This window comes from Micrasema longulum, unplaced genomic scaffold (genome assembly GCF_059751315.1).
Source record: "Micrasema longulum isolate JH-2025_06_02 unplaced genomic scaffold, ASM5975131v1 h1tg001255l, whole genome shotgun sequence".
Classification (NCBI taxonomy): domain Eukaryota; kingdom Metazoa; phylum Arthropoda; class Insecta; order Trichoptera; family Brachycentridae; genus Micrasema; species Micrasema longulum.
The window spans coordinates 88539-232717 of NW_028278442.1; the positions used below are offsets into that span (position 1 = coordinate 88539).

Consider the following 144179-nt stretch of genomic DNA (forward strand, 5'->3'; position numbering starts at 1 on the left):
TAAAAACTGAAGAATAGGAACCTATTAAAATAATTGTATGGCAAACTTTTTTAGCTGTTAACCACATTAGCTGATTTCCTATTTGTTCCTACAACCCCCTTTATGTTCATTTGTATGTTCAAGTTATTATACTACCGATTAGGTAGTACATTAGTGTAACAATTTATTTTTTCACTTGCAATATTTAGTGATCTGGTGCCTGTCACTATAAAAGATAATGTTAAACATTATGCAATGTGTATTCATAACAAACACAGAATAAAAAGCCGGTGTTGAACCAGGAGGAGCCGCAGAAAACTGTTGAGATGTAGAACTTCTTACAGGCATGTACAGATATCAGAAACTGAATACGTTAATTTGGAATAGTCATTGCACTTGGTATATAAAAATATTATTATGATATTATGCAATTCAAAGTTTATGTTTCCTTGTGAACACAATGTTTAAGAAAATTCGTCTATGGAGCAATGAACACCAAGCTATAAAGAAGCGATACCGGTTGTCAATTTCAATATAGAGGTAGAAATTATAGCTAATACCGAAAGTTAAGTTGCCACAAGACAGTTATACATTTATGATATTATATAATCATCAGATTTGCTTTCTATAAATTGCATGTGTAAATCTAAATAAAAATGACTATTTTATTTTTAACAGATAAAATAATCATACATAAAACTCAATAATTGCATTAAAACAAACAGTATCAGAAACCCTGCATCCAATGTTACAAATTTAATAACATATTCTTAAAATTCATAAGACATTTTAGTAAAAGACTCCCAGAAAGTTAACATTAAATGCAATGAAAATGAAAATTTATCAATAAATTAAGCCTATCGCTAAAAGTTACTGCAGTACAAAAGTAATCTAGTTTTTCACTATCAGTGTTTATTTAGTTCTCAATAATTAGTTCTTAATAATCAGATGTTATGTTTTAATTAACAATCTAAAAAAAAAAATATCATTTGCCTAAATGCATAATACGCTACACCAATAATACAGATAAATAGTTATTCTATAATTTATTACAAATTAAAATATTCTGAGGATAATGTTATAGCAGACAATTGTATATGTTCTTGTTTAAAATACAATGTTTCATAAACATTGACAATGAATGTAAAAGTTTACATTTTACTGAACTCGTTACAGCTTCATGATTTTTGTTAACATATTTTTAAAAATGGAAGTTAATGTTTTGTTTGACTAAAATATTATTTTCTACAAATAACATGGAATGATATTGACTATACTATTTACTACTTTTGACTATAAATTAATGTAGTTACACTACGCAATTTTGCGACTAATATGAACATTCTACATCAATCAAGAATCAAGATTCACTAAGATTTCTTATCGACCGAGTAAACAAATGTATAGTATTACTACTTTTTGAAGATACAACATACTATTTTTATGTATTTACTACTAAATCTGTATATATTTATTTGAGTTTGAATACAATGTTTTATTTTATTGAGAAGCCATGTAAAATAAAGTAAAATAACAAAGCCCATAGGTAAGTAAAAACTTGTAAAATGTGTATGTATTGAAATACTGTTTGAAAACAGGCATGTAAATTTATTTGTAAAATCTCATTTGAAATCAAATGTAGTTATTTGAAATATATATCAAAAATTAAATTAATGCAGAGATAAAAATTTCATCAAATGACTATATAGAATATGGTATAGCATAATATTATAATCATGGGACAGTGCAATATTTTAGTATCTCTAATGTCATTTTGAATTTATGAGAAGTACATAATGTACAAATCACAGAATTAAGAATAGTCCAGAAACCGCATACGCACATCAAACAGAAGGCGACTCAACTACTCATAAATGAGTAGGTTTACGTTTTGACCAATTAGTTTCATTGTAGACGTCGCTCAGTATGCAAATCCTGATTTGAATTCAACTATGCCGTGTTGTGTCCTTTTAAAGTTTAGAAATACTGCTAGGATCTTAAAGAAACAGGATGCGATTGCATCCATTGCGGTGATTACATTTCATCTTTAATTTGCAAATGAATGTGTATATAACAAATGCATTACTTAAAAATTGAATTATTTTTCCATCTGTCAGATTGTCAAAAAAACAAAATGGAAATTTCGTTAGTGTTGCCAGGATAAAATTTTTTTTACCCTACTTTGCTCATCTAATAAAAGAACTAATGAAAATTAGACCTCGGATTAAACAACGCCGTGGGGGACATTTGAACGAAATTATTTTTAAAACATCAAATATTATTTAACATGATATAAAAATATCCGTTTTATGTCAAATAAAATTTGTTTTATATTTTAAGTTCAAAGTTCATTAATTCAATTACTCTTATTAAATGACCCTTTACTTATCTACTCTGTTGTGTCAATCAATGTTTCCGCGTGCACATTAAAATTTTAGAGAAATAAACAGATTACTTTTTTTTTACCTTACATTTGTACTATGATTTTTATTTTTCATCAAGCAACATTACCCGGTGACTTCACGAATACCCGCGGCGAAAGTAAGTCGGAGTCGGGGAATTATTGGACACAGTCCGATGTATTCAAATATGATTCTACGCTCCTTCTGGATTATTCTTAATTCTATGGTACAAATAAATAAATAATAAAAATATGATAAAATTTAACATGTTTTACCGTAGTTAAATAATGTTGATGTATTGTCACATAATAAATAAAAATCCTGTGGAAATCATCGTACTTACTCCAATGTACATGGTTTAGCATTGCAAATGTTTAAGGGAAGATTATAGACCCACTGATTACTGTAATGAAATCAATAATCTGCTGTCTATTGTTCTTTTTTTCTTCAAAAATGTAATATCTTCGGTGATACCGCAATACCGCATAACCTATTTTATTATATTTCTTTACTGCAATAAGTTTGTTGCAGGGTCTGAGAACCGTTAGTTTTAAATTATTGGTATTTTATCTCAAAATCATTATTCATTGTCAGAATCAGAAAGACTATCATTATAGTCTTTTTGATACTCTAGCGGAATTTTCGGTTGATCAAAATCATAAGAAATATGTAGTAACAGGACGCTCTTTAGGTTCCCTCAATTGAAACTGAAAAAAACTCAGTTGATAGTTACATGGTTTGTAGTATTACTAACGATATATTTATATCGAAGTTTAGTATAATGCGTAAAATAAACATGACCAATTACTACGATCTTTACAATATTACTCTGCTTAAATTGAAATTTGATTATGTATGATAATATTTTAAAGTATGCACAGCGATATAATATATATCTCGCACCCAATGTACTGTTAAAATGCTATTTAGAGATATTTGTGGTGAAAATTTTGAAAAGTTCTTAAAATTACAACTTTAAGTAACATCTTAAATGTATAAAAAAGTTCTTTCCATGTTGTTTATTACAACTATAAAAATAGCATAGTCTTAAATGATTGCCCTATCTTCTGGCACTTGCCTAGTATCAGAATGAAAGTAGATGTTGTTATAGTGAAGGTATACTCGAATGATTAAAAAACTCAAGGCAACGCTTTCTGAATTACTATTCAAAATAATTTATTTAATTTAGATTTGTGATATTCATTTCATTCATTCATAATTCCCTTTTTAAACTTAATGATGTGGGAGTGGTACACCAACCGTAACGTATCATTTTTGTAAGATGAAGGTAACTTGATCAGTCTTACGCTTCAGGTGCCAGTAATAGGACTACAAAATATTTCAGTGTAAAACACCTTTATAATATTTGGTATCAACCATTTGCGGGATTGAACCCGAGACCTCTTGCATGGTAGGAAGACGCGTTGACCATTTGACTAAGATGAAAATATTAATTTACCAGGTAAACAAATTATTTTTCAAACCCTTTCATAATTTAAGTTGTAATAGTCTTACATTGGGGGTGCGATATATTATATTATAAGCATGTGGTAAAATTGTTGAATTATTCATATATACATATATAAATTATTTGGTTTTTTGGATTACAATGACAATTAGAAGTAATAGTCACATGTTGTGTCTAAATTAAATAATAAAAAGTATATAATGCACCTGAGAAGATATCACAATAAATAATATAAAATTAAATTGATAACTAATTTTTCTTAGTACATAAATCACAACCATTATACTGTTATTTCAAACCATATTAGGAATGATAAAAATATTAAAATAAGTTAACAAAATTAAGTACAGGCTTCCGAAAAATATAAATATTACATTACAATCTAAGTTGTTTGAAAAATCTACAAGTATTTTTATAATTCATCTAAAAATTAATATTATTTTCAAATCTACTATTACAAAGCTAAAAATTATACTAATACGTATGAGTTAAATAATTTACAGACAACTACGTCTTATGAAATACACTGGTTACTTTAATGGGAGTCTTTAAAATTAAAAAATGTGTACGAAAATTTCAATAATCTCAATACTTATTAACAAATTTTATTTGTTTCACTTCACAAACTTAAAATGATTCAATGTTTTTTTTCTTCACTTCGTTCCCATTATATGTTTGTTTCAGCGATGCCGATTGGTCTTCGAGGCTTTTCTTCAGACCTTCTATGGTTTGAAGCAGCATCTGGAAATCAATTTCAATCGATTAATTAAAACAGAAGTACCATTTGGCAAAATAACATTCAGTGGCACCTCTATATTCGTTGTTAATCATCACCATTCCCTTTCCACACCTAATAGTCCATAAGGCACGCTTTGGTTCACCAAGACTGGAAAATAGGATGATCAGTCAATATTCTGGTCTAAAAACACTTTTTTGAATGAATGTTTCATGTCAACCAAGTCGGGAATCGAACCTGAAACCTTTTGCTTGGTTTTTGCACTAAACAAACGGTCACTAATGACACCTATTTAACTCTCAATTTGTGACAGTTAAGCTTGTTTTAACCATCCCAAATTGCATAATGAAACATTATTCTAGATAAATAGGGGTTTTTTATGGTTGTTTACTTTGCTCGTATTACAACGTTTTTCTTCCGTTTGAAGCAAGGTCTGGTAAGTATGGCCCCGGTCCTAATTTGGAACTAAAACTGCATTCCTTTACTGTCACACAGAGAAACTAAAACATGGTCAATGTACTAACCATGTGTATTTGATTGATTATAAATTGACAACACTGCAGTGAGAGGTGCAATTCAAGCTTTTAATATTTCAATAATTTATTTTTGCAGTTTGGTTGAAAAGGAATATTAAATTTTTACTAAATTAATTTTAAAAATTGACAGTGAATATGGGAAATAACTAGTCTTTATGAACAGTTTCGGGAAAGGGGTGGGTGTCTTCATTGTTTTTCATTATTTTGTTAATTTGAATAGGGAACATTTATGTTGTTTATTCAAATGACATTATCTTAGATTCATAGGGGAAATTATTAAAAACTGTAAAAAGTAATTTACCTGTCTTCTGAAAAGGGTAAGTTGTTTCTGAAATTGTCCCTGTTGCTGCTGCAGTAAGTCACTTCTATGACGGGAACGTTCCTCGGCATCCAGCCTCTCCGCCCTCAAGCGAGCCACCTTCTCACGAAGACCAGCTCGACATTCATCAGTTCCTTGCAACAACAATAAGAGCTCTACTTCAATTGTCATGCAGTGCAAAAATGTGATTACTTACATCACATATCACTAAGATATAATGGAATCCACAAATCAATCAAATACTGAATAGTAGTTAGTTAGTTAAAAGCGTAAAAAAAACCAATTGTTATCTCCTTTTTTTGTCTTATATTATAGTAAACATGTATTTTTCTAGTCTTGTAATAGAAATGTGCGACAAAATTATCCGTTTTATGGCTGTTGAAATGCAAAATCTGTATAAATTTATATTAATCTATGGTAATTTAAAGCCCTTTTAAAGTGAAGCAAAGCTTTAAGTGTAAATACTGATGTGATTGTTTAAAATCTACAGATTGTAAATTATGATGATATTTTTACTTTACAAACTTAAAATATGATAACACAACTTACAGAAAGAGAAACTAAATGAAATAAAATAAAACATTTTCAATTTAAAGGGGTTATATTACCTTGATCATCAACTGTAGATGTTTCTCCATCGGATTTTTGTCTTACAAGATGATGAGAATCTAAAGATTTTTGCAGTCGGTCAAATGTAGCACTCCCAGAGTACACTTTTCTCTTGACAGGTTCACTTTGTGGACAATAAGATGAATCTGGAACTCTATGTCCAATATCTATTGAACGAAACGTTAACAGTGGAGGTCTTTTGTCGTTGGAATCTTTTTTGGCTGGATCTACATCACCATCTGACGAACTAGAAGTAGCAATGACATTATCGTGTCCGTTATGTGCATGAGCCTTGTGTGGAGAGTTCCTGTTAAAAAAAGCTTGTTTTTTAGGACTTTTGTTAAATGTGGAACTGTTAATATTTTTATGTACAATGGATTGTTCTTTTTCAGTCGACTCATCACTATCATCGTCAATGTGGAGAACTTGTGAAACTGGTTGAGGAGTTCGAGGACGGCACAAAGGAGAATTAGAATGAATGTTCCGCCCATTGATTTGTAGAATTGGTGAGCCAGGCTTAATACTCGACATCAAGTTTCTCGCTGGACCAGGGAGATTTAAGTTCCTTCTATGCATTCTTGGGGAATTAGGACACTTGACATTATTCGGTCGACTAGATTCAACGTTTTTAGTCATTATACTTTTTTGAACTATTGGCGAATGAACTAAAAGCTTTTTTGGACTAGAAAATATGTTTTCATTTACACTTGGATTTGGTTCTCGACGACTGAGTTCTGGAGAATTAATTTGCATAAAATTGGTGATATGGTTTTTCTTAGGACTAAATCTAGGGGATCCACAAAGTTTAGGACTTCCAGGAACAGAGTCTCCCCCACGTTTAGGATTCAAGTCACACTCTCCATTCCTTAACAACTCCACTCTTTTATTAGGGGGTGGATTATTTAGAATACGTCTTGGAGAGCCCAAAATAGGAGTGCTTGCCTTCATTGTTACCAGAATATGTTCTGCCTCTAATATGAGTTCTTTATATTTTTTATCGGCTTCCTTATCAGCTTCTATTAGAGCTATCTCTGAATCGAAATTTGATAGGTAATTACCATTTGAGACAGTTTGTTTGAGGGCACAGCTACGTGAAACATAGCTTACGGAGTTTGATCTACGTTTCAAGGCATCTAGTCTTGTATCTTGAATAACAAGAGTTCGTTGGACAGACATTCGTACAGGAGACTGATGACTGCGGATCTCTGATATATCGTCTAAAGGCTTTCTTCTGTGGCTAACTGGAGTTCCACCGAGACTACGTGTCGCTGGGTCCCGAGGGCGGCGCCTCCTCGGAGCCCGAGGTTTCGTATTTTTCTTAGATCCACTAGTGGATCGTCGTGCACTATTATCTCTATGCCTAGATAGTTTTCTTGACAACTCATTTGGGAAATGATAGTAATTCGAATGACCCAAACGTCGAGGTCCTCTTTCAGAGTCACTTAGATTTAGATCTTGGAAGGAATCCTTATCAATAAAGTCTAAATCGTCAGGATCTTGTTCATCTCCTCCATCTTGGCCAGTATCAGCATCAGTATCTCCGCAGTCCTCACAGTCGGTGGGGTCACTATCAGAAAGGATATCTGTTTCTCGCTCATATACATAGCTCTCATCATATTTTCCCATCATTTCGTGGAGTGTGAGATCATCATCGCTAGATCGCTGACTGCCTGAAGAGCTAGATGATACTGCTACTCCCAGCCTTCGTGGAGACCAGGTAACAGAAGGAACCCTTAAAAGAATGAAAATGTTTGTTGAATTCATTTGTGGTAATAAATAGACTCATAACTTTTGTTCATATGAATTGTATGTGTGTTTAAAAAAGGTGTGCCTGGTGTTCTTTGAAAAATGTAATGGATATTACTTTTGGGGATAATTTTGGTTTAGTAAAATTGAGCTCTCTGATTGCCATGTGCAAATGTCAGCTTGAGAAGGAAGATACTAACCACATTATTTTGGATGCCTGATAAACAATTGTTATTCTGAATTTCTTTCAGACCTCTCCAATATTAACATTCCACTCCCTACCAATATCATAACTCTCCCGCCCTCACCTAATAAACCTGTTTATGATTTTATGTAAATGTCCTGTAATTAATGGGAATTAAGTTGTAAATATGTTTTAGACAGTGTAATATTAGATACTTTATTACAACTTTTTTACACATTTATTTAAACACATTTATAAAACTTACTAACATAAAAATGTGTATATATGTATAAAAAAAAACATGACACTGGCAAGAACACCTCAGCCGCGAGGTGAATAAAGCCACAAAAAAAGAGAAGAAGAGCTATCTGATATTTAGTAGTATGATTGGATGTTGTAAAATACATTTTTCTAACAAATACTCACGGGCTGCGAACAACCGGACTCGCTTCTCTTCGTAGCCCAAGGATGCCTTTTTTTGGTTGCAGTTTCCCATCAGGTCCACTGATCCGAGTGGAAGAACTAGTGCTTCCATTGCAGGAGTCTTCAGCTCCACTCTTGGGGGCGGGGGATGTCCCCAGCCAGGGGTTGGTCCTGATGCGGCTCCTCTGACGGGGGGACGGGCTGGCCAGGGCTGCGGGGGGAGGGACAGTTGGCGGCGGGGGCTGGGGCAGGGTGGGGGGACCGATGCGAGGACGCCCAACATCGCAGGACTCTGATCGGCGGTGGCCAGGAGGTATGCAGCGCTAAAATTCAAACAAAATAACAGTGACTGATTTACGCAATTTAATCTCAGTAGTATCACAAAGGCTAAACATGTCAATATCAGTCAGCAAAACAAAACATCTTACAGTATCTAGACAACCTATAAAGTGTAGGCTGACTATCAATAACAAGCCAGTGGTCATGAAATTCAGATATCTAGGAGTAGAAATCTCAAGTCATAACAATTTGTATATTGAAATCCGAGAACAGGTCAACAAATATCAAACTATGTCGGGGTGTCTAAGGAATGTAATATGGAAAAATAAACATATGCGTGCTGATAGTAAGGTCAGAATATACAAGGCATGTATAAGACCCATCATGACGGAAGTGCGGGCTTACACTGTTTGTATCAAAGGGCTTCTCAGAACGGCTGCAATAAAGGTCTTAAGGTCGATTACTGGAAAAACACTCCGAGACCGAATTCGTAATACTGTAATTAGAGATACGTGTGAAGTAGAGGATATCGCACGATGGAGCAGATCCAGAAGAAGATACTGGAGGGACCATGTGGACATAATGAGCAGTGACAGACTTTTGTACACTGCAGCTACTGAAATCCCATCTGGACAACGTCCGCCTGCAAGACCACCCCAGAGATGAAGGAACTTCTCATCTCAGGAGAACAACCAGTTTTCTGTAACACAGACCTTAGGCTCTCTTAAAAGATGATGAAGAAGAAATCACAGTGAAAGGGGCAATAAAAGCAGTATAATTAAATTCAATTGAAATTGCGATTAATGGAATTGAAATTTTAAAAAGTAGTTCGTTTGATGACAAAAAGAAATGTTTATTTTAGTATGAACTAAAATCGATAGGAAGACCCTGTCAAAACGGGGAATGAAAATGTGGAAAGCGCTTTAATTGAGTAGCAATTTCCAACTAATTTATGAATTGAAAAAAAAAATTGCTAAAAGTATTTTGAATAAACAAAGTCGAGAATTTACAAGATGAAGTGAAATATTTTTTCGTACATTTTTTTTCTGTTTCTTGTACAAAAGTGTGACTGTAGATTAATAACAAGTAAAGAAATCATACGATTTCGCCATTTTAAAACGATGTTTTTTTCGAAATTGCGCCATTAAAAAAAATAAGACCAAAACAATGATTTTAACAATTTTTTTTTTACGACTATTGAAGGAATATTTTTACCTTAAATTTTAGAAAAATACTACAAAATTTGTATGATTTAAAATGCTTGCATTTCTTTTGAAATACCAAACTATTAAACAAATATATTATCCCATATTAATTTATCATATTAAAAAAAAAACTTCAATGCGTCGTCTTTACATGAGTACCAATAAACCTGAATTTAGTCTAAATTTCAAGAGACGTAATGTCGAAAAGTAAGTATGAATATTATATTTTAAGCATATTTTTTTATCAGAACTGCCTCAGAAAATGATTATTTTTGTTTAATATTTACTTATTTAATTTTGATTTTAAGTACACAATTTTTATGAGACTACCGCTTTAATAGTCTACATTTGCATATTATTATACGAGTTTATTGCATTTAGGGATTTAAATGAATAAAAAAAGATTAAATCAGAGATAAATGATGAAAAATGAAAACAGAAAGCAATACCTTCCGGCCACCCGAAGCGGTTTGCATCCAAACGTACCTCTTAGTACACATTAAAATTAGCACCGATTAGCACTAAGAACAAATATTTCACAAATCCTAACATAGAATGCAAATAATCAGTACTACCTTTTTGTTTTAGCAGTTCTATTAGCTAAGTGAATGACGAATGGAAAAATGTATTAATATAAGTAGGACGCGTGTTTTAGTCATTAGCACCATAAAATATCATAATAAATTTATGAATATGTTTTGTGTCTTAGAAATGCTTGACCGATGATTTCACAGGTCAACCAATGAATATAATATTTGTGCACTTAACTAGTATTTTTAAAATAAGTATTATATTTAGTATGTGTTTTTATGGAAGTTTCATTATTATTTACCTTGCTTAAAATGCACAGGGTTTATATTTACTTACTCATAAAAGAGATGGATATTTCTCCAAAATCAGCGTCCCATTACCCAATAATATTTAAACTCTCTTGTCCCCACCCAATAAATATGTAGTTATATATGGAATTAAGTTGTAAATAAGTTATATATTATGTAAAGTGTATGCAATATTAAATACTAACACACTAACTTGTATGTATAGTACTAACACATGTGTAAATATTTAAATAAGATATCTTAAACTTGACACTGGCTAGAACACCGCAGTTAGGGGTGAAAAAAGCCAAAAAAACTAAGAAGAAGATGGATATTTCTTTTTTTAAATGCTAGCCGGTTGTTCCGACCAAAAAAATATGTTAAAAAAAGTTATATAAATGCTGCGTTTTTGTCCCTTAGGGTAAGTTGCACCAAAAAACAGTATTTTGATAATTTCCAAATGTTTGTAGACAAGGATGGATTTCCCTCGCTTAGAAGGTGTCAAGATTGAAATTTGTTGCAACAGAGAAGGAAAACACGTTTGAGAAGGAAATATGGAAGTCTTGGCTTAGGGCTTATGGTCATAAGTGGTTTAAGGGGCCACTTTACACACTGTGTAATATTCATGATTATGTATATGTTTAAACACCCACATTTACTCAACTCTTTCGTCGAATGAATTTTGTGAAGTAAAAGAGCTAAAACCTTTATTTATGTGGGTGAGATTCATCTGGTTTAATTATTTCACCAAGTAGACAACCCTCCCTGTTGCAGTAAATTTGTAAATTACTAACTCCCTATGCAGTTAAATCCAGCTTGTCTACAAACTTTGGACATACTCAAAACATTGCTGATGTAAATATACAGTGAGAAAGTTCCGTATTTTTTATTTTTTGTTTATTAGCGCAGTGATTTTTCAAAGTTTGGTAATTTTTAAATTACGAAACGCGTGTGACGTCACACGTTTTCTTCGATGAATTCTGACGATTGGTGAATTGGCTTCCCGTAAATTGGAGATTCATTACAACTCTCTATAATTGGCTGATTCGGGAGAACTAGTGACGACCTTCAAAGTGGTTCGTTTTTATTGAAATCATTTTTCATTTTGGGTATAATTTAATGCTCTAATGTTTAACGTGTGGAAACAATATCACTTTGGAACATTTTCATTGCCTTATACCTAAAATTCCGAATTCGTCTAACAACTCAACACTGGGATATCTGAGAGCCTTTTTTAAAAAAAAATCGACGATCGACTTTTGAGCGTCATTAGATTAGTCTATTCATTACCTTTGGTAATTCCTTGGTGGTGGGCGGCGCAGTCTCCGCTGCCTGGGGCCGCGGGGCGGGGGCTGGGGTGGGGGCGGCGGCGAGGGCGGCAGCCTGCTGGAAGTAGTGGGTGCCGGTCCTGATGTTGATGTAGTACTCGGGGGGGCACGCGGCGCCGGGCGAAGTCCCGTCCGTGGAGTAGCCCGTGGAGTAGGCGCTCTCGGGGGACGACAGGGAGGCTCCGCCCGCCGGGGGCAACATGGCCTCCAAACTACCGCCGCCGCCGCTGCCGCTGCTGCAGCTCTGGAAACATGTGCATTTTTTGTTTGTTTATTTATTAAAATATTTATTTGGAGCAAAGCGCATTTTGCCTATAATAGGGAAATATCACTTTATTTAAAAACATTTTTAAAGTAATGAAATACTGTCCAGTAAAAAAACATTTTTTGATATTTATTTGTAATTTTGAATTTCCACAAAAACTGTGATTCTATTGGCCACGCCCCTAATACGTCACTATTCATGTTTATTTGGTCCTTGCCATATAAATTTTGTGTAGAACAATATCACAAAACTTGACGTCATAACATCCAAGGCCAAACACGTCGCGTTTTTCTACGAACGTGTTTTTATTGACCTTCTTTTTTACATTTATGTATGAAAACATTTTTTCACAACATCCATATTGATTTTAAAAATACAATTAATTACTCTAAATCCATTTCATATATTTTTATCTGTATTCGTAGTATGTGATATTTTCCTATTCTGGCATGGTTTCGGGGTGGAAAAAAAGCCTACATGCCAAAACCTCATTGAATCAATGTCAAAAAGAGTAATGATATTGATATGTGGTATTTACTCGGTACCTACTAATTTTATTTTTAAAATTTAAAACATGATATTTTAACAGACTAAATTATTCTGTTCGGTACTTTACACTGATGATACGTATCCTTCGAACTCTGAATAAAATATGAAATAAATTATTAAACTGTTTATAAAAACAATGTTTTCAATGCTCTCTTAGATACGACGCGACAACCAACAGATCCGTTCTGTAGCAAACCGTTTGTGATTCTAACCGGACTACAATACGATACCGAATACCGAGAATGTTAATTTACTTACTAAACACCCGGTAATGGAACCTTGCGGATAATTTATTCATGAACATAATCGAAACCCGGATAACTCTGTCCAAATCCGATACAACTCTAGACGTAATACATTAATTATTGATAAACAGTATCCGTGGCGAAGGGATACTTAGTTAAATTAAACATAATAAAAAATAGAGCCGGTTCTTCATTCGACAAATAATAGTTTAAAGCACTCCCTGAAATAAACAGACTACAAAGACAGCAAAATAAAATATTAAAGTTAGTATATGACCTTCCCTATCTAACAGCAACTAAAGAACTATTTAAACAAACTAAACAATTAAATGTAACTGAATTCTTTAAACTAGAATCCTTAAAATTTATTCATAAATTAGCCACTGATGTAATTGTAGACGAAGAATTAAAACTTGAAAAAAACTGTAGTGAACATGAACACAATACGAGAATATCAGAAAAATATCATATACAACCTTTTAAAACGAGAAAAGGACAATCGGGACTAATAAACCATGGACTGAAATTATACAATAAACTACCAGACAAAACTAAACAAAAGACTCAGACAACCTTTACAAAAGATGTTAAAAATATTATTATTAACAGTAGAATGCGAATTTTAAAAGTAAAACTATTTTGTTAAATGTATGTAACCCGTAAGGGTTTATCAATGAAATTTAAATAAAAAAATATTGAAACGAAAGCGAAATATTGAACAGGTACTGAATTCTAATGTTTAATACTTTTTTAAAAATATAATAAATAAACCGAATGTACCTCAAGTAGATTAAACCTATTCATGACGTGGAACTCAAAAAAGGATTGGCATTCTATCCGCCATACTGATTTGTATTGTGACAGTAATTAATCAAAAGTATATTGTTATATATTAAGTATAAGTGTCCTCGGCACGGGTAACCCCAGTAAGGTCACAATATTTTTATTATAGTAAGTAAGATAAACAATATGAATAAATAAATAAATTATTATTTTTAGTCTCAATGCATGTACGAGTATGTATACGTTTAAATTAGTTACTATGATTTCATCCGCGTGTGATGACGTGGGCAAAGCTGCAATTTCAGAGTTGAAAAAAATGTGATTTTTTAATGAAGTGTAAAAATGGAGGAGGTTAGTAAACCATGAAACCTATAGTAATTTATTCGTTTTTTTATGTTAAAAAACATTTTTAAAAATGCATTACTTTAGTTTAAAAAATCATGTATGGAACTAGGGTATTTTTTTTTTACTTTTGAAAAAAAAATGTATTTTTGTTACTTCATTAACAACCAGAATTCTTCGTCATGATTGGGTTTTTTAGTATATTTTTTTGTAAAATACTAAATCAATACACAATGCAGATCGTAAATGCAAGTGCAAATTTAAAATCTGCAATTTTTACAATGCAATATTTCATAGCACCTGAAGCGTAATACTGATCAAATTAGGTTTACGTACCTAACAGATGATCGAGATTTCCTGCATTCGGGGTTGCAATTCAGTGCCTTATGCCTCATCAGGTGCGAATAATGATATGATGATGATTACTTAGATATTAAAACGGACTTTTTATAAAAAAGTTATAAAAAAATTAAAATATTTTTAAAAAATTAAAACATTTTTTTTATAAAACACCCATTTTTTAATAAACCAAATAATAATTTGAAGGGAAGAAAAAAGTACTGTTTCACAAATAGGTTTTTTAAAAAACGATTTCATTTTACCTCACTTTGATGGGCAAATAGCAGAATATCAGAATGTGACAGTTTAATCTTGTAATGGAAAAGCAGCATAAAAGCAGCATAAAAGCGCCCATACTAAGCGAGTACTATAACGTGACAAAAGCTCGTACAGACGACAGAATCACCATAAATCACTCAGTAACGAAATTACCCAAAAAACCGACCGAATCCTATTAAGATAACGAATAGCGTGTGGTCACACCTTGATGTTTGTGAAAAATTGAAAATAAAAGTTTGAATGTATTAAGTTGTGTCTGTTTTATGAGCACCAAAAGTAAAACAAAATGGCAAAGGTTATACGCCATTCGAAAGAAAGTTTTCTCTCTACAAGATATTATGTTGCTTTTATTTATTTATTTATTTTTTTGTACTACAACAGGTCACGAGGCCCAATTACAGTGGTGAATTATTTTATTTTATTTTTATTTTATTTCGGATTTTTACAGCTATTACATAAACAAAATAAGTAGAAAAATCCTAACAATGCTAAAGCCAATTAAAAAAATCCACTGTAAATATAATGACACATAATATATAAAAAAAGAAGTTTAGTAATTGTATTTGTGTGACGTTGTATTCATGTGTATGTGAATGTGTGTATGCGTGAATGAGGGAGAGGATACATGTGCGTGTGGGAATGAATGAGGGAGAGGGTGCGTGTGTATGGGTGTGTAAGTATAAAAAAATAATTGTTTAAAACTTGTAATTGTATTAAAAATGGTACAATAAAGAGCTTAGTAAAAAGTTAGAAACCTTTTTATTAAAATTCAAATCAAGAATTGATATAATTGTATTTTTTTTTGAAATTTAACTGATACACATCGAATGAATAATGTGCGACGAGTCCTACATTACATCACAAAACACCCAGGCTTGAGAAGAATCACATTGAATTTTTGTGTTCTCACCGGGAGTCGAACCCGGAACCTTCCGTGAGTGAGTCAAGCGTCTTGACCACTAGACCACGGAGACCGCCGTATTTTATTTTATGTTACGCATATTATTTTATTCGATTCGGAATGAAGCTGCCAAAGCTGCTCGCGATATTTACGTAGCGTACAGTGAAGATGCTAGAATTAATGACTGATTTGTTGTAAAATAATTAAAAAGAATACATTAATTTATTTATTCATTTATTTAAACGCCTTGTAGGCTTTTACATGTTTTACGTGTATTTATATATAAAGAACAGACATATTTTACACAAAAGTAGCAAAAAATTTAAAATGAAGTAATAAGAAAAAGAAAATAAAAATATATAAAACTAATCTTACATATAGTACATGCATACATTTATTCCAGTAGAAAGAACAGAAGTTCATTTTTTCCTATCGGTTATATTAAAAGAATCTTAAAATTAGAAGAATGTAGAAAAATAATAATTAAGAATACAGATATAAGTTAACAAAAGGTATACAATACAAAACAACATAGTATTTTTTAAGAATTTAAATTTGGATTTTGCGTATTCGTTGGCAAACACATGAATTCTCCTCATAGGCGAGTGTGCACTGTAGTTAGTTGTAGATACATTTATATAGAAGAGTTTATTAAATCGAGTAATCCGGCCTGGCACTCGCAAGTTAATTAGTTTTAACAGTTCGGAACAGTCAAATATTGAATTTAATATTTTAAACAAAAATAACAAATCATATAATTTTCTTCTAGTTTCTAATGTGTGTAAATTTAAATATTTATTTAAGTATGTATAATTAATATGTTCAACTGAAATACCCAATTTAAAATTTACGAAACGTAAAAATTTATGTTGAATTCTTTCGATATTATTAATATGCACATATTATTTTCTTTCGATATTATTATATTATTTCTTTGATATTATTAATATTCTTTCGATATTATTGTTATTATTATATTATTATCGATTAATTTATTGTATTTTTTTATTGAGTCTTCTTGTTTTCTTCATTTTAAAAAAACGGACCCAACTTAGGATAACACATAATTTAGAATTGTAGAAAAAAGCGGATATTTTTTTTTAACAAAATTTAAAAAAAAGACATTTTAAAAATGTATTGAAATTATTTTTGTATACACAGTACATGTTGCACCTCAAGAATAACAGTGGCATAATTCAAAAAACTCATTTTTACAGGACAGCAGTTACACACACACCCGCGTTATTAATAAACATTCATTCGCAAGTTCATTCACTTCTGCCATCTTGTTTTTAATGGAGAATATATTATTATTCGAGAACATTTCTGCCTACTTTAATTTAGGATTTGTGCCATTTTTATCGCTCAGGTGCGATGTGTTTATTCTACGATATCAAATTTACAAGTTCGATAAAACACTTCAATGATTTCATTTAAAAGTCGAACTTTTTTCATTTTCAAGATTTACTTAAATATTTCAATTTTTGGGGCATTTTCAAGGAGTCGTAGTAAACTAACTTAGAAAATGAGAATCCAGTTGTGACAGAGTGGGGTTCGAACCATGGACCTCTGGTCCGTGAGTCCGAGACAATAGCCACGAGATCACAACCCGGTTATTGTAGATTCCTGATGTTGGTTGTTGATCGCAGAATAATAATATTTATTGTTAGTTGTCAGTAGTCGCAATGTCGCAAGAAAGCTTGTTTTGTCAAGTGTGAAACTGCCCGTTATCTATCACGGCGTCGAATACATTCTGCGAATGCTTACGCGTAATTTTTAATCCCAAAAACTGCCCCGTGTAAAACAGTAAATAAAATGGCCAAGGATTCGTCAAAAAAAATATTGTACAAGAAACTGCTCAAGAGCTCTTGTGCATTTTTCCGACCCATGTAATTTATTTCAAATTAATTTACAGTTTACATATTCAAGAACTTACAATGGCTTTATGCCCCCATGTTAATCCATAATTTTATTTTTAACAAAGAAAAAATACAGTAAATTGAAATAAATTATTACGTTTTATATAATAACATATATATAGGACAAAGCGGGAGAGATAGATTATAATAACCATATATTAAACTACGCATAACATTTAAATGAACTAAAACATAGGACCTTACGTATAAACCTGGTTTAAAGTTACGCCTAGGCATAGTGGTAAAATTAGGATGGGAATACCATTTTTATTCAACCACTATAATAAGGATGGTATTCCCATCCGTATATTACCACTTTGCCAAGGCGTAACTTTATACCAAGTTTATGAGTAAGGCTTATTTTGACGAATCAAAAGACATTAAAATTTTACACGTAGAATATAAAGGGCTAAAGTTAAATAGATTAGACATTTTGGAAATAAACGAATATAATAAAAAATAATAGCGATATAATTTTAATAAATCAGCAGACAGATTTAACTCATGTGTGGCTATGCGGTAACGGATGTCTACCTCGGGTAAAAAACATTTAATAACTCTCTTATTTTTTTAAATAACCAACTCATATTTTTTGTAATCTTTATATGGACTTTTTTACACCAAAATAAGGAAACATTTTTATAAAAAATGCACGGGCTTTTTCTATTAAAAAACATTTTCTTCATTTTGTAAAATAAATTAAAACAAACGAAAGAGATGCCAGTATTATAAGTGGTTTATTAAATTTTATAAGAAAGAGCACGAGAATATAGCATATCAGAAGACCGACAAGGACACTATTAGTTAGGGGCGGAGCTTGAGTGACCGAGAAAACAATACCGAAAGAGTACGATACAGAATTATACCACTTGTGGGACAGAGAACACATTAGTCGCGTGAAGTTTTTTGTAGTATATTGAGCTGACGCTGTATTTAACACACCGTGTTCCCGAAATGTTTCTACAATTTATTCACAATTTATCTGATTTAAATTACTTTTTGACAATTCTTGATGGAATTTCATTGTAATGATGTAATATTTACATACATTTACATATAAGTTATTAATCAAAAATAATTGGTACACTTTCACTCATTTCCACACTTAAGATAATATTTTGATTTCTGTAAATCATCCTTACATTGTATAATATTCGCCAGTCTGAAGATGTCCATTAGAGGATGAAAGCGCTAATTGGTCAAACAAATAAGTGGAAGTGTGCCCAAGGATTTTTGATTAAAACCTTATATGTAAATATAAGTTATTACAACATTACATAATTTATCATGTCGCTCATCCGGTGCAATAACGACATAACTGCAGTGAATATGATTTTATTTTATTAAAGATTGTTATAGTCATAAATTACTTTTTAAAATATATTTTCACAATTTTTTTGAATATTACGTTAGTTTGGACTGTTAATTTGTTAACGGATTGCAAAAAGTTTTCAAAAATTACTTCAAATGATCTTAAAATATACCAATAAAAATATCAATACTTATATTTACGTCGTTGTTGTACTGGGATAATATATTTTTAGACAATTATGGCAAGTTATTACCTGTGGGTGAAAATAAGATCAACTGATAATATATATTTATTATTTAAATTTACTTATCGAAAGACTATTATCTCATTATTAAAAAAAAAAAATCTCAATACTATTTGACATTATTGGTTGATTATTTTAGTTAGGGTTCCTTTAATCATTATTTGGCTCATCGCGTATGATTGATACATCAGTACTCGAGCTAATCGATGATGAGCTTCAGTTTGATGATGACGATGATGAGCTTGATGTTGATATAAGGCTTCTTTTTTCCTTTTCTGCAGGCTTAAATTCATCACCACTATCAGTTAGCGAGAAATCTTCGTCATAATTACAGACATTACTCATCCAATCTCCGTTAATATTTTGTGGTGCTGATGGTCCTCCATCAGTTTTGTGGTCCTGAAAAATCACAGTAGGGTCGTTGTTACACAAAAAAAATTACAAATAGTTTGTCACAATCACCTTTATGTCTACACAGGCACAGACACAAGCGCTTTCGGCAGGTCCCCGCGCGCAACTTACAAATCAGGCGTTGTTGTCACTAGTACTTACAAAATTGTTCAAATTTTTCATTGGCACAAATGCTCCCTGGTAGTTTGTAGTCAAACTATCATTCTGCCGTTTTTGCACCGGATAAAACACGTATTTATAAGACTTGTGACATACTTATCACGGTTTTAAAAAAAAAGTTAGTTGTGTCGTTTTTGCCCCGGATGAGCGATGTCTCGAAATTTTAATAACAAAGAAATTGAGAACATTTAATATGCAAGTGATGAAAGTAACATGGAGATGGAAAATAGAGAAGATGTATTAGACGTGGAAGACAATATTGAGTGTGAAAATACAGAAAGTGAAAATGAGCCTTCCAAAGGAGTTTGAGGGGGGACCAAATTTTAGAATCAGATAATGATAATGAATAAAGAGAAACCGTTTTAGAGGGGAGCGAAAAATCCAGAAATTATACTTCACTACAACCCTACAAAAGTAGTTGTGGATATTGGAGACAAATTAACAAGATAATATTCTTGTATGAGAAAAACTTGAAGGTGCCTGCTTAGAGTTTTGATGGAGCTGATGGATATTGCTTGTTTAAACTCCTTTATTTTTATTTATTTGACACTTTATATATATATATATATATGTATATATATATATGTATAAATATATATATATATACATGTAAGGGCGGGCATATTACCTTAAGGCAATTTCTTTCTACCTACTTAAACCGTTCAGTTTGAGAAAATTATAAATACATGGACATATTGAATCTTACAATTTTATACAAAAATTAAAAAGAAAGATTAACAAAATAAACATTTAGTTAAAAAATATATACTTTACCATGAAGAGCGGAGAGGGGGTGGGAAGGAAAGAAGAAGGATAAAGGAACAATTTAAATATTTAGATAGTGACATTTTAATCTTGACTTAAATATAAATAAAGTAACTGTATTATGGATAAAAAAAACACTGATTAGAGAATCAACGATAGAAGTTTAAGAATATTCTTTCCGCGGTCGTTAGCTTTACAATTTGTAGTTTCTAACGTAAATACACGTAAACATAGTGTGTGAAATTCCACCGAAAGCAAACGAACGCTACCGAAATGTTTTTAGAAACGCACTATTCATGTTCTTTCTCTTCTTGCACCAAACCATCAATTTCCATGATGTTGAATTGCCAACACACGAAAGTTCAGAAGATGTAACAAGAAAAACAGGATGGTGTAAAAATGCCCAAATAAACATAGTGCACGTGTTTTTTCTGAAACTCGTCGAAACTAAATCTGCAATATTTATCGACGTTAAAGGAAAACAATTGTGTGTTTTGAGGTGCCCAAAAAATGAATTAAGTAATTATAATGCTTCAGAGTTTTGACTCAATTCTTGGACAGGCTTTTATAATTTATATAAGCGTTTATTGAAGAAGCGATTTGTAATGACATTAAAAAGATTTTTCAACTCTACGTATATTTTTTGAAGTTATAACAAACTGTTGTAAAGTATGTTCAAAGCTTTTTTTAACCGTTAAATCTATTTAACGTTAAATCTAAATAACTTTGGTTCTAACCAAAGTTATTTAATTTAAAGTGTTCAAAAAATTTGTTCGTAACTAGTTTTAAAACACGTGTTTACGTTGTCATTTTTGTGTATGTGTAATTATGATTTAATTATATTACGTATTACGTACTATTATTATATTTCTTACAAGTTTTTTTTTGCTATTTTTTTAGGTATTATTTCAATATTATTCTAAGAATATGTTTTAACAGCGTTTTTATTTATTCTAATAAAATCTAGTATTTATTTGCAATAAAAATTTGATATTCTTTTTTGCATTAAATAAGAGTTGTATTAGCAAAGCATACTTTCTAGTCTCCCGGTTGATCTATTTCCGCTAAATTCAGTCGTAAATGTAATTCGGAATTCAGTCGACAACCAGACGCGAGCGGTAGCACTTGCTGGCGGGATTTTAAAAGGAATGAACACAATTTCTAACTTTATTTTGCATAAATATGCTTTAATTTTATATTTTTTATGTAACATCTTTGAATAAATATCATTTTTAACACATACCATTGTAAATAATTTGGTATTTTAGCTTACATTTCAAAATATCTCGACTTATGCTTGTGGTCACATTGTGTTACCACACCGGCTGCAAAGGGATTATTCAGCACAGTCTTTTAAGAGTTAAAAAACTCGCCCTCATTATCGTCCTTAGTTTGACCCTGGACATTGCCATAAAACAATAAATATTTCCATAGAATTTTCAATAGCTTTGTCCCACTCTGTTTCATTGAAATATAATGTATCTTTCGACTTATTTTTTAAATCTACCTACACTTAAGATTATTTATTTATTTATATAAATGAACATTACACTGTATAATATTTACAAGTCTGAAGTTGCCCATTAGAGGATGAAAGCGCTAATTGGTCAAATAAATGTACCAAAAGTTTTTACAAACAATTTTTTTCATATAAGTTAGTCATAACAATATTAAGAAGAATAATAAAAAAAAACAATAAATGCTTTAAAAAATAAAATTGTTCTATCATAACAATATTAAGAAGAATAATAAAAAAAAACAATAAATGCTTTAAAAAATAAAAGAAGACATATTGTATATAGTAACAAACATAATATAGAGAATAATATTGCAAATTAAAATAATTAGAAAAAAAGTGTAATACGAGCTTTATGGACAGAAACTGACAAATAGATGTGAACACGGAGGTAACTAACCATTTGACTGCCGTGGCAGCCATTCTTAAAGGATAACAGGCATAATGGAAGGTGCATCCGAGGTATGATTTATTACCCGTCATTGACGAGAAGTATTGCGAATATTACCTTGTCTCTCTTGTATCTACAATCTCTATGCATATATGATTTTGGAAAATATGAAGATTAATTTTAAGTTATCAAAAACCGGTCAGTTGGCTCCTAACTCATTATGCGCCGTATTTTTCGCACTTTTTTACGCTGAAAATTCAACCGAAAATTAGGGCGCGTCTTATGGTCCGATGCGTATTATGCCAAAAAAATTTTTTTTCTGAAGATTGATAGTTACGTTTTGGGATGCGTTTTATATTCCGATGCGTCTTGTCGTCCGCAAAATACGGTATTATTTATTTTTGCACAACAACAGGCCAGGAGGCCCAATTACAGCAGCGAACACCTAGGCTTAAAAAAATCTCTTTGAATTTTTGTGTTCTCACCGTGAATCGAACCCGGAACCTTTCGTGCGTGAGTCGAGCGTCTTAACCACTACACAACGGACGCCGCTTATGTTCCTAAGTGCGAATTCATCATAAGCATACCCATCTGAACCAAATGGTACATAAGGCACTGTATTGGTACACCAAATGTAACATAAGTAATCATATCATAAAATCATAATACTTAATTTATATTCAGTTATTTCATTATTTATACTGTATTTTTTCATATTGTGGGTACTTTAAAACTCGTATATGCCCGTTAAAAATAAATATTTAAGTTAAATTTCTTATAGTACATACCTAAATACAGATTTTAATCTAAATTAAATGCCTCATGTAGGACATTTCATGTAACTCCTAATATCAAAATTATACATTTTTCTTTTACATTTCGTGTTTTTAAAAACTAATTAAAGATATATTTTTGATAATGTGAAATCTTACCACTTCGAAAAAGGCGGAATTCTTTTACACTAAACGGCGACAAGACGCAACTGTTGCATATGCACCGTTCCACTAAGCGTCGTAAAACCAAACTAAAAACTCGAGAACTTGACACAAGGGACGCAATACAATACCAATCCATACTTATGTAAACATTAATGAACGTACTATTGATGGAATTATTAGCATTAGCATGGTGAATTAACACTAAATTTACAATAGCAATTAATAGCTACTACTTAAGTATTATACGTGCTATTCACGGTACTTAGTGTTTTGAATTGAAATTATTAAAACTTAATACAACTTACCACTTACCTTACTTGACCCCTACCGCTGAACTGTACGAAAAAATGCCAGTTTCAAATAAAATACTTGGCGAAAATTGAGACGGTAAAAATAGTATACAAATTAGCATTGGAAAACATGCGAGACGATGACTTAAGATTAATCAAAAATGCAGACATACTCAAATATAATACCAGACAATTACAACAACTGCCATATTGAGAAAACAACGACAAATACAAGACGGTCTAAAATACTATACAATGGACGTAAACACTACATTGACTTACCCGACTACTTGAAAAATTATACTGGACACAGATTAAAAATTAAGATTAACTCTAGAAAGACTGTGGTAAATAATTGATTTGCGCGCGATGATGTAATATTGTATTAACAAAGCAAAAAACGGAATATTCTTAAGTTCAAATATTTAAAATAAAAATAATATGGATACAAACTATTAAATAATTCCATATCCGTATTTTTTTTAAAACAAACATATAATTTAAGCACTGTTAAAGCAAAATAAATTAAAAATCATCAATACGCCCGTCATCTTACATACGTGTATCCCCCATCACTCTCAATGACCAACTGAATCTCTTTCACACAAACACCGGCCACGGGACTGCGTCTCTATCTTCCTTGTTATGAGTTCTATCTTCGCGTTCTCTCTTATACAGATTGATTGTATTGGCGTTACATACTTTCTTCGCGTACGAAAGATAAACACTTTTTGTATTAAAACCCAGCACAGTTATACAAATTTTACTTTCCAAATCTGGTGTGAAAATGTCCATTTGAAGATAACAAAAAACGACTTCATCATTAAAAAAAATAAGAGAGATATATCAAGTCTTGTATTGTATGTAGATTAGTGTGACATCACAGCCACACAAGAGTTAAAAAGCATATGATTTATTAACCAGACGAGAAATAACATGACTTGAACTTATAGTTAATAAGAATTCAAGGTAGCAAATTGAAAATGGAAGATAATATTATTATTAAACAATATCCATTCCGAGAAGATAAAATTGTAGCATTATTGTTACAACTGAAATACAAATTATTATGGGTGGGAAAAATAATTACACAAATTATTATAAGCAATACGTTGAAAAGGTACAATATGAACTTAACGGGTTTTTAAAATTGTAAATAAATAAATTTACGAAGTTAAAACAGAACGAATAAGTTAAATTTTGAAAGCTTTTTTCAATCGTATTTTTTTTGGTAGAAAAATATTCGATATAATTTAAAAAGCACTTATTTAAATAAAGGTAAACATCATTTTCCAATCAAATTCATTTATTATTAATTTTATCCAAATTGATAAATATTGTGATAATTTACAATTAATTTAGATGAAAACTATGAATACTAATGATGCAAGAAATAAAATAAACGTTTTCGTAATTTATTTTACCGCAAATTGCCGCGAACGCTAAAATAACAATTGAGTTAATAATTAATATTCCTGTGTGGAAAAATAGCATTTAAATGCTGCGACATGTATCAGTAGTGTAAAAAAACAATGTTTAACAATTGCAATAGCATGTCACACGCCAATATGCTTCGCATGCTAATGAATTTAGATAAAAATAGCAAAAATTGTCGTCAGTAGTACTTACATGCTTACAACCTCCGCTAGTTATTGGCGGGGCGGAAGGTGGTGGGGTGGCGGGGTGGGCAGAGGGGGGAATTTTCTCTTTTTCCATCACCGCAGTCCCCGCGCCAGCACTCGCAGCCGTCTCTTTCCCTCGCTGATTTTTCTTCTTTGGCCTGACAATGTGGGCCTCCATCCAAATGCGAAACTTACTTCCGAACATTTTCAAATTATTGGTAGTCTTTTGTTTATCGCTTTTTCTTTGTTTCTGTTTTCGTCCAATCTCATGATCATGGCGCTGGCCTTAGAGTTTATCTTGTATTGGAAGTGACGAAGTCTGAAGCGAGTCAGTTGCCATCTGAAGATGGCTATGTCCATATGCCAATGTCATATCCGAATGATCCTGCGAAGTAAAAAAATACTGTTAATAATCGATTATTGATAAATCTTATCTAAGATTACCAAACATAAGGTCTTGGGGTTCAGCACCCTAAGGAACATAGTCAAGAGCTATCCACTTATGACTATATCACTAGTCGGACTAATCATACATTATGGCTGTTTTCACACCACTGAAAAAATCCAACAGGCACGATAAAATAACGGAGCGAGATATTTTTTCGGGATGAAAAACGATGAATTATGACTAGTCAGCTCTCCGGCTATCCCTATGCAAAATCACACCGATCGGTCGCTTTATTGCGACGTGAAAGAAACGCAAAGAAACAGACAAACACACTCGAGCCTTTATTTATTTTATAAATTTTCACGCCCATAAAGCTTTTACATATATAGACGTTTTATAAAACATGAGTATATGAACAACATAAAATTAAAAAAATACAATATAAAGAAAAAAAATATAGGAACAGTGTCGAATCGAATCGGGTTGTGGTCCCGTGGTAGTATTGTGGACTCGCGGGCCAAAGATTCGAGGTTCAAATCCCCTCTACCACAACTCGATTTCCATTTTTCCATCACAAGTTATTTACGACTTTCAGGAAATGGTATGAAAATTTAAATATTTCAGTAAATAATAAGAACTCGTAAATAAGAAGTATTTCGCTTTCTTTAAAAAAAAAAGTGTTAAGAAGTATAGTTGGTATAAAAATAAAAATAAAAAGATGAGCGTATAAACGACATAAATTTAAAAAAATATAATATAAGGAAATAAAATATAGAACTGTGTTTAGAAGTTTAGTTGGTTAAAATAAGCTAATGAAATGCAGTTTAAGGTTTAAAGCATCTAGGTACATAATGTTATAAAATACAATATAATAATTATATTAATATAGCCAGTATGGAAGTATGGATTACTGTTTACAAATGTTTGTTAGGAAATTTAAATCAGTACACGAGAATTATAATATGCCTACCTACTAAAATAGTATTTAAAATAAAGTTACGAGTGATTTACGAGTTAGGTGTGTTCAGCATAAAAATAATGTTTTATTGGTAACATTATTTATACAACATAAGATAAAATTCGTATCCTTTGAATGTTTTTGAGTATTTGGTTTCCCCCAACTACAGATAAAACAAAAATCTAAGGCCCTTAAAATACAGCTCAAAAACTTTTCCGAAGATGGCAGATAGTCGCAGTGAAGTGCGTAAAAAAACCTCGGAAAGCTCCCACAGTGTAATTTTTCATCCGATTTCCCCACAAAACATCCAAAGTGTGAATAAAGACTTACATAGGAAACTATTCATCACGGGGAGTGCGGTAAACACGGAACACGGGGGTAGGGGAATCCGCGGGTAATATGGAATAGGGGACTCAAATATTGATACAAAAATGTGAGGGAAAGCAATGCATATGAAAAAAGCTCGCACTCTCTGACGGAAGACGTAAAAATCACATTTCATCCCCGTTTTATTACACGCTTCCAAATGGCAAAACATAAACAAGATTTTTTGTTACCAAATCAAAATAAATAACCAATGGTATTTTATACCTTCAAAAGCACACCTCATTAAGGAACTTAGTACGTTATGGATGTTTTAAAAATCATTCATACATATCGCACCCCTGGAAGCGGTAAGTCTCGATTGGCCGTTTTGCGAGAGGTAAAAAAAAACTTTTTTATTAATTATAATGCCGAGTATTTTTTATGGTATTTACTCATTTGACCGTTAAAACGTGAGAAAATACTGTACCATCATAATTATGTATGTGTTCTTCTCAAAATTTTACTCAATTGATTTCAAAGAATACTGAAGTTTGTGGTTTATCTCGTTAAAAAAATCAAAGAGATACGCGAGTGTTCTCCGAAAAGAAAAATTGTGGTTAAGTTGCATTAACCCAAAATAGACCGTTTTGATTTACGACAGTGTACTTCTGGGGGTGCGATATATTATTTGAAAAACATGTAAAATGTAGCACGTTTGATAGTTATTCATGAATAAGAAAGTTACTTATCATTTATTTATTTATTTTATATAAATCCTGTGCGGCGATGGCCATTATTTAAACAACTAAGAAAAACATCGACAATTTCTAACTAATCACAAGTTTTAAAAGATTTTCCTTCCAATATGAATTTGGATTTTGGATTTTGGAATTGCATGGGCGCAATTGTAAATTTTGATATGACGGAAGAACAATCAAAGCACTCAAAAACTTTAGTATCAAAACGATCTGTTTTTGACAGAACTGTTTCTAGTAAACACAATACCCACGTCTTTACATTCAAAATTTATACATGAATTCTGAATGAACGAGATAAATTTTTGTCAGATTAATATCATGTTAAATATATTTTTTTAGATTAATATCATGTTTTCATTAAACTTTTGTGCATTCCATTTTTCGACATGTATTTATTATTTATATTTTTCTATTATTATTTTGTATATTGTTTTGATTATTTTGTATATTGTTTTGATTAATTTGAATATTGTTTTAAAATGTTAATATCGGTTATCATACGAATTATTATGTAACTTTTCTGCATTCCATTTTTCGACATGTATAAATTTTTATTATTTATATTTTTCTATTGTAATTTTTATTATTTATATTTTTCTATTATAATTTTTAATATTTATATTATTATTTTGTATATTGTTTTAATATGTTAATAAATATTTGTGATTTATATATCGAAGAGTCCTGACTTAACACGGGACATAAAAAACATATAATTGTAAATATGATAAAATTGTGTATTTTGTGCATTAAATAAATAAATGTAAGAGATTACTTTAATAAGTAATCTAATCTAAAATAAATTTATCTAGTACATTCGGAATTCAATATTCATTTATAAAACAAGTTTATTACAGGTTAAAAGAAAACACGGTTTACGTATTATATTAATTATATTTAACCTTTTCCACTTAAATAAATTCGTTTTGCTGGCGGTTTTCATTTTGGGATGAGTTAGGTACGTTCGTGGTGCTAGAATTTATAATATAATTCCACGAACCGTAATGCGGCTTGCGTACGAAGTAACCATTAAAATTAATAGTGGACCATAATACTGAAAATCTAATCTGTAATACTAACCCAAATATTACAACCATAAAAAAGTCTTAATCTTGCTCTAAAATGTTATTGTTTGATGAAAAATACTTAGTTGATAAAATGGCGTTGATGTTTTTGATATACGAGTAAACAAATATGTAATTGTTGTATTTATGTAGTGTGCATGTAGTAGATAAAGTAATTGTTATTTTGTTAATAAACTATTGATTATTATTATTATTATTATTAATTAAAAATAATTTTGATTCGGTAAGGCGGGAATGATTTTTTATTTATTGCGTTAAAGGTCATAAAAATATATTGAAATTGTATATCCGTTGCGCGAAAGTTATTCGGCTATTTCGATGCAAAAAAATAGGCCGATCGGTAGCTTCGTTGCAATGAGAAAGAAACGGAAATACACTCTCGATTTGATAATATTAATTATGGGTTAAATGATATGTTTCCCAATTAAAATAAAATAAATATACAATAATATGCTGCGAGATATTGCATGGATCCATATACTTTGCGTGTTGTCCAGGTGCCCTTTGAAATATATTATGTTTATGTAATAATATTACATTTGTATTTTTGCTATTATTTAATTATGTGCGCGCTTCCCCCTTTCGTTATGTTGTATCCCAACTCAACGCAGGGCTCTTGGGCTTATATTTTTTGGAATATGTATGTATTAGTATGAATAAATAAATAAAAATGAGTAAAATAAATAATGTTCCAATTCCATGAGGTGTTTGTCCTGTGTTGAGTCGGAATATTTACTTAATAAAAATCAAATACAAGAAAAACTTTAAGACACCCAATTGACTTCTGTTGTATTAATCTTAAACAAGGGAATAATGTGATTCTCGTAATACTGTCGTAATATGATGAAGTTATAATTGCATTTGGGAAGACTCCGTACTGAATCACTTGGTGTGTTGTGTACATCCTTATAGTCCAGGGAGTTAAGCTCTAATGCGTTATGGTTTAATATGCAAATCCTGCTATGAAATAACACGGGGACTATGCGCTTGGTTTGAAGTGTTTGTGTTTTGCTTGTTCATCACAGCGAGGCTCGATCGTCTTGTTTTAACCCGATGTAGGGTATTGAGACTTTTTATTCCTGTAAATTTCAGCTTTCGTCGTTTTTTGTTAAAAAACGGGAGGCGTGTTATTAATGAATATTATTTTAGTTTTCAACGGGAACCTAGTTTTAAGAGAGGGAAATATAAAAAAAAACCTGGTCATTTACAGGGTTTATCCAGTAGTTTAATAGCGCTTGAATACGTACCTGCTCAGTGCCCTTTGCACCAAAAGGTATCTATAGTAAAGTTATCAGTCTTACGCTTTAGGTGCCAGTTTATCATGGTTAGAACAATATTAAGGCGTAAAACCACCTGGTTATGCGTGAATGTTTACTGCCATTTGTATATTTTGGCTATCGGCTTTACCTTGAGAAGTTGGAACCCGAGCAGCCTGGAAGTAACTACCGCATTGCATACTCAAAAATAAAACTGACAGCAAGATGTCTACTGTGACCACTGCATGATAAACTGAAAATAACGGCATCTTTTTACTTATCATTTAACATTTTTTATTCATATATATGTACATTACAAAATGGAATATCTTAATTCATACATATAGAAATAATTAGGTAAAATTAGGTATATATATTTTAAATAACACGTAAGTTTACATAATATTCAGAGAATAATATGTTAAAATAGGAAGAGAATCTTGTAACGAAAAACTCCCTCATAGACGTGAAAAATGTCAATGTCCAAAGTGATATTGTTCAATATAGAGATAGCCCTTCCAACAGGCATAACCATTGGCAGGTTGGTCCTGTATATTGGAATGTGAAACAGTCTATGCTGACGCTGTCTAAGGTAATTATCAGGAACATAAAAGCTCATGCTCCGAATAATTTCAGGGTTGTCAATAATACCGCGCAACAATCGAAAGAAATGCGTTGTTAAATACACATTCCTTCTAGTCTTCAAACTGCTGTAACCAAGCATACCCTGGAGGAACTCAGTGGAATAAAGCCATGGATAATATCCGCACTCCCTCATGTAGAGAAACCGAAGAAATTTCTTCTGAACCCTCTCAACCATAAGAGAGTAATTCAACTCACACGGTCCCCAAATCATCGAGCCACTCTCTCGAGTCTACTTCGCACCAACGAGTTATAAAGAATTCTCAGTACTCGTGTACTACCAAAAACCTCAGCAGTACGCAAGACGAATCCTAACATCTTCAATGAACTACTACAAACTGTTTCGATCTGATCATGAAATGTCAGGGAACTCACAAAAGTGATGCCTAGATCTTTAACCTTCGCAATCCGCATAAGATTCTGGTCATTCATTCTATAGCGGAAGAATAGCGTTTTGTGGGCTCTGGTGAAAGACATAACTGAGCATTTTGAAATATTGAACAATAATTTATTTCGTTTTCGATACGTTTATTATATCCGCTTGAAAAGAACAAAAATCATCCAAAGTTTTAACCCTAAAAAATAGCTTCAAGTCATCCGCAAATAATAAAAAAACGCGATTTGACTACAACTTCTTTAATATCATTGATAAAAATAGAGAACAGTAATGGACCCAGGTTGGATCCCTGGGGAACACCTGAGTAAGTATTCAAAATGTTTGATGCAAACAAGCCATGTGAAACGTATTGATTTCGGTTTCGGAGGTAGCTCGCCATTAATTTTTTTTTAATTTTTTTTTTATTTAAATCTTAAAATAGGGCACACATATCATACATATTGTTATGTGTGTTCTAATAATAACATTACAAATATATTTAATTTATAAATTGTTTAGCATTCCATCCGAGAAACCGATCTCACTCAGCTTGTTTAACGTAACATCATGATCGACTGTATCAAAGGCTTTGGCAAAGTCATTATATGAACAATCAACCTGATGTCCTGCATCTAATGCAGCCGTAATATAGTCTGTAAATATCATTAAATTTGTTTCAACCGAGCGACCCTTCCTGAACCCATGCTGTTCATCTATTATAAATGGCTCGACTCGAGAAGCGATGATTTTACTTATTAAAATTTCAAATACCTTAGCTGGCGCTGAAAGTACAGCTACAGGTCTATAGTTTTATACGGATGACTTAGAGCCACTCTTGTGTATAGGAGTAACTTTAGATATCTTCCAAATTTCTGGAAAGACTCCTGTGACAATTATGACCTTAATGACAAATTAAATAAAAAACAAAGCGGCCCCTTTAAAAAATCTACGCATCCTTTAAAAAAGAACGTCGGTAAAAAATCTGGGCCAAGAGAATTGGTATTATTCAATCTATATATGATCGTAGCTACGTCTTTCTCATCGATATTTGGAATAACAATAGATTGTGCACCGTTTTGCGTAGTACACCGCTTAGCAGCGTTAACGTCAAGAAGCGGAGGTTCACTACTGTATACATTTTTGAAGCGACCTGCGAACGCTTGCGCAATATCTGCGCCCCGAACAGTTCGATCACCCCATGTCATGGTGTCAATATTCCCACCGTTTGCCTTTTGAGATTTAATAAAATCCCAAAAACAATTTGTATTTTTGAGAATATTGTTTTCCATATTGGAAATAAATGACCGGTACGCTGATCGAATGTCACGTTTAACGCTAGATCTTAATCTACCAAACATTTCATAATCATTCTGACAGCCCGAAGCTTTCCATCTTTTATGGTAGGAATGCTTAACCTGAATATCCCTAATAATAGCCCCAGAAAACCACTTTGAATATCGCCTTCCTCCAGTTGTCTGAGACCTTCTAAGAAAACAAGAATCAAGTACTCCTTCAACAATACAATAAAAGTTTTGCACCGCCTCATTTACATTCAATGTGTCGTATACCTCATTCCAGTCGATACTGGCCATTAAAAAGCACAGCTGGTCAAAATTGCCCTTATTAAAGTTCCAGCCTCTCCAACTGACTGTGCCTTCCGTGGGAACTTCAGTTCGACGGGGACGATTAATCGACACACTGATACAAAATTCAAGCGCGGGATGATAATTGTCTTCTCTTGTTAGAGGTGACTATGACCGAAACACATCAACTTCTTTCCAAGCTTTAATACCCAAAGATACCAGATTTAGAAAGAAAAAACCGCATCATTCCCGTATATAATATCTGGTGGAACGAGGGGATCTCTTGAAACCGGTGAGTCAATCTCCATGCTATATTAAGTGGCAGTAAACGTTCTTAATAACGTGTGTGTTGGTTGACCTTGTCGGGCCATTTTGGATTAGTTCATGCGCTCTCTAGCTATCGAAGAAATAACTTTTGCGCCTCACACTCGCGTCATTACCACATTTTAATAATTAAACGATGAAACTCCTCAAGATGTCCCTTACCTGCTGATGCATTGCCTCCTTTTCAGCTTTCAAAGACAACAGCTGGAAGCGCGATGCAGAAGCCTGGGTGAAGATCTTTGCGTCTTCCCATCGGTGATAGGTAATAAAGAACTCACACGAGAAATAGTATCATACATGGTCAATATAGTGCAGGCAATTGGTAAAATAAACCAAAGTAGGGAACAAAATGCCGAACACACTTCTAGTGGAACGGAAGGCCTGTTGACTACTGTCAACAGGCCGGCCGAGTTTTAAGTGGTTTCCTCTCGACATGAGAAAATGCTGAGAATTTCCTGATTGGCTCACTTTAGAATAGACTTCCTGGTCCAAACAGTTTTGCTAAAATATAAACTGAAAAATCATATTTTTAAAATAAAAACCTCTTATATTATAAGCAAGGTAAAAAATAAAGCAACTCCCATATATTTTTTTTTTTAAAACACTTTTTAATAAAATATTTCATATTGATCTTGCCAGAAAATGAACCCGGGACCTCAAGCATTATAGGCCAATAGATTAACTACAACACGGCGAGGCGGACTTATTTTCACATAATTTAATTTCAAGAATATTTACCTAAAAGCAGTCATTGAGTCAAAATCACTTACTAAGGATTCTGGTTCTATTTCACACAAAATACTGTGTTTATCATCCGCCTGAACACGGACAAATATTCGTCCTCCGTTAAGCTTGCACATTAAAAACCTTTCTACCTTATTTGAGTAGCCTTGTCACACGATTAATTTGTTACATTTCTCCAATGTCTTACACGTGAAGCTTGGCGTCGCGACGCCGCCTCCGGCGTCAGTCTCACGGGACGAGCGTCGCCGGAAGTCGAGTAGTAATCTCCAGCGAACCGTTAAAGAGCACACCGGAAGTTGATACATTCTCATCTGATGTAAATAAAGTCCGCGATGATATGCTCTGTGATCGATTTCATTCATTTGTCGGAGTGGATACGTGTGGTATTTTTTAGTAAACAGATATTTAATAAAATATTAACTACGCACATGAAAAATATAATCTTCCTTGGCATTTTTCCGGTAGTTCCACCATCAGCTTCCCGCTGCTTAAAATATTTTATGCAATATACATTTTAGTTATAGTTGCTTATTAAATGTATTTAATTTTACAGATTTTTTATGTTCGAAGCATTTACTTTATGGTCAAACATTTTAAATTATGTTAGTAAATATTAGTATATAATCACTCACCGACTTTTTATGTCTACCGGTTTCGAGACGTACTTGTCTCCTCATCTCTACTCCAACATGCAAATACCAAAATATATTATTTGTATTTTGTAACATTATTTCTATACTATTTATACTATGGTGATGGTAAAGGTGATGTTATTTTTTAGTATTTTCATGTTGGTGTAGTGAGTGTCCTGACGAAGAGACAGGTACGTCTCTAAACCGGTAGACATAAAAAGTGGTTAAATACATTTATTTGGTATCATTATTTTTTTTAAATTTCAACATTAAATTTTTCTAATTTCTTAATTTTAAGTGTCATGAATATAATATTATATATTCATATTGTTCTTATTTATAAATACTTATAGTGTAAATCTGAGTCAAGTATAATTGATAAGATTAAGAAAGGGTCTCCGAGATGGTTTGGTAGAACGAATGGACGACGAAAGAATGGTAAAACAAGTATATATGGCGAAAATGAACGGTAAGGTGAGACGAGGACGACCAAGGAAGACGTGGCATGATCAGATAAACCAAAATCTTAAGTCTGGTCATGTCAAAAGCAGACAGAACTGAAGGGCATGTATGACAAGATGTATGAATGTGGAAGAAGCTAGGAATGTATGCCAGGATAGACGTGTGTGGCGGTCCATTCTCTCTGCCTACCCCTAGGGGGAAATGGCGTGATGGTAGTAGTAGTAGTAGCTCATATTTATATATACGTTGCTTTAGAATCGGTATTTTGTAAAGCTGCTAGGAATATTTTAATATCTCTGTTTATATCACGTCTGAAGAAATTTCTCCTTTCTCTTCCTTACTATATCCTCCTTTTCTCTTTCCTCTTTATTCCCCTTTCCTATTAAGTACTGTATTGATTCAATGTAATTTATTTACAAATACTATTATTTCTATTTTTGTACATCTTAAGTTTTTTATTAAATATTCTATATTTGAAACTTAGATGACATAAATAACACCTATATTTTATTGGTTGATAGGAAGAAATTGCCATTTGGCAATAAATAAAATAAAATATTTATTTTTTAGCGATATTAAATGTCAAGCATTAATTTATTCTTCTGTATTTTAAAAAGGTATGCGCTATTTTTTTATACAAATAAATGCCGTATTTCGGCACTGAAACTGAAATTTGTCTTTTAGTAATAAATTGTTTACCCTGTGTCCTGGCGAATGAAGACAACAGTCTTGTGGGTAAAAAAGAACGAGAACGATGGACGAGTGTTTTAAAATTGATGGCTACTTTAAGGTAAAAATCCTAAAAAAGGAAATGAGTGGAGATATGTATGTCCGCCTCGTAGCGTAGTATGAGAATATTATATAAAGGCGGGTATATTGCTTCAATACTGTACATTTATAAGATGTAGACAATATAATATATCGGTTTTAAAGCAAATATGATATGTTATTGAGTTTTGATAAGCTTTTATTAATAATAATTATTGTATACTATTATTGTTTTGCCCTTGTTTGTCTTTGCTAAATCGTTTTATGTTCTTTTTGTTCTGTTTTTTGCATTTATGTTTCTTCATGTAACTGTTGTAATTGGCTTAGGCCGTATATATATAATAAATAAATATTTATTTATTTATTCATTCAAAATTACAAAATTAAATATTTATGAACTTATTAAGGCTTTTTAGGCTATGCCCGTGTCAAGCCACAATAAATAACAATAAAAATACATAGTAAAATTAATTAGATCAAATTATAATGACATAGAATCACAATCTAGAAAAAAAGGTAAATGTAATAAATAATCGAATTCCAAAGAATACACTGCAAAAAAGATAATCAGAAATAATTTTTAAAATATAAATTATAAATATTAAGAATCACACATAATCAAATATACAAAATAGTGGTATCATTAAAATCAACAAAATAATAGTAAAATATAGTGGTATTGAAAAAAAAAAAAAATAAAAAAAAAAATATATATTTTTTTTAAATAAGAGCATCATAGCAGCAACAGAAAAAGAATATATATATATATAAAAGCATAATTGAAATGATAATTGAGTTATGTTTTCTAGAAATTCACTCAATTATAGTATGAAATATAAGAAATAGGAGCAATAAATCATATGCCAAATAATATTACTAAATAAATATTTGTTGTCAGTAAAATTCGTTAATCAAACACAAGTTCAAGTAAGAAAGGTCTTTAAAACAGCTTTTAATAGTATAAAACATTATGTAATTATTTGAATTATATATTTAACACTTAAAAGCTACTGACTAAACAATACAATTATTACACTTATTTGTTTATAAATTTGTATAAACCACTTTAATTATTTTTTTTAATTACACTTCGACCGGTTTCGAGGTTACTACCTCATCGCCAGGAATTAAACTACTAAAAGGTTACTACCTCATAGTCAGGAAAAAAAAAATATATAAACAAATAAGTGTAAAATGTCATACCAAAAAGTGAAAAATATTTTTGATAACAATAAAATACAATTATTATTTGCAATTTCTTTGACATAAAGAAACAGTAATAATTATGACGACCCAGAAAGGAACAGAATGGATGTTTTAAAGGAAAAATGAGTCCCATTAACATGATTTAAGGGTACTTTCATGTTCCATAAATTCTAGTTGGAAACAATTTAATGTATTGAAACTTTCCCCTGAATAAAGTGGGTAATTTAGTCGCTACGTGAGTGTCTCAGATGGAAAGTATGACTTAAATTTTTTTCTTATATTTCGTAATCAATAAATAATGTATTGCAATAAATACTATGACTAATGTGTTAACTTAGATTAGAGGAGTTGTAATCTTTGTACTGCCTGGACTTCCAAATTTTCTTATTATTAATATTGGATGCAATAGATAGCTTATATATACGGCAAAGTATCAAAATTATCAAACAATTTATTGTACCTATTTATATAGAAATAAATTAAAAGTTTGAAAGATTGTTAAATCAGGCGTGCAAGCAATAGCTGATATAAATTCGGTCAACCCAATCGTTATGGACATTCACACTGATAAACAGAAACTAAAATGCAGATCACAGAATGTGTACATATACCAGATAAATAAGAGGACACCGCAGAATCCAACGCAATAGAAACGCAGATGAAAAGGTTCGAGAAGCTCTACCCTCGAGGAAACAGCTAATGATTTTGATGACCTTTGGTCCGTGAGTCCGAGACACTAGCCACGGGACCACAACCCGATATTTCGTCGCTTTAGTTTGTTTTCGTCAAACATACCATTTTTAACGAAATTAAGTTAAGTGTACAGGCGTTCTGAGAAAGCCTTTATTTATAAAATACATATGAACAAATTTGTTTAAGGGGTTTTTCAATCGAATTTTGTCTTAAGTCCTCCAAAATTAAACAACGTTCTAAGCGTGTTTATCCAACATCCACACGTTGGACAGCGAAACACATCGATTTTTTACCGTCGGGTAATTCTACAATTCATGTTGATTTGTCCAACATCCATAGCCATTTCATAGCCAAAGTGTGAATATAATATTTTTGTTACGAGCGTGTTACTTTAACAGGACCACAAGATTGCTCTTGTTCGTCGAGTTGAACCATTCGTTCGTTTGCGTCACGAAGCTAACATCCTTCACTTGTGATTTTGCTATTTACGAGTTTATTTTAGTGTTTTTTTGGAAAATCCCTCCACACAAATAGCCTTAGGGTGTTCACTTTAGAAAAGGACAACAATTTTGCAAGCAAAAATAACAGATAACTCAAATTTCATACAGAAAACTAAATGTTACTTTGTAGATAAAATTGAAGATAAATGTTAACTTTCCATTGTAATCCCTGGAAGATATCGTAACCTTAATACGTCATAAGGATTTATCGCGTGAGATAAGATGGTAAAAACTAGTAAAGACAATGGTCAAAATAAACCAAGGGACACTAAATGCCGAACACTACCTGAGTGGTACGGAAGGTCTGTTGATGTCTGTCAAAAGTCTGGCTTCTAAATTAGTTTTCTGTGGTTTCCACATCATCAGGCAAATGCGGAGAAGTTCCGTAGTAAGACCACCGTCGAATATCCCGCCAGATCCTCACACAATAGTTAGAGCAGTTAGAAGGAACATACTAATATTATTATGGAACGCGTTAAATTAGTGAATACTTTGAGAGGAGTAGATAATAAATCTCTATCTAATTCAAATTAAATTTATTTTAACGATATTTAAATAATCGACGCGTATCCTCGACCGATTAAAATTCCATTCTATTCCATTCCACAATATTTTGTCCTAGTTACATTATAAGTTGGCCTGACAGTTCCACTTCACTGTGCAGTGTGCAATGTTGTCAGGTATAGACTGTACATTGGCACCTCAGATAAACGGTCCGCAGTCTCTCATTGTTTTCAAAAGTGTACCATGTTAGTTCCCCCATCTGCTTTGAGGAAATATACCACTGTAGTACAGGGTGAAAAATAATCATCGGTTTATTGAGCTTTATTCCGATACATGAAAATAAACTGCACATTATTGTAACTGTACGTTTTTGATAAATAACTGGTTAAAAATTAATATTATACTTATTTTGTTTTATTAGGTAGACAACAGACAAATTGTATTCACTTTTTAAAAAATATTTCATTAGTGTTGAACACCCATGCACACAAAAAAATGTTTACACCGAGGACATTATGATTCAAATTATGCTTAATAAAGCAAAAAAAATTCAATTGAAATCGCGATACATGAAATTGGACGTTTGAAAAGAGTAACTCATTTATTGGCAAAAAATATTGCTTTTTTGTATGAGTGAAACCAATAGGAAGACTGACGGTTTCGGGTATGTGGAGGAATGTACTTTCACTGTTTAAGATAAATGTAAAGCGAAAAGCCGTCGCATCAATGTCATTTAATTTAATACGGGTTGCTTTTGGTGTACCGATAGAATAAGAAAATAAAACATTTCATAACAATATTTAACAAATTTATCACTCTGTATACTAAAGTAATATATAGGTAAAATAAGAGTTGAAGTAGAACTACAAATAGAACACTAGAATAGCTACGAGTTGGAACTATTATGTGAGTTCCATGTTCCATGTGTCCAACTTAAATATCTCTTGCTCTAGTTCCATTTCCACAAGCTTATATGTTTCCGGGCTTGAAGGACCAATAAATAAGAGGATTGTACTATAAAATAGCTTCTGTAGTGCTACAGACGCTTTTGTTTTGTGGAATTCATGACATTGGAATAGATTTTTATTTGTTGGGGTCCACATGAATGTATTCATTTATTTTATTCTTTATTTATACCGCCAAAAAACCGTTTCTACACAGAAATGGTATTAATATATATTCAATACAGAATTACGCAAAACAAAGATAGAATTACATCATTATATCGTTCAAATATATACAATGAAGTTATTGCAGGTATCGGATATATTATAACGTAGCGCATCGTTCAGACAGAACTAATTTATTGAACCATTTTTAAGATAGTAAACATGAAATATTCAAATTTATTTCAACAGAGAGGGAAAAGGTTTTCGAGAAGGTTAAATACGAACAACTCCCTAGGGAGGAAATCCAGCCAGTCTGCAAGCATTTGGACATAATCAAACATTGATGAAATATTCATTTAATATGTTTAATGATTTCATTAGTCATTTATTATTAATTTCAAACTACTGTTGCATGTGTTATATAATTTGTAGATTAAATTTTTATTTCTAATTAAATTTAAAAAACTTATATTTATTTATTTATACATAAACGGTTGAAAGAACCTTTTACAAAAAAATAATAATTTACAGAAATAATCACAGCAGTGCACAATAATCACGTAGTACATGGTATGAAATAATAGAATAATTAAAACTAAACAATTAAGTAAACATATAATACAAAAAGTTAAAAAGAAACATAACATTTCTAAATAAAGATAGCAATAACCATGAGAAAATATTACGTACTAAATATAAATATAACACAGTAAAGTCGAGAATAACTAGATAATAATAATTAAAAAAATTAATACAACATTAGTACTTGAAAAATAAAAGTTTTTTGAGCAATAAAAAAGTTAAATTACTAAATAATAATACCTCTATTTAGTGAAATCATCATCAGTTGGTTGGAAGAAGTTGCCATTTGGCAATAAATCCACCAATATACAATTTAAAATTATGTCTAACATGTTAAATAGACTTATAATAGTCCACAAACCGCGTACGCGCATCAAACTGATTTGGACAAAAATAGTATTTTCATATTGGGGGATTTATAACTCTTATTGGATGTTCCCTTATCATACTATATGCCTGAGACCAATTGGAGGCGAGCTTACAAGAAAAACAGAACTGGGTCAATAATGTGTTAAATTTGATTTTAAGAACAGTTTTTCCTGTCTCCAGTAAAAAGTTGATTTAGTAGATTTGCGGTAACGCAACGACATGCTAAATAAAAATAAAATTAATAAAAAGGCAATTTTCCGACTTTAAATAAATGTCGAAAGTGGTGTTTTAAAACAAGACATAAACAGTCAAAATAGACATTCCTCTTGTCAAACAAATAATTCAAATAAGGAGGAACTTCAGCCCTACGGGAAATTGGAAACAAAAAATGTTGGATACAAAAAATGAGAAATTAGTTTTGTCTATGGAATATTTTTTTTTTTCGAAATAGAAAGTAGCTTGTATCAATTGCCGGTCCTGTAAATATGACATTCCGTTTATTGCGACGTACAATCATTGTTCTGATACCAAACTAACCATTGATAAAGCAAGTCAATTATATACATTTGAAGAATAAATTTCAATTAGATTCTTTTTGACCTTACCGCCTACGTATTTTCAAATAAAGTTACTGGTTTTTTTTTATCGTCCTTTTTTTTTTAATTCGGGAGGAAAAAACAAGTAACTCATTTTACTAATCATATCTCCGGCTATCGACAGGCGCCGTGGCGTAGTTGGTTAACGGCCAACTGTGAAACTGGCGTCGCGGGTTCGATTCCCGCCAGTTGCCAGCAAAGAATCCAAGAAAGATTTTTTCTCAATTGGTCTGGGTGTTGTGGTATATTTTTCATTACCTCCTTCCAAATCCACTCTATCCCACCTGCTGACGTGCCTCAAATATCCTCCATATGCAAAAAGTATGCCAATCGGTCGCTCCATTGAGACGTGAAGTAAACACTTACAAACAAACAAACACACATTCTCATTTATTATATTGGTATGGGTAACAGAAATGACAATAACAAGTGTACATACATCTTAAATTTTAAAATATCGTTCAGTAGCTACAAATATAAAAAAGGTTTAATAATAGATTGTTTTCTAGAAAGGACCGATCATTAATTGCTCGGCCAATATTTCCAGAAACCTCTCCTCCCTCTAGTGGATTTTCACATTGGGAATTTTTAATATAAAAAGGTCATAACATTCTTTCTTATATGTTTTATTAGAATGTCCATTTTTTAATAACGCTTGGCAATGTTCTAGTTAAAAGTGTTAAAATTTATTACAACGGTCAATGGCCACAAAGGGAGATCTTGATTACGGCACAGTTTAGGGAGAATTTTCAAATATAAACTGAAATTTATTTGTGAAAAAAAAATGATTATCAAAAATGAAAAGTGGAAAATGATAAAAACTCCGTGAAAAATCGTTACTTATGATGGTGGGAACCATATTTTAAATATACAAATATTCTAAATTCTAACACATTAAAATGTATTTTAGAGAATGGAATGTGGAAATCTAAGCATTTACAGAAATTAACTCCTGCCTTTGGCTGGATTAAGTGGCCTCTTTTACTGACTGTGTAACATTTTTCATTCTGCATAGGTTTGCACATAATTATATATATTTTTTCAATTATTCCATCTTTTGATTTTTATAAAGTTCAAAGGCCGAAACCTTTATTGGTGAGGGTGAGATTCATCGGATTGAGTACAAGACTAAGAAAAAAAAAAAGAAAAAAAAATCAATCTACAATTCCCCCTCCGTACCTAATGGTTCATCAGATACTGAATTGGTACACCAGCTGCCGTGTATCTTGATCATTTTCGTTACGTGAAGGTAAGTGACCAGTCTTACGCTTCAGATCCCAGTTCAGGGACTATAAAATAATTATGTGTTAAACACCGTTTTAAAAAAATATTTTAAGTTAACCATTTTTTTTTCTTTCCTTACAAGTTGATTAATGTTATTGGTTTTTGTTTTGTATTTTAGTTTTGTATTTTAGTTGAAAAATTTTCGGAAGTTTTAAAAAAATATATATATTATACACATAATGTCAGTTATCTCTACATTGTTAAATAAAAATGAAATATATTTTTGTTTTATATGGTAGAATTGGCTCCGCACTATTTAGCCATTGTACTGGAATAAAAATGATTATTGTTGTATCGGGAATCGAATCCGAGACCTCTAGGGTGGTAAGCAAACGCTCCGATTATAAGACCACAAGTCATTGTATTTATTTATTTATTTGCCTTATTACTTTTCGCAGCAAACGTAGACAGGCTGCATAGTTTTTATTCCAGGATACCATTAATTGCGACAGGCTAGATACTACGGCTTGTAGTGTAGAATAATGAGCTTGTAGTTTAGTACAATGAAGGTTAGACCCCGTGTTACCTACGAAAAGTAATAAGGATAAACGAGGATCATTGTTCTTAGGAAAGCTTTGTCTAGCTAGGCTTGTTATTAGCACGTAGCCTTTAACTATACAACCTGTAATCCATTACTCTATCCAGGAGGTACCTAGCCATTCCAGACCGGAAATTAAAAATACAATGAAAAGCTACATGGAAAGCTTGAAAATGTACATATATCAGGACATAACATAATAATAAAAAAAATCTTAGACTTTTATCACAGAAATGTCAACTGGGTTCCACACTTAATAGTTATGAAAAGAGACTCTAACACTTAAACTTTAAAACTTTAAAAACTAGAAGAAAGATAAATGACTTGTTATATTTATATAAAATTGTAAATAGTAGATTGGAAAGTTCAAGCTGTTTAAGTACGATAAAATTTTGTATTCCTAATGGTCATACCTCGAACCAATCAATCTTGTGAAATGGCTATTAACTTGGTTTTAGAAAATTGGAAAGAGGAAACCGATAAGAACATGTTCGTAATTGCAGTTTTTTTGGATTTTAAAAGAGCTTTCGAAACAATAGACCGAGAAATAATTATTAAAAAATTGAAAAAAATAGGAATAAAAGGAAAAACTATAAAATGGTTTGAAGAGTACCTTGGCGATAGATACCAAATAACGAACGTGAATGATGAAATTTCCGAGCCCCTCAAAATTTCATTGGGAGTACCACAAGGATCGGTTCTCGGACCGGTTTTGTTTATTATATACATAAATGATATTGTCGAAACATTAAAATATTCAAAAATAAGACTCTTTGCAGACGATGCCTTAATATATATATCGGGAGAAAATTATAAAACAGTTATGGACAGACTAAATCATGATCTTAATAGTGTATCACTGTGGCTAAAAATTAATAAATTAAAATTAAATGTTAACAAAACTAAATATATGAATATAGGAAACAAAAGAATAGAAATTACACCATCAATTGTAATAGAAAATGAAAAACTTAATGAAGTCACTGAAATTAAATATTTAGATGTAATGTTGGATTCAAAACTTACATTTCACCAAAACGCTAAGATGGTAATAAATAAGATTACAAAAAAAATATCAATTTTGGGAAGGATCAGAAGATTTATTGATAAGGACTCCTTCCTGCAAAACTATTTACAAAGCAAATATTGAACCACACGTTAACTACTGTAGTAGCATTTTATTTTTATCAAACAAAGAAAACATAGATAAACTAACTGTATTACAAAATAAAGCCTTTAGAATCATTTTGAAAAAAAACAGATATACGAGGGTAAAGTCGATGGTAAATGAAATGAAATTATTAACATATAAACAAAGAATATTTTACAATACAATAATATTTTTTCATAAAATTATAAACTCTAATAAAAAAACAGAATTTTGGAAAAAAATTGATCGGAACCAGCATGAACACGATCACAACACTAGAGAAAAGAACAAAATTAGACTTCCATTTAGGAAAAAGGCAAAGTCACAAAATTCAATTTTATTTAAAGCAATTAAAAAGTATTACGAAATGGAAAAAAATATTTATGAAGAAAAAACATATCAAAATTTAAAATAATGGTCAAGACATATGTGATAAACAATTTATAAATTAAATATATTTGCAATGTTATAACATTTCGCCCAAAACTTATTCGATCGCGGGCATTGTCCCGGAGAGATAACAATATGAAACTAGGAAGATAAGAATAAGATTTCGCTTTTCAAACATAACTTTTTTAAAGTTACACCGAGCTGCTAATTGGCTAGGAAACCTTATAAAAAATAATATTTAATACTATAATATGATAGATATCAGCGAGAATAATGTTTCAAGCCGTCTTAAGGGCGTTTTGCCATTAGACAGGCGCGAAGTGCATTAGTACTGATTACAGCGTGTCCTGATCATTTAATGCCTTTATTATTTTGGCTGTGTCTTGCCCGGCAAATAATACATTTTTTTGAGTAAAATAGAACCAGAATCTTGGACAACTGTTTTTGACTCGAAGGCTGCTATTAGATAAAAATCCTCAGCAAGGAAATCGATTGCAGAAATGTCCGCGTCGTAGTGCAGTGGTTACCACGTTTTCCTACTATGTCTAAGATCCTGGGTTCGATTCCCGGGAGGGTCGACATGAAATATTTGTTCAACGGTGATTTTACACTGGTGTGTTTCATCGTTTCTGGACTGGCATCTGAAGCGTAAAACCTAACCTTCATGTGAGAGATGATTGAGATACGCTGAATTTAATTCAACAATGCTGTGTCTGATGTACCATCGGGTGCGGATAAGAGTTTGACGATTTTTTTATTGTTTATTACGTCAACGCTAAAATATAGCTGTTTCAATTATTTTACTACTTAACTTAATTATACATTTTTATACATAAATAAACATAGTTGTTAGAAGTTATAATTTTGAAAAAAATATCTACAAAATTTTTCTTCGTTTTTATCCCATTCACATCGACGCGACGCTAAAAGGATAAGAGACTGATTTGCTACTGAAGCCAAAATTTAGTCATATAATATGAATATATTTAAAGTAAAAGTAATAGTCTTATTTTCTTATTAAAAAACTTTTATATAGATAAAATTGAGTTTTTTATTTTATTTTCATGTGTATTTGATACAAATTTTCGTTTTTTAGTACACATTTTTGGTTAGCCAGTCTGTTATTTGGTTAGCAAGAAGATATTGTTTTTAGCAATAAGTTCGCCAAAGTACTTATTTTTTGTACTTGAAATTTTGAGTAAATAAAATAGTAGTAGCAAAATATTTAGAACTTAAATTAGTGGTTAAAAAAATAAACAGTTAAAATGAATTAAACTGTAAACAAAAGACTAAAGCATCAGGAGTCGGGATATTATTAACGATATCGATTAATAATGACACCAAAAATTAAGTACATTTGAAAAATCTCTGGCATCTGGCTACATCTCCTCCCCCAGGAGCAACTTTGTCTCACTTGTAGGGTTGGGTGGGGGGGGGGGACAATGACACGAGCAAGGCAAAAGTGTAAGCCCTTGAAAAACACTGCTTAACCGTTATTTTAGAAACCGTTATTTTAGAAGCCGTTTAATTTGTGAAATGGTAAATGTAACTGATCTCCTATGAAATAACCGAAACGGCTATTTTAAGTACATATACATTGTATAATGTACACATACCACTTTTATTTGAATTTTACTATGCAAAACGGGTTATAATTCTTATTCAAGTATAAATTGCTATGCCTAGATGAAAAAACACCGATCAATTCATGAAAAAGAACTGTTTATTAACAGTTTTTTTCCATTTTTATATTCTCTGATTATTATTTGATTACGTAATAATTAGGAATTATACCCGCAATATACTTTGCCTATTTCGCGCCCTCGGTAGAGCAAATAAATTATATATAAAAGTTCTTTGAGTAAAATTCAACTTAGTTAAAATATTTTTTCGTCGTGTTTTCTTATTAAAACTCATAAAACTGTAGAAAGGAAAATAACGACACTAAAGTGCATGTTAAATTTCTTCGTAGGGGGAAATCTTGCATACAATTTAAGCTTCCATTTTAATATTACGCTCAGTTTTCAGCGCATACTATTAATATTAATCCCACAGGTAGGCGCGAAATTGCATCCCACACCTAAGCCATTTAATTTAGTGTATTTCAGAGCGAGGGAGAAAATATAGCCAACGGTTTAGTTAATTATGCCCTGTGAATGCAAATTAGGTGTAAAATGTTCCGGTCGCTCGAACCAAAGGCTAAGTTATGAAGAGGAATTAGGTTTGCGTCGCGTCGTATGTTGTGAATTACCTGGCGCCATATAAATAATTCATCAAACAATTAAGAGACCATTAATGTTTACATGTAAGAGGTCTCGGGTTCGATTCCCGACATGGTTGATATGAAATATTAATTTAAAAGGATGTTTTCTTACTGCATTATTTTATAGTCCCTGGACTGGTACCTAAAGCGTAAGACTGATCATCTTAACTTCATGTAACAAAAATGATCAAGATAAGCTGCGATTGGTGTACCAATGCAGTTCCCTATGCACCATTAGGTGCGGAAAGGACATGATGATGATGAAAATTTACGTGTTTATTAATTTCTAGAAAAAACAGGTAGTTTGAGATAAGGATTGCTAAAAAAGCTCATGGTAAAAATTTAACACTACTATATAAGGCTCCAATAGTCAAAAATATATTTAATTTTTGTGTGTTTTTCGAACGAGATTGTAGTTTTCCAGTTAATATATTCATTAAGATGCCTAGTCGTGTACGAGCATTGTTGTTGGCAGTCATCCTATTTATTCAAATACAATAAATAAACAACAATATTGTGGACATACAAGAGAAATTGACCAAGTGACAAAATCAATAATATTCAGGGGAGCCATTTGAGTGTTTTTCTAGAGTTCAATTGCTTTTCAAAAATCAGAATTTTCAAGTGGGTGGTTGGTAATTAAACATTATATGTACGGTACTTCCAACTTTAATGTAAAGTACAAACGTACTTCAAAAACATTATCACTTTTAAATTTTAAAAAAAAAGAAAAACTTAGTCAATTATGCCTGTAAAATTTGTCATGAAATTTTGCAGATAATCATTTTTGTTTCGTTCATTGAGGGAGGTAGTATTTTATATTTATTTTATTTTATAAATTAAGTTTTTGGGATTTTAAAACATTTATAAAGTTTTTTATTATATAAATAAAACACGAGTGATACTTTAATCCACAAATTTGGAATATCCAGTGACCGGTTTCATCGCTTTCGCGACATCTTCGAGACTGGTGGATTAAAGTTTGTGGATTAAAGTATCACTCGTGTTTTATTTATATAATAAATTACAATGAACTTCCATCAAGAATTTTCACTTACAAACTTAAATGTTTCATTTATAAAGGTTAAATAAACACAGAAATTTAAAATAAATGAAAAAGATCAAATAATTAAGAAGTGTTACGTAATAATCTAAAGAATACATTTTATTAATTAACTTTTAATTTTAAAAAAACATATCTCTTAAATACAAAACGTATACTAACTTACTAACTACTAACTCTAACTTACTCTTCACTGGTGACATTTACCTACAAGTAAAATTGACTAACTGTTACTTGGTCAGTTTTACTTGTCAAAAATCTGTGAGCTTCTATCAAATAGTCACATCTTTTAAAAACTAAATTTTTTTGGAGTGTCGGATCGACTTGGTAATTTTATCAGTCAAGCATTATGCTAATACGATATCAAAAAGTCAATAATCTCAATTTCGTCAATTTTGCAAATGGTCACTTTTACTTGTATAACCACGATATGATTGTATTTTTTATATATGTGAATACTTCGTCAATTAAGTAAAAAGCCTCAGAATAAGAAGTTAGAAGTTAAATTTCCCGGTGTATGTTTAATGCATCTTGAGGTCTAGTGATTGTTTTAAAATAAATATTTTCCGCACATTGATGGATAGAAGTATTATTTATAATAAGTAACTGCCCAATCGAGCTGGAAGAAAAATGATGTTTATTATCAGTGGCGGCTGAAGGGGTTAAAAATAGGGGGTCATTATTTTAGTTACACAAATTCACAAAATACCTCAGAGAACGAGTTCACTTTATCTTGGCTCATAGTTTCTTAAAATGTCTTAATTCGCTTTAGTGTCGAAAAATATATTTCACTCTCAACTATTGCCATCGTAATTCCACAAATAAAAAATACTAGTAAAACTACATTTAACTTTAAAAACACAAACAAATTACTAAAAACGTATAGAATTTAAATTTTACGAGTCAATGTAAATTTAGTGCATACGATACAGGACCCTAACAAACACTAGGTAATTGGACACATGCAAAAAGCAATAAATTTTAATAATAAATTATTCACAAAGCTTATTTCAATCTTGTAAAAAGGGACCAGAAAGTATACATTTATGTTAATCTTTTCCATTAAGAATTCGTCCTTTTTAAGTGTAGGTATGTAAAATACATGGGAATTCATTTATCATCGTATCTCTTCCAATCTAGACCAATGCCAATAAAATATTATTATTATCAATCTTATTCTTATCTTCCTTGTTTCATATTGTTATCTCTCCGGGACAATGCCCGCGATCGAATAAGTTTTGGGCGAAATGTTCCGATGTTTATGTACGCACGGGACGTTTTATCTCTTTCTTTCTCATTAGAAAATCTAGAGATAAAACATTAGCTTTGGGACAGTTAAAGAAATGACCCGCGCATTCGACATTACACGAATATTTGACGGCGCACGTGCATAAAAACATAAAGAAAAATAGATCCTTATATATTTGAGTGATTGATTTTTAAGAAAATATTAGAAAACTTATATACTTTTTTATAATGTATTTTAATTAAATTAGTTCCATTGGTTGCAAATTTTGGGGGTTCATTGACCCAATGGACATAAGGGAAAGCCGCCACTAGTTATTTTATTTTCATGATAAGACGTAGTGTGTACACTGAAAACACACCCGTCTTTCGAAAATTCATGAAGATAACGTGGTTACAAAGACATAATTTGTAAATATGCATTAGAAAAATACCTCCATGAATGTAATCATTTATGTAGTCTTTATCTTCCCCGGAGTTTTTCTTCCCGTGGGAAGACGTGTTGCAATTCCCCGCAGCAGCCGAGTCAGTTTAGGAAGGGGGTGTTGACATGTAAATGAAGGGACTAGTCTCCCTCCCCGTGGAACCCCAGTAAAGGGAACGCAGTAATGAGATTGTGGAAGGCGAGTAAACTGACGGCTTCTAGCTCTACTACGGCCCGTCTCAGGAATATAGAGGAATGTAAGATAACTTTTAGACCGTCCTAAGAAGTAATTGCGTTTTGTGAAACCATTCATTGAATGCAAAACTGGTAGAGTCTATGACATAACTTTTTTATGAGAAAGCCGGCGTCAAAACTTAGGAAGTTTATCTTTTATCTATGTAAACGTCCTTCGAACGCATTGAAATCGTGTAATGAATATCATCGTTATTTTTATTTACATTTTTACGTATAAATTTAGACCATTTTTTTATTTTTATCAGTCAGTTTTTTGGTTATTTGAACGATATTGCTTTTAGCAATAAGCCCGCCAAAGAGCGTTTATAATATTTTTGATACTTTAAGTTTAAAATAAATCAATAAAGAAAAAGTGTACACGGCTTGGTGCCTTTCATGAAATCCAAATTCATTTAATTATTTACTTATTTGACAATTGTTTATAATGTATAATGTATATCTACTCGGATTTTTATAAGTTATGTAAATAAACAAATAATATATAATATATAAATAAAAAACAGATAATCAAAAATAAACTCATCATCATTCCCCTTCCGCACCTAATGATGCGTAGAGAACTGCATTGGTAAACCAATCGCAGCGTATCTTGATATTTTTTTGTTGCTTGAAGGTAAGATGATCAGTCTTACGCTTCAGGTACCAGTCCAGGGACTATAAAATATTTTGGTGAGAAAACACACTTTGAAACAAAGGTTTCATATCAGCTATGTCGGTAATCGAACCCGAGACCTCTCGCATGGTAGGCAAACAAATATACTGGCCGACAAAATAAATAAACTACCTATTCAATAATTTATTTTCGTTGATACAAATATTCAGTAATGTATTTTTTAATTCGGATTCTTTTAGACGCAAACCTTTTTTTATGCCAATAAATAATCAATCGCTATACCTTTTTATTTTATACTGGTAGGTTGATGTCAAATCAATAAACATATCCAAAATTTTGTAAAAAACTTATTCGAAGCCATTATGCTATCCAATCGTGATTCTGTTCAAGATTATAAATTTTGTTTGTCAAATTATTTACCCTTGTTTTAAATTTCTAAGGTTTCGGTAAAAACATTAATTTTATTTATCATAATTAATTCTATGTAATATTATTTTCATATTCCTGCTAATTCGGATTGTGGTCCCATTCAGTAGTAGTCCTACAGACTTCATTAAGTTAAGACTGTTACTAAAGACTGACTAAAAAAGCATTCAGTGTAAAATATTTAGTCAAATTAATTGAACGCAAACTTGAACAAATTTCTTCGAAAACACATGCAATACATTCCGGAACTTCGTCGATCATTTATTTTACGATTCCTCTTAGACGTAGAGTAGAAGATAAATGAAATAATTTGTTGTAGGTACCGAAATAATAAATCCAATAACTTAATTAACAATGCAGGCACGCTTTGTTAAATACATTTATCATATAAATAGGTACAATACCATATTTGTTTATTTAAAAAAAAAAGTAGAATTTTCACCGTTTTGCCGTTGCCTAGCATTACCCATATTTCCATACTATAATTATAAACATCTGTAAACAAGTATGGCCAAAGAAAACTTCATTAAATAATTACTAAAATTTTCAATAAGATTCCTAAACAGATCTCAAAGGAAAATGTTGAAGAAACTTTTAAGAAAAAAATAAATTAAATGACTTATATGTAACAAGGCTTTATATTGATTATTATTTTATGTTAACAGTCATCTATTTAATTTTTTGTATTTAAATTTTGTGAAAAAATACGAATGCTTTTAGTTCTTAATAATGTTTATATTACATTTTAAATTTAAATTATTTTTCTAACGTTTTTCTTTGTACAGGAAAAATAAGAAACCTGCTGACAAGCCGGTTTCGCGGTTTAGTGGGTTTCATTATTTTTCCATTTATATATTTTTTTCTGTTCATGTTTACCTTCTTAAATAAAAATAAAATATATAAAAAAGCGTGTTTGTTTGTTTGTGTTTCCTGCACGTCTCAACGGGGCGACTGATTGACAAATATTTTTGCCTAGATCCCTATTGCCGGATTGCATAGCCGGAGAGATGAGAAGTAAAATGGGTTACTTATTTTTCATCCCGAATTTAAAAAAAAGGACAATAAAAAATCATTTTTAATATATTAACAATGGGCAACATTTTTTACAAATAAGTAGGCGGTAAGATGGGATATCATAAATAATCAACTAGAAATTAGTTCTTAATATTTCTACAATTGACTTGCTTTTTATATGGTTAATTTGGTTTGCATTTTGGTTTAGTAGTAGGATTTAGGATTTGTGACCGGAATAACAATGCTACGTCGCCAAATCATGCCATTTATTTCTAGAAATGTCTACGCACAAAGCGCTTCATGATGAATAATGCAATGGTAAACAAATATTTCGTGATGAATTTTTGCCTTCAAAATAGAAACAAAACCTTTTCTCATTCAGGTAATAATTTTTGGCCCATCTGTCTGAATTGAAACAATTTAATCGAGTTAACGATGATGTTTTTCTGTGCATTTATAATATCTTCGCCACGTGTTCGCCCTTTCAGTGACAATAATCCTAAAAGTTCTTCAATGGGACCGTTGGTAACAGACGCGAAAAGTGAAACTTAGACTGTGTGAGCCACACTCGCGCGGCCAAAGAGCCACATGCGGCTAGCGAGCCGCGGTTTGCCGACCACTGCCATAGACTAACGAACCGTCGTATTTTTTTTCATAGCGATAGTTGAACAACCGGCCATCGATACAAGCCGAAAAAATATATCATTCCTATGGGAATTTTTTTATTGATAAACGAGAAAACTTATTAATTTACTAAATAATTTATCTCTAATACCACGTGAGCGTACTGGTATAAATCAGTCAGATTAATTTTACCCACGCAATTAAGGTCGATAGCTTCACAAAAATCATCAACTGAAATTATTGAAGAAATATGGGTCCTCAAATAGTGTGTAAACCAGCCAATGATAGGTCATAAGCCTTGACTTCCACACCCTCCTTCAAAAATGTTTTCCCTCTCTGTCTGGGCTACAATCATTTGGACATCCCCAAAATACTGTTACTTTAAAGCTAATGAATAGGCAAAATATTTATGTAGGTACCGGTGAAGTATGCGCTGTGTAGACAGGTTAGCTTTTATTAGCTGTAAATATAAATGTATACGTATTTATTCTGCTGTGCAATAAAGGACATTCCATTGTTCCGGGGAGAACAACAAAGGGTGGGTTTTTAAGAAGAAAGTTAAATGAAAATCCTACATGTACTCATTGCGAAGCTACAACGGTGGTAGATAATAATTAATAAGGCTTTCAAAACATATTAAGAGGATATGCGGTGGAAGAGCGGTTGAATGAATAGTTATTATAATATAGTTTATTTTATGTATATATATTTATATATATTATTATTATTTTATGTCCGCTCCCTAGTTGGAGCATATGGTGTCCACAAAGACCCTACAAGCATCTCTGTCGGCTTCCAGCTCCTGTGCATCCTCCCAAGTCAGGTTCGCGTCCCATAGTTCTGACACGAACTGCCGACGAACAGTCAGCAGTGAAGGTCCAGGACGTCGAGAACCTGATGCCTAGTAAAGTAGGCAAGCGTGGTTAAGGCTCTCAGGAGGCATCAGCAGCACATGGCCCAGCCAACCGTACCTATCGCCTCCGCTTGATGACCGTTGTCACCGGAGTTTGCTGCATCCGTTCTCTTATTACTTCATTCTTCACAAAGTCAAACTTACAAAAATATATACATAAATAGTTCAATCAGCCACTCAGCTGAGAAGCTAGGCTATTGATTAAAAGCCGGCATTCAACTGAATGGCTAGGCCGTTCGTTGAATGAATTAAGATAGCTCAACGTTCAATGTGCTGGCTGGTTGAAAGCTAGCCCTTTGGAAACGGCCAAACCAAAAGCCGCCGGGTAAGGTTAAAATAAGTTGGGTTGAGATGAATTAAGAATAACTAATGTTAGAGACGCCCCTTCTTTATTTACATTTAAGTCAAGATTGAAATGTCACTATCTAAATATTTAAATTGTTCCTTTATCCTTCTTCTTTCCTTCCCATCCCCTCTCCTCTCTTCATAGTATAGTGTTATTTTTTATAAATATATTTATTTTTGTTAATCTTTGCTTTTAATTTTTGTATAAAATTGTAAGATTCAATATGTCCATGTATTTATAATTTTCTCAAACTCAACGGTTTGGGTAGGTAGGAAGAAATTTCCTTAAGGCAATATGCCCGCCCTTATATGTATATTTATTGTATATGTATAAAGTGTCAAATAATTAAAAAAATAGAAAAAATAATATTTTTTTTTAACTTTTAAACTTAACCCAATCTTTCCTAATCAAACATAACAAAATAAATTAAAAAATAAATCAATTATTATTGTTGTATTGAATTAAAGAGGCCAAGCCACATTTGAGTGGCCAATTGAATTATTTGGTGGTGACATACATAAATATATTATAATTCAATATGACTAAAAAATTACATCGTATTTTTATTTAGTCATCTTTCAACAGGTATGTGGGTACACGGGTTACTAGGGAAATTCTCATCATCTCTACGGCATCATCATCTGCATGGCATGTGATGTTAATGACCTTATCTCCCTTAGTAAATTCACTACTTTTTTATTCTTAAAGGCGTTTTTTTTATATATTTATTCTGCTTGTGTAAGAAAAGGTTTTTGGCGTATATATTGTTGTGCTACATTTAGTTATAAAGGTGTTAAACTTACTTTGTTTCTTTGTTATTCTCAATATGTGTTATTTTCTAAACGTTAATATTATTGATGTCCCGAATTGAGTTGTTGTAACTCCTGGGAATGTAATTCAACGTATTACACTTGTAAAATACTTTGTGTTATATGATTTATAAATAAAAAAAAATTTAAAAAAAATTTACGATACATTATAGGCGTTGTTTGATAATAGCTATTGATTATCGTCTATTCAATTCGCACCTTCGTTACATAGGTCTAAGGTCTTGTTCGGAATTCGGGGACACGGGACACTGGACATTGCTTTATTATACGGGCCCTATATAATATTATACAAAAGTCTCAGTTGCTCGGGATGAGTAACAAAAGTGTTTACATGAAAGCCAGCGAGCAAGTGGCGGTGCGTCGCGCGTCCATTGACGAAATTGTTTGGAAAGAAAGCTCCTCCGCTCACAGTAAAAGGGTGAAGTTTGGCACAATAAAGGATGAGTTCCTCCGCAAATAGTTCCGTGAGGGGGCTGATCCTTTGAAGGCGCCAGGATAATAGCAACATTATACAATAGACGGTCATATTAGATGGCACCTACTCTACCACGTGCTAATAGATGCCGCAGCACGTGCCTAGACATACATAACACATATTATATGGTATAGTATGTAAAACCTGTTTATTTCATCAAGACGTTTTAATAAAGTTGAATGTTAAAAACAATTTAAATTTGCGGTTGTCTGCTCAGCTCATAACTTTGAAAATATCGAGTTTCTCCGCCGACATTTCTTGGTGACTGCATTTTAATAATAATAAGTCAAATACATTATTTAGTTTTGACCACTTTTTATATATATAAATTGTTCATCAGTAACAAGTGGCACCAGATATTCTCAGACTGGTGAACTAAGTGTGGACAGTGCTATAAATAATTATTTTGTACTACTTTTAAAGTAATTGCAATAAACTAATTACTATGATTGTAATTACAACTATAGAAATCCACTGGTTAACATCATAATCATCATCCAACACCGTTTTCTAAAAAAGTGGAATGGTTGCTCGGATTACAAAGTGGTAATTATTCCTGTTTTGAAATAGAGCGATCACTTAATCTGTCTTTATAGGAGAAACGTAGAACTGAGATGGATCTTATATGCATTGTTAAAATACTTAATACTATAAGTGACGTCCCATCTCTGTTGCATTCAATTTCTTTTCATGTTCCCAACCGTGTCACCGGAAGTCAAAATCTGCTATTTATGAAATCTTCTAAGAGCAACTTTTGTTTTTATGCCCCAATGTTCAGAATGTGTCGATTAGTTAATTCGTCACACGACTGCGAATTCTTTGGGATAGATATTCCGGCTTTTCGTAAACTAAAAAAGTGTGGAATGAAGTTGGATTGGTATGGTTTAGCTCGAAGTCTTATGTCTTTCGTTTTTATGAATATATTGTATACCATTATTGTATTGCCCTTGTTTATCTTTGCTACATAGTTTTATGTTCTTTTTGTTCAGTTTCTTGTATTTATTTTTCTTCATGTAACTGTTATAATTGGCTTAGACCGTATATATAATAAATGAATAATAGATACTGGAATATTTTGTACGAAAAAAATTGGCAAATTGTGTAATAAATGAATGTGGTACGGAACTGGAAAAATTGAGTAGATATGTCGAATTTTTCGTAAGCATGTAGTCATTGCAAACAAATATTATTTTTTTTGTCAATCATTTTCGGGTTATTATTTTTATGTTCAGAATAAACGTAATGAACTTATTAACAACATTTTATTTGATAAATCCGTACGATTGCAGATAAGGGTTTGATTCCATTGAATTACGCCCGCATAGTCGCTCGCGAGATCTGAACTTCGGATGACTCAATTAAACAAAAGCCTTCTAGGAAGAATAGAACCATTGATAATGGCGGGCGGAAGTAAGGAACAGACGAAGAGAAGCAGACACCCCCACTTCCGCATCCGTGAACTCAAACCACTCGACGACAAAGAAAAATTTAATGATGAACGATTTTGTTGTCTCAGTTATATAACCTACGGGAGACTAGAGAGAGGGGTGCGTTTTTATTAATGCAGTTATATTAATATGAGTTCTTTTTTACGAGGGTTCAAAGCACGTTGAAGGCTTTTATATCGCCATCAAGAAGATTACCAATGATGTAACATGAAGGAGTATGAAGGAAATATTTGGTGGAAGCTCTTTGATATCAGTATTTTTGTAACCTAACCTAGCTTATTTCGTAATATTTATGTTATTGTCACCATTGCCTTATATTTTAACGCTTCAGGTGCTATCCAGGGTCTATGAAATATTCCTCTTATTCAGCCTTTTATCATCTCTGCACTGCTGGATAAAGCCTTTTTAGAGGTATCTACGACGCTCAACTGACATACGCGGCTAAAATGTGGTGCCACCCCGCGAATACAGCTCTTCTCGATACAGACTCTGATGCTATGAAAAAAATAAAAAAAGGTGAGGAAGAAGATTGTTTTTGCTTAACCTTCCAGCTGGGCGAAAATGACCGACTGGCTCCCCTGATTGCCACTGTCGGTATAAACACGCTTGCTGAATGGCAAATCAGATGGGACTCAGGGTTTTCAGAGAGATGAATTTACTCTTTTTTCTCGAGCATTCATAGCAGAATAGAGTTTAAGACCCTTTACATAAGTCACTACGAAATCCAGCTAGTAACGGGTCATGGCGAACTTAGAGGCAAACTCTATGAATTCTCCCTTGCTGAATATCCGGACTGCGTGCTCTGGTTAAGAAATTGGGCATGCCGACAGCTGGACACATCCTTGAAGATGTCCTATTCTTGACATGGAAAGAAAGACGATGCTCGAAGGCTTGACGGAGGTAATGAGAACGACATATTCCAATTTCTTTCGCAGTCCGAACTATTTTGGTAAAACAAGAACAAAAAGGAGAAAAGATTCAGAATACCACTCCTGCGCCGGGATTACAACGGCTATCTTCATCGTTGCATATCGAGATGGTATAAAGTAAAATTGATATTTATGTACAAAAATTCGTATATTTGTAATCAAAATTAAAGTATCTTCGTCGGTAACCTATAATTGAATATGTTTGGAATAAAAATGGAATGGATATTCGATTTTTCATACAGAAAACTGAATTTTACTTTGTAGATAAATATTAACTTCCCAGTGTAATACGGACCCTGGGGGGTTGCCAAATTCATTTTATTCGCAAAGGGATCACTTATAAAAAATATTGAAAAACACCATCCCAAAGGACAGTATTATAATCATTTATTTATTTATTTATTTATATTTTACTCTTACAAACTATGAACAATAATGTAATAATGTGACCTCACTGGGGTTACCCGTACCGAGGACACTTAACAATAATATACTTTTTTGAAATGTTTTTACAATAGACAATAAACAAAGAAGACCAACTTAATAAACAGAGATAATGAACAAAATATTCAGACTGTTTTAAAAACTAAATATATATGTACATCTATATTATTGATATTACAAAACATATTACGAATTAATTTAACAAGTACAATGTAAGCTATCAAAATAATTGCGTAATATGAAAATATTTCTGATGTAGCCAGAAAATCAATAAGTTGGTTTTGGTCGAATTCGACAAACAAATTACTGGGAAAGGAGTTTTGTATTATTGAAAAAACGTTGGACGTCGCAAGTAGTATGAAAAAACGATGTCCATAAAAAACGATTGATTGAGTAGTGATAAAGAAAGAAACATGTCAGTATGGAAATAACAATACAGTTGAATAGATAATTGAAATTGTAAAATATTTTTAGAGAGGGGATTTGACAGCCTAGGCATTTACAGGACTTTATGGCTATCACTCTGATGTTATTTTGTCTCATTTAAAATTTTACACTTTAAAAACTCTTCTTCAAAAGTTTTTTTTTAATTTCGTAAAGCACGATTTAAATTTAATTTAACACCTCACTGTCCCTTTCACTATGAGTTTGTCAAATTGTCATTTTTCCTCATGACCATATTGCAAACTCGAATGATGGCAAACTGTGTGTACTTGTATCAAATTCAGTTACAAAAGTCTATGTCCATTACAGTATTTTTATAAATTGACTAACATTAAATCCTACAATGTTTGAGTATGTCCAAATGCTTGCGTCTGCTAGATTCTTGGCTGGATTTCCTCTCTAGGGAGTTATTCATATTTCAATTTATTTCAACAGAGAGGGAAAACATTATTGAGAAGTGAGAATATGGACGTCTAGGCATTTACAGGGCTTATGACCTATCACCGGCTGGTTTAAGTGACCACTTTACACATGGTGTAACATTCCCCATTATGTCTATTTTTGAACATCCATATATCTTCAATTCTTCCATCTGAGCCAGCCAATGACAGATTGTAAGCCCTTTAAACGCCTAGACATTCATATGCCCTTCTCTTTAAATGTTTTCTGTATTTCTTTTAATATCTCGATCTTAATAACATACTCCCAGGAGGTAAAATTTAGGCCTTTTTGACGTACTCAAAAATTGTTTACGTAATTGGCTTGGTCACAGTAAAGCAACAAATCAAATCATTAGAAGAAATGTTTATGCGTAAAATAATTCAGGGGATAAATAAAATAAAATGCGATCTCTTAGACGAATGTGTGGGAAATCAATGTATGACAGGGTTACGAATGATGAAATCAGGAGAGAGTGTAAATCTGAGACAAGTATAATTGATAAGATTAAAAAAGGGTCTCTGAGATGGTTTGGTCACGTAGAACGAATGGACGATGAGAGAATGGTAAAACAAGTATATATGGCAAAAATGAACGGCAACGTTAGACGAGGACGACCAAGGAAGACGTGGCATGATCAGATAAACCAAAATCTTAAGTCTGGTCATGTCAAAAGCAGACAGAACCGAAGGGCATGTATGACAAGATGTATGAATGTGGAAGAGGCTAGGAGTGTATGCCAGGATAGACGTGTGTGGCGGTCCATTCTCTCTGCCTACCCCTACGGGGAAATGGCGTGATGGTAGTAGTAGTAGTAGAAAAAGATCATAAAATTTAGAAAATATTGTCATACATACGAAACTAGGAACAAAATAAAGATAAGATTACCAATGAGGAGAAAAACAGAGTCCCAAAACTCATTGTACAAGGGATTAAAACTGCACAATAGGGTGGGTCGAATTTTTCGTTTTCCGAATTTTAAAATAAAAAGTGTCTAAAAAGTTCCCTTTTAGATTTCTCGGAATGAAAAAAAATATCAAAAAAATATTCGGTACTTTTTTTGGCGATTTAAGTTTCCGAAAAAGTCAATTTTTCGCGGTAAGCCGGTTGTCATTTCGTATTTAAGTAAGAAAATCAGTCCAATTAAATTTTATCATGTGCAAAAAACCTTATTCAATAAGACCTGACGTGAGGCGTGAGTCGAAATTCGTTTTGTAATAAATGGGTAGCATTGTTTTAATGAGCCATTGTTTTCGTCAATATTAACCAGGCGCGCAACGCGGAGTGAAAACTTTTTACATTTCAGTAGTTTTAAAACGCGTTCAAATTTGTAATGTGATTAAGTTATTTCTTTACTAACAAAAAAATAATTCTATCAATATAGATAATTAACAAAATTTTCAGACAGTGATAAACTTCAAACCTCGGTTGAGGGCCAAAAGTATTATGACATATTTTTAAAAATAATTTTTACGTTCAATGTGATCCAAAACGCAACTTTTTAGACCCACTTTGATGTCTAAAAAAAAAAACTTCATACAACATCGGCCCACACTACTGTACAATGAGATACCTGAAGAAATAAAAGATTTGGAAAGCCTTGAAATATTTCAAATTAGATTGGATAAAAATAATTTTATAAAAAAATTAAATGTTTATAAAAGTTTATGGGAGTTCTCAAAATGTTATGAACTAACTAAATGAAGCATAAATAAATTATATGTCAAATATTTTCGTCATAAAATGAAATGGAAACACAAATTTGGAATGAGCAATAGTGCCAAAGGTGGGTTGTTACGTATTTTCTAGATTTTTGTAAATACTATTTCATATTTACATGGCTTTGTGATGATTTTTTGTTAGCACAAGAAAGATACGTCTGTATTTAAATAAACTTTTATTTACGTATCATAATGCGGGCCTCCGTGGTGTAGTGGTCAAGACGCTTGACTCACAGACGGAAGGTTCCGGGTTCGATTCCCGGTGAGAACACAAAAATTAAATGTGATTTTTCTCAAGCCTGGGTGTTCTGTGATGTAATTCACCACTGTAATTGGGGCCTCCTGACCTGTTGTGGTGCAAAAATAAAATAAAAAATAAAATAAAATAAAATAAAATAATATGGAAGAATCCCGTAAAATATTCCCTGCTTACATAATAAGAAGAAACATATAAAATAACAAATAATTATTCCAACATGTTTTTAAAATTAATTATTTCATTTTAATTTCTGCAATGTTAAATTTAGAGTAACTTATTTACAGTTGGGAAATTTTCAAATCTAGAACCTACTTTGAAACATCGATACTCAAAACTCTACACATAAGTTCATATTTTTACTATTGCATAGCCAATACTGGAATTTTTTGTGTTTATGTAGATTACAAATACTTGAGATCAAATCAAATAAAACCTTTTTGAATGTTGTAAAACAATTCGTGCTAGAAAACAAAGAAACGCAATACATTCCACTTCAGAGGACCCAACAGGACTCTCATCCCACAATTTGTTGGGTAAACACAGCGGAACAAGGATTGGTTTCCTATTGAAACAAAAGGAAGATGGAGAATGAAAAACATGGCTACATAAGTTGACTGATCGAAGCACCGGGCCAATATATTTCGGGGAAAACAAAGAGTTAAAGCAATTTGCCTTGTTGACTTTCCTTGGTTGAAAACAATATAATAATAAATCAGGGGTAAATATAATAATAACAAACCCGGAAATGTATTCATGTATATCTACGCCCGGTAGGCATTTCCAAAGACGATATACATTAAATGATATAATATGATGAGTACAAGAATATAAACAAAAGCATTAATATTTTTAGATTAAAAAAGTCACTAAGATAGATTGGATCTTGTCTTGATGTAGTAAGTTTTTTTTGTCCTAGCTTTAATTTTGTTTAGTTGTATAGGATTAAGGTATTGGAGAGGGTTGGAGTTCCTACCCCAGTTAGAGATTGACAGAGAAGACACGAGGTTGCAGTTTAATGCGTATTTATTACATGGCGAATAAATAGTGAATTATGTTGCGCGAGTGTTACATCGATGATGGGTTGAAGAGACTGCATTTGAACTACATGCTGGGACTGAGTGACGTCGTCGAGTTTGACTGAAGTGAACTAAACTCGTTGGGCTGACTGACTTGGCTGCGTCTTGTGGTCTCTTTATAGACCACGTTCCTTTGTAGTTCATTTCTTCATGGTAGGGAAGATGTGAATGTACTGCAGAAAAATGCTCCCGGTATAACGTGCAATACTGTAATAGTTGCATTATCCGTATGTATTGGATTCGATAAAAAATGGTGACATTGCATCGTCGATCATGAGACTACTTCGGGTGAACTAATTTAACATGCGTGTGTCATCGATTATGGACTATGGACCCTACCGTTGTACTGTATTTGATTAGTACCTGTATTTATTATAAGAAATTGTATTCATCATCGTTGGAATGGACTGCATAAGTTTGTTAATAAATAATAATAATAATAATTTAGCATTAATAAATAGAGGGAGAAAAATTGGACTAGATGTAAATGGAAAAGGGAGATAGATGGTTATAGCTGAATTTGATTCACTGATAGCATGAAAGAATATACTTTTTTTATCAAAAAAATCAAGACTGGGATATTTGTTGGCAGACACTTGTCCATTTTCAGCGAGTCGTAAATAACTCACTACTAGAAAATTAAAATCAAGTTGGGGTGGAGTGGGGTTCGAACCTCCGACCTCTGATATGCAACATGGGACCACAACCCGACTCATATTTAAAATTATCATTAATACAAAAAACTTTTTTTTACCAGCCATAATTTGAGTATGTATTCTGTACTCCTGAATTCAACTCATAATTTTTCACTGGGTATGCGGTGGGAGAGCAATTTAACGAATAGGTATTTGTACTTAGTTTTTCTGTCAATCTCTCGCAGATGCCTCTCCGATACTGTGTAAAAAAGACAACTGCACGTCAGACTGATAATACCTAGATAACATTGACAAAATCGAGTTCTACAAAGAGTATCAGAAGGAAATATTCTGCGTTTAAAATAAAACCTTTCTGTAATTGACTTCAATTTAAACAATACGTATGCCTTAAGACTTCCGAATACTGAATATATTATTTTCATTAATCTAAAAATTATGTAAAATGCTAGGTGTTAAAGTGATACCACAAAATGACATATAATTTAGTAACTTTATACCACGTGTGTGCCTCGTATCAGGGGTAGATAAGGTTTAGTGAGGCCGATACGGGGTCGGTTTTGTATGGAAGTTAATTCCAGACTAGGGTATCAGATTGTCACATGGGGTGGGGGTGGTAAATCACGTGACCAAAATAATCAAACCGTTTGTAAATTGACAAAGCGATCGCGTTGGTTTGTATGTAAAATGAGATCCACACTACCTTTGAAATTAAATTAATGTAAACATAGTATTCATCCCTTAGTAAAATATAATGATTTCACCTTACCTACAATACCTGGCTCGCCTCCAGCACTTACTCTCAAAACTCAGATGTTTAATGTTTTGAATTTTGGTGGTGCCAGGATTCGCATTCATATAGGAGTACTGGCATTATACAAGAGCTGAATAGTCGGCAATTAGTATTGATCAAGTATACACTAGAGTTTCAGACAGCACGCATCGTGTTAAAAGTTGCTCCAGAAATTCTTAGGTATTGCGAGTTTTTTGTGCATGTTACCATCCTCAGTTATGTAAACTCGATGATCGGGGTCAGAACAGGACTTGCTACACACATTCTGGGTATTTTTGGTGTTAACATTAAATGAAGATGAACGGAATTTCCTCGCAGTCTGTCAACAATTTCCTGAAATCACTTATTGTTTTTTCGGGAAGAAACGCATCGTCAAAACATTTCAAGTCCCACAATTTTAGGGGGAGTTTACTTTTATATCTCGGTCATGTGGTATTGATTTACATTTTTTTTAAATCGTTGGTATAATGAATAAGAACGGTGCGAGAATGCAGCCTTGCCTTATTCCAGTGAAGGCCCAGAACCAATCAGTTATTAATTATTTTCACTAGTCCTGGCCGTATATACATTTATTCTCTTTTCCTTTTTTTATATTTTTATTTTAAACTTATTTATTAACCCTTACGGATTACTATATTAATTTTACAAAAATAATATATAATTTTATATGTATACTCTATTGTTGATAATAATATTTTTTACACATTTTGAAAAGTTTGTCCGAGTCTATTGTTTAGTTTTGTCTGGTTATTTATTGTATAATTTCAGTCCCCGATTTATTAATCTCGTTTGTCCTTATCTCGTTTTGGAATGTTGTACGCAATATTGTTCTGATATTCTTGTATTAAGTCCATGTTTGTTATATTTTTTTCAAGTTTTAACTCTTTGTCTACAATGATATTAGTGACTAAAATTATGAAGAAATTTTAAAGATTCTAGTTGAAAAAGTTCATAAACATTTAACTGTTTAGCTTTTTCAAAGAATTCTTTAGTTGGTGTTAGATTAGAGAGGTCATATACTAGCTTTAATATTTTATTTTGCTCTCGTTGTAGTCTGTTTACGTCGTTTTGGTTTCCTGTTACCCATATTTGCTCCCCATAATTATGTGATTACTACAGTACTTAAAATAACATTTATTCAAAATAAATGAGGTTTTTTTGTATTAAGGATTGAGTGCAGTCAGTCAGTTGAGTGCAATCAGTGCAGAATGCAAAGCGCAGACATATGAAGTGGATAAATTATCCTGCGTTCGTATGGAAAAGTGAATGTACAGCGAAAGAACGGAAAAAAAGATTTACGATGCGAATGTTGATGAATGCAAAAAACGAGGAAGACCAAGAAAACACGGCGTTTACTTTATGATGGAAATGCCAAATATCGGAATAACCGTTACGCGTGCAGATGCATTGATGTATGAAATGTAGATAAATATTTGGTTTGTTTGAGTAGTGTAATTCTTTTCTTCGTACCAAGTTTGATATACGACTCTGCTTTGAATGAAAAAAACTAGAATGAAAAAACAATATTTTTGGTTTGTCTAAATGTTTGTAGACAAGGACTAGATTCACACTCGATCAGAGTTAATTATTTGGATTACATCAGAGACTATAATTATTTTCAATAAAAACTACTGGTCTCACAGCGTTGAAATATTTCAGTCATAAAAATATATATGCAAAATACCATCGCACTATAATTTTCTTTAGTAAAATGTACTATGAGAATTCAATAAAAGAAAATACAGCAAACTTCTATTGAAAATAATGCAAACTTGTATTGAATGTAATGATGGCAACCTCCGGGATTTTCAGATAGTACCTACAATTTTACTATTTTTGTGCCTCTGGAAAAATGTTAAAAGTCAAAATGATTTAAAATTCTATTCACGTGCTCCACATTGCATACATAGTGTTTTGTCTCGTGTAGGGGGCGTTCCATTTAGGTGTGATTCCCAACATTGGAGTGGTTGCCATTTATTTTCCTTTTCTACGAATGAAAAGGGTACCCCGTCGACACTTCCCTTCAATAACCCCACACTACTTACGTAAAAAGGGAAAAACGAAGTACATCTCAGAGCATCGTAAAAGGATGAAAAAATGACCCCTTTCTGCGGATGCTCAACTTCTTAGTGTCATTTTGTAATGGTTTTGCTGTAAAGCGTCTGAAGGTTTAGTCTTTAGGGTGGATTCCCACAAATGAGCCGGGAGCAATTCCCTGAAAGCTCGCGCCGAACAAAAGGTTTTCAAGTCTTTTACGAGGATCGGAATTATTCAGGGATTCTCGTTATTTGCGCCCACATTTAGGAGTTTATTCATTCAATTGGTTCCTTTTGGAGTCTCGGATTCAGGCAATGGCAGTAAAAATATTTACGTTGTTAACCAAATCATATTAGCAAATACATAAAATAATCAGAAGATTTAATTTTAATAGTGGAAAAAAGATTATTTATCAGAAAATTACAAAAACACGGATTGTACTGGCTATTATATTTTAATAAATATTATTTTTTGAATTTTTTTTTTTTTAAACCCATTAGGGTTATATTCTTCTTCTTGTACCCATCAGGAGTCCCTGGCGTTGGCAATCACTTCTGAAAAGGCCTCTCAGTCTTGTGCTGCCTGGAACCACTCTTCCACGCATCTCACTCCGGTCCAGACTCATGTTGCGCAACCGAGACGTTTGCCTGCTAGGTCCACGTTGTCCCTCAATCTTGCCGATCAGCATAAGTTGGAGGATTTCATACTCACCTTAGGGTTGTATAAAAAATATTATTTTGTCTAGTTATGTTATGTTTTCTCTTAGCGTAGTCATCATGTACTCTTTAGGTTGATTCAAATTTTTTCTCTAGTGTAATTTTACAAGAGTAAGGTAAGTCAATCATTTCTTGTATTTTGATTCCGTGTACCTGGTCGACATACCCGCCACAGTTCTCCTTTTTGTTCTGCAAGTTCTAGGACCAACTATCACATGCACTCGCCTATCCCTAGGCTCCACAGATATGGTATTTAGTATGAGGACAAGGCTAATATATTTGGTTCTGGACTTGATAGTTATAAAACGAGTCTGATTTCTTTTTTTTTCTCGCAAGATAATTCGTAAACTTTTTTTATATTTAAAAATATTTTGCTTTTTTGCTTTTTCATATTTATGTTACTATTTGTTACTATTGTTATAGTTATGTAATTTTATCATTTTTTCTTATGTATTTTTTTTTTTCATATTTACGTTCAATATTTGTTGAAGGTAATTTATGCCGTTTATGTAAAAATAAATAAATTAATAAACATATCTCACAGAATAATTATATTTCGTGGACTCTAGAATTTTATTAAAACTGCGTACTTATCGTACGTGCGATATTATTACTTACCCTTACGTGTACGGGTAGCGAGTGTACATATATTGTACATACGCACGCATATACATATGAATAGCTACGGCCCTGAAATTCTCCTTTCAGCAAAGGATGGGTGGTGAAACCGCTGAATGGATACGCAACACATGTTAGTGGACTACATAGAAACTGAAAACGACCGCAATCAATCGTCCTTTTCTAACTACCCCCAAGAAAAGCAACCTTAGCTAGAGCGAAATATATTTTGATATCATTTCACTGAACGCAATGCTCCATAAAATTTATTTTATTATGTATTATTTGTTTTATACGCGAAGTTAACAATATATTTACACTCATTTATATCAAAGAAATAAATAAAAAAAAAACTAAAATTACAAACATTTTGTTTTTGAAAAGCTCTAAATTTTGGTTATCTAAGAAATTAAAAACACGTTTCTTTTATTACTTTTATTTATCATCATTCCCTTACCCGCACTCAATGGTTCATATGGCACTGCAACCGTACACTAATCACAGCTTATCTAATTTGTTACACACATGAAAGCGAGATGATCAGTATTTTGCTTCAAGTTCAGAGACCATGAAATGTTGCATAGCGATTGATTAAAAGGTTGGAATTGACTTTAATATAGGCAAAATGGTGAATGTTACACAGTACGTAAAGTGGCCACTTAAACCAGCCATTGACAGGTCATAAGCCCTGTAGATGCCTAGACTTCTATATTACCTTCTCTTTGATGTTCTTCATCTATGTTGTAAAATGGTAATAATACTACGCTTTACTAGAATAAACGCCAATTTTCGGCACAGAACTGAACTGAATTACCTAAATAATTTCCCCTAATACCACGTGAGTGAAGCCGCGGGCCTTACTTGTAAACCTGGTATAAAGTTACGCCTAGACATAGTAAAATAGGGATGGGAATAACATCCTTATTCTGCCACTATAATAAGGGGGGTATTCCCACCAGTATTTTGACACTATGCCTAAGCGTAACTTTATGCCAAGATTAAGGTTAAGGCCCAAAATGAATTAAATCGTACATTGTACTTATGTACTTATATTTTGCATTTAAATTATTATATAACTAACAATTATAACATTTAATTGGTGATAGTAAATACTGCAGAAAAATCTCGCACAATTAAGCCTTAAAGAATTAAAACATTAAAAAAATATTAAAATAACTGTATACATTGTCTTAAGTTTCTTGTATGACATTATAAGTCTTGTAAACTTAGCTCAAAGTAGGAGGATTTCCACTGAGAGCGAAGATAATATTTTCTACCAAAGCGTACACAAACTTTTGAGAAAATACTTCAAATGTTTTATACTTTATAAGTTTGTCATTCTGCAATCAAGATTATTAAACGACCAGAAGCTTTCCAACCAATGAACCTAAACTTTGACTAAGTTTCTACTTAATTTGAACCCAAATAGGATATGAACCACTTTAAACGACCTCCAATAACATTAGCTTAATTAGAAATAAAGTTTAGTAATATATAGGCTGGGTTGTTTGGTCGTTTTCCCGTGTCCGTGCGGAATAAGATATGTGTACAAAATAGAACCTGAAGGCTAAAAGAGTATTTCCGACTATTCTTCCTCGAAATTTTTGAAAGAGGAAATCGCGCAGAGATTAGTCATTCTCGGGGTTTATTAATAAGCGCGTTTGTCTGCGATGCTAGAGGTCCCGGGTTTAATTCCTGGCAAGGTCGACGTGAATTATTTATTTCGAAGATGGTTTGACCCTACAACATTTCATCGTCATAAGGATATTTGCACCTGATAGTGTAAAGAGCACTGCGTTATTAAACTAAATGCAGCCTTAAGCGATTATCTGTTACACTTAGAAAAAGATCAGTATTACGGGACAGTAAAATATCATAGCGTAATCCACCTTTATTATATTAACATATATTTCATATCGACCTTGCTAGAAATTAAAAAGAAGATCTCAAGCACGGTAGGCGAAACCACAAACTTGAATTGACGATCGGATTTAACTTAATAATATCTTATATACATTCATACATATTTTGAAGGTATTAAATTTAGGGAAAGGTATTCTAAGAAGCAACCCCTCCATCAGTCAATGCCATCCTGTAGTGTAATCTCGCCCTTGGGGACCTTATTTAAGGGCTGAAAATGGCTCGCCCCAAAACGCAAAGTTGGTGATTGATGTAGGTGTTCATTGTAGGCTTGTAAATAAACGGAATGAAACTTGTTGTACCGTGAAAAAACTGTCATTGGCATTGAAAAGACCTTTATGTTCAGGGGCACTAAAAATATTGTGGGAAAACGACTTTGAATTGGGGAGTAAAGAAGGTATAGGGGTGAAATTGATTTATATGGATACAGCTATATATCAAATGTAATGAATTCTTACCATTTTACATGCCAGTATAAATGGCAACTTTTGAAGAAGATTAATGAAAACGAATGGCCGAGGGAATCAGATTATCGAAGAAGAGCCGCTGTAGTCGGCACGAGGAAAATAATCATTTTATAAGCGATTACATTCATAACTGAAACTGTGCAATTAACAATATTTTATTAAATATTTATTTATACAAACAATGTTCAACTTAAATCCCTTTCATATAAATTTGTATTTTAGGCTTTTTGTAAGTTTGAAAGAAAACTTTGTGAATAAAAACAAATAATGTTTTCATCTTAATTTATATATTTTATGTATTCATCTTTTGGCACAACTTTGTTTGAACATTAGGGGGTTTATTTCCAGGCGGAAGTTTCTTCCTACCAACAAATAAAACAAGTGTTTTTTTTTGTTTAAGTACGCACGGGTAAAAATAAATGTGGCTAAAATAGCCCTAGCGATTACATCAAAAAAATATTTCGATACTAGTATTCAATAGGAAATAGAAAATCAATGAATAGGAAGAAAGGAGTGTTTAAGGAAAAGATACGATATGATTTTTTCAGACCTGATTTAAACAGGGACGCTGAGGAAACATCTCTGATGGTGGATGGGAAATGATTCCACAGTCGAGTTGTAAGTTTGCAAAAGATATGGAATAAAAAGAGTGCACTGAGAATGTGCACGAATAGGTAAATCCATGGTCTGATTAGACCACAGCCCATCTCGAATTCGTTTGTTGAATTTTTTGTATTTAACTTACAATGAAATTTTCACCTGTCAGTAAATGTCATTTTGTGTATTGCGTTGAATTCATTAAAAACGATGTAACAATGACTCATTTCTATTTAAACAACCAGTAAAATCGCAAAATGAAAATGTTACGTATAAGTACATTTTTCGATATCAATTCTGTATATTTTTTAATGGAAATATATTTTTTGTTATTTGCACTATTCAGCCTTTTTATTATTTTAAGCCAATCGACAAGCTTATGAAAACCCTAATGGATTTGTATATTTACATACAATAAATTGATGGAATTTAACCTAAACAATCTTAGAAATTATTCAAAAGTACAGTCATGGCATGATCTAGGCAGACGTTTATTTATTTATTTTATTTATTCGTACAAAGATTCATATTACAAAAAAAAATAACGTTTCCCTCACTCCATGAGGCCAAGAGCCCCATGTTGAGTTGGGATACAACATAATCGAAAGTGAAAGCATGCATATTATTAAAGAATACTACAAACAAAAATTATAACACGAACATAAATTTTAATAAAAACATCTGGGCAACACGATTTATAGTATACTATTTAAAAATCTATGCAATTGTAGAGTTGTAACAACGCTTGCTTCTTGAATGCTTGCCTCAAGATTATGATCGTTATTATGTTAACTTTATTATTGTTTATTTTTTCTAATGACAACAAGTACTTCTGACGATATTAAAAAAAAAAAAAAAGGAAACGGCGTTTAAATTTTTAATGGATAACATGCAACACAAATAAAATAAAATAAAGTGTCTCGAAGCTTCTATATGACAATCGCATAAATGTTTATCTGAAATCGTTTAATTCAAGCTGTAAATAAGATAAGCTAATTAGCTATTTGGTTTAAAATGTTAGAGGGTACGCTCGATCATTATTTGATATCAAAGCGACCGCGACCTTTGTAATTCGAGATAAAAAGTACATAAAAAGGTTTTTTCCAATTTTTTAATCCTTTACAAACATGCTGAAATCCTACAGAGCACTTAAACGTTGATTCATGTGGCAGGCCGTATATAAACCCGGGCTGAATTTCCTCCAGAACCTTCCGGGAAGCCGCGCTTCCTGAAAAGCGAGGACTTTAGCAACTCCCTCGGCGGCCGCCAGATGTCTCTAGTGCGCTCCGAGCAGTTATCTCCGCTAATGAGACTCGAGCGCCGCGGCCGCCCAGCGAACTAAAATCTTACCATAGATAGGCTAAAATATTATTTGGTACACTCGTTCCAAACAAAAAGGGAGTAACAAACATTTAAAAAGTTTCGAGAATATTTAGGTTTTATGTATTTGGTATTTTTTTACCGTACATTACCAATTACCAAAACAATTATTTTTTAAATAATTAAATATGTTAACAAATTACAACAGGGATGGAGAATACCTTAACTAAGGGAAAATGGAAGTCTAGGCATTTACAGGGCTTATGACCTGTCATTGGCTGGTTTAAGTGACCACTTTACACACTGTGCAACATTCACCATTTTGACCATGTTTGAACATCCATAATTCTTCAATTCTTCCATTTGTTGATTTTAGTGAAGTTAAAGAGCTGAAACCTTTATTGTTGTGAATGTTGCACAGTGTGTAAAGTGGCCACTTAAACCAGCCAATGACTGGTCATAAGCCCTGTAAATGCCTAGACTTCCATATTCCCTTAGTTAAGGTATTCTCCATCCCTGTTGTTATTCGTTAATCTTAATGACTCCCGAGGGGGTGAAATCCAGTATTTTGTCTACGAACATTTGGACAAGCTCAAATATTGTCATTTAATATGTACTTATTAGAAATATAGAAATATTAATATTATTTTATCATATGGCATTAAAAAACACATGTTTTAATTTTTGATAGATACCTTCTTTTAACTTGGATGGTCAGTACAGTTTAAGTAACTTTAATATTTATATATATTTTTTTATTATTTATTAATTCATACAAATACATATATATACATTACAAAAATAATAATAACTTATCCCAAACTCTATGAGGCCAAAAGCCCTGTGTTGAGTTGGGATACAACATAATGGAAAGTGGAAGCATGTACATTATTGAATAATAGAAAAATTAAAAAATATTACATAAACATATATAATGTTAGCAACGTTTACCAATTTATTCATCTATAAATTTACAAACCTACTACCTACTTATTCCGGAACATTTTACGTTGAATAAAAGACCAGTGTATAAATTTTGATCGAATTTTCTGTGTGAAAAATTTAATAATATTCGAATGCAAATATATTTTAAACAAGTTTAATTACATGTTAATGACAAGGCTAAAATTTTGAATAATCTGCCGGTTTGATGTTTATGCTTTTATTGTGGAAAGGGTGCTATTTAGGGAAGTTAAGAAATTACTCCAACTGCAGACTAAAATAAAAAAAATGAAAAAATTATTGGGATTTTTTAAAAGTTTACCGTGAGGAATTTTCTTCCGATGTTTCGCGGTCTGGCCCTGAAACACCTTGTATAGTTATTGCTAATTATTTAGCGCCCTTTTTTTTACTAAGTTTATCTCGTTCATTATTAGTCACATCGGATTATACGATACGGCGTTGTAAAGGTGTAAGCTTTGTTGACAGTATTGCGCTTGGTCGGTTCAGTCGCGAACTATCGTGCGTCGAGTATGGAGGTCTTAAAGGAAGAAATTCGCCATATTTTACATTTTTACTACCTGAAAGGGAAAAACGCGTCGAAAGCGTCCGAAAAAAATTGTGATGTATACGGGGCCGATACTCTTTTGGTTTGTGCTGCACAACAGCGGTTCGAGTGATTTCTTTCTGGTGTAGTTGAGGTGAATGATGCACTACGCTCTGGGTGGCCTTTCGTCGAAAATGTCGATAAAATAATGGAAAACATCAAGATAAACCGTCATGTTAGCAGTCGTAACATCGCTCAAGAGCTTAATATCAATCATAAAACCGTTTTAAACCATTTGCAGAAGGCTGGATTAAAAAATAAACTCAATGTTTGGGTGCCACGCGAGCTGACGCAAAAAAACCTCATGGACCGAGTTTCCATCTGCGAACCGCAACAAAATCGACCCATTTCTGAAGCGGATGGAGACTGATGATGAAAAGTGGGTCACTTACGACAATTTCAAGCGACAGAAATCGTGGTCGAAAGCCGACCGTGGCCAAGCCAGGACTGACAGCCAGAAAGGTGTTTCTGTGTGTTTGGTGGGATTGGTAGGGAATACTCTATTATGAGCTGCTCTCCTATGGCCAAACGCTCAATTCTGCCTTCTACTGTAAACAATTCGACCGTGTAAAGCAGGCGATCGAACAGAAGCTGCCAGAATTGGTAAATAGGAGAGGAATCGTGTTTCATAGGGACAACGCCAGGCCGCACACATCTTTGATGACGCCTCAGAAGCTCCGGGAGCTCGGATGGGAAGTTTTAATGCATCCACCTTATAGCCCGAACCTGGCACCAAGTGATTACTACCTGTTTGTGTCTATGGCAAACGCGCTTGGGGGTACAAATTTGGCCTCAATAGATGCCTGTGAAAATAGGCTGTCCAAGTTTTTTGCCAATAGGGACAAAGGCTTCTACGAGAAGGGCATTATGAAGTTGGATTCTCGTTGTAAACAAGTTATCAAATAGAACAGCGCATATTTGACTTAAATAAGATTATTGTAATACTTTTTATAAAGCATTGAAATAAAGCGTAAAATACGAAACTACTTTGTCCCCAACCTATTATATCATATAGATTTAATATTTTGTTTAACCCTGTTTCTTAATCTAGGGCATGCTAAGCTTTACACCAATGAGATTTCCAATCGTTTGTTATGTGTACTACCAACTACCGGTGGGACTGGGTAGGTACTGAAGGCGGACGTAATGCCATTAGGATGATATGTTAATCGCGTTAGTGTGCACGCGATGGTACAAAGTACAGGAAAAAAGAAAATAGTTAGTTTAGTATTAATATCCTGTATTTACTGAAATTTGATTAATTATCATTTTTCTATGGCTATTTGTTTTATTGAAACTTTCTCCTACCAAACTCTTTACGCGATCACACTTCCTACACATTTCTTGTTTTACAATAATTGTCAATCTCTAAAATGTATGACGTATGTATGTCTGGAGAGCGAATTGGGGATGAACGAAAGTAAGTCAAATGTGATGGTATTTGAAAGGTGAAGTGAGGTTACTGATGCATAATAAATGTAAACAACGAGTGTCATCTGAAAAGTATGTTTTCAAGAGATGGAAGGGTAGAAAAAAGGAGAGTGAATGCAAGTAACGAAATAAACTACGCACTAAGCACAGTAATTGCCAATAAAAATATGTCAATCGAGGCTTAACTGGCAGTGCACAACGGAGTTTTAGTCCCAACACTTATGTATAGAAGCGAAAAATGGAACTGGCAGAGGAAGGATAAAAGCGGAGTGAACGTGGTCAAAATACGATCTCTTATACGAATACGTGGGAAATCAATGTATGACAGGGTTACGTATAATGAAACCAGGCGAGAGTAAAAATTTGATTCAGGTATAATTAATAAGATTAAGAAAGGGTCTCTGAGATAGTTTGGTCATGTAGAACGAATGGATGACAAAAGAATGGTAAAACAGGTATACATGGCGAGAATAAATGGTAACGTGGGGCGAGGACGACCAGGGAAGACAGAAGAAAATCTTAAGTCTGGTCATGTCAAAAGCAGGCAGAACCGAAGGGCACATATGACAAGATGTATGAATGGACAAAGCTAGGAATATATGCCAGGATAGACGTGTGTGGCGGTCCATCATCTCTGCGACCCAACGGGGAAATGGCGTGATGGTAGAAGTAGTTAAACATGATTCAAATATAAATGTTTGTTTTTCTTCAGTTCTATTTGTACATGTACAAGCCCTGTCTGCTCACCATTTGCAAACATCTCTAAAATCGATACTAACCTTGACCAACTCGTCAGTGTTACAGTGTTTTAGGTTGGTTAAAAGATATCGATAAATGTTATTAAATATTTGTATATAACCACTTACCGAGTTTTCTACGTCACCCGGTTTCATCAGGACACTTAGTACCTACACGTACATGCTCATTTCATTACATACCTTTACAAAAACATAAAACCAACGTGCTGATATAACACATTATGTTAGAAGCTAACACCGACATCCATTGATTATAATTTTTAAATGTTCAATTATTGCACGTTGGTATCAGCTATAAATAATTTATTATTATTATTATATTAATGAATAATATCCGTTGCAACTACTATCATGAAAGTGTAATGTGTAATTAGTGTCCTGATGAAGAGATTAGTACTCCTTAAAACCGGTAGACATATAAAAGCGACTAAGTGGCTATACAAAAATATTTACTAACGTTTATGGAAATGTTTGACTACAAAACTAAGGCTTTAAATATGAACAATAAAATATATCTCATCATAGCGATAATCTCGTCTGGGTACAAACATAACATTAAAAAAATTTCGAAATCATATTTTTTTTGTATTCCGAGTAAAATGTAGTTTCAGATGCGCATCAATATTTTCAAAATTTAAATTGCCTCACCCACAAAGACGATATTACCTTGAATTTTGAATCAAATATATAAAGACAACCCCTTTATTTATTATTACATACCTGGGTGTTATATAAATAGTCCTTATGTATTTTAAATTACCAACACGCAATTTGATGATAGCAAAACGAGGCAGCGCATAATTTTAAACAAATACTGATGAAGGTCCCCCAAATAGTCCTTGCGGTACACCTGTCGTTAGGCGCATCCCTATTCCTGTGTGCGGGGGCCGAGGGTGAATAGGTGAATGGGGGAGAGGCGGGTGAATTGTTGTGGGGTTGTTGGGAGAACTAAGGAGGAGACATTAGTGATGTTAGCGGAGCGATGCCAATTAAGTTTAGAGCTTTGAAGTTGACGATAATTAAATGCAGCGCAGAGATGTTTTATATCATTCCAAGCATGTTGGACTCAAGTGGTTTTGCTCTAATTAATTTGTTTGGTTTCAAGGTGCAGTGTGTTAATTACAAGTCAGCTTTGCATTTCAATAACAGCGTATTATCCTGCAGTCAGCTTGTTTGAATGGAACTAGAACTCATATTTAGTTAAGCCTCGTTAATTTTTGTATGTTTATTAGATTGACTAAGCCCGTGGGGTTGAGATCTTCCTTGATTCTGTCGCTGTATTTTTTATGTTTTTCTAATGGCTTGAAGTGTTTTAACCAGCGCCAGCGGCAGTTTTGAGTTAAATTTGTTGTTTTTTTTAATATTTTAAGACGAGGATTCGTTTCATGGTAATAACGGAAGGAAGTTTAGATGTATTTTATCCATATTGATTGGTTAAAGAATTTTCCCATTTAAATCCGGTCGTGGTCCCGTAGCTGTTGCGGACTCGCGGATGAGAGGTCCGAGGTTCGAACCCCACTCTACGCCAACTGGATTCTCATTTTATAATAGTGATTTACTTACAACTCGTTGAAAATGATCCTAAAATTGAAATATTTGGGTAAATCATAAAAATTCAAATATTTATTTTAGAGAAAATAAAGAATAACAACATATTTTTTCAATTGCTAAGAATTGAAAATGTCTTTTTGGAGCACTGTGTGGGACATAGTGTTGGTGAAATTAGTTAACTAATCAATTACTTTTTTAAAAATAAAATACTCAAATTCATTAAAATAGCATTATAACAACTCATTAGTTAACCCAAAAAAAATTGATAATGATCCTAAAGATAAAAATAACTTTATTAAATTTAATTTCATATTATTTTGAATTCTCTATCCTTACCTCTGTTTTGTATAAATACATTGAACTCCTTAATAAAGATACCAGTCTCGAAGATGTCACGAAAGCGATGAAACCGGTCACTGGATATTCCAAATTTGTGGATTAAAGCATCACTCGTCTTTTATTCATATAATAAAGTACTTTTGTTGTTTAGCAATAAAAAAAAATCCGATGGAATGATATGTGTTTTCGGGATAAAAGGTAGCTTGTATCAATTGCAGGTCCTTTAACTATCGCTATGAAAAAAATACGACGGTTCGTTAATAGCGACGTAGAATCGTTATTCTGTTCACAAGTCCAAAATACTACTGCAAAACTAAAACAAAAAGCAATCCAAACTAACCACAGACCATAAAGCAAGTTAATTATAGAAATTTAAAGAATTCATTTTATTATTTACACAGATTATTTTTGACAATCCACCTTATCGACTCATTTTCAAATAATGTTGCTTATTGTTGATACAATGTTTTTTTTTTATTTGACTTTTTTATTCAAGATCTAAAATAATTATGCTATTTTACTTCTCTCCAGCAATCCCTTTGCAAAAAAAATATTTCAATCGGTCGCTCTGTTGACACGTGAAGAAAATGCAAACAAACAAACACACTTTCGTATTTATAATATTGGTATGGATAGAATGGATGGATGGATGGATACAGCATCTCATAATGGATCTTTTATTTTTTACTGTCTGCTTCGAAACATTGTTTTTTTTGGTAAAACTCCAAGTATATAATTTGATTCAATCAATTAGATGAAAATTCGAAACAAGGGGAAAAATAATAGCATATGTTTGAATGAGTAATCGCTGAAAACCTTTTTACAAACAAAAGATCACATTTTGTTTTACAACTCACATATTATTCCAAAAATACTGGGTAAATAAATAAGAAGACGTGATTCTCGGCTTAGGGCACGGATTTGGGGAGGAATGTAGAAAATAAATATCCTCCCACCCCAGAATTTAAGTAGAGCGATAGTCCTGTTACGGGGAGCACAGGAAATGTCGGAGATCGCTTCCTGCGGCGCACTTTAGCGCATTAGTCGCCATATCGAACGGGAATAACTTCGTTCACCGGCGCTAATGGGGGTGAAACTAAATCATTAGGTACTTTATCTACCCTTTGATATGAAAGTTACATAAAAATTCGATAAATACATCCTTTAGACAAAATTGCAGCCTTTTTCTCAAACAGTAAAGAAATAAAAATAAAATTATTGTTAGCAAATAATAATTTTTGATTGAATCAATAAATTTGCAGTAAGCAATCAGTTTATTACTAAGATGACAAGTAATTATATTTCAAAAACCATTTGAATCAAATATTTTTTGCGTCATTTATTAATGTACCCTAAAAGACTGCAACTAGCTACTGATCACCTTACCTTCCATGTAACAAAAATGATCCAGGTTCGCTGCTATAGAAAAATATCACGTTTTTTATTTTTTACGTTTTCGTCTAGTAGATGAATTGGTTCAGCCGTATGAATCTCACCCACATGATAAAGATTTCGGCTCTTACTTCACAAAAGTCAACAGATGGAAGAGTTAAGGAAATGTGGATGTTTGAACATAGGCACAATGGTGAATGTTACATAGTCTGTAAAGTGGCTACTTAAACCAGCCAATGACAGGACAAAAGCCATATAAGTGCCTAGACTTTCATATTCATTTCTCAAAAATGTTTTCATTCTCTGTTGCAACAAATTTAGACACTAAAATTGCATTGAAAATTGTATTTACATTTTTTACATTTTTTACATTGTTTTTTTTTTTTTTACACCACAACAGGCCAGGAGGCCTAATTACAGTGGTGAATTACATCACAGAGCATCCAGGCTTGAGAAAAATCACATTTTTAATTTTTGTGTTCTCACCGGGAATCGAACCCGGAACCTTCCGTGCGTGAGTCAAGCGTCTTGACCACTACACCACGGAGGCCGCCAACGTTCCGTAGAAAATCGAATAATTTTATAGAGTTAAAATTATTAAGGAATACAATAATCTTTTCTACGAGTTCAATGGTGTCTTGGAAGTTTGTTATTGGATCTCAAGGGTGCGCTTAGTCGCATTAAGTGCAACATCAACGTCGTCTCAAACCCCCCACGGGGGGAATGCAGTTAATGCAATGCAATGTGCACAATAATCCGACGTAAACTGTAATGTTTCGGAAAATTGTTAGAGATCTTTTCCAACGGAAAATTGGCTGGACTAACAGTGATTAAGCACGTTTGATCATGAATAGCAGTTTGGAGTTTTATTAGTCTTGTATAAAGTATTAGAAAAACAAACATAAAATACAGCGCATAGAGCTAAGTTGAATGCTAGTTTTCAGAAGGCAAAGAAGAAAAATAAGAAATTACGATAGAAATTCATTAAGAATTGTAAATACGTTAAGTAGAAAATCGAATGACGTTGTTGAATTGAAAATTATTAACTCTTGTGTGACTGTAATGCCAAACCAGTCGACATAGGATACAAAACTTGATGTATATCTCTTATTTTTATAAATGATGAAGTCGTTTTTTTGTTATCTTCAAATGGACATTTTTACACCGGATTTAAAAAGTAAAATTTTTATAACTATGCTGGGTGTTAATTCAAAAAATATTTATCCTTGCAACGCGAAGAATGAATATCTGCTAATTCAGCCACACCTCTATATAAGAGAGAGCACGAAGATAGAGCTCATAACAGGGAAGACAGAGACGCTGTTTTGTGGGGGTGTTGTGTAAGATAGATTCAGTCGGTTAATGACAGTGATGGGGGACGCACGCGCGTAATATGAGCGGCGTATTTATGATTTTTAAATTATTTTGCTGTAAAGCTAGGGTTTCCTAGGACAGCGGTGCCCGTATCTTTACGGCCGTAGTGAACGGTGATGCGGTGGACAGCCGTCGTAACGGGGACTAGAGAGTTGTTTCCTAGGAAAACGGTGTTGATAACACCGTTAAAAAATAAAACCACTCTCTAGGTTGCTCTACGACGGCTGTCCACCGCATCACCGTTCACTACGGCCGTAAAGATACGGGCACTGCTGTCCTAGGAAACCCTAGCTTAACAAGGCTAAATTATACTTTTGTTGGCATTAGTTTTCTTATTGCTATAAAAAAACTTATATTTTATAAAGTACTAATGTTGCATTATATTTCTTTTTCATTATTACCCAATTGAATACTAACCACGTTATCTTAAATTATTCTTAACCTTACTTTGCTATATTTATATTAAGAACATAAGATTTTCTTATGTTAATTGTAATCTTGTATTTAAAGATGTTATATTTCTTTTCTACTTTTTTGTTTTTTTCATATTTTGTGTAAACTAAATTGTTTATTTTAATTATTCTATTTTATTTCATATTATTTACTACATAATTATATATATATATTTATATATATATATATATATATATATATATATATATATATATATATATATAAACGAGAAACCATTCACAAGTGAGTTGGAGCGCCATCTATGTATTGATATTGAAGTTAAGTATTTTAATTAGTTAAGTATTTTATTCATATATATACATAATTATTGTTCACTGCTGTGATTATTTCAGTAAAACATTTTTTTTTAAAGGTTCTTTGAATCGTTGATGTAAAATAAATCAATTATGAAAAAGGAACTATTAACCAGTATGTCTCCATGTTTTCTTTTTTTTTTCAAAAGTTTGACTTTAATACCCGTATGCAGAGACAAAACTTAAGGTGAGGAAAGTACATTCTAATCTCAAATGCAGAGAATAACCCGAAGGTGAAGACAATAGAATGTACTTTCCTCACCTTAAGGTTTGTCTCTGCATACGGGTATAAGGATATTCCATCTTTTACTAGTTACGATGTTACATCACCGCGCGCAAAGGGATTTTTTACCATAATCTTTTTATAGTTAAGGAATACAATAAACTTTTCTACGAGTTCAACGGTATCTTGGAAGTTTGTTATAGGATCTCAATAAAATAAATATAAAAAGTTGTACACATTCAGTTTTTCAAAAATATACATATATAAGTCATTGACATGTAATACATAGGTAGACATACCCTATAGAGCAAAATTATTTTTGAAAGCAGTGACACGAAAACGAACAGATGGTTCCTTAACTTAACATACTACAACATAGATGAAGAACATTAAAGAGAAGGTAATATAGAAGTCTAGGCATCTACAGGGCTTATGACCTGTCAATGGCTGGTTTAAGTGGCCACTTTACACACTGTGTAATATTCACCATTCTGCCCATATTGGAACATCAATTCAAGTATATTAATCTCACCCGCATAAATAAAGGTTTCAGCTCTCTAACTTCACAAACATCAACAGATGAAACAGACTCCAAGGTTGAGCGAGAGATGGACCGCTCTCTCGTGTTCCTCCCTTAGTGCGATTTTTTATTTTATTTTATTATAAATTTTTGTTTTTTTTTTACAATAAACATAAGAGGAAAAACAAAAGTATTAAAAAAAATACAAAGCAATGAAATACACATTAACAGTAAGAATAGTAGACTTAAATAATAATAGTAAAAAAAAATAGTAAAGAAAAATCCCACAAAGGCATGGCCTATTCGTGGGTATACAAGAAATGAATTTTTCGCTTCTATAATAAATAGACAGTTATTATATTTTTGTATAATATAAGAAAGATAAAAGAAAATGTTGTGTAATATTTTTAAGATTAGGAGGTACTTTTTTATTTTACAGTTATTAAAAAAGGAAATAAAAATTATTAAAAAATATAAAAATATTCCGGCAAAAAAATATATCACAGAAAAAAAGAGTTAATGTCTTTAGTTTTTTTTCTACCTAATATGATCAATTTGTAGCCATTTTCATTAAATTATTATTTGATATCTTTGTTAAAACACGATTATTTTTATATAAACCCTATAGGTTTCCCTCACCACCTCAGGGTTTGGAATAAATATTTATTATTATTATTATTATTATGCTATTAAATTTCAAATGAACATCATTCACATTCAGAGGTGGAGTTTTTAAAAATAATTAATTATGCGTGTTTTCCTTCTAAAATATTAAGGATAGTTTTACAAACGTGAAAATTAATAATTTTGAATACGAGTTTATGCAAAAACTTTACATCCAATACGATTTGGTTATGGATATGAATTTTTATTTAAATAATGATTAAGTTATTACAGCGGAAATATTACCTAACATAAATGTAAGTGGCGGACGTGTCAAAATTTTCCGTTATATAAAATTCTAATACTCGATCTTTCCCGACACGTTTTAGGAAAACGACGACCAACGTAGATTCCAGTACTGCGAATTTTTCTCTCAATGGTCCATATGAAATTAGATCCATTTCGAGACGAGCTGTATTTATGTCTCCTGAATTCTGATCTTGCAGGAACCGGACAGGTATGAAAATATTGCCATTAGCAATAAACTTCGAACGTGAGGAAAATCGAAACGAATATTGAGATAGCGGCTACGAAAGCAGTTCAAAATATAAGACAGCTTGCCCACCACATACCGTACACGGCATCTGAGGACTTCAGTACTAGAAAAAAACGCTTTCTGCCGAACGTGAAAAGCTGCCCGACGGAGCTCTCTGTAGTTTGATAGCCTTGGCATTTTTATGCTGAAAGAAGGTTATCCAGAAGTACATTATATATACTGCATCGGATTGAGGAAAAATGGGATGTAAATATAATATGAATGCAATGGCATAACTGGTTATCGTTTAGATCAGGCATGTCTAAACTTTAGCCCGCAGGCCACATGTGCCCAGATTGAAGGTTTCGTGTTGCCTTTTCGAGGTTTTCAGCATTCTAAACATTCAACATTTTGATATTGGTGAAACGAAAAATTGAATACACCAATATCGACCGTCGATCAATGTGGACATCCCTATTACATCAACATCGATATTCTGAATTTGCAACGTGCCAACAACACTAAGACGATGAGCAGCCGTTTCCTAACCCCGTTTGATGTATAAGTCGAAACTGCGCCTCAAGATTTACAAATGGAGCATATACTGACTGAAATATTGCAATGTAAACTATGTTCGCCGTTTATAAAATTCAAGGATTTTATCAAAAACCCGTGCAATTCCTATTCTAAAAAGTTATACATTTTCCGTCATTGCAAATGTTTATCATGCTAAATTTTTTCAAAGGTTGAATCTAGTATTATATATATTTTTTGTTTTACCTACTGTTATATACTCAATGAATTGTTAAAATCTATAAATAATTTTTAAAAAGCCGTGGAAAGTAATATTTTCCAATGTAACCAAATAATTTTAACCAGCGCAGCGTAGCAAACCCTTTTTCACGAAATATATTTCGTTATTGGTTCTTCATTTGAAAACCAGTATGTTTTATACTAGATTTGAGTAGAGAACTGTTTTGAACGAGCTTAAAGCTTACATAAATCGATCACATAAGTTTTCTATTTTCGCCAAAAGCTTATCCTTTCAAGAACATGTTCTATTTTCAAGACATAATATTTTAGCAATTTGCTGCACAGAAACCCGATAACAAAAGCAATTTCACAACAAAATGCACAGATCGCTTCACAGATGGGATCTCATTTGTAGGTGAATAACGTAGCAGTGGAGTTGTTTGTACTCGTATATCAGATCAAATCTAAAGCGAAGGTTAAATGCATTCTCGAAAAGGAATGTACATGAATGGATATGATATTTAACACTAATTTGTTTGCATAGTTAAAATCGATTAAATAAGGATGATATGTTTGCATTGTTGTAGGTATTAATATGTAAACATTCACATTTTATTTGTATCGACCCTAATACAATATTGTCAATCAATTTTGGAAACTTTCTTTACAAGTATTGAAAAAAAAACATTTATCTTAAGAATGAAAAAGTTAATTAATTTAAACAAACGATGTTAGCGGCTTGATTAAAAATAATAATTAAGATATTAATATTTCAATGAAGAGAACTTGTGTTTATTTATTTTTGAATTGTTTATTAATTAAAATAAAACAGAGTAACATTTGAGAGGATTCAACACTTGAGAGGATACGCAACAGCCGGCAGCTGACAGAGATGCTTGTGCTGCTATTCTAAACGCTCTCCTAGCCGTAGAAAACGCTTTTATAACGCGTGTTTAGTACGAAAATACGCGATTAAAAGCGCTCACTACGGCCGCAAAAGCATTTGGAATAGCAGTCTTGGAGGCTCTTAAAATACTGTGGTAAATAATTCCTTTTTGAGCGGTGATGTAACTTAGTGTTACCACTAGTAAAAGACATAATATTCTAAAGTTTAGACATTTGAAAAAAAAGCATGGAGACTTGGAATTAAAATAGTCAAGAAACCGCAAACGAGCATCAAAATGAATCCGACTAAACTACTCACAAATGAGTAGTTTTACGTTTTGGTCACTATGTACTCTGTAGACGTCGCTCAGTACGCAACTGCCCATTTTAATTCAACTATGCCGTGTTGTGTCGTTTTCCAAGTGTCAAAATACTGCTGGGATTAAAGGGAAATACGGTACGATCACATTTCATGTGTAGGAAGCGAATTCACAAGTAAGATTATTTAAGAATTCGATTATTTAATTATCTGTCAGATTGTTGAATAAAAGTACGTGGACATTTTGTTAGTTTTGCTGGGTAGTCGAATTTTTTACCGGGCTTTCTATTAATAAGCTTTAGTGTAATATTAAACGGTATTAATGGACTTAATTACAATATGATTATTAAATTGTTATTTTTTACGTTTGTCTAGTAAAAGTTCCTGTTTCTTTTATAGTTGAGTCAGTAAAATATTTTTTGTTGTAAAATAACATAACCTAAAATTATCTTATATTTGTCTATATTTTTCACGGTCTGGCAACATTGCGGGGCCACTTCACGCATGCGCGCTGGCAGGATGTCGGATAGAGGGGGGACTTTTGGACACAAATGTATACACACTTGGTTCTACGCGCCTTCTGGTATATTATAATTGTTTGCATAAAGACATACGGTTTAATAATTCAATTTCCATGATTTATGCAAACAAACATATAATTTATCCCTGTTATAGCAAAATAAATTAAAAATCATAAACCGCTCATATTACGCGCGTGCGTTCCCCATCACTGTCACTAACCGACTGAATTTGTTTTAAACAACACCCGCCACAGGACAGCGTCTCTGTGTTTCTTGTTATGAGTTCTATCTTTGTGCTCTCTCTTATACAGATGTTTTGCTGAATTGGCGGACATCATTTGTCGTATAGCAAGGATAAATATTTTTTTGTATTAACATTCAGCATTGTTATACAAATTTTGCTTTCCAAATCCGGTGTGAAAACGTCCATTTGAAGATTACAAAAAATACGACTTCATCATTTAAAAAAATAAGATAGGTATATCAAGTCTTGTATCCTATGTTGATTAGTGTGACGTCACAGCTACAAAAGAGTTAATACGAAATATTTTTTTTTTAAATAAGTCGATTTGGGTGGCAATTTGTTCGAGGAGTCCTATAAAGGGTTAATATATTATAGTCTTCAATATTTCAATGAAATCAATATTTCTTACTACTAAGATACACTTCAGATCACAATAAACTCTTAAATAATATGAATTTGATCTGATTATTGACGTTTTAAGTTCACCCAAACAAGTACGTATATACATAAAAATAATTTGATTTCGATTTGATTACAAAGTTTTAAATTTGTTTGATAAGGTCCGCAGTGCTGAAAGCAATCGTACTGATAAACGAATCATCCTTTGCAAAGTTCAAGTCGGAGATGTTCATTCTTTTGTAATATCCAAAAATCAGAACAAAATTTGATGAAGGGTTCATTATTCATGAACCTTTAATAACAAAGCAACCCCTTGCAAGAAGATAAGAGAAGGGTGAGAATATAAATTAAGAGATTTTTCATGATATCTACAAATATTTTCATTCATTAAGATGAGAGTTATTAAAACTACAATATCATTCACACAGACTAATTGAAATATTCCATAAACATAAACATATCGAGGCTTTACTGACAGAATGCATTAAGTCATTAAAACATGTTCATAGATAATCGCATTTAAAGCTTTTTTATTCATTTAACGCATTATTTCTCCCATAATTTTATTGTATTTTAATTGTTTTAAAGATGTGAAAGATTAATCTTTATTCTAGGCATAGAAATCAAAATCAAAATCTTGCACCTATATTTAAAAATATTTCAAATATATAAAGACTGTTGACTTAATGCATTCTGTCTCAATATTGTCTTCCTTCTATATTTTGTACTAAATTGCATAGAAACGACATGCTAATGTTTTTACTTGCTTATTAAAATATTTCGAGCTATGTGATAACTTATTTCATATAAAGTAGGTAAAAAAGAAGAAACGTATAGTGAATTAATTATTTTCTTGGTTTTATCGATTCTTATTTTAGAAAAATACACATTTCTTAATTTTCTTCCCTTAAAACAAAGAATGAAAATAAGTAGTATATTTGAGTAAAAATAGAGTAAGTCATACAAGACTCCTACGATTCTATCAATAACCAGTAGACTTTTTTTGTTATTTGATTTTTTCTGCCACGTGGTGTAATTTTTTGAATTTTTCTTCTATGGTTGTGATCTCGGCTCCAATCCTCGATCAGTTTATTTGAAATGGTGATTTCATTCTGTACAATATTGTAATATTTCATAGATTATTAATTGCAACTTGCATAATAATATTAAAACGCTGCGATTGGTGTTAAGAAGCTGTGCCCATGAATATTAGAACAAGAGAATGGTTATGATGAAATCTTAATTAATTTTGAAGTCGTTTTTCGAAGTTGTAGTAGAGCGGGGCTCGATTTTCGGACCTTCTAATCTGGATTCTGCGACACTACCGCTGGACCACAAACCCTTGCTATATTATTATTTTATTATACTTCGCAGGTATGTAGGATTTAGCTGGTTGTAATGGTTTGGTCCTACCCCTAGTTGGTGATTAGATAAGACACTTTGTTGTGGAGCGCGATAGTAACGGCGCGGCGATGAGCAGTTGATCTGACTAGGCTGACTCTTTTGGCCGACTTACATTACCATGCCCTGTGGTCTCTTAATAGGCCACGTTCCTTTGTTCTTCATATCTTGAAAGAAGTGTGTAATTGCAGAATATGTTATATTGTATTCAATATAAAATGGAGACTTACTTCATCGGTCGTTGCTCTATATTTCAGGAGAAATTATTGCAATGGCCTATGACCCCCTCACCCAAATTAAATTACCTACTTATTGATTTAGAAGAACGAGGGTAAAAGTAGGCTGAATTTTGTCGAAATGTGATCTCCTGGGCAAATGTGTGGTAAAACTATTACGATACGTGCACGAATATCGAGATCCTAAGACTTAGATAAGAATTACCGACAAAATCAATAAAGGAGTTCTGCGTTATAATGTCGAGCAAATAAACGGCAAAAGAAGGGCTTTAAAGATTTACTATGCGAATGTTGTTAAATGCATAAAACGGGGAGACCGAAGAAGACACGACATGACCAAACACAACAAATGTTCGATGATGAACATGTCAAAAGTCATGAATGTAGAGGAAGCGAGGATTGTATGCAAATACAGTAAAGAGGGAACGGCGTGATGGTTTGATGTTGTTGAATATTTTTTCTTTTAAAGTTAAAAGGTAAATGGAAATTATAGTTTCACGACAAAACAAAGAATTTCGGATAAAATTCGTTTAACCCAACATAAACAATCGAGGGTTTTAGAAGCAAACTGAGAAATCTCCACCTAAAACGGAATATTACTTATTGATGCCAAAATAAACTAAGCATAGAAATCTACCTACCAAAATAAGAGCGTAATTCAAAAAATCTCTAAATCTTGCAAAAACATATTTCAATTATACTACTTGACACTGCAAACTAAGCATTCTCCGTTGAGTTAGTGAAGCATAGTTAGAAATCTTACAATTCTTTTTAAAAGATTTTTGCAAATATCTCAGTAACTCCTTCAATGGAGATTCCTAAGTTTGCTTCTAATACCCTCAATTGTCATAATACTAGAGACGAGAAATCCAGGTAGAAAAAAACCACCAATAACCAATTTATAAAATGAAGTTGCGAAAAAGCCAAATGGGACTAAGTATATATTTGTAAATGATGAAAAAAGATTTTAAATTATAAAAAAAAAACACAAAAGCTTGAAATTTTTTTAATGACTTATGAAAAAGTGAAATGCTGAATCTTTCAGATCACCATATATGTTATTCAAATTATTCACATAACGTGTATTTTCAATACATAACTTTTTTAACGAAATTTGTTTAAGCTGTTTTCGACTTCCCCCTTAGTCAAACGACTCCAAATCAATTTGAGTTTTCTTAATTAAGATAATTAAGTTTAAATTAACATCAATACAAATTAAAAGAGGGCGATTGACTCGTTTCTGACTTTTAATTAGTTAAATCAATTTTAACAATATGAATATTCAAAATCAGTCTGAGATTATCCTATTAATTGAAAAAAAAATCGAATTCAGCGCATCAGTACAAAAAAAATTACACAATTTTCTTTGTAGGTTTTTAAATACAAGCATGACTTAAAAGAATCAATTGAAAAAACGGCCAAGACTATTTATTTATCTTTTATGTATTTTTGTACAAATTTATGATTACTATTCTCGGGTAAAAATCCTCTTAAGAGAAATCGAGGGGAAAAAAGTCTGCCTCGTAGTGTAGTGGTTGGCACACTCGCCTACTATACTTGAGGTCTTGGATTTGATCCCTGGAAGGGACAACATGAAATATTTTTTACGTTATAAATGGTGGTTTTGCACTACAATATTTCGTTGGAATAATTAACGAGCGGAATTTTTTCTGCCACTTTCTCGCTGGGATAAACAGCTGCGCCACCAGATAGCTGGCTTCAGAAAACGGCTGAGAAAAAGCCCTAACACCAAAGTCAAACAATCGATGGGTTTCTGAGAATCGAGGTTGTAAGAGCATTGTAGCATTGGTTTTTATCTGTTTTCTCTGTTTTTATTTTTGTTTCTCTCTTTTCAGTTCTATTATCTTTTAACAACCTATAACATTTTATTTATATCTTTTACAATCATATGAGTTGTGCTATTTTTCATCTTGTTTTTCTGATTATTTATACTTCATAATGATTATATGACTAGTTGGGTATTGCGCTACCCACTCAATCGAGCTAAAATAAATAAATAAATATATTTTCAATTTTATTATATTATATCATCTTTTTGTGACTTGTATGAAAGGCGTAGGGGTATCGCTTTCAAAGAAATGATTACAATGACCTAAATTGAGTTAATAAAATGAACAGGGACTATGAAATATTCTAGTGTAAAAGCACTCATTTGAATAAATATTTCATATCAACCATGTCTGGAATCGAACCCGAGACCTCTTGCGTGGTAGGCAAACGCGCAGACCATTACACCACAAGACCGACAATTTTTAGCGAGAAGATTTAATCAGTTTACATGGCACAAATGTATTTTATAAACATAAACATACCTATATGCATTTAACATAACAGTCTTCTATTACAAAACAAATAACATATATATTATGTAAACCTATTATTTTCGAATAAAATAATACAAAACGAATACAGATGTACATATATATTACACAGTTATTTTTTAATGACGTTAATATTTTGTACTATATTATTATACCATACAATATATTATACTTATCGATAAAGCAGTAAATACGAAATGGAAAAAACCATAAATTCTTAATTTGTTGATATTGTTGTAATGTATATTGAGTGCCCTAGGTATATTACCAACTATCTTGTGCTAATTTTCCAAAATATCCATTTTATGTCAAATAAAATTTGTTTTATATTTTATGCTCAAAGTTCATTAATTCAATTACTCTTATTAAATTACCCTTTACTTTTCTACTCTGTTGTATCAATGAATGTTTCTGCGTGCACAATACAATTTTAGAGAAATTAACAATTTATTTTTTTTACCTTACGTTTGTGTTATGATTATTTTATTTACCATCTGGCAACATTACGCGGCGACTTCACAAATGCGCGCGGAGAAAGTGGGGCTAAGTGGGAGGATTTTTAAACACAGTCCGATGTATTAAAATATGATTCTACGCTCCTTCTGGACTATTCTTAATTCTATGAGTACATCATTTATAATTGTTTTTTAAATGAATAGAACAATTTTGAAATAATAATAAGTTTAATATTGTCCAACGAAAAGTCGCGCTATCACAAACAAAATTATTTATCCTTCTTAATCTCGTAAAGCTTTATGAGTATTCGTTTAAATAATTTCAATCGAACGTTCCAAATACACAACCAATTAAGCAATCGATTAGTTTCAAAGGAATAGGAACGGCTCGTCCCCTACGGAAATAGGACCAAATAGGTCGGATGAAGGACCTAAAATCCATTTTCAATTACAGACCTAAAGTACAAGGACCCCTTTCATAGTACGAGACATTCCTTTAGCTAGCGCAGGTGGCTTTAAAAAATAATAAAAATATAAAACTCCATTTTGTGATTTGATTTAATCGGTATTAAAAATATCCCATTTCTCGATTTATGGGAAATTCGTAGATGGACCACATAAAAAACGTTTATGATGATGGTTAGAAAAATAATAAAAATTGGGTGTAGAAAATGCTCAAGGGACCACAGTTTCATGTAAAATTATGTTATAATAAAGTCTCGATGGGATTTCGTTGATTTCATTTTTTTTTTTTTTTCAGTTTGTAAATTTACTAAGTAGTGTAAAACTATGAAAATAATCAAGATAAATACAATCAACTTAAATGTATCTGTAATTCAAAACAATATATATGTACCTCAGAGGCAGACGGATGCAAATCTATGCGTCAAATGTTCAACAAAAGCCTAAAGAATCTACTTTCTCTTAAGTGATTTCTAATAATTAATAGCATTAATTTGTATTTTCGGTATCTTAATACAATGGTTCTTTCACTTTCAAAATCAATGGACATGATCATAAACTGGATACAATGAAAGCATCCACCCCTTTCCCGAAACTGTTCATAAAGACTTGAGTCTTTCTTCAGTTTCGCATATCAATATATATATTTTTTAAACTAATAAAGCGAAAATTTTATATTTCTTTACAATCAAACCGCGGAAATAACATAACAAAGAAACTTTAAAAGCTTTCATTGTACCCTTAACTGCAGTATTGTCAATTTGTCAATCAAATACACATGGTCAGCACAATTACCTTTTTCTAATTTCCCAGTATGACAGTGAAGGAATACAGTGTTAGTTCCAAATTGAGACTGCGGCCGCTCATAAACTAGATACGCAAATCGAAATGTCATTTCATCAAATTCTAGATTTGCATCCGTCGGCCTCTGAGGTACAGATTCTTTGGCGTAGAATGCTCTGCCATCAGAAATTCGAAATGGTGCAACAGAATCCCTTTCAGAAAAAAAATCAAACATGTTTATTTTTTAAATCGTTTCCTGAATTGAAAAGTGCTACTTTTAGATGTAGTTTTTAGAAGTACCATATTATGTGTATTACATGATTTGTAAAATTTGTCTGTTAGTAAATAGTAATTAAGAGCTAACCTGTAGATATACCTTATTATTTATTTTTTTATTTAAGTATAATGTACAGCGCCCTTGGAGTGATTACTCACGAAAACAGCACTATAAAAATTGTCGAAATTTATTATTATTATCCCGTATGAACACAAATAATTGTGATCGAAAGGTGGAGACGCTTCCAGCTTGCCTATGATTTTCTGGCAACTCGTTAATATTTTCGAATCTTTATAGTTGCTTAAGGTAGCTTTAAGCTCCAGTCAGTCATACCTCAGGAAACCTGAAATCAGATTCACTTCTCGTTCCATACTTGCGGAAATCCTTATTGTAATTAATTCATTTACAAACAAAAACCTTTCTACAAAATTGTATAGCTTTTTACATTGTTGTCAATATATTCTGCTAGATTATTTTTGTTATTTTGTGGTGTTTAATTCTAGTTGTTTACACAGAAATTCGAACGCCAAATGATGCAGTACAAATAATATGTTTTACCGCAATATTAAAAACCACATATCCTTTATCCAATAAACCACATTACTGGATTCTTTGTAAATAATTTTGGTATTTATAGTGTACTACAATCGAAATTAGCAATCGTATTTGTCAAGACCATTTCACTATCTACACCCAATGATGCATAGAAAATTAAATCGGTAGTCCGATTGCTGCGTATCTTTGTAATTTTGTTACAAAGAAGTTAATGTGATCAGTTTTACGTTTCCGGTACCCGTCCAGGAACTATGAAACATTGCAGTAAAATCACCCCCCCACTGTCAGTAATCGAAACTAGGTCCTCAGGCATGTTTGTTACCATGGTAGGCGAACGCGACAACCATTTCACTACGAGGCGGACTTATCTTCATTCGGTTTTTTTAAAATGATTTTTAACCAAAAAGTTGCCATCGATTCGAAAGCACTCTTCCAGGGTTCAGGTAATATTTCATACTGAGAACTTTATTCTTCATCCGTCCGGACACATAAAAAGTTGTGCGTTCAATAAATAAATATCACTTTGACACCTCAATCTATTCTTTTAGAAATAGTCTATCGATCTTGTTGTAGTAACGGCTCCCCCAAACAATTTAGCGAATTTACGAAACATTTCCTTTATATAAGTAAAACGGGAGAAATAATGAATACCGCGGTCTCAGCGCCTAGTGAATTTGTACCTAGCATGAAAAATTACAATCTTAATATCAAAATTTCACTTTCTCTACCCACCAGCAATGGCGGACGTCGGGGGATGGAAAAAATAATGTTACCATTTAATCAAAACAACCACCCGTCTTAATCCCCCTTTAAGTAAGGAAAATTTCCATTCAACTTGCATATATTAAATGGCAAGTTGGAAGATAATAAATTGACGCTTCTAGCGTTTTATGCGACAGATTATATTTAGCCGCTTTATTTTTTATTTGTCCGCGTAGTGGAAAAATAAAGAAGTAAAAAATGGCCGCAGTGTAAAAAAACTTAAGGTCCCTTGTCCCTTCACGGTTTTCGTGAAACTTTTATTAAATTAACCCAAGCTGGGGTTTATTTACGCATACATCATAGTCCAAGTTAATTATCTTAAAACTTACAATTTGTATTTGTGGCACTAACATTGTGGTTATTTATAATGAAAATTCAAATAAAAACACCTTGTTTTTAGCCACTTACTTTTATTTAATTGCTTGCCGGTTTCGGAGCAACGTGTGCTCCTTTATTGAGGCAACAACCTATGTCCTTTTACCTTTCATTAAATAGGTACGCTTGTAATAAAATATACTTGAATTGATTTTCTTATGCAAACTCGTCATTTATTTTAGGTTATATTTAATAAACTTTTTTCACCGTCAAATCTCAACCGCAGACCGCGATTATAAGGAATAATGCTATTACTTATGAAGCGAAAAATGGCCTTTACATGTTCATGTATTTAACAAGTAAAATATAACTAGAAAATAATGTTTGAAGCAGGTACTAAGAAAACAACATTTTTTGGGGTGGCAAAAATTAACGACTGATTTTATTACCGACTAGATTTTTCAAAATTGTACTAAGATGAAGTACGAAGGTGTGAATAGAGATTTTTCGCAAGTCAAAAACATGGTTTAATAGTAACAGATCTCTTTTCTGCTACTGGAATTTCGTGTCCGGGCGGATCACGAATTCAGCAGTGGCAAATGATAATTTTATTTACAGGTAAGCTATAAAAAAATATCAGTACGTACATAGGAGGTACATAATATAATATAAGTAATATATAATATAAATTGATATTTTTCTGTGGTTCTATGTGATACAACAACTCTCATCCATGAAATCAACTCAAACGATGTAACTTCGTGATATATTATATTATATAGATATATTATCCATTGTTTTAATATATAATTCATTAAAAAATAAATAATAAATACCACTTTGAATTCAGTCGATATTAGGTATTCAATTGAAATGTCAACTGGCCGCATTGTTCTAGTAATTAATAGTGCTAAAAACGGCCGCGTGGAGCGCATTATGTCCTGCAATATGACGCATGAAAGTATTATGGTCTTATGTCAAAAGTACCATCTCAAAGAAAAATAGCCATTAAGAAATAATGTTTTAAATACTGTTTTCCAAATCAAGAATCTTCAAATAATTTGTGTAATCTGCCAGTTTAACCTAGGAGAAAAAACCCGCACTAGGGTTAAGACATTTAAAATATAGTATACTTATTTGTACGAAAAATAAGCTGGAATAATCGGCTAGTTTCTTGGCTCATCGCAGACGCTGGGCGCGCTTTATTAAAATTTATATTTATATTAGGACAAAAATACAAACGGTGGAAATGATATAAAATAAATGTTTATTATTGTTTTGTTTTTCTGTAAATAAAGTTACAATAAAACATTTTTATGGTTAGTCAAAAATAATGGTAAGCTGCGCATAATCGCTTCTAAACACGGTTCGCCCCAGGAATGCAGTTATGCGTGTGAAATAAAACAATGACAATGAAAGTGACGATGACGATGACAATGTCCCGATTGTGTCGTATTGTAAACTCGAGACAAGATCTGGACTTTTTTGGTGTAAGTCTTAATAGTTTTAAAAATTCACTAAGATAGACCAGATCTTGTCTTGAGGTAGTAATTTGTATTATTTTTGTCCTAGCTTTAATTTTATTTAGTTGTATTTTATTTTATTAGTGCCTGTATCTTTTAAAAGAACGTTAGAATGGACTGCATAATTCCGTCAAATAAATAAATGACTGTTTTTAATTGTATGGCTACTCAGAAAAGGTCCTAAAAAGGAAAATCAAGTGAGATTATTCTGCCTCGAAGTGTATTGGTTAAATGATGAGTAAATGATGAACATGATGACTACTACCGAATTATAATGTTAATTCGTAGTAGAGATTCCAAAGATAGAAAATTAATTATGATAAAGATAAAATAATGGACCTAATAAATTCTTCTTAAATTTTTTATGGGTTCCATTTTTCCATTTTGATGCATATTACTTTAGGATATTTTCAACGATGGGTTACGAAATTGGGTTCCATTAATATTTCCTTTGAACGAAAAAAGTACATTTTCAGCGCGCACGAATTTCTAAATCGATGTAGAATGTAATAAAAAACATCCATTTTATATTCGATTGAACGCATATGAATATCATTTTGAAATAAAAATATCATTTTGTAACGCTGTGCAACATATGGCACGGAACCAAAATAATTTTTACACAATCCATCTGGACGTAGCTCAATTATTTGATGTAAAAAAACATCTATATGTATAAACATATTTACATAATAATCACAAACTTTCACGCGTTTGAAAGCTACATAATATTATTATTTAATTAAAATATTACCACACAAGTGACACATAAAATGTATAATTCTTCGAGCGAAAACTATTTATAATCAATTACTTAGTTAAAAATGAAAAAAAGAACATATGAAATCAATATTCTTACTGCATGTTTTTTTTTTTATTGTTTTTAATTTTTTTATTTACTTCAATAAACGTTTTTTTTTTCTAATTGAAAACGAACATCCTCATTAAACACATCTTGCTCCTTTAGAGCGGAAGCAACGTTATACGTTTTTTTTAAAAAAAATAAACATAAATATTTGCGTTTTATGATTTAACAGGCGTCGTGTCTGTGAAACTAACGTCGCGGGTTCGATTCCCGCCAGTTGCAAGAAAAAAATCTGATAATTATTTTTTTCTCAATAGGTCTGGGTGTTGTGATGTATTTTTCATTGCTTCCTCCCATATCCTCTCTTTCCCACCTGCTGACAGCCTTCTAAAATAGAAGCTTGTCAGCAGGTGGTAAAGAGAGTAACAACAACAAAGTAACAACAATATTTTGAGTTTGTCCAAATTTTTGTTAACAAGGACTGGATTCAACTCCCTGAAGAGCTGTTTTTATTAACATACTACAACAGAGATGAAGAACGTTTAAGAGAAGGTAATATAGGTAAGCTATTAAAAAAAAACATTACAATAGAAAAACATTTTTAAAGTTTATGTAAATCGAGACTATGCTGTGTGCCAGAGATAAATAGTCAAACCCTCAACATTTTTTTTACTGATCAAAGTATATAATATAAATACAAGTAGATTTATTTGAACATTTCCTGTAGATAGATGTTTCAGGGTGTCCATATTTTATGATTTATCGATTCATCCCTTATGTTGCCTCCTCCTAGCCACTGCGTAATAAATCATTTTGTTCAAATGTAACAAGCGATAAATTGAGTTTCAGCAAAAACCAGTGTATAGGCGATTTAGAAGACATCGTGCAAAAAATAAATATTTGAGACCTCGATAGACGAAAACAGCGTTGCTAGATTCATCTCCATGTAGTTGAATTAATAAAACTCTAATGAAATACATAAAAAGTGAAAAAATAAAGGTCTAATACCTACGACGATCATCTTAGATTTGTGGTAGTCGAAGTCTATTGATCGATGACACACACATGTGCCAAACAATTTTACCTAAAATATAGAGCAACGACGGACGAGGAACTCAGCATATTATATTAAATACAATATATCATATCCTGCAAGAGCAACAGTATTGTACAAAGGGCATCAGTTTACATAAGAGCAACGTCTTGTAATCTATTTGCTTCATTCTCGCCATAGAGACATAAAGAACAAAGACATGTGGCCTAAAAAGAGACCACAGGGCGTGGTAACACCAGTCAGCCCAACATTATTATTTTTTTTTTTTTTTAAAGAAATATTTGCGTTCTTATGATTTACCCAAATATTCAATTTTGAGGGCCATTTTCAACGAGTTGTAAATAACTCACTATTAGAAAATGGAAGTTGGGGTAAAGTGGGATTCGAACCACGGAACTTTGGTCCGTGAGTCCGAGACACTAGCCACAGGAACACAACCCGATCTAGTCAGCTCGACGCAGTCAGTCCGTTCCAACATGTAGTCCAGTTCAGTCAGTCAAACAGTTCAACTCACCATCACCATTACTCTCGTACTTCACAGCAATTCTTCTGTCGATCTCTAACTGGGGTAGGAGCTCCGCCCCCAACAACAAGCAAAATCCTACATAAACTATTGTGCCAAATCTTGGCCTGTTTTATTTGTGGTTTTACATGGGACAGTTTCTGAGATTTTTCATTTTATAATCATTTTTATTATGTTCTCTTTTTCTCTACTCTTTTAAGTTTTGACTATTCTCTATCTGCGATATCTATATGAGATTAATAATATGAATCATAAACGCATATTAAAGAAACAGCTAAAAATAGTACCTTTAATGGATTACCTAATGTAATATATTATGAAATTTACGTTAAGTTCATCGTTTACAAAAACCTTTATTATTGAGCTATAGAAAACTGCACAACGTAAACTTAAATTTAAAGGAAAACGTGATTTTAAATGATCTTCAAAACCAATACGTGACGTAATAATAACATTAAATAAACATCGGTTCCGCGTGTTACGCATTTGTAAAACTGTTGAAATATTAAACAAACTTTTGACAGGAACATTATTTCTCCAATATTTGTTTTCTTTTGGCGCCGCTAAAAACTTTGCACAAAAAACTGCCAAGAAAAACAAATTATGAAATCTGTCAAAATTTCCATGAGCGAACACAACATGACTCCAAAAATTAAAATTTCGCCCGTAATTTTCCCTCCAACAGAAATTCAAAATGGCCTCTTGTGACTGTGTCGCCAACTTGAAAAGTTTGAATTACAAGATGACTTGCAAGTTATCGCCGTAAATGCGCCGAGGAATCAGCCTCTTACTCCTCGTGATAAGTAGTTAAACCCTTCCTTCGCTGGTAAGGAAGTAAAATGTATCGTTATTCTTATAATGTTTAAGGAAAATGGATACTTTAATAAATTGTATTTTGAAGACCTAACCGTTTTTGTTAAGGATTTTATGGGGTAACCAAATTGAATACATCTTTCTGCTAGTCACTGTCTTCATATAAATACAATATTAACAGGAGTAGAATTCGGATAATTTCTAGTCATGTAATATGTTTCTACCACTGACGTATTATTTAGACACGTTATTCCTATACTAGCTACATCTAAGATACAGGAATATATTATATCTTTGATCCAAAAACAAATAGATAGCACATCGCAATACACATGTAATCATCTATATAAGAAGGAGAAACACACATTTCCGTTGTTCACATTACTTCTGTGTAACTCGTTCTGTAACGGTCAGCACGTTTGGCTACCTTGCAAGAGGTCTCGGGTTCGATTCAGGACATGGTTGATGTAAAATATTTATTTAAAGGGGTGTTTTTACACTAGAATATTTCGTAGTCCCTGGACTGGTACGCGAAGCGTAGGAGTGAGCATATTTCCTTCATGTAACAAAAATTATCAAGATACGCTGCAATTGGTGTACCAATGCAGTGTCCTAGGCACCATCAGCTGCGGAAAGGGAATGATGATTATGATGATGTAACTCGTTACCATTATTAAAAAAAAAAATATTCACACGATAGCATATTTCTGCGTAGCTGAATTTAACATATTAATAAGAAAGATTAGTTAAGCACTTCACTCGGTTGATGTTAGATTGTGTGCTGCAAATATAATGTTTTTTTCCGGCACTCATACGTAGAATTATTGTTACATGGAGTGCGCTAGGAAATGGAAAGGATAAGTAGTTATATACAGATTTAATTGAGAGTTGGTCCGCACATAGGTGTTAAACGGTGTTATTTACGGATAGTTAAACTACTACTTAAATATGGAAAGTTTAACTATTACAAGCTTTAGCGAAACCGTTATTTTTATTTTTATAATTCAAACTAGTTTTCGTTTGGTTTTGTTCAGTTTGCACTCAAAACCACAAAGGTAAATGAAAATATTGTCTGAAAACAGCAAATGTCACAGTAGCATTTTATTTGATATTTATAAAATATTTTATTTCTACACAATTCATTGGTAATTTATGATTGTATGTCATTAAATACACAACAAACATTATTCAAATCATTTTACTCACCTAAAAAATTGATGGTTTTCAAAATAAGATCTTCAATTTGTCTAGTCGCGTACTATACACTACACACCCCACGCCTGTAATGTTCGAGTTAGCTGTGAGTTTCATTATAAATATTATGTTATATCTTAAAATACATTTCTTTCTGATATTCTTTGCCGAAATAAAGTACTTGCGGTCGCACTTGTAACATTACAAATGATCGTACATTTTTCATCATTTCAGAATGGAATTACTGTTATTTCAAGAAAAGGAGGTTTACAAAGGCAATAAGTCTGCCACAAGGATGTGGCACAGTTTTCCAGGAGCGGTATTAATCCCTAGATAGTTGAGAACAATATTTCATGTGAATATAAACCGTCATATTATTTTATAACTATTCGTATCATGAATATAAAATGCTTATCTGTCCCGTCTTCTACTCCACTATTATGTCTTGCATAGAAAGAAACCGTTGGTACTTCTTAAAAAATAAAATGCCCCTCAATTTAAATCATGAAAACGGATTTTCAAAAATGTATTTTTCATTCAGAAATTATTTAACGTTTCTGATTTTGTACTAAAGTCAAATAAGTATTTTGCATTGGTAGGTTACCATTTGAGTAACAAATACTTTAATTAACTTGTCCATAATAGTAGTTGTCAATTAAAATGTGAAAGAAATTTCACTCAGGTAAATTAAAAAACACAGGTTTGCAGTCTGTGTTCGGGTGGATGAATAATACAGTCTGAAATAGAAGCTGAATCTTGGACGAGTATTTTTGATTCAATAGCTACTCTTTGGTAAAAACCCTGGAAAGGAAATATAATAAAGAAAAATCCGCCTGGTAGTGAAATGATTGACGCGTTCACCTATCATGTTTAAGTTCCTGGGTTTGATTCCTGTGAAACATTTGTTAATAACGTTGTTTTAAATTTCAATGTATTACTGTTCCTGGAATGGAATCTGAATCGTAAAACCGATAGATGTATCTGTAAGAAACGGAATCTGACTGGCTTTTATGTTCCAATTCAGTGGCCTATGGGTGCGGAAAGGTAAATGATAAATGATTGTGAATCACAACAAATTAATACTTGCTACAAAAGCTAAAAAAACATCTAGCGTATTTCAAACCCATTGTAAAAAGGCTAAATAAATAGTACCAGTTGTTTCTTATCTGTTAAAAATAAACATTTGTTTTAAATTAAAACAGTCCTGATATGATAAATTTAAAAAGTAATAGCAGAAATAAAATATCTAGTGGTATAGTGGATATGTAATAATGATAGCACTCGTTTTTCCTATTATTATTTCAAACCAATCGTTACTAATTCAATGGCTCGTCAAAACATTCCTATTATTTGAGATTTCTCCTCACAATTGGCACGCAAAAGTCGGAAACCATAGCACTCATCCAGCTAGCTCATAGAAGCTTTATCAAGTTGATGATTCAAATGTTTCATGTAACATAATAATATTTTTAATAAATGTGAATTAAAGTTCATAATTTTATACAAATACCTACACTGATATTTTAAATGAGCAAAGTTAAAACGGAAAACATCAACTTAATTAAACTGTACTAAAGTAAACTCCAAAAATAATAGAATACTTCACAAAAGGTTTGTTTTAATTGTCTCATTTTTTGAATTCCTCTTCACGTGATATTAAGCTTTTACTTTTCCGTAACACGTGACATACTCAGGCGGATATTAAAAACGTAGAGGGCTTTTTATTTTATATAATGTCTACCGACATATATGTATATAAAATATCCTCTTTGTATTATTCATGTGAGTTTTTGCTTCGAAAATTCAGTATTTCACCCAACCCCGAAGAAAATTTAAAAAGAATTCTGGACTTGTTTACTTTAGTTCACCTTCAAAAAAGTATTTTCCAAGCCGCGCAAGCGTTCGTTTATCTTTAAATAAATAATTTTTCTGTACGTGTGATGTTACTGAACTTTTCTTAAACGCCTCAACCGATTTACGTGCGGTTTCCATCGAAATGTAGATCTTTGCAATGCGCGTGTTCGTAGATATTTTTTTTTATCGAATCTGTAAAAAAACGTTAGAAGTATGAATCTCTTTTTCATCGACCTACCAGGGTTGCATTCGACGAGAATGCATATTTAAAAAATGGAAGAATGTTTTTTTTATGTTAATTTTTTTTTTTTAATGTTTACAAACATTAATCGCTTTTTATGGATCCCAATTAGATTCTTTCCTTACATTTTTTATAATTTCTTCCCATTTATTTCTTTTAACTGAATTTTTGGTTATACTAAAATTGTGTTAACTGGCATTAATACATTTTTGAAAATCGCATTCATGAATAAAGTGCAACCCTTTGGTGAGAAGAGCCGAGTTAGACATTTGCAATAAGAATTCTATTTATAAAAGAAAGGAATTATTTTATGTTAAGGTACCTACTTAAATTCAATATTTGAATATTAATAATTGTTAGTTTTGAAATTCAATCATCTACAAGTACCTAGGTACCTATGTAAAATCAAAAGTAAATGTTAAGTCTTTTTCCAACTTAATAGCAGGTAAACCAACGTTCGAGCAGGACAACGTCTTTCGGGTCCGCTAGTACAATATATACAACTACACGAAATCATTTAATGTTATATTATTTATATTGATTGCGTTATTTGCATTGTATTTTAGAAAACTTCCTGTTTTTTTTTCAAATTATCGAAAAAAAATTGCTTACGAAGGAAGTAGAAATATATTTTGATTAATAAAGAATATCAAATTTTAACTTTTTATTTTAATTATATAGGAATCACGCCAAAATAATACGTACGTATGAGACCCTTTTACTGATAAAATAAAATAAAAAAAAGTTTAATTGGCTTTTTTGTAAAGTTGCTCAATGTCGCTTGGTAACTTTTTCCTTTCCAGCATCGATATAAATATATGCTAACCGTACTTCGATCGATGGCATTTTAATGACAAACCATGTAAAACTTACTTAAGCATGTATTTATTAGTAACAGTATTAATAACAGTAGCATTCGTTTAGAAAATTAAGACTATCAAAGATATGAACTAAAGATGTTAGGCTTCATGTTACGAGAGACTAAGGAATTCAAAAACATAGACACTTTGAAGTTATGGTATACTTCATTAGTGAGAAGCCAGTTACAGTATAACTCTACAATATGGACTCCTTAATACAACTGTCACCAAAATTCCCTTGAAAGAGTAAAAAAGAGTTCTTAAGGCATGTAAATTTTAAACTTAGAATCAGTCATGAATTTTGAAATTACAAGTTTTTACTAAAAACATCAAATTTCTTAAAACTTAACGACAGAAGAAAAATTATGGACCTTTTAAATTTATTCAATATTGTTAAATCAATATGGGATTGCCCTAAAATGTTATCTCGTATACAACTTCAGGGTGCCTGGAATAATGACTAGACAGGTGCTACCGTTTTGTAGCAACAATTCACGGACAGTGTATACTTGTAATGCCGTGAACAGACTTCATAAACTCGGCAATAGATATTCCCACGTATTGGATATATTTAGTGTAGAGTATTGTTCCTATAAAACAAACCTATTGAACTTTTTCAAAGATGGTGAATGGTAATTATATTTATTTATTTATACATTTCATAATAGGTACAATTTTTTGTTCACTTTGCTCAGCTGTATGAAACAGTACTTACGATTTTCTTGTTTTATTACTTTAAAACATTTTATTATTTAATTTGTTTTTTACGTTTATTCTTTAAGTGTTTAAACTTTTTACTGAATATGTTGTATAATGTTGTTTAATTTTTTTATATAAATCTTGGGTAGAAGAAAATTTAGGTTTTATTTTTTTTTTTAATATTAAGCCAAATATGTTAGTATTATAAATTTTTGTAAAAGACAGATTTTCTGTTTATGTCAATAAAATAAATAAATACATTAATATAGAAGTAAGTTAAGTCAATTTATAGTTAATTTAACCAAAAAACAATAAAATTGAAATTCGAGTTCTTTTTAAAAAATATTCCCGTTATTATTCATATTATCATTTTTTTGCTCTCTTTATTTTTTTTTATCATTCCTTGTAATATTTTATAAGATTAATAGTAACGCGAGTAATTTTTAATTAGTTCAAGTCCTGACAAAGAGAAAGTAGCATCGAAATGGATCGACGAATAACTAAAAAATAATGTCGTTTATACATGTTTTCACACAAATTGTGTAAAATGTCATACTACAAATAAAAAAATGTATTTGACATGTAGTGTAAATATCAAATTCTTGATATCATACAAATCTGTATTCAAACTACCTCTTAGTTTTTACTTATTCGTGTTTATTTTTATCGTTATAAATATAACACGATTAAAAACATAAGTCAAGTCTACGCGAGGATAACCGTGTTCAGATCAAAATAAAATTACTTTATTCCATAAAAGAAAATTTAATATCAAATAACGATGATTCTACTGTAAATTATATTCCAAATGTAATGAAATATTTTAAGATAAATTATTTCTACGTAGGTTAAAAAGATAAAAATCTAAATTGAATCATAAAAAACCCGGTATTTTTTTTTCGTTCACAAATCCCGTTTGATTTATCATTGTGAAATCTATTATGCTCCTTCTTTCGTGCGAATTTATTTATTCTCACATAGAAAACCCATTTACGCTTTGAGTGTGGTTGAAAATCCTGCCGACCGGAAAATTACACGACTGCCTCTCCCATAGAAAACGCTTTTCATCTAGTCCTGAAAACTTTCTCTCCTCCTGAACAAGGTTCTATTTGGCACCTGAAGTTTGACGGCTGCTTCCTCGTTGTGCTCAAAATACGACGTGCTTGAAATAAAGGCAGTCCTGCTTGTAAATAAGGGATGATAGGGATTTGAGCGAAAATTTAATCCAACCTTTTTCTGTTTACCTAAGTCGAATTGATAAAGGTGCACGACGTATCAAAGGCACCACAAACCGAGGAGATTTGTATCGGTTTATTATTTTTTTTAGAATTTCGTAAACAAAAACATCCAGTCAAAAACAAATAATTTCAATTTATCTATGTTCTAAAAACATGTTCAATAGTTAGCTGTTTTGCAATTTACTAAATTGTCATTCATAATTAACAGCAATAAAGATTTAAAATGACACTGACCTTTTAAAATCAGTGTTTTAAATGAACAAATAGTAAAAAAAAGCATTAAAAAAAACAAAACGTATTTTCAGGCGTCCTCTAGTAAGTTAAATAATTCAGTCAGGTGGGTGTTTCGTCATAGTGAACCCGCGGGCTCAGCAAGGCGCCGTATACCGCACTAAGTCCGTTTCCGCGAACGCTTCTCTACAATGGCCGAGCACTTAATCTAACCCACATAAAATTCTGCTCTTTTACTTACAAAATGCAACAGATAGAAGAAATGAGAAAATATGCATTTTCAAATAAAGGCAGAATGGTGACAGTACAGAGTGTAAAATGATTACTCAAACCAGCCAATGACGGGTCAAAAGGATAATAAATGCCTAGACTTTGATATTCCTCTCTCGAAACTTTTCTCCCTCTCTGATCCAATATATTTACACATTAATTCTATGGGATTTTTTGTATGTGTGGGAGTGTGTGTATGTGTGTGAATTTTGCAGTGTTAAATTTTGATGTACCAAAATAATGTATACAGTGCTCAAAATAAACTTTATTTATGGACGTAGTCAACGTCTTGATATCCTAAGCAGCGGTTTTCAACCTGGGAGGCCTCAAATAATGATCAAAAAAAATTATAACATAATATCTGCAAATAAATAAAACTTCATATATTTAATATATTTATATTTAAACGCATTTTAATCCCTAGTAAATATATAATTTTATTTTATTTATTAAAACATTTTTGATTCATTGATTGATTACAAAGAAACAGTTTATAGTGACACAACCAGAAACGAACCATACCTGCCTCGACTCGCTAGAAGATCCATGTTAAGTCGGGTTAGTTAATATATAATATAATATATAAATATATATATAGTTAATATATTTATATATATATAAATATAAACTTGTCTATCTATATATTATTCATTTAAACGCCCATTCGTCGCGCGTCATTGTAAAAGTTATAAATCGTTGCATAGTAAGTTTCATCAGCCAGACCCCAAAATTAAAGAACATTCTCATCGTATCAAAGGTAGGTCCATGTCATTGTTTCTTTCCTTTCTTCAAATATTTCCAACCTTTTACACAACCTAATGAAATTCATTTTTCGCTACAGTCCGCTTTTCGTAAACATTTGACATTTTCTAAATTAAAAAAAATGTAAAAAAGTCAAAAATGATAAATATTAAATTTTAAATAAAGAATATTACATGATTATAGATGAACGATAAACTAAGGTGTTTATAGGGTCACAAAAAAAAGTAAAATTCATGAATAAAAAACATTTTTTTACGTGGGTACAATTCCAAATTTTTTTTTAAGAAATGTATGCAGTTGATTAACTAAAAATAATGTTAAAAATATATACTATAAGGAATAAAATAAATATTACAACTGTCACTTTAACAAATAAAAATGTACATAGTCGTTAAACGATCGTTGTTTTTATTTGGGTAGCTAAAAACACAAATATTAAGGAAGATCTAAGCATATCATTGTATCTATTTTAAAAAATTAAATGCAGGGAGACGCGGATTTTTTTAAGGGAACAATAGTAAAATGAAGGTTGGAAACCGCTGTTTTAATAGAAAGGAAAATCAATGCCTGTCGTTAGAAGTACCTCACTACTTGAGCATATTAATTAACATCTGCTACAAAGTCCCTCGTTCTTCTCTAAACTTTCCCTCTATCAAGAGATACATCAGATCCCTTCACCGTCTTGGTAAAGGAAGTTAAGATGAGGCGTGACGCTTCAATAACAATCCAAAAACATTCCTCCCCTTAGTCCCAACTCAATTTTGAGAAATTAATATTAATTCAAATGTGACGGCTTACATTCCTATCAAGATTATGGCCCCCATTTACCGATAACAATAAAGTCCTTTAATATGACATCGAATGGGATAATAAGATTTTGGATTTGTAAGGTAATATTTACTTTATGGTAAAACATTAAACGACCCAAAATTACAAACCATTTTCTATACATATGTAATTTATGTAACTTGCAGGAGGGTGTGATTCTATAAAATTTTATTTTAAAAAAAGAGATGTATGTTTAATATGTGCCCGTGTTTACAAATTTTGTGTTTTTATTTAATATATTTTTTTTATATATATATATATTTTTAATTTTTTTTAGTGTTATGTTTTCTCGATTTTTAAAATTGTTTAATTTTTTATTTATTTTATTATTTTGTTTTGCATCTTATGTTTTATTTTTATGTTATTTTGTAAACTTGCCAAACACAAGAGCTAGACTCTTTTTTGGCAAGTTCAACCTTAAGTGTTTCATTTTTCTACTGAATGTATTGTTTATTTATGCTAAAATAAAGGTTTTTTTAAAAAAAAAAAAAAAAAAAATGCTGGGAACGCCCAGTTGCATTCCACCGTAAACAGTACTGACGAGTCCAACTCGTTAGCGTTCATGTCGCAAACCCTGGGCAATGGTATCGGCGTGATCACAGCAGATAACGATACGGCGAAAGGCGAATTTCTGGCGCCTCCAAACCAGAGCCAACCAGCTAAGGAAAGGTAACACAGACAGAAAAATCCACCAGAGAAGGCAACGGGAAACCCTCTGGTCATCTTTTCTTAGGAATCACTATGGCGAGTACATCCAATAAGCAGTTTTCCTGGCTGCGGAATATAAGAGTAGCACAAGACCGAGATGCTTTCGCTGGAGTGATTGCCAAAGTCTAGGGACCTCACAAGGCACCTCAAGAAGAATAATTTAAAAACAAACACCTACCACGCATGTATTTATAGCTTCCAGCATGAGAGGTTTTCTAGAAAAATTAAAATAAAAGACTCAATGGGAACCCTTCTGTATCGAGGCGGATGATGAATACAGTTCTGTGTGTGAAATAGGACCAGTACTCTGGACGAGTGTTTTAAACTCGATGGCTGCTCTCGGGTAAAAATCCTGAATAAGAAAAAATCGAGTAGAGATAACACCGCCTCGTTTGATTACAGCACCGTTACGATTCTTGAGGTCCTGTATTCGATTTCTAGCAGGGTGGAGATGAAATATTGATTTTAAAGGTTGTTCAAACTGCAATATTTCATTGCTAATGGGCGGGCTGGCATATGTAGCGTATGACTGGTCATTTTATCTTTTCGTAACAGATGATGGAAATACGCTGCATTTGGTTTACAAATCGCTATTGTCATAAGGTCCTGTCCGTGCACGTTCAATCGAGGACAATGTGGCCATGCGCGGTGGTAGTGGTAATCATTGTTCCGCGGAGATAGCCTGCCCGTCTATCTCCATGACAATGTCTCGGAACAATGTCCTGTCCTACAAATTGCTGTTTCATATTGTACTGTCCGCGTGTAAACGGCATTTAAGATAGGGCAATCTTGATCAAACAATAACCTTAATTCACTAACACACAGAAGAGATAACTTCAACCAGATTCTGCTTTACAAAATTGTAAATTTTAAATTTGATTCCTCAGAACTAATTCATCTACTTGCTTATCGTGTCCCTTTCAGACCTACTAGACCGTCTGGTATTTTCTATATTCCTAACATTAAAACTTGTCTTCGGAAACATTCTATTATTCCTCGTATATGTAAAATATTTAACAAGAAGTTTAATAGTCTATATATTTAACACTCCGTAAAATAGGTATAGAAGAGAACTAACAAGCTTGATGAAGAATAACAAGACGTTTTGTCTTTTTTGCTGTTTATTTCTCGTCATCAAATCAAATGCAATTTTACACTCCTACTTTCCTTCATTCATCCTCTATCACTCCTCATCACTTTCCTTATTTTCCTTCCCACTATCTAGTTAGTGTTTTGTCCCTATTTCTTTTATTTTAATTTATATGAATAACATTATAGCAACTACCTATAATTTTTTATAGTTTAAACCATCCATTTATTTTATTACAATTAGGTGAATACATGTTATTGGATGTCTGTTAACGAAAATCGGACTGTAGGGATTAACGAAATTCATTCAGTTTTGTGAAAGGTTGGAAATGTTTGAAGAAAGGAAAGGAGCACGGAATATACACCTACCTTTAATACGATGTGAATGTTCTTCAATTTTGGGCACTGGATGATGATATGCACTATGAAATGTAACGATGTTTGCAACGACGCGCGATGCGTTTTTTAGAAAAGATTTTTTATGTAATTTAATGTTATGTCAAATGTTCTATTTTTGTATTTTTTCTATCTTGATGAAAGGTAGGTACCATAAAGATGGGTCAAGAGAAGAAGAGGAAAGAAAGGTAATCGGCCCGAAATAATATCGAAAAATGCTATTATTTACTAAACAATGACAGACCCTACTATTTTAATATTTATTTTATTTAAAAGTCTGTATGTATAAACATTTAACCTGCCCAGCTATTTGTATTCTAAATAAATACGGAGTTTAATTCGTGTGTCATTTAAGAACAAGATGATATTGATTATTTTCATGACTGGTGCAAAATGAACCTTGAATTAAATATCAACAAATACAAAATTATTTCTTGCCATAAATCCAAAAAAAAAATTACCTTTGATTATAATCTTAATGACCAAATTCTTTCTGTTGTAACTTCAATAAGAGATCTCGGGGTGATTCTAGACAACAAACTAAATTTTCATGACAACATTGACTATAACATTAACAAATCTTTTAAATTCTTTGGATTTGTTAATGAGCGACATCCGATTTTGAAAACATATTACCTCTAAAAATCCTTTACTGCTCATTAGTTCGTCTCATTCTTGAAAACGCCTCCGTAATATGGTCTCCTTCATATGTTACTCGTATAAATCGCATCGAATCAGCTCAACATAAATTTATAAGAAAAGTTGCTTACAAACTAGGAATCACTATTATAGTTAGACCGACATGAAACTTTTCCTTAATATATCCAGTTTCTCACAACGTCAATTCAATCCAGATTTAATTTGCGTGTATAAAATACTTAATAGTTTATTTGATGTCCCAACTATTCTCAAACAAATATCTCTTAATGTTCCTTCACGTAGACTCATAAATAATGAAATAATGTTCTTTGGTCATCATAAGCCTAATTATGGTTTACATGTGCCTCTACTCAGAATGATTATATTTGTAAATGAAAATAATGATCTTAATTTTTTATATTGTAAATTGTTTTTTTTTACAAATAAACTGAAAAAATATTCCCGATAAATTTACTGTATATTTGTAGAATTAACCTGGATTCCATAATGCCTGTCTAATGTACTAACTTGTCTTTCCTTTTCTTTGTTGTACTGCTTCTATTATTTGTTACTGTATTATTATTTCTACTTTTTCGTTTAAATTTAAATTGGACATTTTCCGTCAATTTGTTAAATATATAAATATTCCAAATTATTTTTAGGAATGTACCTACTGACTGCGTAGACCGTGGATTTATCTAGAAGTGGCAAGTGTTTTTTAAATCGATGTTGAGATGCTGATCTAAGTACAAAACCCCTTTGTCAAAAAGTACTTCGGTTAGGAAGAACATCGGTTAGGAAAACAACCGAAAATTTCCGCAAAGGTTGAATTGTTACGTCACCGCCACAAGTCATCAATCACAACAAATAATAATCATTTCCCTTCTGGTTAGAATTTCGTCCTGCGGCTTAGGAATAATCAAGGATCAAAACAAATTCAGCCCTTGCATAGAACCTCCCACCCTTTCATCCCATACTTGCAATTTATACTAAGACTCGAATCCCCCTTATTTCGCTAAACTCGTTCGCGTTCAGAGGAATTGCAACTTGAGTGTTAAAAGGCAAACTTTTTGTGGTTGAAAATTACAAGTGCGTACAAAATTTAGTCGAATGAATCCAAAGCGCAGTTTCGACTTTTTACCGCAAATTACAAACGGAAATGAACAGAATGTGTTAAGTGGAGAGTGAGGTTATGTTTTCATAACTCTGATTGTTCTGTTTTTGATGAGTTTGCTGCGAGTGTTACTTATGTGAATAAAAATACGGGGTAAAATTTGTTACATTATTAAGTTACACAATGCGTACGCAATTTTGAAGGGGGTTTTTAATTATTTAACAGCGCTCACGTTTGATAATTAATGTGTGTAAGTTATGATTCGGTAGTCGGTAATTAAGTGAGTGCTTTTATTAGTGAAATTATAGCGCCTGAGTAATAACAACACACGTCGTTATTCGTCAGCGTATCATTTATTGACTGTCGGCTAATTATGAATATTAATAAAGCTTTAATTGCACTTTTGATTCGATAGAAAAAAAATTAAAGCCAGTCTTGAGATCCATCGATTACCAGAAAAAATACTCAACAAAACACGCTAAAAACCGGCTTAAAAAAATATCACAGTCTTACACGACAAAATGTCGCGTTTTGAAACTTGCTTGTAGTAAGAACAACCAACAGGCTCCCAGAGTTCTATAGAATATATTAATTTTTAAAAATACTACTTGAGAAGGTATGTGGAGGGTGAAATTTAGTTTTAAGTTCTTCTTTTACCTCGGATATTTCTTACCATATGTAAACGTTCATTTTTATATTTTGTTTTAATTTATTTGCATTATATACTAAATTTGCTATGTTATTTCAGTTTTATGTACATATTCATGGTAATATTAAAGGCATGTATACTTTATTACATTTTTGTAATAAAAATAAATAAAACTCTGAACAAGTCAAATCGTGGTTAGTTATAATTGTAAATGTTATTTTTTTTAATTAATACATAGTCAAAAAAAATATTTATTCTTTTTTTTTCATTGTAATCTACTTTTACACATTTATTTTTATTTTTTATAATTTACAATCAATTATTTATACAACAAATTAATTAAGTAGTAAAAGTTCCCTGTTTTAATCGTATTATGCGTTTTTAAAGAAAAAATACACTGGCACCCCTTTTTACACGGGGTCTACGTTCCACACAGTACAGTGTGAAAAAATGTTTATACTGATAAAAGAAAAATACTGGATTTCAATTAAACGTAGTTATGCAGAAAGCAACCAGTCCACCATTAAAAAAAATATATATATTGATGTTATCGGGTGCAGTAAGGTCAATTCTATGTTCTACTAAAAATAGCTAGACCGCTTTCATACAAAAAATTGTAATAATCACCTTCTGAAAATAGTGTCGATCACAAAAACGGCATTTATCAATTTGCAGAAAACACCCGTAGCACTTTTTTTACAATATTACAAAACAAAACAACAAACAAACCATCACGCCGTTTCCCCGTATAATCAAATATACAAAATGATGGTATTATTAAAAAAAAAATAGTAGTCTTAAAAAAACACAAAATAAGAGTATTATTGAAATCAACAGAAAAACAATATATGTATATAAAAACTTAATTGAAATGATAATTGAGATATGTTTTCTAGAAACTCACTCAATACTATAGTAAGAAATAGGAGCAAGAAATCATATGCCAAAAAATAGTACGTACTAATTAAATAATACAAAAATTCCTAATGAAAAAACATAAAAATATCAAGATATTTAAAAAAAATATATACTTTGATATTTTTCTCTATTTTTCTGTTTTTGAATTTTCCAATCATCATGTGAAATTTATTATTTTCCTCGACACGTGCCAATTAAATGTTAAGTTCATGATTTTCTTTTTGTATTGTGACTAACTCGTCGTTTACCTCATTGAGTTTTTCATAAAAACCTAAAATTTTCCAAGTAATTCTTCATTATTTTCATATTGTATCTCCCATATGTTTTTCTTAAACCACGACATATCAAAATACTAAGAATAAAAACTCAAAATACTTATTAGAATTTAACTACTATTACGAACCGCTAAATTAATAAAAAGATATAGAAATCCATTTTTAGACCGTGTTATTTCGAAACCGTATAAAACGAGGTTCCGGTGTAGTTATATTAAATGTATAACCAACACCTATTCTCGTTTACCTAATGCTAGCATACTTACTCTTACTTGCCAACTTAAACCAATTTCGTGCAAACAAATTCGAACAATTTAACCATTTCTTATGTGAAAAAAGGCAGTAAATAAATCCTCTCGAGAAAAGACATTACCAGTTCTCTGGGGAGTCTTAACGAGAATGTTTTAAACTTTGGTCATATTTTGTTTCGCTTTTAACTTGATAGCGAAACTCTTAAACCAATTTAGAAATTACGTAAACATCTTCAAAAATAAACGAAGAATAAAAAATGTTTGTACGAAATTATTCTTCGCTTTTATTAAATATTCCTGGCTGAGATTAACAGCGTCAATTAATTTTAATTATATGCATATAACATAAACAATAATAGTACCATAATAAAATAAAATAAATAACCAGAAAGTTAGTGCTTCAAATATAAACTTTACAGTAATAGTACCATTTAGAGGTTTCGTTAAAAATACGCTCTGGATCTTTGCACATAAAAATATTGTGATGTATTCTTACAAACTTATTTTTTTTTAATAAAAAAATAAATCTTTGCGTTCTTATGATATACCCAAATATTTATATTTCGGTGGCTATTTTCAACGAGTTGTATTATATAAGAAAATGGAAATTAAGTTGTGGTAGAGTGGGGTGCGAACCTTGGACCTTTGATTCATGAGTCCATGACACTACCCACGGATAGTGTATTGTAAGTAGGGTACAATCAACACATTGGCCACTAATGTTCAAGTAAAATTTTGTATTTTAAAGTGATTACTGATTTAAATAATATTTAAACTGAATGATATGGATATGGAAAGGAGAGTAAGTGCCGGGCACAGTGTGAATGGTGCACTAAAATCAAAAGCAAATAAATGTATGTCGCAGGAGGCAAAATCAGCAGTTCACAGTGGAGTCCTGGTGCCGATGTTTTATATGGAAGCAGAGTATGGAATTTGAAATACAAAGATGAAAGAAAGTTGAATAGAGGCAAATGTGTAGTAAAACCTTAGAGTAATAATACGCCAATGGCTAATAGAGTCGCCCATATGGATAATTAAGCCCAAGATCGTACATCTTAACATATTCCAAGAGAAGAGTAGAATAACAACAGAGAAGGAAAGGGGAGTTAACTAATGGGGGGGGGTATGAAGAGGAAAGGCGGTCAGATTTTTCTTCATAGAAACGTATTTGCGTATTTTCTCCCTGGATCATTATATCACTACAGCATTGATTTTTACACACAATATACATTTATCATTAGCGTGTCTCTGTTGTTTTGTTTTTTTTTATAGATGGTTTCTTATGGGAGCTAGGACCATCCAAAAACCTCAAAAAACCCTAATAGTCCCCAGTTTTATCTCCCGTCTTCGGACGTACGCTACACAAATAAGATAAACAATTTTGGACATAATGATGTAATAACTTATAATTCATCATCATCATCGTTCCCTTTCCGCACCTAATGATGCATAGGGCACTGCATTGGTACACCAATCAATGGTGAGATGATCAGTCTTACGCTTCAGGTACCAGTCCAGAGACTATGAAATATTCTAGTGTGAAAACACCCTTTTAAATAAATATTTCATATCAACCATGTCGGGAATCGTTTCCGAGACCTCTTGCATGGCAAGCTAACGCGCTGACCATTACACCACAAGCCAACAACTTATATTTACATATAACCTTACATATAACTTATAACCTATATTTACATATAAGTTATTCATTTGAAAATATTTGGTACACTTCCACTTATTTATTTGACCAATTAGCGCTTTCACCCTCTAATAGGCATCTTCAGACCGGTGAATATTATACAATGTAAGGATAATTTATATAAAACTAAAAATTATCTTAAGTGTAGGTACATTTAAAAATAAGTTGAAAAAGACACAATACGCAATATTTCAATGGAACAGAGTGAGACAAATTATTAATTTGTCTCACCATTGAAATATTGAAGATGCCCATTAGAGGGCGAAAGAGCTAATTGGTCAAATAAATATGTGAAAGTTTACCAAGTATTTTTAAATTAATAACTTATATGTAAATATAAGTAATTGCATCATTACAATGGAATTCCATCAAGAATTGTCAATGAATATTTTTTTTAAATGAAAATATTTTTTTTACATATATTAATAATACAGACACCGAAAAATTCATTTTGATGCTCTTTCTAAAAAAAACAAACAAATCGGTTTAGTTTTGGGGTGCGGAAAACGGGACAGCGAAACGTCGCTTTAGTCGATTTTAGCTAGGCACAATCAGTCCGATGTGCATTTGCTAGAGAGGGACGGAAAAACTATGCGTATTCATCGAAATTCCCAGACACCGCCTACTTATACAACATAAGTAGATACATTAATTTAATATAATCATAATATATAATAATAACTTACCAATCCAGAGTCTTGGATTTCAATGGTTAAGTCTGCAACAAATAAAATAATAGATTAATAAAAGTTTTAAATAGAAAAACAATGTTCTAACAAACACTTTAAGTACCTACATCAGTACGATCAAGCATAATCAAAATCAAAATAATTATAACTTCCTATATGTTTATTTCCATAATAAGTAAGTACTATTGGTGAATAAGATAATATATCAGGAACTTGTAAAACTCCATAGATCAAAAATGTAACAGATAAAACATAATATAAGTTTACATTAAATCAATTGTTTTTTTTAATATCAGACCGCCCGTATCCAAAAACACCCACCACATAATTAATTTCATTGAACAATTTTTTTTCCGTAAATTTTTCTTTAAATAAGACAACAAATTATAATGTTAAAAATGTATTTTATTTAGTTAGACAAAATATTTTTATTTGTTTTTTTTTATAAGACATCAATATTAATTTAGCAAAATTGTTTTTTGATCTAGGTATTTCAATTAAAAGCAGACTTATCAGCAAATTACAAGATCAAATACTGTAGTGCGCCAATGAAAATAAGGAAGATTTATGTTTTTTGTAAAAAAAAATCGACCAAGCTAAGACATTCTCAAAAATTTTTCAGTGTTATTTCAGATTATATATCTTGATATATATTGATTTTTATGTTTTTTCAATGTGTATTTTTGTATCATTTAATTTAGTACTTACTATTATTTGGCATGGTATTGATTACTCCTATTTCTTATATTTCTTACTAAAGTATATAGTGATGATCCAGAAAACATATCTCAATTATCATTTCAATTATGTTTTTATATATATATTATTTTTCTGTTGATTTTTTTTAGATTTTAATGATACCATTATTTTGTATATTTGATTATAAATGAATCTTAATTAGTATAATTTATATTTTAAAATTTATATCTGACTTATTACTTTTAACTTTTTTTTCTATATTTCTATTTTATTGCATCTCATGTCATAATTTAAACTAATTAATTTTACAAGCCTTAATAAGTTCATCAATATTTAAACTTGTTCAATTTTGAATGAATAAATAAATAAAGAAATTAAGGTAATGAAAAATCCGCTTTAAACAATGTGGATTTGTTCTGATGTCGTCAAACTAAAATTATTTTACAAAAACGAACGAAGCTTATATTTCAAATAAATCCATTTTTTTCGTACATTTTAAATAAGTGTCCCCGTACAATTTAACGATTGCCCATTGTATGTAATATCCGAGAAAAATTTTATAAAATTTAGTTTGGTGAAACATTGCGCTTCTTCACTGGCGGATGATTCGTCGATTCCTCACAAACTGTATAGAATAGATACGTTGGCAGGTCGTGAGAAAGGTATAATACATCACGGAAAAGGCTTCTCATGTTAGCTGGTACGCAACTCACGTTTTAATTGGCAGCTGGTATCGCAGGAAGCCAGTCGGGGAGTATTTACGTGCTTCGAGAGCTTTCCAGAACCACCCCCGAACTTGGCAAGCTGTAGGGAACACACCCTTAGCTCTGTCACTTTGTAACTCAAACGCCATATTAGGAGTGTAGTTGAAAGGTTATTTTAAAATGCATTAGATGCTTTTGTAACTTTAATCCTAATTCAAGGTCTGGAAGAAAGAATAATTTTAAAATACATTATTTTATTTAACATATTATAACGAAAATGGAGAATATTTTAAAGAAGGGAATTTTTAATTTATGATCCTTTTATCAGGGACGCGATCCCAAACACTATCTTCATAGGTACATATCGAGACGGTATAAAGTAAAATCGATATTTACAAGTACAAACAAAAATGTGTATATTTTAAAAAGGAATAAGTTTAATGAGTAAAATTGTTGTTTTTTAGCGTTCTTTAGTTCGTAACAGTTCTTCAATGTACGGTATAGCAACTTTAACTTATTAACTATAAACAAATTACAAAAAAAAAATATAAAAGATCTTATTAAAGAATTACTAAAAATAGTCTATATTTTACAATAACATTCTAGTTTTTATTTTTTAAGTTCGACAATGGCAAAACAATAACGAATTATTTGAATGGACATCAATCGAATATCAGTAATAGGGATATAATTTTTAATTTTTTTGGATTTATAATTTTTAATTCCCGCAAAAACAACCATTCAATTGGCCACGCCCCTAATACGTCACGATTCAAGTTTATTTGTTCCTGCCCATTCAAATTTCTTCACATTGTCACGAATCTTGACGTCACAACTGCGAAGGCCAAACATGTTGAATTTTTCAAGCAACGTATTTTTTTTACATTTATGTATGAAAACATTTCTCCACAATATCCATATTGATTTTGAACAGTTAATTATTCCAAATCCATTTCATATATTTTTATCGATATTCGTAGAATGTGATATTTCCCTATTGTACTAATTTTCCACCCGAGTACAGCCGAACGTAATCCGACGCATCCCGACCATAGGTTTCGGCAGAGCCGAAGTTTAAGACGATTTTTGATAGAAACCAAAACCGCAGCCGAACCTCGATTTATTGTCCGAAACTAACCGAAACCGAAGCTTTGGTAGGTCACTGCTTAAAAGTAATTTATTTATTCGGGGAAGTGACTAGGACTACACAACATTAAGAACTTACTTTTTAAAATACCAGGGCCCCTATTACAATGGGAAGTTAACAGAGTTATCTTCGACTGTCTATAAAGAAAAATCGACATTTGTGTACGAAAATGAGTATATGTGCATGAACATTTAAACTATCTTCATCGGTAAACTATAATTGAACTTGTTTAAAAGAAAAAAAAACGTATGCACATTCTGCTTTTAATGCAGAAAACTTATTTTACTTTGTAGATAAATTTGAAGATAAATGTTAACTTCCTATTGTAATGGGGGCCCAGAGTAATGAAATTTTTCATTAAAATCTCATTACATCGAAGACGTTTGAAATTAATATTTTATGTTGGCTGTGAACGAGTCTGTTCCAATATTTGTGCTCTCTTCTTCGATCCACTGGCAGTTAGAAAAGCAATTTTTCCCTACAGGGCAACTCGTTAATTGACTTACTAACTAGGTTATACTGGAGGTGTAATTTGTGTCGTGCAGACTTATTGCTGTAAAACGTGCTTGGCTTGGAAATTTGCAATTTGCCGCCTTTTATCGCCGAGTAAAGCTAGGGTTTCCTAGGACAGCGGTGCCCGCATCTTAACGGCCGTAGTGAACGGTGATGCGGTGGACAGCCGTGGTAACGTCGACTAGAGAGTGGTTTCCTAGGGAAACGGTGTTAAATGGTGTTGATAACACCGTTTTCTTAGAAAACCACACTCTAGTCACCGTTACGACGGCTGTACTTCGCATCACCGTTTACTACGGCCGTTAAAATACGGGCACCGCTGTCCTAGGAAACCCTAGCTTAAGACCACTAATTTATAGTTCGACCCTCAAAATCTAGGCAGTAAATAAAAAGGTCAGCACCATCGATTCTGGATAACATTTCTTCCTTTATTTAAACATTGGATCTTTTATCTGAAGTTAATTAAACTAATTTTCTTGCCGACTTTTTCTTTATAATTACGGAGATCAGGTTCCATTAACTTGTTCAATATTTTAATTGATTATAGATTTTTTAATTGTGAATGAAAAGGCATTAAAGAATAATTAATGTGGGCATTACACGCTTAAATTTGCGTAGAATGTCAAAGATATCCAGAAGTTAAAATTGCAAAATGCGTTGTCTAAAGGAAAATTATGGAAAAAAAGTTAAAACTATACGCTTGAAAAAATCATGCAATTTATATACAAACTTATAAAGATTTTTTAATGTACGGAAGCCGCGCCGTGGCCATTGAAGCCCAGCTGAGAAACTGGCGTCGCGGGTTCGATCACCGCCAGTTGCAAGAAAAAAATCAAAGAAATATTTTCTTCTGAATTGGTTGTGGCGCATTTTTCATAACTTCGTTCCATATCATCTTTTCACTAGCTGACTATTGTTTTCAAAATCAAGATTAATCTCTTAAATGGAGACTTTTTTGGGTCACTCTGTAACTCTGTAATTCAAAAATCCGTATTATCTTAAAACATATTCCAATAATAGCGGGTAGAAATGTAAGTTTTTTTTTCACTAATTTTGTTCAATACCTTGTTTCTTTTCCTTTTATATTAAATTTTGTGCTTACGTAATTAAAAAAAAAGTATTTATTGTTTGTTCTACATTTTTATTTTAATTTATAGTAAAAATAATTAAATTTATGTTTTAAAAAATCATCAGATGATAAAACAGTAATAAAATATCCATCTGGACATTTTACAATAATATTAACGTTTTTCATTGGTGAAAATTTTTTTTTATCTACAGTATTTTAAAATTTGTACACGCAAATATTTTGAAAAAACTAAAACAAGCAATTATTATACAAGTACTCGTATTGTTACCGAAATCATTTTCTCGCACCGACTGAAATTTTAAATGAAATAGTATTTCTATATTTAGTAAGTCAAAATACTTTGTAAAAACACTTTTTGTTCCTGAAATAAATTAAATTAACATAAAAAATAAACGGAAAAAAAGACTGTGACCCCGACGTGATTTGAACACGCAACCTTCTGATCTGGAGTCAGACGCGCTACCGTTGCGCCACGGAGTCGACTGAGTGTCATGCAAATTTATCTGTACTAAAGAAATTATATTTGCAATGCTATTCAAAGATAAAACTTGTGTAACTATTACTCTCAAGGTGATTATAAAATATATCATTCAAAATTGTTATTGTAGGTAGATTGATATATTATGCTCGTACAGGTAGGTACATTTTAGGCCAGTTTTTTTAATGAATAATAAAAAGCCGTTTAAAAACCAACACTTTCTAGTACATTCATGAATCACTTATTTATCTAATTGAGATATTAAAAAAAACACTTCTAAAATAAAAATCATAATTCGCTATTTTAGTTCCCAGGTTTTAGTATTATACACGTACAATAAATTCTCAATGGATGATTGTAAAATTGAACATGTGTTTATACCTATTAATTTATTTTAAAGTATTAATAAATATAAGAAAAAAAGACACAGGCATCTAATAATATTGTTGTATTGTTTTCTCTCTTCTTTACTGATGTTTTACGTATTGGTGTCTATATTCAAGATTTCACTAATTTCATTGATTAAATAGTTTTTAATAAAAACATGTAATAATATTCGTATTACTAAAAAAAAGAAAAGTTTTTATCTATGTATGAAGAAATGAAAATGTATGTATGATGAAGCCCGAAAACATAAAGAATTAAAAGAATATTAATTTATGAAGAAGTGCCATGCTTACAATATTTAATTTAGAAGTTTGATATGCGTAGATGTTTAATGTAGGATTAGAAAATTTACGTAGATAGATACATATAACATATATTAATCGTAGATAGTGTAAATATTAATTCGTATTAAGCTAATTAAAAAAAATAGTATTATCTTTTTCACTTGCTTTACTAAGTACCTTATTGTTAATGACGATAAGATAATGCTTTCATGTCTAAAGATTTCATCCAATATATTTATTTATTATTGATTACATACATACAATTATTTCTTACCCATTTATTATATTAAGTATATTTTCTAATTTATATTTTTGCTTCAATTTTTATTATTACCTGTAAGTTTTTTTATTTATATTAATGTTTAATTTTTAAATTATTAATGACATATTTTTAATTTATATTTATAGTTCAATTTTTATTATTATCGGTATGTTTTGTAATTTGCATTCATGATTCATCTTCTTTCAATAATGGTAGATTTTCTTATTTATATTTATGATTAAATTATTATTATTACCTGTATTTTTCTGATTTATATATATTTTTAAATATTTTTTATTTTTTTTTTGTTAAACATCCTTTAATGAAATGAAAAAAAATACATGTGAAAATAAGGTTCTTTCTAAACACAGAAATTTCCTAGCTAGTCGGGACCTGAAACTACAAATAAACTATTATTATTTTTCTTTTTTTTTCTTTGGTTGGTTATCAAAATAATGGTTCGATCTTGAAGTAAATAGATTGTTGGATTAATTAAACAAGTCGACTAAAATTTTCCATTTCCAAAAAAGATGTCACTCAAATTATAATTTTTAATTTTTTCTATTTTCTGAAGAAAAAACTGAAAATCAGTTGACAGACGATTTAATCTTTTTAAACATCGCCATTTCCATTATTTTTCAATTAAGTTTATCTAAAACATTATTTCACCGATTTTTTTTTGTTAATTTTTTTAAGAACTTCCCAGTTTTGTTTTATTTTGAACTCAAAAACTAAAAATCATATATATTTTGAGAATACTACAAATATAAAAGTAATTTCTAGTGAATACAATATTATATTTTTTTAAATTACAACTGATAATGTAATTTCAAATACAAATTACTTAAGAATAAAAAAAAATGCAATTTAGCGGATATTTTACTTGAGAGTTGATTTATTTATTTATTTATTTATTTATTCACACTCTTTATCAAAATACAATTCCATATTCACTTTGCCCAGCTAACAAGGGTACATACCTTGTTCCAAGCTAGGCAATTACATTTTTATATATTATAATAGTTAACAAATTAATATGGAGCACAGACAAACAAAATATAAACTTATTCGGATACACATTTTGATATATACATACAGACATACACATATATACACACATGTATATATAAATATACACATATATACACATGTACATACACACACACGTACATACACCCATGCGCATACACATACATACATTCATAAAAACATAGACAATTTATTTATGCGAAACTTCATGGTTGTCATCTATAAATATATTTTTTTTAAATTATTCCTTATTTTTTGTATTTTATTTTTGACATCCAGTAAGGTTCTCCAATCCGTGGCATGCATCAACTTTTCTGACTCCCTACGACCAATGTCATGAAAGAGCGAGGTCAACACCTTCCGTAACTTGACAACACTCCCGTCTTTCCTCCCGTCTACGTTATAGTGTTGTCTCGATGCCAGAACAGTGTTGACCCCTTCACTTAGTATCAGATCCCTATTAGAGTATCTTGTATTATGGTTGTGGTTGACGCTTGGGTAAATGTCTCTCTTTATGTGTGTAACCAATACCGTTCTCAATATATACTGTTGAATAATATTCAGTACTCTGAATTCTTTGAAGAGCAAGTCACTTGGATAGCGAAATGTTTTTTTTAAGACGACTCGGATTAAAGATTTCTGTGCAATTGTGATTTGTAGGTAATACACGTAAATAATTAATGTAAATGTAAATGTCGGATTTGATTTTCATTTAAACTGATTTAAATTATTCTATTTATTGAAAATATTAAAATAATTCATATTATAATTATCATAATATTTTACGTGATATTTTATTTAAGTCTTTGCAACTGAGAAATCACAAATGAAGTTTATCTCCCGGACTGTAAAATTCAATGTAGTTTGTTCCAAAATTGCTCTGAATCTCGGTGAATCTTACCACACAAGTTGGACCTTGCTAAAAATAACCCAACCGGGCATTATCAACAAAATTTCAGACCAATTCGCAACTTACTTTCATATTCACAGACAAAACTGATATCCAAACCAACTTTAACGTAACAAATATCAATCAAAAATATGTATTTACTAATCATCAACCCATTTAGGTGTGTAAGAGAATTTTTTTGATGGAAATTCATTGTAACTTATTAAAGACTAGCGGACCCGACAGACGTTGTCCTGCCCAAACGTTGGCTTGCCTGCTATTTATTACCTTGGAAAAAGACTTTTCATTGATAAGTAGGTACCTAGGTACTTGTTTGTGACTAAATTCCAAAATCAAAATTTGTTAATATTCAAATATTGAATTTACGTAGGTGCCTAGGTACTTGTTTATGGTTGAATTCCAAAACGTAACATATATATTTTTCGTCAAACTCCGGTCTTTTCACCAACATATGGGTGTACTTATATGGAAAAACAATTTATAAAAATGTGTTGAATTAAATATTGTTTTAGTATTACAAAAAATTCAGTAAAAAGAAATAAATGGGTGGAAAATATAAGGAATTTAAGGAAAGGATCTGATTAAGATCCATAAAAAACAAATGCTGTTTGTAAACATTAAAAAACAAACTTTTTTAATACAAAAAAAAAAACATCTTTCCACTTTTTTTTTGTAAATGCATTCTCCTCGATTGCAACCCTGGTAGATCAATGAATAAAACATTTATGATTCTTACTTTTTTTACAAATTAGCTTGAAGATTTTAATATCTATGAACACGCGCAACGCAAAGATCTATATTTCTCTGAAAACCGCACATAAATCGGTTAAGCCGTAGTAGGAGTTCAGTGACATTGCACGTACAGAGGAATTATATACATAAAGATATAAAAGCCGAGTGATACTTAAATACATGAATTTGGAATAATCGGTGATCAGTGATCAGTTTCATCGCATCGATGAATGAGAAAGTTTAGTGATTTTTAAATTTTTTTTATATTTGAGATTTATCAAACTAAGCCAAAATTTTATTTTAAATTTTTATATAGGTATAGTATCATCGTAATGATTTTTTGAAGTTACGTAGTTTTGAAATTACTCCACCCGTCACTTCACTAATTGCCGTCGGTGAGTTGTCCTGACATTTAAAAAGTGAACCCCGTGCGTATGAAAACACGCTAAAGATGGTTTTCCGGAAACCAGAAATATATCAAAATTCATAATGCAATTCTAAAAAGCTGTTCACTAGAACTTGTGACATTTTAAAGTAGTTCGTTTTTATTAAAACGTAGTTTTTCATGCATTTTCGAGAAACTTCTCGATAAAAAAAATGCTTTAATTTTTACCACGCGTAAGATTTTTTTATATCCAATTTCCCGCAACACTGAGCTTCCTCATTGTATGAAAAATAGTATTGTTATTTTTTTTGTATGATTTTTAAGCTTACTAGTCCCTTATCGTGTATTAGAACATTAGTACCGTAAGTATTGGGAAACAGTTATTTTAAAACAAGCATTCTTCGAAAATAGTTTTTAAACTGTTACTGTAAAGAAACAGTAGTAAAGATATTAAATTAAACTGTTTCTAAAAGTTACAGTTTAAATGTGCGTGTGCAAAATGGTTGCTACCCGTGGAAAAATGAGTCTGGATACGTGAAGCTTTTTAAGCTGTGTAGCTCGTAACAAGTAACAGTTAAATACATTTTTGGATGTACAATTTTTTTTCTCTCCACGGTGCTCTAAACTATTATTAAGAAATAGTTTAACGTGCTACATTTTTTCCCTACGCTGCTCTTAACTGTTATTTAAAAAAAGTTTAACAAAACGGTTGTATTTGTGAAAGAGTAACTGTTACTGCTACTCCTTTTAAATAACCGAATCTCTCTCAGAGTAATAATTGAACGTAGTTATACAGAAAGCAGCCAGCCATAGAAAAGTGAAACTAAGATAATAGCCATTTTCTAAAAAGAGTGAATTATAAAATGTACACAATAGTTTGAATGTTTTTTACTTTAACAAACGATAAACAATGAATACATAAGTTTTTTGTTTATATATTACAAACAAGAATTTTATTATGTATTTGACCTGTTGAAAAGATTTTTAAAGTACCATAAGATTTTTCTAGTTTTTTGGGTGTTTTCTGCAAATTGAGGAATGCCGTTATTGTGATCAACACCTTTTTCCGGGGTGATTAATACAGTTTTTTATATAAAAGCGGTCTGGCTGTTTTTAGCAGAACATAGAATCGAGCTTACTGCACTCGATAACATCAATATCTCATTTTTCTGAAATTGTGCTTTCTGCATAACTACGTTCAATTCGCTCCCGCTTAAAAACAAGCCTTTTAGCTCTACTGCAGAGAACAAAAGCGATACAAATTTTTGGTTTTGTTTTTAATTTAACAACAAACGTGTAACGGACGGTTTAAGTTTGAAATTCCAATTCTCAATCTGAGTACCTGCAGACCGTTGTATTGCTATAAACTGTAGCTAACTTCGTGATTGATAATCATAGAATGGTTAGAAACGCACACCTCTAGAATAAACTTTCATGTCAACCGTCGCACCTGATTCATCACCATAGAAGTCAAAAGGTTTAACCACACGATTAATATTATCAACAACATAACATTATAGTATTGTAGTGGTACATTTGTTTCTTTGGTTTTAATTTATGAATGTAGCGATGTGATTTTTATCTCTTCCGGATTTTACAGATTGATATCCGCGGAAGCCGGAAAAAACAAGTACAATTTATTTTTCTTAAAAGGCCGCAAACCAAAAAAGGTTATCTGACCCCTAGATCGTAATTACGCGACATTGAATACAGCGTAACTTGGTGGTCCGTTGCGGGAGCGGAAGGGGGGAGCTCTTTGAACTTGAACTGTTTTAAATTTAAATGTTATCTGAAGAGTTGATGAGTATCAAATAAGGAACTCAAACTTCTCTTTTCAAATTAATGGGAGAGGTTTATTAAAACGTTTATTTTACATTTCCAGTTGTTGATAAAGTATTTTGGAGAAACAGACGAGTAAAATTTAAAGCAGATCAATAAGATAATAGAAAAACAATTATTATAGATTTTTTCATTCATTTATGATTGTCAGCTTTACATGTGACCGCCAAAAACTATAAGCACTCATTAACTTCAAGGTATCTGGACGAATGACTCGTCAAGTACCTCCTTTTAGTTGCAAAAATTCGCGAACAGTATACTCATATAATGCTATTCTGAATCGGCTCCATATACTCGACAATAACTATTCAGACGTTAAGATGATAAACGGTAGCTTACATTTGTTAGGCTATAGTTATGTACCTACCTATAATATACAGGGTGTTCTTTAAACCCTGTCACATCCGAAACCACGATGATCAGTATGAACATGAAGACATATTGGCGTATTATAAAAAAAAAATTAGAACAAATGATTTTTTTAAAATAAAATATTTAAAAAACAAATGGTTGCTTACTTCTGCAGGGGAGAAGTGAGGGGAATTCGGTTGCCGGTGCATCAGACTCCCCTCTCCTCCCCTTGTTTCTTCCCTGGAGAAGTAAGCAACCATTTGCTTTTTTGATTTTTAATTTTTTTTTTCCTTCCAAAAAAAATATTTTAATATGCCAATATGTCTTCTTGCTCACACTGATCATCACGGTTTCGGATGTGACCGGGTTTAATGAACACCCTGTATATTTAAAAAAATACTTTACGTTCAAAATTACTTTTTTACTACTTTTTAAATATTATAAATATGCTTCAAATAATTTTTTGGTTGTTATTTTTAACATATAAAAAAATCTCTTTAACTTAATCTCACCCGCATTAATAAAGGTTTCAGCTCTTTAACTTCACAAACATCAACAGATGAAAGAATTGAAGGAATAAAGATGTTCAAACATAGGCAAAATGGTGAATGTTACACAGTGTGTAAAGTGGCCACTTAAACCAGCCAATGACAGGTCATAAGCCTTGTAGATGCTTAGACCTCTGTATAAATTCTCTAAAATGTTCTTCATCTCTGTTGTAATATTAACATATTAATTAACTATAATTTAACGGATTACTAAAATACGCTGCATTTGTTTTACAAGTTAAGTGCCCTATGCACCATTTGGTGCTTGATGTTGGTGTGCTCGTGGTTGGGAAATGATAATAATGACCTATAACGTATTTACAACTTAATTAATCGATATTTTAAAAAAAGTTTATCGAGTAGGGACAGGAGAGTAGATAGGGGGGTAAGAGGATGCGTAGTCTGACTTTTCTTTAGAAACGTAGTCTCGTGTTTTCCCTCTGGATTATGGCACTAGAGCAATTATTTCTTTACACACTATTGATATCTACTTTCGACATGTCTCTACAGTTATTTTTTGTTTATCAATTGTCTTTTACAGAATCTAGAACCATCCAAAAACTCTTAAATACGTCCAGTATTATCTGGCATTTTCGGATGTTCGGTATTTCTTTATGATAATATTTCTTCAAAAAAAAACCAAATCGATTCAGTTTTGGTGTAGAGAAAACGGGAATACGAGATCTCAATTTTGACGATTTTCGTTAACCATAATCAGTCCGACGCGACTTGCAGTTGACTTTGAAAAACTGTATTTAAATATTTATTCTTCAAACCGCTCTCTTCCACCGCATATCCTTTTAAAAAGGCTCTACTAAGAAACTGAAGCGACGCAACACGACGGTAGGCCAAATCTAGACTAAAATATTGAGATTATGAAATCATTAGACATTAACCGGGGCAAGTTGTAATTTCGGCCATTCGAATTTGCTCCTTCGGGAGTACGGCGTACGGATGTTTAAGTAAAGAATGTTTTAATATAATATGAATTCTTGGAGCTACGCAGCGCTGAATCTTCATAAAGCCGTGTTTACACTCGCGCCATTCCGGTAATTGCATGCATTATGGCAGTTTGTTTATCTTGGGAGACCTGGCCAAATGTTTACTGACGTTATTAACGGGGCGTGTGAGTTGGCCATTATAAAACAAATGAAGAGGGCGCGTTCTTGTCAAACTAACTTCGTACAGGTTTGGGAAGGATGATGAGACGTGCCATTAAGATGTTAGACGCTAATTCTATCAAAATTAAAATATTAAAGATGGCGTCACTGCCCGCGTGATACACATCGAGACTTCTTGTAAGCAAAAGCGCTGACCATTACTCCACGAGGCTGACAAGTGGAATCCAATACTGTGCTCTATGCACCATAAGGTGCGGGTAAAGGAATAAAAATAATGATTTTATTTTAATGACATCTATGTCTAGTAAATTAATCACTATTTAAAAAATATATTATTCGAATCGTAATACTGACGGAAATATAAAATATCGCACACCTAGAAGTATTCGTTAGTCTTAATTTTGAGTTATGAATGCAATTTAATTACATATTTTTTCTCTCTAGGAGAACACTCATGTATCTAATTATATTAAAAATAATGCTTCAAAAAGTCGCACTTTTCCCTCTTTCCAAGTGTTTCAAGACGCTAAACTTTTAGACATAAGACAAATATATTGTTTTCAATGTTTAAAATATATATTTGAGAACCAAAATTTATTTACAAGTAATTCAAACAGATCAAGTCAAAGAAAGAATTGTGTGTTAGAAGTACCATATTGTAAAACGAGGCTCCCACAGACAAATGCATATTTTATAGGACCAAATTTTTTAAATTCTTTTTTTACTGATAATATTTCATTGATTCCAAACATTTAAAATTTTCCTTTTTTTTAAAACACGCACTATCCTGGATTCAAACTAAAGATTTGAACTCTTTTTTTCTATGATATATTTTGTTGCCCTTTGATAACAAGGAATATTTTAATGTTTTTATTTAATATTTTTTATTTCATACTGTACCTCTGAGGTAGTATTCTGAACGCAAAAGCGCGCGTAGGAAACGCATTTTTAACGCATATTTACGTACTAAACACTACGGTTTGTATTTATTACGTAAATCTGTGTTAAAAATGCGTTTTCTGCACGCGCTTTTGCGTTCAGAATACCAACCTGTAACTAAGTATTGAAGGGATTATAATTTATTTTTCTATTTGAATTTCGTTTTCCCATACATTTTATTAAAGTTAAGTGATTTGAAGACGGAGCAGGCCATGTGGCCAATATATTTATGGTTTTGTCGGTAATTTGACAGCCGTTTTTATCGAACGATGATCGAGATCAAACAGCATCACACGTGCGTAGGAGTATACTAAAGAGAGGAGAGAACAGGATTACATGGAGACGTGCAAAGCCGCCATGGTAAGGCAAACATGACACGTGTAAATTTATTAGCGTACCATGTACGTAAACGTGTGTGAATATGTACATTGCTTGTAAGGAGATGCTTAAATATAACAGAAATTCACTACCTGGTGAATTACAAATGCAAACCAACCCTTTGGCCCACTACAGACTATCGTAAAAATCTACAAAGCACGATAAAATTATATCGTAGTGATTGATTTTTATTATTATTTAATTTTTATTTACCTTATAGCACTCAAACGCACTAATCAATACATCAAGAGGCCGGCTAATCTCCACTCGATTTAATTTTGCAGGATTTTTATGTAAGCCTAGCAACTAAATAAAGTATAATATTAAATACAAAAAAATGATATAAAGTAATTGATAAAAAACTGCAATGTTTTGAGGATGTCCAAATGTTTGTACACAGGCTGGTTTTTCTCGCTAGGGGGTTATTTTGATCTAAATTTGTTGTAACAGAGATGGAAAACATTTTTAATAAAGGAATATGGAAGTCTAAGCATTTCAGGCGTTGCCAAGTAGATGAATTGGTTCAACCGGATGAATCTCACCCACGCGATAAAGGTTTCGGCTCTTTTACTTCACAAAAGTCAACAGATGGAAGAGTTGAGGGAATGCGGATGTTTGAACATAGGCAGGATGGTGAATGTTACACAATGTGTAAAGTGGCCACTTTAACCAGTCAATGTCAGGTCATAAGCTCTGAAAATGCCTAGACTTTTATATTCCCTTTTCAAAAATGTTTTCATTCTGTTGAAAAAATAATAACAATTGATCAACCCTAATTTTACCCTGTCGTGTGGATTTGTACGACCAGTGTGAAATCGATATCTGGTCTTGTAAAAGGAACCATTTTTTTTAACTCTCCCTTCACGGTGACGTGTCATCATAGCCACACATCATTCCCGGGACATCATAGCCACACAAGAAATAACACAAATGGAGAAGCTCTTTAAAAAAAAGATAAAGAGTGAATAAAATCCAGTACAAGAACAATAGTTTGGGCATTATCAAAATATTCTTAATATTGATGATAATAATATATTATTCATATTCTCATTATGCAAATATCAATTCAATGTGCACTTTTATCTGAGGTTTTATGTAAATTATTCTGAAAGTGTCGATCAAGTTTTAGAATTCAAATCCACTTTAACTTTTGAAGAGGCTTAGTCCTGAAGCCTACTTGAATAAATTACACCATCTTCGATAGTCTATTACAAACCCTAACTACAAATGCTTTAAGACTATTATGTAAATTAAACATCGTTAAATTCTTATTAGAATTGTATTATTAGATATATATTAAAGTAGATTTAATCAAAATTACAAATCAAGCCGCATAAAAAACGCATTTTAATTTTTTTATTAAGAAAGATAATTTAGAGCGCTTACCTGATAAATATTTCTTATGTTTTTTTTTAACACAACCCCTATGGCCAACAAAGTTTTAGAACTTTATTCATTTTTATTTTCATAAATTTATTGCATAAATAAGTACATATTTAATTCTAGGGAATCTATGTAAAACGAGCGAATTACAAAATTAATACGGAGCGTCCTGTGGTTAGTCTCCATCTAACATGGCTCAACCTGTTCTAACCTTTTTTTTTAAAATATAAGTTTTAAAGTATAAGTAGTTCTATACTGATATAACAATAACAAAAAAAACAAAACTACCTAATTATTAATACATAGCTAATCAAATGTAAGAAAGAAATTGCGAAAATATTTTGTCTTTGTTGACAAGTCCAATCTGTGCCTCGATTATGAATGCTATCTTCATCTGTAGGTATATATGGAGAGGGTATACGTAACTTCTGTACTCTGTATCTTACCTCGGTATGTTCTACCTACTTGTCATATCGACATTATATGTTCGAAAGAAGCCAATGGAATGACCGCAAACAATTAGTCCGCGTTCCTTACGTCATTAACATTTAAAATAGTTCTCATTTATATTTTAAATAGGCTTCTGTAATAAAAAGAGCTCACTTCAAAGCGATTATAATCTCCAATAAATTCCGATTCAAGCAAAAAATTATCGCTTGAACATGAATTTTGCATAACTTTTGGAAATCGCCTAGACAGTACGCTCAACGATCGTCTGAATGTATCTCAAAACGATACAAAAAATGAATACGTCATAATTAAAGAAAAAAATGCTCGGTGGAACAACATTTTTGGCACTTTTAAAGCATAGATAAACGTATTGGGGGGTTCTAGACCCGTCGGTATAAAACGATGTACTTACATCAAAACTCGATGGTGGGGGTATCGGTATTATACCTTTGTAGTCGGTCGGGAGACGTTTATCTTCAACTATGACGTCATACTGAAGCTATGTCATTTTAGAGCGTAGATATGCGTACCGTGACGTACGCTTCCCCTTGATTCAAATCGATGTACCTACCCAAAACTTAAAGGTGGGAGGTCGGTGATTAGCTTTATAATTGCTAGAGGGAATTTATCTTCAACTATACCGTCAATGTGAAGGTATGACGTTTTTATCTTCCCATCATTATAGAGGCCCTGGATTTCATTTCAGGGAGATTTTGTCAATAGTTTGTCAATGCAATTCAAGTATAATCAACATAAATTAACCTAATAATTAGGTTAACAAAATCAATTGGGTTTTGGTTTATCACTCGTGTACCGACTGTATTTTTTTTTCCACTTATTTTTAGAAAAAAAGTGTCAATCGGTCGTTTGTGAGTTGCGAAAATCCTTGATAAATAAAGGACATTCAGCTAACGACCGTGTCTAGACGAGTTGTCCCATAATCAGGGTACCTAAAGTGGTGGTGGAATATAAAGTGAAGATATGTGCATGTGTGCGCGTACTTGTTAGGAAAAATGGCGATAGCTTTTCAAACTTCGGCCTGGAAAGCGTTCATTATTCTAGCGGTACACTAAACAGAAATATCATTGAAAGCTTCAGATATTTTTAGAGCTTGGAATTTCGCTAGTTCATTAATCGAAGTGGTATTTACTTTGAAAAATTTTGTTTGATAAAGAGATTTAATATTTGACGCAACTTGATACGTATTTATTTCATCCGCAGATCTACCGCTTCATGCTTAATTTTGAAAAAAATATTTTTAAATAATAGTGAATTTATTTCATTTAAATTATTTATTGACAATTCTTGATGGAATTCTATTGTAATGATGTAATAACTTATATTTCCATATAAGTTATTAATTTAAAAATACTTTATACACTATTAAATACAGAGTGAAAGAACATTTAGCTTCACATAGAATTAATAACGACTTATCAAACTATGCATCACATTTAAATGAATTTAAACATACTCGTACTTTTGATAAAACAAAAAACTTAAACATTTTACATGTAGGACATAAAGGTCAAAAGTAAGATAGATTAGAAATTTTAGAAATAAATAGGATAAAAAATAATAGCGATAGAATTTTAATAAATCAGCAGATAAAATTTAAAAACTCACCCTCATTAGCCCCCTTAGTTAGACCCTGTACATTGTAATTAAACAATAAATATATTTCATATAATAGAATATTTTCTTAAAGTACACCGCCGCCAACACATGTTTCAACAATTTGTCTCACTCTGTTCCATTACAATATTGCGTATTGTATCTTTTTCAACTTATTTTTAAATGTACCTACACTTAAGATAATATTTAGTTTTATATAAATTACCCTTACACTGAATAGTATTCACCAATCTGAAGATGCCCATTAGAGGGTGAAAGCGCTAATTGGTCAAAATAAATAAGTGGAAGTGTACCAAGTATTTTTAAATTAATAACTTATATGGAAATAGTGAGTTTGTTTTTTTATGACGTAGATTGTTTTCCTACAACACTGACTATCGCTATTATTAAAACACCACTACTTTATCTTACTTTTACTTAAAACGTAGATACCACCGTACTAGTGACCGACCGATGTTTCGGTTTCGGCCAGTAAAACTAGTTTTGGCAGCATTTTCGGTTTTGGCATAATTTTCGGTTTTGGCAGCATTTTCGGTTTTGGCTTAAGATGCGGTCGGCATGTGTCGGAAAACGTTTGGCTGTACTCAAGTAAATCTAAAGCTAGGGTTTCCTAGGACAGCGGTGCCCGCATCTTAACGGCCGTAGTGAACGGCGATGCGGTGGACAGCCGTCGTAACGTCGACTAGAGAGTGGTTTCCTAGGGAAACGGTGTTAAATGGTGTTGATAACACCGTTTTCCTAGGAAACTACACTCTAGTCACCGTTACGACGGATGTCAACCGCATTACCGTTCACTACGGCCGTTAAAATACGGGCACCGCTGTCCTAGGAAACCCTAGCTTTATGTATGACCCGTGATTCGGCCGCCGGACCTTTCATATTAATATTTGTGTAATTCCTGTATATTTAGTAAGTTAACGATCTTACAGCGTACGTTAAGAAACTGTTACAAATGTATAAGTTACATTTATAACATTTATTACAAAACAACCAATTTCCTTCGAGAACCTATTAGAAAACTCCAAAATTGATGTAGTTAAGTCCATCAGAGATTTAGGAGTTGTTTTGGACTATAAACTGACATACAACGAGCATATAGATAATACAGTAAATAAATCACTGAAATTACTTGGCTTCATTAACAGAATATCCTCTGATTTAACAACAATGTTTTGAGTTTGTCCAAATTTTTGTAGACAGGGACTGGATTCAACTCCCTAGGGAGATGTTTATATTAACATATTACAACAGAGATAAAGAACATTTCAGAGAAGGTAATATAGAAGACTATGTTGATAAATTACCTGGTCCATGAAGAAGTATAGAAATTGAAAAAATAATATTTTCAGGCGTTGCCTAGTATGTAGGTGAAATAATTCAATTATATGAATCTCACCCGCATAAATAAAGGTTTCAGCTCTTTAACTTCACAAACATCAACAGATGAAAGAATTGAAGGAATATAGATGTTCAAATATAGGCAGAATGGTGAATGTTACACAGTGTGTAAAGTGGCCACTTAAACCAGCCATTGACAGGTCATAAGCCCTGTAAATGCATAGTCTTCTATATTACCTTCTCTGAAATGTTCTTTATCTCAGTTGTAATATGTTAATCCTCTGATTTTACTAATGTCCGTACAATCAAAACTCTTTATTGCTCAACTGTTCGCCCTCTTCTAGAATATGCCTCCGTGGTCTGGTCTCCATTCTATGTCAATCGCATAAATCACATTGAATCAGTCCAACATCGCTTGCTTCGAAAAATAGCGTGGATGCTCGGACTAGAGAGAGATAATTATTCTTATGCTGAAATAGAGTCAATGTTAAATATTTCTAGTCTACAAAAACGTGGAACTAATATTGACTCCGTTTGGCATACTAAATGGTATAATCGATGTTCCATCATTACTGGGACAAGTAAAATTCAATATTCCGACTCGTAGATTGAGAAACAATAAAGTACTGTTCATCGATCAGCATAGAACAAACTATGGCCTAAATTCTCCAATGACCCGCCTTTGTCGTATTGTTAACTCAAGACAAGATCTGGACTTTTTTGGTTTAAGTTTACAACGATTTAAACGAGCACTAAATAAATAGTCCAGATCTTGTCTCGATGTCCCTTATGTTTGTGAATGCTTCTTTTTTTTTTTTTAATGTTTTAAACTATTCTTTTATTGTAATATTTAAACCTTATAAGTTGTATACATGGACAGTTTCCGTTAATAAATAAATAAATAAATAAATAACATCGAACCAAAAAGCCCTAAAAATAATCAAATTAACGTATGCCTTTTATTTCATTATTTATTTCATTTAACAATTATTTTAATGAACTCGTAACGTTTAACAATTAAAACGCCTGATTTTGGGCGTTTTGACGTGACCTTTAACTTATTTAAATGAGTTTCGGATTCGGTTTCAATTTTTTTACAGGCTATAAATATCTACTATTGGCAAGACCTGACCGTTTGTTTTCTTTTTACATATTGTCTTTTATAGGAGCTACGACCATTCAAAAACTCTTAAAAGTGCCTAGTTTTATCTGCCTTCTTCGGACGTTCGATATCGCCACCACCCATTCCCTTTCTGCACTTATGGTACAAAGGGCACTGCATTGGTTCACCAATCGCAACTTATTTTTATTATTATTTTTGTTACGTGAAGGTAAGATGATCAGTCTTACGCTTCAGGCGCTGGACTGTGAAATATTCTAGTGTAAAAGCATATTTTCAAATAAATATTTCATGTCAACCGTGATGGGAATCGAACCCGAGACCTCTTGCATGGTAAGCTAATGCGTTGACCACTGCACTACAGGCCGATATCCAAATATCATAACGATTTTTGAATCAAGCAAAACGTCCCACCATAGAAAAATGAACAAAATCGGTTCAGTTTTGGGTTGCAAAAACGGAAATACGAGACCTCTATTGGGTCGATTTTATTTAGCCATAATCGATCCGACGCGCAGTTGTCTTTTTCGCACATCATACGGGGGGAGGTATCTGCGAGAGAGTGAAAAAAACTACATTCAATACCTATTCTTAAAACCGCTCTTCACCGCACATTCTCTTAAATCTTAATTCTGGTGTATGAGATTTATTAACATCTAACTCCGCAACTAATTTTTAAAATAAACAATAATAATTTAAACATAAAGTAACGTAATGTTACAAAACAGTGCTTTTCATATGTTTTTTTTACTTTACATAAGGGAAACTAAATGCGAGGTCATAAATTACGTTTTCATGGAACTAACACGACAAAATATTTCAATTTAATCACTATAACGCAAGATGGCTGCTAACCCGTGAATATTAATAAACTAAGGTAAGACACAACAAATAGTTTATTTTAGACATTCGTATATTCTAGTAAAATACACTTTTCCCAGTTCCCTACCGTAATCTCCAACACGTGGGCCATTTGCTTTTCAGGGAACATCTTAAATTCTCTAGTGTACTGGCGAAACGTGGATTAAGCGAAGACATTTTCCGGAATTACAAAACATAAATGCCTCTAACATATTTAAAGGGGTTTTTACGCAAATGTTGAGATTCAAAAGCATTAAAATGTGGTTGCGGCTAGATGTAAAATGCATGTTGGGATAATGCGGACAGACGCTGTTGGAATTTTCTTCATTTCTTCACAAAGGAAAAGTTTCCGGATTCAAAGCCATGATAATGAGAGACGTTCGCGGAGGTTGCAGTCTGCAAACTGAATTATCTTATTCATGAGATTCAATTCAAGAAAAATGCATAAATGACAATCGGCCAAGTAATTTTAGAATCGGTCAGTGGCGGAAACAGAGAATTCAATGCAATTCATGTATTTAAAATAACATGTACATTACAAATATACATTCAAGACGTACGTATTAAAAAAAAAGTTATTTAAGTGAGTAACCTAAAAATGCTGATATTGAAGTTACCTGGTTTTAGGAATTATTAAGAATAATATATTAAAACAGCATTTTATGGATGGAGAGAAATTTGCAGAAGCGTATTTAAAAATATATTTTCAGGCGTTGCATCGTGAAATAATTCAGTCAGATGAATCTCACTCGCATCAATAAAAGTTTCAACTCTTTAACTAGAAATATAAATATTCAAATAAAGTCAGAATGACGAATGTTACAAAGTATGTAATGTGGCCACTCAAATCAGCCAATAACAGGTCGTAAGACATATAAATGCCCAGACGAAAAGATTCCCTTATTTAAAAAAAAACAATATCTGTCTTTATATGTTACTTTTGTAAACAAAAAACGTTAGTGCGGAAAATTGGTGTGTTTCATTTGTGACAAATGGATTACAATATAATATATCATGTAATATGAATGCATGTACGTTTATGTAAGTACGAGTACACATTACCAAAAAACACATTTTAATCATAAAAAATAATTAAAAGATTATCAAATTTTTAACTATCTGTCATTGGAGTTTACTATGTAATAACTTTAATTACAAAACCAACGGTTAAACCACAAATGTCAAAATAAAGATAGTAAACATGACAGTATTTTGTGAGTCCAAACTTTTGTATTCAGGATATTTTTTTATTTTTTTTACATCACAACAAGGGCCTAGAGGCTCAATTACAGTGATGAATTACAACAGAACACTCAGGCTTGAAAAAAATTACATTTATTTTTTGTGTTCTCATCGGGAATCTAACTCGGGATCTTCCGCGCGTGAGCCAAGTATCTTAGCCTCTATGCCACGGACGCCGGCAATATCTTTATCATTATTTACCAGAACTTTTATACCAGAAATGATGAGAGTACAAGCGACTGACATTATATTTGCATAACTTGGGACAAAGAATATTATTTTCAGTCCGGTATGCGGTAATCCAAAGGCAAACATCTACCAACTCCTAGATATTATACAGAGCTATCTTTCTCTCAGACATTTTAAGTGCAAATTTTGTTTGCGATGTCTACTTGGTGCATTGTTCAAATATCTACAAAAGTTGCGAAGTATAAGTATCTCGTTGATTACTGGAGACAAGTGTTTAGTTTAGTTAGGTAATTGAATAAATGTTGAATTATGCAGAAAGTAAGAGAGATAGTCGTAGAAAGTGAGTAGAGGTTTTTATTCATACAATCATGTATAAAATACATCTATTAAATAACTAACTTTTCTATTTAATGACGACTACCGGCATAAGTAGAAAAAAATATAAACATTCTTAGAGATCATAGTAATTACAAAATATACTCGCTGCTTTTTAATTTCGGTAGGTTTATAATTTTTTTTTTAAAAATAAATATCTAAGATTTCGTGTTTGTATATTTGAAAGAACACCAGGAACAGAAGCAAAAGGGCTTAAAATTTGGGTTTATCACACACTTTCGTGTAGTGGCCATGTTTTTGTAAAAAAAAATCTATATATATGAGAGAGTCCGATGTCTTGCAGGAAACCCGCTGGTTTAAACTGTGCAGCTCGGTTATAAGCTTAGACTACACCCTGTCTACGTAATCTATAAGTGTGAAAGCACTAAAATTAATGCTATGAATCATAAACATATAAAAAAACTATACAGCTTGTATGGTAAACCCTGTCACATCCGAAACAAGGTATAAGCAAGATGACATATTGGTATATTTAAAAAAATACCCACTGTCGTGGTTTCGCATGAGACAGGTTTTACCATGCACGCTTTATATATAAAGCATCAACGGAAATACCATATTATTAATTGTAAATGTAAATGAAAAGTAAATAAGATACTTCTTTCAGAGGACGATATTATTATGTCTGATGTCTGTTTTCTTCTATAATATAATTTTTTAGTTGTGAATTATTGTATAGTGGCGAAATTATGTAGCTGAAATATAAAGGTAGCATTCTGATAACGGGGGTAATAAGATGAAATAACGGGGATACTGAATAAGGCAACTAGATAACAAACAGACAAGCGGAAGTTTCACCAATAAATAAGGAATGCTTCGCTGAAAGCTCGGGGGCTGGGAACTTAAAGCTCCTTACACTTTCCGTTGTTAAGTTGGTAGACAAAGACAGTAAAAAAAACACTTAGGCAAACAAACAAACATGTGCGAAACATACTTATCTTTGCTTACCGCCAGAAGGTTTCAGATAAATATATTTGTGATCAATATTTACCCACCTACATATTTATATATGAACGTATTTGTAATATGGATTCTTTCAAACGTTAAGTAAACATCTAATTAATTTTCAAAACACTGCGCACTAGTAATTTTTTACGAATCAACTTATTTATATCTCTATTTTTTTGTATAGAGCTGGAATAAAAAAAGTAGAAAGCTTTTAAAGACTATTGTTTTTCGAGGTATTGTCCATGACGATTGACAGATTTTTGCATGCGCTCGAACCAACTCTGGAAGCAGTTTTTCCACTCGTTTGTTGGTACAGTCGAAATTGCGTTTTTGAAGGCGTTGACTGCTTTTTTTGGTGAATGGAACCTTTGACCTTGCAGTCCATTCTTGATTTTCGGAAAGGTAAAAAATTGTTGGTTCCTGGGTCGGGACTGAACGGAGGATGGTCTAGCAATTCAACTTTTTGTTGCTCTAAAAATACAATTGTCTCGCGAGCTGTATGCGAACGATGAGGATGATTCTTCTGAACGTTGATTTTTCGAAGCTCAGCGAAGACTTCCGGCAAACAAATGGTTGTATACCAATCGGCAGGGACAGTTCTTTGATCTTGCAGAGGAATTGTTGCTACATGACAAATGTCAAATGACAAATGTCGCGACCATATTTTTGGACACACTTGACGAACTTGGAGAACGAATGACTTTTGTCGACTTTTCTTCACCTTGAAATACCCAAAAAAACGATTGGCGTTTATTTTCGGGTTCATATAAGTAGATTCACGATTTATCACCATTGACGATGCTGTACTCATTTTTAGATTTTCCTGTGTTAAAAAAGTCTAGAGTTTTTGACACCAACTTACTATGGCTTTTTTTTGTTCTCCGGTCAACAGATGTTGTTCAGTGTTGAATCATCTGTAAAAACAATATTTCACTTCTACCATGTCAGAAATCGAACCGTGGATTTCAAGAATGGCAGGCGAGCGCGCCAACCACTATAGTACGAGGCGGACTTATCTCCACTTGATTATCTTTATCAGTATTTTTAGCTGAGAGTAAAAACACTCGTTCGGGAATTTAGTTCGTCATACATATTTCACACACAGAACTGTATTGTTCATAAAGAAGCAACTACAGTACAATTCTAGTTGTTTGTTTTGTAAATAATTTTAAAATTTTAATTTCTTAAAAAAGAATCAATTCTTATGGTAAACTAGTAAAAAAATAATCAATTAGAAAACAAACCTTACATTTATAATTCTTCTTTCGAACTGTTATTTCTCCAAGTGCGAGAAATACTTTGCCCCGATCTGAAGTTCATGTAACAAGTACGAATTCAGAAAAGGGAAGCTTTATGCATACAATAAGTTCAAAGCACTTTGTTTCGTAGTAATGAGATGCATAAATATGAATGTTGCAGTCTGCAAGTGCTTTCAAGTGAGGCACAACCAAATTCAGAGCTTTATTTTAAATTTCCTTGGGTTTTAATTTTTCTAATTTTTTCTTAATTTAAAATTGTGAGTTAAGTAATATACTAATATAGTTAAATCTTATTATAAATAATTTAATTAATAAGCATTTACTCATACCCTAGGTCTGTATTTTTGAAGTATCCACTATGTAGAAATAATGTTTTAAAATAAAAAACAGGTATTTTCGCTAGTCCTCAATACGTTTGCATTCATTTTGACAGGCAAAAATATTCACCGCTACGCGAAAAAACCATTCGCACCACTGTGGCACTCATGTTTGACGTTCTGCTGACAATCAACGCTCTCTAGAAAACCAGTGCCATCGATTTGTACAAACAACGTTTTAATGACGTTACCTGACGCCACATGACCATAGCTTAAGTCTGTCTATCCTCAGCTGCCGTCTTACATTTCGCCACCTGGAGATGGAGAAGCTGCGCAGCATTTTTTTTCCCTGCATCCTTCCATCTTATCTTGGGCCTTCCCACTTATCTCCTTCCACTTGGGTGTCCCTTTATTGGTATTTTAGGGACGCATGAATCAAACATTCGCTGTACATGTACTTCCCATCCTAATCTAAGCAGTTTCATAGTATATAATATGTCGAGATGCTTGGGGCCTGTCATATGATGAACAGTTAAATGTTAGACCGAATGCGCCACTGTTAACCTTTATTCTGTATCTACGATGTTGTAAAGACATAAACTGTTAAATATATATAATCCTTACATGCAAAAAATATTTTATTTATGTTGCTTAAAATTTGTTAGAATTATCTGCAAAAGTACCAGCATTTAATTCTGATTTTCATATTGTTTTCTTCGAGGATACGAGATTTCAATGGAATGCTCTGGGGATGTTACAATGTGCTTACACGCACCATTTTCGGTGCGGCTAATTCATATTATGTAAAACAGACATGTCTTTGCATAGTGTTTTTATTGTTTAAATTTCCCTGAGATGGACATAAAAAATATTTTTACATTTAAAAAGAAAAAGTTAATGGAAATGAAAGGTTTGTGCTTGTTGAGCCTATGTTTTTTGTCCTTGTTAAATAAATATATTTATTTACTACATAAATCAAATTTTCAATTTAACAACAAAACTAACATCATTTCTCATAAGGATTGTTTTTATTGAAAAACTTTTAATTGTTACATTTAATTAATTGTAATAACTTGATGGTTAGTAACATAACAATTCCTACAATCTACAAAATTTTCGTGGTAGATAATAGATTTTTCCGGATTGTGTGTAGTCTGTCTAACAAGATACCTGTTTTTATATGCAGTGTAAAAAAATAACAAAACGCACTTACCTACTATAAAAAGCATTATTTCTTCAAATAAAACTACATTTTTATTGTTATAAATGTTTAGTGAATTTGTAAGGTATATTCAAAAAATTAAAAACATTTGTTTTCAATGAAGGAAAACTTCTATTTCATTCCTACAAAACTACAAAATTGACTACAAAAATCATTTTTAAAATAGAGTTCCGGAAAGTGAATTTTTATTTTGTTGCTAATATCTGTATCTTAAAAAACACAGTCAGAATAATTATAAAAAATATTTGTTATATTAATATGAAGTTGTTTAAATAAGAAATAATTTAAACATTTAAGTTTTTTTGTAAAAATTCGTCGTGTAAGTACATTGTTATTTATTAGTGATATTTTAAAGTAATAAATAAATCAACAATCTCGTTCACCCAATTTTATTTCTATAGTAAAAACGATAATTTATACGTTCACCCATACATTTTTGACGTGAAAATCCCTTAATATAATAACACGAACTATGTCCAAACATAAAGTGATGTCATGTATGTATACACCCATATCTGTGAGACGTTTCGAAGGATGAAGGTATAGGGTTCCCGTGAAGAGGTTAGTATTGGATTACAGGACAAACAGAAAGTATTCCACGTGGGCGCACTCGGCACAGGGTGGGGATGACACGTAGGGATTATGACAGGTGGCTGAAATGTCATCCCTACAGATGACAGGGTCCGAGAACCTTATTTATTCTCCCTGATAATGGAGAGATGAGTCATCAGATTCTTGAACGCTATCAATACATCACTAGCTTTCCTTCCATGTACTTGGTGTTGTTTTTTTTATCAAAACAAACAAAACATCATGCCGTTTACCCCGTAGGTGTCGGCGGAGAGCATAGAACGCCTCTTTACTATGTCTTTGCATACAGACCTGACTTCCTATTCATTCATACATTATCTCATGCACGCACGACGATTATTCCGACTTTTGACATTTCCATCTTTAAATATTTGTCGAATTTGGTCATGACATGATTTGATAATGCTTGTCTCAACCTCACACGATACACATATCTCGAAATTTGTGCACCTATCGTACATATCTTTACTTCACATTCGCCTGAGAGGTCTTATAACTCTTGTTTTTTTTTTTTAATTTTACACTACGCTCCAATACTTATCGTGGGATGGCGCCAGGACTATTTTGAAATTCTAATTTTGCCGCCTGCGATAAACATTTATTTGCCAAGGTTGCTTTTTGAGAACGTAATTTGTAACTAACTAACCAAATAGTACTCACGTGTACCATGCATATTTTCTTCAAAGCCTTTTTGATGAAAAAAGGCTTTGATCGAAACTTTTATAATTTATATTCAAAAATACGGCGTCAATACCTACATAATCATTGGGTTTCTGGCACGAGTTGGTAGCTAAATTTGACTAATTGTGAAATATTGCACTTTTAAAGTTAAAAGCTCACCTAATTCACCATTTCAAATAAAACCAAAAGTTGAATATTGTATAATATTTTTTTTTGTGTATATATTTTTATTTACTTTAAACAAAGATTATTTTATGCCATTTTAAGACATTCCCTATTTTGTAAATTTGTAATTACCAACTCGTGCCAAAATCCCAGCGACATTTTCTAACATATTTATAAAATTATAACTGAAATAGTTGACTGTAAATAACTACTTAGTTTAATAACAATACATGTGCCAGCTAGGATTTGTAGACGGTACCACCTGTTTCATGTACCAATAAATAAAACATCGTATGTTAAAAATGCTTTTTTTCGTAGGACTTTTTCAGTGTACATTACAAAATTTAAAGATATAGATTACACAAACACCACTCTGTCAGATTTAAAATTAACACTAAAAATGCATTATGTAACTAAGTAGACATTATAATAATAAATATGTACATCTCCCTTCACCTCCTTATCCTCTCTTCAAGCATCCTTGTCCTAATCCCGCCCAATTTACAATAAATTACTGTTCTTAAAAAAAAAACTCTTTAATTATTGAAAAATATTTACAAGTACATAAAAATAACATTTTTATATGTATAAACTTATATGTATTTATTTAATCTGTAATATATTTTCTTTAATAACTTTGTATACTTTGTGGAAATCTATTATTAGTTCTGAGTTTATGTATAACACTATATCTGTTTGTTTACTATAAATATGTATGTAGAACTGTTGATTTCCCAAAGAAAATAAAAATAAAATAAAATAAATTAACTGTAATACGGCTTTTAGAGAAAGGCCTCAAAATCAAATATTTGGACTAATAATATGAATATTAGTTTTTATTTAAAAAAAAAAAACAAATATTAATGATCTTTTTACTGCCCAAATAAATAAAAATATTTCTTTTGGACTTACCTTATTTTCAACTTTTGGGTATTTTATTTCACAAATAATATTTCTCAACCCCGTTAAGTATACTTGTAATATATGGGATATAATCTACCTAACTATTGAGGATTTGTTTAAGTCCTTTGTATAAAACTTTGAACCGATTTCTCGAGAGGGTTCTAGAGTAAACTTAGAACTCAAATATTACGCAAATCGTATTTTATAATAATGGTTATAATCCCAGTAACGTTAAAAGCTGCATCCCTAATCTGTGTGGAGGCGCGATCAATAATCACTCCAGAATCCAAAACCGGGAGGAAACCAGACGGTCCGAATATACAAACACCAATATATACGTATGTTTGTCAGCAGACAGGTTTCAGTTGCAAATATATAGGCATGTACAGTACAATACTGCTCACATTAATTGTCACACGTTGTGTATGGTAAAAAAAGGAATTATTTTTAATTTTATTCCTGGCCCATTAGCTTCGTTTCCCACCCTCCCCTTAACCCATCCTACCTATCTAACCTAACAGGATTCATAAAAATAGAAAATTTGGATTTGGAACAAAATAAACAAAATTTTGACATTGCATCACACTGCATAAGGATTCTTGGAATCGCGCATTGTTGTGTTAGTGATTATAAATCGTTTTATAATTCATAGTGAACTTTCATTATCCAGTGCACCAATATTAAAAACATCCTTCTCGTATCAAAAGTACGGTAGGTCCATTCCTGTGCTTCTTTCCTTTATTCAATTATTCCAACTTTGTACAAAATTCAATGAATTTGTTTTTACATTGTACAGTCCGCTTGTCGTTAACACGTTATTTTCTTTACTAATTTTTTTAACGAGGCTTTAAATTTGTAAATTAAAAAAAAAGTGCTCATCATTCATCATCAAAGCCTGATCTACACCTGATGATGCATAGGGCACCGTATTGCAAACGTACATGCAGTCTATTTCGATCATGTGTTACAAGAATCTGTCTGAAAATTTTATTGTGCACGCAGAAATATTGATTGACACAGCAGAATAGATAAGTAAAGTGTCATTTAATAAGAGTAATTGAATTCGCGAACTTTAAACTTAAAATATAAAACAAATTTTATTTGACATAAAACGGATATTTTTATATGATGTCAAATAATATTTGATGTTTTAAATATAATGTCGGTCAAATGTCTACCACATCGTTGTTTAAACCGAAGTCCAATTTTCATTAATTCTCTCATTAGATGAGCAAAGTAGGGTAAAAAAATTAATTACCCTGGCAATACTAACGAAATGTCCATCTTGTTTTCTTCGACAATCTGACAGATGGAAATATAATTCAATTTTTAGTAATGCATTTGCTACTTACACATACATTTGCTAATTACACATGAAATGTGATCATCCTGTTTTTTTAAGATCCCAGCAGTATTTCTACACTTTAAAAAGACACAACACGGCATAGTTGAATTCAAATCAGGAGTTACGTACTGCGTACTTATGGGTCAAAACGTAAAACTACTTCTTTAAGAGTAGTTTAGTCGCCTTATGTTTAATGCGCGTATGCGGTTTCTGGACTATTCCTAATTCTATGGTTTCAGCTCTTTTACTTCACAAAAGTCAACAGATGGAAGAGTTGAGACAATGTGGATGTTTAAACATAGGCAGATGAAATAGAAACATAGGCAATGTTAAACAGTGTGTAAGGTGGCCACTTAAACCAGCAAATTACAGGTCATAAGCCCTGTAACTGC

At 32.0% G+C, this 144179-nt stretch overlaps 1 protein-coding gene and 1 non-coding gene across 2 annotated transcripts; both read right to left on the reverse strand.

Annotated features, from left to right (window-relative positions):
- Window positions 1-2463: 2463 nt before the first annotated feature.
- On the reverse strand, window positions 2464-113985 carry LOC148276245 (uncharacterized). The gene is made up of 7 exons (XM_088234538.1): window positions 113944-113985; window positions 25310-25687; window positions 11995-12276; window positions 8406-8725; window positions 6049-7781; window positions 5423-5595; window positions 2464-4590 (listed from the first exon to the last, which is right to left on the reverse strand). The coding sequence occupies exons 2-7, from the start codon at window positions 25505-25507 to the stop codon at window positions 4477-4479; spliced, it is 2820 nt and encodes a 939-aa protein (XP_088090664.1). The 5' UTR covers window positions 25508-25687; window positions 113944-113985; the 3' UTR covers window positions 2464-4476.
- A 4522-nt stretch (window positions 113986-118507) lies between these two features.
- On the reverse strand, window positions 118508-118579 carry TRNAW-CCA (transfer RNA tryptophan (anticodon CCA)). The gene has a single exon. It is a non-coding gene; the product is annotated as a tRNA-Trp (tRNA).
- Window positions 118580-144179: the final 25600 nt, after the last annotated feature.

What these genes read in the sequence shown, in the direction of transcription:
- LOC148276245 (XM_088234538.1), bottom strand. Translation starts at nt 25,507, where the DNA reads ATGTTCGGAAGTAAGTTTCGCATTTGGATGGAGGCCCACATTGTCAGG. An exon ending in CTAGCGGAGGTTGTAAGCAT is followed by an intron (nt 12,277 to 25,309) that starts GTAAGTACTACT and finishes ACATGTTTCCAG; the next exon opens with AGCTGCAGCAGCGGCAGCGG. An exon ending in AGTCCGGTTGTTCGCAGCCC is followed by an intron (nt 7,782 to 8,405) that starts GTGAGTATTTGT and finishes CATTCTTTTAAG; the next exon opens with GGTTCCTTCTGTTACCTGGT.